Source organism: Oryx dammah, unplaced genomic scaffold, assembly GCF_014754425.2.
Source record: "Oryx dammah isolate SB20612 unplaced genomic scaffold, SCBI_Odam_1.1 HiC_scaffold_13, whole genome shotgun sequence".
Lineage (NCBI taxonomy): Eukaryota > Metazoa > Chordata > Mammalia > Artiodactyla > Bovidae > Oryx > Oryx dammah.
Genome location: NW_024070197.1, coordinates 3,842,289 through 3,983,026, shown reverse-complemented (window position 1 = coordinate 3,983,026; position 140,738 = coordinate 3,842,289). Strand labels below are relative to the sequence as shown.

At 49.2% G+C, this 140,738-nt stretch overlaps 6 protein-coding genes and 1 long non-coding RNA gene across 9 annotated transcripts in view; 6 read left to right on the top strand and 1 right to left on the bottom strand.

Moving 5' to 3' along the window:
* Positions 1 to 2,307, top strand: part of LOC120873042 (cationic amino acid transporter 3-like) — a 3,051-nt gene extending 744 nt beyond the window's left edge. Inside the window, exons 3-6 of the mRNA XM_040253795.1 lie at positions 435 to 593; positions 1,500 to 1,679; positions 1,799 to 1,906; positions 2,075 to 2,307. Of these exons, the coding sequence (XP_040109729.1) occupies positions 435 to 593; positions 1,500 to 1,679; positions 1,799 to 1,906; positions 2,075 to 2,307 (680 nt within the window). The remainder of the gene's footprint in view (positions 1 to 434; positions 594 to 1,499; positions 1,680 to 1,798; positions 1,907 to 2,074) is intronic.
* Positions 2,308 to 8,623: 6,316 nt separating this feature from the next.
* Positions 8,624 to 17,103, top strand: LOC120873041 (cationic amino acid transporter 3-like). Its single transcript, XM_040253794.1, is given in 12 exon segments — positions 8,624 to 9,047; positions 9,624 to 9,782; positions 11,010 to 11,196; positions 11,602 to 11,714; positions 11,872 to 12,094; positions 12,265 to 12,404; positions 15,580 to 15,682; positions 15,871 to 16,070; positions 16,269 to 16,435; positions 16,704 to 16,812; positions 16,935 to 17,016; positions 17,018 to 17,103. Coding segments are annotated over 12 exon segments (1,944 nt in total). The 3' UTR covers positions 17,055 to 17,103.
* A 14,963-nt stretch (positions 17,104 to 32,066) lies between these two features.
* Positions 32,067 to 38,101, top strand: LOC120871975 (cationic amino acid transporter 3-like). The gene is made up of 11 exons (XM_040252075.1): positions 32,067 to 32,436; positions 33,005 to 33,163; positions 33,983 to 34,160; positions 34,368 to 34,480; positions 34,634 to 34,856; positions 34,991 to 35,130; positions 35,236 to 35,338; positions 36,468 to 36,655; positions 36,849 to 37,015; positions 37,417 to 37,525; positions 37,691 to 38,101. The coding sequence occupies exons 1-11, from the start codon at positions 32,067 to 32,069 to the stop codon at positions 37,777 to 37,779; spliced, it is 1,839 nt and encodes a 612-aa protein (XP_040108009.1). The 3' UTR covers positions 37,780 to 38,101.
* Positions 38,102 to 50,906: 12,805 nt separating this feature from the next.
* LOC120872075 lies at positions 50,907 to 57,122 on the bottom strand. 2 transcript variants are annotated; one of them, XR_005723151.1, is made up of 3 exons: positions 57,028 to 57,122; positions 52,003 to 52,155; positions 50,907 to 51,418 (listed from the first exon to the last, which is right to left on the bottom strand). It is a non-coding gene; the product is annotated as an uncharacterized LOC120872075 (long non-coding RNA). The 2 variants fall into 2 exon arrangements; XR_005723152.1 differs by lacking the exon at positions 57,028 to 57,122 and adding an exon at positions 52,257 to 52,482.
* A 22,990-nt stretch (positions 57,123 to 80,112) lies between these two features.
* Positions 80,113 to 87,821, top strand: MYADM (myeloid associated differentiation marker). Of its 2 annotated transcripts, none has more exons than XM_040252151.1 (3): positions 80,113 to 80,233; positions 83,499 to 83,576; positions 85,458 to 87,821. In XM_040252151.1, exon 3 carries the CDS (start codon positions 85,460 to 85,462, stop codon positions 86,426 to 86,428), a length of 969 nt encoding a protein of 322 aa, XP_040108085.1. In that variant the 5' UTR covers positions 80,113 to 80,233; positions 83,499 to 83,576; positions 85,458 to 85,459; the 3' UTR covers positions 86,429 to 87,821. The 2 variants fall into 2 exon arrangements, with proteins under 2 accessions (XP_040108085.1, XP_040108084.1); XM_040252150.1 differs by lacking the exon at positions 80,113 to 80,233 and adding an exon at positions 81,431 to 81,538.
* A 5,346-nt stretch (positions 87,822 to 93,167) lies between these two features.
* On the top strand, positions 93,168 to 112,427 carry PRKCG (protein kinase C gamma). Its single transcript, XM_040251970.1, has 18 exons — positions 93,168 to 93,615; positions 93,992 to 94,023; positions 95,018 to 95,100; positions 99,003 to 99,114; positions 99,279 to 99,410; positions 100,169 to 100,325; positions 100,941 to 101,075; positions 101,405 to 101,492; positions 102,006 to 102,035; positions 105,482 to 105,634; positions 105,952 to 106,140; positions 107,150 to 107,241; positions 107,333 to 107,395; positions 107,530 to 107,668; positions 108,665 to 108,745; positions 109,864 to 109,971; positions 111,290 to 111,430; positions 111,532 to 112,427. Exons 1-18 carry the CDS (start codon positions 93,446 to 93,448, stop codon positions 111,718 to 111,720), a joined length of 2,094 nt encoding a protein of 697 aa, XP_040107904.1. The 5' UTR covers positions 93,168 to 93,445; the 3' UTR covers positions 111,721 to 112,427.
* Positions 112,428 to 116,218: 3,791 nt separating this feature from the next.
* On the top strand, positions 116,219 to 132,764 carry CACNG7 (calcium voltage-gated channel auxiliary subunit gamma 7). The gene is made up of 5 exons (XM_040251969.1): positions 116,219 to 116,872; positions 117,779 to 117,865; positions 118,420 to 118,560; positions 130,426 to 130,571; positions 131,126 to 132,764. Exons 1-5 carry the CDS (start codon positions 116,677 to 116,679, stop codon positions 131,381 to 131,383), a joined length of 828 nt encoding a protein of 275 aa, XP_040107903.1. The 5' UTR covers positions 116,219 to 116,676; the 3' UTR covers positions 131,384 to 132,764.
* Positions 132,765 to 140,738: the final 7,974 nt, after the last annotated feature.

Below are 140,738 nucleotides of genomic sequence, written 5' to 3'. Positions count from 1 at the left end.
ATCCCTTCACCATTTTGAAGTCTTGGCTCAACTGCTGCCTTCATGGAATTTTCCCTTATATCTGGTTTTAAATTTTCTCACTTTCCAGCTCTCCTGGTCCCAATTTCCTGTGATATTTTCTTGCATAACATTGACCTCCTCCTAGCATATTAAATAGCTGACCTATTTTGTGAAGGCCTTCCAGGTGGTGCAGTGGTAAAGAATCTGCCTGCCAATGCAGAAGACAAGAAACGCGGCTTCCATCCCTGGGTGGGAAGATTCCCTGGAGGAGGAAATGGCAGCCCACTCCAGTATTCTTGCCTGGGAAACCCCATGGACAGAGAAGCCTGGAGGGCTACAGTCCACGGGGTCACAATGAATCAGACAAGACTGAGCGCATGTGCACTCACACACACACACACACAATTTTGTGAATATTCCTTCTGCCACTGCAGGCACCACCAGTGTAGCCCGGGCCTGGAGCTACACTTTTGACAGCCTCATTGGGAACCACATCTCTCAGGCATTACGGGAAACTTTCTCTCCGTATATGCCCTCTTTCCTGGCCATGTACCCAGACTTTTCTACCCTGGGCCTGGTGCTGCTGGTCACCGGTGAGTCAGGGGTCAGAGACAGGATGGGAAGAGCAGAGTGTGGAGGGGGAGCTCGGGTGGGAAGGGCTTGGGTGGCAGAATGGTGGGGGATTAGGGCTGGAGTGGTCTCTGATGTGAGAGGCAGAAAGGCAAGACACAGACCATTGTTTCCCATTCTTGGCATCATTGACAGTCTGGGTTGGATAATTCATAGGTGTGGGCGTGTGCGTTTCAACTTTTTTAGAAAACCATTGTCGGATGTTGAGTAGCATCTCTGACATTTACCCACTAGATACCAGTGATACCCACCTCCTAAACTATGAAAATCAGAATATCTGGAGACATTGTCAAATGTTCCTTACGGGACAAAATCATTCCCAGGCTGAGATTCATTTACTTGGACCTATCAGTATCTCTTCTGTATTAAGACCAAATTGTGTTTTTAATTGAGGAGAAATTAGCATAGCACAAAACTAAACATTTTATTATTTTTCCTAGGTTTATTGAGATGTGAATACAACACTGCACAAATTTAAAGTATACATGTGATGATATGGTGGGTGTATATACTGTGAGATGATTGTCATGTAAGAAATTAACCATCTTAAAGTGCACAATTCAGTGGTACTTAGTACATTCGCAACGTTGGGCAACCACCTCCATTGAGTTCCAAATATATTGTTAAATAAAAACATTTGATTTCAAGGCCAAGCATGTTTCAAATCTGTAAGCAAGATCACCCAACTCAAAATAGCAAAAGAGTACCCCTATCAAGTGAGTTTCCAAATATTTTTGTCACCTCAAAAGGAAATCCCATACCCATTGAGCAAACATTTTCATCTGTCCAGCACCAATCCCTCAGCTCTTGGTAACTGTCTATGGATTTTGTTATCTTGGATGTCTCATATTACATCTTTCCCACGGGAGTACTGGCTCTGGGAGCTCGTGAGTCAGCCCGGGTTTACAAAGTGTTCACGGGCATCAACATTTTGGTTCTCAGCTTCATCATCCTCTCTGGCTTCATTAAGGGAGACCCACACAACTGGAAGCTCACGGAACAGGACTATAAGCTGAATACATCTGGACCCAGAGGGACTAAAGAGGCTGGGGCTGATGGATCCAGGTGATGGGGATCCTGGAACCCAGCACTTGTGATATGAAGGGAGGAGTATTAAGTAGAGATGGCTGAATACAACTCACCTGTGTTCTTCCTCATCCCTTCTCTCACCCTCTGGGTTCTGGAGGGTTTGTGCCCTTTGGCTTTGATGGGATTCTTCATGGGGCAGTAACATGTTTCTATGCATTTTTTGGTTTTGACTCCATTTCCACGAGAAGTAACATGGTCATTGTGTGTCCCATTGGGGGTTTGGGCACAGTTTGGGCTGCCCTTGGCTTTAGGGGTTGGGAGAAGTTTAGCCTGCTTCTGGACATGGAGGAAGGAATTTGATTTTGTGCTTCCACTGCAGTGTTTTCCTGATCCAGGACCTCCTCCCATCTCGCAGGGGGAGAGGCCCTAAATCCTCAGCCGTCCATCCCCTGCAGCATCACGATCACGATCTTCATCCGCTTTGAGGCGCATTTTGGTGTCTCAGCGGCGCTCACCCTTGTGGTGCCCTACTACCTGATTCATCCCACAAGCCGCTTGCCACAGGCTTTTCTCCGTGTTGGGTGGGGCCCTGCCAGATATGTCGTGCCTGTTGGCACTGAAGGGTCTGCTGGCTCAAGGACACTCTGAGCCTCTATGGAGTGTGAATGTGGGATGCATTTACAGCCATCAATATTTTCCCAGTGGACAAAATGACTTTGACCTTGTACTTTTTTTTTTTGGCATAACTTTTGGGAACTTAGTTACCAGATGAGAGAATGAACCCCCAGACCACAGCAGGGAAACTGCTAAGTCCTTACCCCTGGGCCTCTAGGGAATTCCCAAAGCTGTACAATTTCTATGTAATCTTTTAAAAATATAATATGCATAGAGGAAAATGCATGCTTCAGAAGTGTGCAGCAAGATCAATTTTCACCAGAAAGTACCATAGTGTAATCAACAACCAGAGGAAGAAAGAAAAATATTAGCTTGCTCACTGCAAACAGTTACTCGGCCATAAAAAAGAACTAAACTCTCCACACAGCTTCAGCCACTCTTTTACATCTTGTGTGGTTGAATTTTTTTTTTAATTTAGACTATTTTAAATGGATTATACTTCAATTTTTTGTCAGTTACTGTAAAAGTCAACTGGAACGTCCCAGGTGGCTCAGGGGTAAAGAGTTCACCTGCCAGTGCAGGCGACGTTGATTCAGTCCCTGGGCCAGGAAGATCCCCTAGAGAAGGAAATGGCAACCCATGCCGGTATTGCTGCCTGGAGAATTCCATGAACAGAGGAGCCTGGTGGGCTACAGTCCGTTGGGTCACAAAGAGTCAGACACAACATAGCTACTAAAAACAGCAAAGAGTCAACTATTACATTTAAGTTCCATTTTGAAGGTCTGTGCCCAGTGTCTTAGCATGTTTGATGCAAGTCAGAATCTAGTAAACCCTTCAGCAGTACCCCCATCCACGCTTCACCCCTCCACTTCCTGCTCCAGGTTTTCCTTCGTGAGGAGCAGAGCTCCTGACCTCTGACATCAAGTATCACTTCCCTGCCTGTGAGCTCAGCTTTCCCAGCAAACAAGGAGCTCTCCAAGAGCTCCTTGAAGAAAGGACTACGTCACATCCTTTTTATCCTCTTCCATCCGTTTGTGCAAGACTGGACACAGGCACCTACTTATTCAATGCTTGTGTTGCTTGAATTAACATCAGAGATTTTAAGCCCCTCTTCTCCTGCTTAGGGTCCTGCTGGGTTGGGGGCCTCCACGCTGGAGAGTGTGTGTGTGTTCAGTTGCTTCAGTCATGCTCAGCTCTTAGTGACCCCATGAACTGTAGCCTGCCAGGCTCCTCTGTCCATGAGATTCTCCAGGCAAGAACACTGGAGTGGGCTGCCATGCCCTCTACAGTTTCACGTTCAGTTCAGTCACTCACTCGTGTCCGACTCTTTGCAACCCCATGAACCACAGCATGCCAGGTCTCCCTGTCCATCACCAATTCCCAGAGTTTACCCAGACTCAGCATGTCCACTGAGTCAGTGATGCCATCCAACCACCTCATCCTCTGTTGTCCCCTTCTCCTGCCCTCAATCTTTCCCAGCATCAGGGTCTTTTCAAATGAGTCAGCTCTTCACATCAGGTGGCCAAAGTATTGGAGTTTCAGCTTCAGCATCAGTGCTTCCAATGAACTTTCAGGACTGATCTCCTTTAGGATGGACTGGTTGGAGTTCCTTGCAGTCCAAGGGACTCTCAAGAGTCTTTTCCAACACCACACTTCAAAAGCATCAATTCTTCTGCACTCAGCTTTCTTTATAGTCCAACTCTCACATCCATACATGACTACTGGAAAAATCAGCCTTGACTAGACGGACCTTTGTTGACAAAGTAATGTCTCTGCTTTTTAACATGCTGTCTAGGTTGATCATAACTTTCCTTCCAAGGAGTAAGCATCTTTTAATTTCATGGCTGTAATCACCATCTGCAGTGATTTTGGAGCCCAAAAAAATAAAGTCTGACACTGTTTCCACTGTTTCCCCATCTATCTGCCATGAAGTGACAGGACCAGATGCCGTGATCTTAGTTTTCTGAATCTTGAGCTTGAAGCCAACTTTTTCACTCTCCTCTTTCACTTTCATCAAGAGGCTCTTTAGTTCTTCTTCACTTTCTGCCATAAGGGTGGTGTCATCTGCATATCTGAGGTTATTGATATTTCTCCTGGCATTCTTGATTCCAGCTTGTGTTTCCTCCAGCCCAGCATTTCTCATGATGTACTCTGCATAGAAGTTAAATAAGCAGGGTGACAATATACAGCCTTGAGGTACTCCTTTTCCTATTTGGAACCAGTCTGTTGTTCCATGTCCAGTTCTAACTGTTGCTTCCTGACCTGCATACAGGTTTCTCAAGAGGCAGGTCAGGTGGTCTGGTATTCCCATCTCTTTCAGAATGTTCCACAGTTTATTGTGATCCACACAGTCAAAGGCTTTGGCATAGTCAATAAAGCAGAAGCAGATGTTTTTCTGGGACTCTCTTGCTTTTTGGATGATGCAGAAGATGTTGGCAATTTGATCTCTGTAGGGGGCAAATTAGCCAAAATGGTGTGACCAGGCTCTTTTATCATGCAGTCTCTCACTCTTGCCCCATGTTTTATAAATAATGATTATGTAACAGCTAAGAATGCCAAAGAATGTTCAAACTACCGCACAATTGCACTCAACTCACATACTAGCAAAGTAATGCTGAAAGTTCTCCAAGCTAGGCTTCAACAGTATGTGAATCAAGAATATTCAGATGTTCAAGCTGGATTTAGAAAAGGCAGAGGAACCAGAGGTCAAATTGCCAACATCCGCTGGGATCATCCTGTCCCATCACTTCATGGCAAATAGATGGGGAAATAATGGAAACTGTGACAGACTTTATTTTCTTGGGCTTCAAAATCTTGGCAGATGGTGACTGCAGCCATGAAATTAAAAGACGCTTGCTCCTTGGAAGAGAAGCTATGACCAACCTAGACAGTGTATTAAAATGCAAAGACATTACTTTGCCAACAAAGGTCCATCTAGTCAAAGCTATGGTTTTTCCAGTAGTCATGTATAGATGTGAGAGCTGGGCCACAAAGAAAGCTTAGCAGTGAAGAATTGGTGTTTTTGAACTGTGGTGTTGGAGAAGACTCTAGAGAGTCCCTTGAACTGCAAGGAGATCCAGCCAGTCCATCCTAAAGGAGATCAGTCCTGAAAGTTCATTGGAAGGACTGATGCTGATGCTGAAGCTGAAGCTCCAATACTTTGGCCACCTGATGCAGAGAGCTGACTCATTGGAAAAGACTCTGATGCTGGGAAAGATTGAGTGCAGGAGGAGAGGAGGACGACAGAGGATGAGATGGGTGGATGACATCACCAACTCGATGGATATCAGTTTGAGTAAACTCCAGGAGTTGGTGATGGACAGGGAAGCCTGGCGTGCTGCAGTCCATGGGGTCACAAAGAGTCAGACACGACTGAGTGACCTGAACAGCTGAGCTCACTTATAGCACTTTTATGCATCATGACGTACTCAGCTGATCATAGGTTACTGTGTGCAGGACACCTGTAAGAGCTTCACCCTGAAAGCCCAGCATTAGAGCCACATGGCAGCAACCTCATGGTTACGTTATATGAGGTTATGTTATGGCTCCATGTTAGCTACGTTATGGTTATGGCTGCTGCACCAGCCAGGAGAGAGGCTGTGTTATGGTGGCCATGCCAGCCAGGAGAGAAGAAATGTGTCTGCAGTTTCTACGACTCCTCATTTCTCCTTCCAGCTCTTTAGCTTGTGCCTTATCTACCGTGGATTCAGGGAACAGTGTGAACAGTGAGACAACTGGTGTGATGAATAGGATCAGCAGTACACCCTCCTCCAGGGGAATCTTGCCGACCCAGGGAACGAACCCGAGTCTTTTGCATCTCCTGCACTGCAGGCAGATTCTTTACCACTGAGCCACCAGGGAAGACCCCACACACACACACGCTGGAGTGTTCTCAGGTCATGTGCAGACTGTGGGAAGCTGAGTGGTGTCAGAGAACTGAGAGGGAGCAGGGTTTGAGTGGCATCCCCAGATTTACAGCCCTTTCTGCCTAAGGTCTACAATGATCAAAAGAATTCAAGTATACATGAAAATTAACAATCTCTAGTAGGAATAGGAATGTTTTATTTGAACCAAAACAAGTATTAGAGTCTGGGGGACAGACTCAGAAATAGCTCTAACTGCTCCATTAAAGCATGGTTTTCAGCACATTCTTATCCTCATCCAAAGAACATACATTAATATAACAGGGTACATTCCTTCAAGGTTTCAAGAGACAGACTTAGTACGTAGGGAGACTATAGGACCCTGGCGTCTGGGCAGGGATCTTATCTTCCAGCGGGGGTTACCATGAATGCCATAAGGGAATTATTATCCTTATCTTCAAAACAGATGCTCTTTAGCTCAGTGGCTAAAGAAAATGTGCTGTGAGCATCCGACAGGCTGTCTTAGATCTCACACAGTTCAGACTGAACCGTGTATAAGACAAATTGAGCTCCCCATTCCTCAATATGTGAACATTTTCTCTATCACAAGCAGATAAAAATCCTAGAACTATAAGATCCAGCAATTCTACTTCTGAGGCTACACCCAAGAGAACTGAAGACACACTCTGGAAGAGATATTTTTACACTCCTGTTCATAGCAGCATTTTTCACAATAAATAAAGCATGAAAGCAGCCCAAGTGCTCACTGATCAAAAAAAAAAAAAAAATAGGTAAGCCAATGCGGTATGTGCCCACAATAGAGAATTCTTAAGCATTAAAAACGAAGGGGATATGGCAAAACCAATACAGTATTGTAAAGTAAAATAAAGTAAAAATAAAAATTAAAAAAAAAAAAAACGAAGGGGATTCTAACACATGCTACAACATGGATGAACCTGGTGAACACTATACCAACTAAAATCAGCCTTCCAGAAAGGACCGATACTGACTGATTCTACTGAAATGTAGTCCCTAGAGTGGCCGGATTCACAGAGACAGAAAGTAGAAGAGTAATTACAGGAACTGGGAAAGGAGAAAGAGGAGTTGTTGCTGAATGGGTAGAATTTCAGTTTTTCCAGAAGAAGAAGTCCTGGTTTGTTTGCACAAAAAACTTGACTGAAAAGTGGAAGTCGCTCAGTCCTGTCTGACTCTTTGCTACCCCATGGACTGTAGAGTCCATGGAATTCTCCAGGCCAGAATACTGGAGTGGGTCACTGTTCCCTTCTCCAGAGAATCTTCCCAACCCAGGGACTGAACCCAGGTCTCTTGCATTGAAGGCAGATTCTTCACCAGCTCAGCCATCAGGGAAGCCCTACAGGATGGATCCGCACACTTAAAATGATTAAACTAGTCAATTCTATGTTCTATGTCTTTTAACAGACACACACACACTCACACACACAAACCATCTTGGAACCACCCCCTGAGGGTAACCACAGAGGAGTCAGGGCTGATAGCAACATGGCAGATGGTCCCCGCCCGCCCAGCTCCATCTCCACCCCAACAACCCAGGGGTGAGGACTGTCTTCTGTGCTCAGGACTCCCCGCTTCTGTTCTTGGAGATGTCTCAGCTCCAGCACTGCACGGCTTAACCTCAGCCTCCCTGACTGACCCAGTGCTCCAGGCTCTGCTCCAAGGATCCAGTAAGTCTCGGGTCACCCTCTCCTGTAGGAGACTGGGTGCTGAGTTCACATCCTCTCAAAGAGACCCCTGCCACCCCAGAGTGTGGGGGGTCAGCCCGGCTCCAGCCTGAGGGTGGAGAGACCCATTTTCTAGATGAAAACAGGAGCTGGGACCTGTCTGTGTTTGTGTGAGAAGAGGTGGGATTTGGGGGGTTAGATCAAGTCTGCAGGCTGTGACTCTTTTTTGACTGGTGCTCAAACAATAGTGAAGATTCCCCTTATACAGGGTTTGTGATGTGAATACTGATGTCAGTCTCCTGTATACTGTTGACCCTCTGTATCTGTGGGTTCCTCCTCTGTGGATACAGGGATGACATAAATGACTTGAGAATCCCCAGGTTTTGGTGACTGCAGAGATGACTGTATGGTGATTTATATTAAGTTACCATGAGGTTTGCTACAACCCTCTGTGAAGCAACTCTGTGAAGTTGGCTCTACTATTTACCATGGCAACAATTTAGGAAAACAGAAGTAAATGCCACAGAGCATAAAATTTGCCATCCTAAAATATTTTAAGCATCCAGTTCAGTACTGTGGCACATTTTGATGCAACATATTTTCTTCTCCTCAATCCTCTTACACTTCCAGTAACTTTGAAACATATTAAAAGTCTTCCCTGAGTTTAACAATCCAAAGCTCAGACACGGAAGACTTTCTCAAGATGTCTTTTGACCAACTGCTCCTAATCACTCCATTGCTCTGTGGAATTGGACTCCCAAGGCCAATGGCAGATGGACCTTCTTGATGGCTTTGTGGCTTATTTTCTCAGCAGATTGTAACGTGTCAGCTACGTCTAGGATACTGCAGCAGTATGTTCGCCAGTTTAGTCAGAAGCTGGCTCACAGGCGGCCGCTGGAGGCCGGAGCAGAGTCTGAGAGTCCCGAAGCTCATCTGAGCACCCTCGACCTGGTGGCCTTGGGTGTGGGCAGAACCCTGGGAGCCGGCATGTACATCCTGATTGGTGCAGTGGCCAAAGTGAGAGCTGGACCAGCGACTGTCATCTGCTTCCTGGTGGCCAGCCTGTCCTGTGTGTTGTCTGGGCTCTGCTATGCAGAGTTTGGGGCCCGGGTACCAGGCTCCAGTTCTGCCTATCTCTACAGCTACATTACCATGGAACAACTCTGCCCCTTCATCACTGCCTGGAACCTCATCCTGTCCTTGGTCATCGGTGAGAGGATGGATTGGAGGAGAGTATGGGGCTTAAGATCAGGTTCTAGGAGGTGGGGTTTAGGTCTTCACTCTTTCATGAGAATTTGATTATCCACCTTGTAGGGGGAAGTGGATAACAATGGCAGGTAAACTCCACAATTTCATTGTTCTCAGCTCTCTCCTGCTTTCCTTAAATAATGGACCAAGAGCCCACAAGGAAAGGGGACTCTAGGCAGTGACTAAGAGGGAGGCATGACCCACAGGCTCATCCCCTCACCATACTGAAGTCTCTGCTCAACTATTTCTTTCATGGAATTTTCCTTTACATCCAGCTTTAAAATTTCAATCCACACCTTCCAGCCCTCCTGGTCCCAACTTCCTGTTAGTTTTCTTACATAACATTAATCTCCTCCTAGCATATTAAATAGCTGATCTATTTTGTGAATCGTCTGGGTCTTCCCATGCCAACCCACGAAAAGAAACTCTTTGAGGTCAGGTATTTTGTTTGGGTTCCTCCAAAACAAAATATAGCCCATGGCCCATACTAGGCATCAGTTTATGTGTGTCAGCGATGTTCCTTCTTCTGCCCCTGCAGGCACCGCCTGTATAGCCCGGGGCTGGAGCTCCGCCTTGGACAGCCTGACTGGGAACCACATCTCTCAGGGGTTACAGGGAACTCTCTCTCTGCATGTGCCCTACTTCCTGCCCACCTATGCAGACTTTGTCACCCTGGGCCTGCTGCTGCTTCTCACAGGTGAGAGGGGGTGATAGGATGGGAAGAGTGGGGTGCAGAGCAGAAGCTGGGGTGAGAAAGGCTTGGGGAGGCAAAATGATGGAGAATGAGGACTGGAAAATAGGGTCTGTATATGAAAGACAAGAAGGCAAGACATTCCATTCTTGGGACCTCTGACTGTTGGGGCTTGATCATTCATAGGTGTGGGGGTGTGCAATTTGGGTTTTTTAGAAAAACTCATCATTTATTGGATGTTGAGTAGCAACTCTGAACTTTACTCACTAGATACCAGTCACACACACCTCCTAAACTGTGAAAATCCTGATGTCCCCAGACATTGTCAAATGTCACTTGGCATACAAAGTCAACCCCAGCTGAAAATCATTTATTGAGATCTCATTGAGAGTTGAACTATAAAGAAGGCTGAGTGCCGAAGAATTGATGCTTTTGAACTGTGGTGTTGGAGAAGACTCTTGAGAGTCCCTTGGACTGCAAAGAGATCCAACCAGTCCATTCTGAAGATCAGTCCTGGGTGTTCATTGGAGGACTGATGTTGAAGCTGAAACTCCAATAGTTTGGCCACCTGATGCAAAGAGCTGACTCATTTGAAAAGACCCTGATGCTGAGAAAGATTGAAGGTGGGAGGAGAAGGGGACAACAGAGGATGAGATGGTTGGATGGCATCCCCGACTCAATGGACATGAGTTTGGGTAAACTCTGGGAGTTGGTGATAGACAGGGAGGCCTGGCGTGCTGCGGTTCATGGGGTCACAAAGAGTCAGACACAACTGAGTGACTGAACTGAACTGAACTGATTGAGACCTTACAAAGATGTATTATTAATTGAGAAGAAAATAACATAGCATAAAATGAAACATACTATTTTCCCCAGCTTTATTGAGCTATAAACGCAACATTGTACAAATTTAAGCTGATGTTTGGTAGATTTGCATTTAACATGACAATTTGGTAGAGGTATATGTTGTGAGATGATTGTCACAGTAAGAAATTAGTGACCTTAAAGTATACAGGTCAGTGGGACTTAGTACATTCACAATGTTAGCTAACAGTCACCCTCACCTGCTTCCAAATATATTTATCACCCCGAAAGGAAATGCCGTATCCACTGAGCAGTCACTGTCCATCCGTCCACCACCACTAACTCCATAACCCCTGACAACCACTAGTCTGCTTTCTGTGACTGTGGGTTTAGCTGTTTTGGATGTCTCGTATTCCATCTTTCCCACAGGAGTACTGGTCCTGGGAGCTCGTGAGTCGACCCTGGTTTACAAAGTGTTCACGGTCATCAACCTTTTGGTTCTCAGCTTTGTCATCCTCTCTGGCTTCGTTAAAGGAGACCTGCGCAATTGGGAGCTCACCGAACAGGACCACAAACTGAACACATCCAGATCCACTGACACTTATAGTTTGGAACGGTACTCTTGGCCGTAGCAACGCCTGGGGGAGGTGGTGCAGAGCCAGAAACATGAAGACTAAAAGACCGGGGCTTCCCTGGCAGTGCAGTTTTAAAGAATCTGCCTGCCAATGCCAGAGACCTGAGTTCGATCCCTGGGTTGGGAAGATCCACTGGAGAAGGAAATGGCAACCCACTCTGGTATTCTTGAGTGGGATATCCTATGGACAGAGGAGCTTAGAGGGCTACAGTCCAGGGGGGTGCAAAAGAGTTGGACATGACTTAATAACAAAACAACAACAAAGAGACCTGGGCTGATGGATCCAAGTGATGAGGGTCCAGGATTCGTGGTATTAAGGGCGGAGTCCAGTAGAGATGGCTCAACACATCTCACCCATGTCCTTCCTCATTCCTTCTCTCACCATAGCTTGGACCCTCTGGGTTCTGGAGGGTTCATGCCCTTTGGCTTTGAAGGAATTCTCCACGGGGCAGCTACATGTTTCTACGCATTTCTTGGTTTTGATTCCATTGTTGCGAGAGGTAATGTGGTCACGGTGTGTCCCATCAGAGGGTTGGGCACAGTTTGGGCTTCTCTTGGGTGTAGGTTAGCCTATTCTTGAAGATTCAAGAGGAAATTTGATTTTGTGCTTTCATCCCAGTATGTTTTCCTGACTCAGCACTTCTGCCCTTCCTACAGGGGGAGAAGCCCTAAATCCTCAGCATTCCATCCCCTTCAGCATCATGATTTCTCTCTTCATCTGCTTTTTGGCATATTTTGGAGTCTCAGTGGCACTCAACCTCATGGTACCCTACTACCAGATTCAGCCCAAGAGTCCTTTGCTGCAGGTTTTTCTCCGTGTAGGGTGGGGCCCTGCCAGATACTTTGTGGCTGTTGGCACCCTCTGTGCTCTTACATCCAGGTCAGTGTTGTGGTTTTCAACCCATCTACTGTCAGATGTTAGAGTATCCCAGCCCTTGGGATTGAGAGACAAGAGAGAAAGACATCTTACCCCATGTAGACCAGGGAGAGGATGCTCTGGCCTCTCCTGCTTCTCCACGTCCTCTCACATGTCCCCATTTTCTCTCCCAGCCTCCTGGGTACCATGTTCACCATGCCTCAGTTGGTCTGCGCAATGGCAAAGGATTGGCTCCTTTTCCAGGGACTTGCCTGGATCTATGATCGCACAGGCACCCCCGTCATGGCCATCATGGCTTCTGGAAACATTGCAGGTGAATAAAAAGAATGCAAACCACTTCAGTATTCTTGCCTTGAGAGCCCTATGAACACTATGAAAAGGCAAAATGATAGGATACTGAAAGAGGTACTCCCCAGGTCAGTAGGTGCCCAATATGCTACTGGAGGTCAGTGGAGAAATAACTCCAGAAAGAATGAAGGGTTGGAGCCAAAGCAAAAACAATACCCAGCTGTGGATGTGACTGGTGATAGAAGCAAGGTCCGATGCTGTAAAGAGCAATATTGCATAGGAACCTGGAATGTCAGGTCCATGAATCAAGGCAAATTGGAAGTGGGCAAACAGGAGATGGCAAGAGTGAACATAGACATTCTAGGAATCAGTGAACTAAAATGGACTGGATGGGTGAATTGAACTCAGATGACCATTATATCTACTACTGTGGGCAAGAATCCCTTAGAAGAAATGGAATAGCCATCATGGTCAACAGAAGAGTCCAAAATGCTGTAATTGGATGCAATCTCAAAAACAACAGAATGGTCTCTGTTCGTTTCCAAAGCAGACCATTCAATATCACAGTAATCCAGTCTAAGCCCCAACCAGTAACGCTGAAGAAGCTGAAGTAGAACAGTTCTATGAAGACCTACAAGACCTTTTAGAACTAACACCCAAAAAAGATGTCCTTTTCATTATAGGGGACTGGAATGCAAAAGTAGGAAGTCAAGAAACACCTGGAGTAACAGGCAAATTTGGCCTTGGAATGCAGACTGAAGCAGGGCAAAGGCTAATAGAGTTTTGCCAAGAAAATGCGCTGGTCATAGCAAACATTCTCTTCCAACAACACAAGAGAAGACTCTACACATGGACATCACCAGATGGTCAACACCAAAATCAGATTGATTATATTCTCTGCAGTAAAGATGGAGACGCTCTATACAGTCAACAAAAACAAGACCAGGAGCTGACTGTGGCTCAGATCATGAACTCCTTATTACCAATTCAGACTGAAATTGAAGAAAACAGGAAAAACCACTAGACCATTCAGGTATGGCCTCAATCAAATCCCCTTTGATTACACAGTGGAAGTGAGAAATAGATTTAAGGGCCTAGATCTGATAGATAGACTGCCTGATGAACTATGGAATGAGGTTCGTGACATTGTACAGGAGACAGGGATCAAGACCATCCCCATGGAAAAGAAATGCAAAAAAGCAAAATGGCTGTCTGCGGAAGCCTTACAAATAGCTGTGAAAAGAAGAGAAGCAAAAAGCCAAGGAGAAAAGGAAAGATATAAGCATCTGAATGCAGAGTTCCAAAGAATAGCAAGAAGCGATAAGAAAGCCTTCAGCAATCAATGCAAAGAAATAGAGGACAAGAACAGAATGGGAAAGACTAGAGATCTCTTCAAGAAAATTAAAGATACCAAGGGAACATTTCATGCAAAGATGGGCTTGATAAAGGACAGAAATGGTATGGACTTGACTTAACAGAGGCAGAAGATATTAAGAAGAGATGGCAAGAATACACAGAAGAACTGTACAAAAAGGATCTTCACAACCTGGATAATCACGATGGTGAGATCACTCGTCTAGAGCCAGACATCCTGGAATGTGAAGTCAAGTGGGCCTTAGAAAGCATCACTATGAACAAAGCTAGTGGAGGTGATGGAATTCCACTAGAGCTATTTCAAATCCTGAAAGATGATGCTGTGAAAGTGCTGCACTCAATATGCCAGCAAATTTGGAAAACTCAGCAGTGGCCACAGGACTGGAAAAGGTCAGTTTTCATTCCAATCCCAAAGAAAGGCAATGCCAAAGAATGCTCAAACTACTGCACAATTGCTCTCATCTCACATGCTGGTAGAGTAATGCTCAAAATTCTCCAAGCCAGGCTTCAGCAATACGTGAACCATGAACTTCCAGATGTTCAAGCTGGTTTTAGAAAAGGCAGAGGAACCAGAGATCAAATTGCCAACATCCGCTGGATCATGGAAAAAGCAAGAGAGTTCCAGAAAAACATCTATTTCTGCTTCATTGACTATGCCAAAGCCTTTGACTGTGTGGATCACAATAAACTGTGGAAAATTCTGAAAGAGATGGGAATACCAGACCACCTGACCTGCCTCTTGAGAAACCTATATGCAGGCCAGGAAGCAACAGTTATAACTGGACATGGAACAACAGACTGGTTCCAAATAGGAAAAGAAGTACGTCAAGGCTGTATATTGTCACCCTGCTTATTTAACTTCTATGCAGAGTACATCATGAGAAACGCTGGACTGGAAGAAGCACAAGCTGGAATCAAGATTGCCGGGAGAAATATCAATAACCTCAGATATGCAGATGACACCACCCTTATGGCAGAAAGTGAAGAGGAGCTAAAAAGCCTCTTGAGGAAAGTAAAAGAGGAGAGTGAAAAAGTTGGCTTAAAGCTCAACATTCAGAAAATGAAGATCATGGCATCCGGTCCCATCACTCCATGGGAAATAGATGGGGAAACAGTGAAAACAGTATCAGACTTTATTTTGGGGGGCTCCAGAATCACTGCAGATGGTGACTGCAGCCATGAAATTAAAAGACGCTTACTCTTTGGAAGAAAAGTTATGACCAACCTAGATAGCATATTCAAAAGCAGAGACATTACTTTGCTGACTAAGGTCCGTCTAGTCAAGGCTGTGGTTTCTCCTGTGGTCATGTATGGATGTGAGAGTTGGACTGTGAAGAAGGCTGAGTGCCAAAGAATTGATGGTTTTGAACTGTGGTGTTGGAGAAGACTCTTGAGAGTCCCTTGGACTGCAAGGAGATACAACCAGTCTATTCTAAAGGAGATCAGCCCTGGGATTTCTTTGGAAGGAATGATGCTAAAGCTGAAATTCCAGTACTTTGGCCACCTCATGCGAAGAGTTGACTCACTGGAGAAGACTGATGCTGGGAGGGATTAGGGGCAGGAGGAGAAGGGGACGACAGAGGATGAGATGGCTGGATGGCATCACGGACTCGATGGACGTGACTCTAAGTGAACTCTGGGAGTTGGTGATGGACAGGGAGGCCTGGTGTGCTGCAATTCATGGGGTCGCAGAGAGTCGGACACGACTGAACGACTGAACTGAACTGAACTGAACTGAACTGAACTCCTTCTCTTAATCAGCTTCCCAAACTTGCAGCAGTTACTCACTCTCTCCCCTCCCCACCTTGTCTATGTCATCACTCCAGCGGTCATGGCGTTACTCTTCGAATTCACGGATCTTGTAAATCTCATATCTGTTGGGACCCTGCTTGCTTATTCCCTGGTGGTTTTTTCTGTGCTTGTCCTCAGGTGAGACCCCACTACACCTTGGCTGGGGGCTTTGGGCTCTTGGAGATTGATGGGGAGGTAATCGCCTGCTGCCTTCTTGCTGCTTTCTAAACGTCCTGGTCCACTTAGCTGGGAATAGATAGATTAGATTGTCCAATGTTGGGTGAGTAGGAGCTGCTGTTATTATTGCTGTAATACCTCTAATTCCAATACCAGCCAGATCAGATCTTAAGCAAGCAGGAGAAAACAGAAGACAAAATTGAGATGAAGTCTGAAGTTGAAGGAAGTCCTTTGGACTCTGGACCTGAAGCAGGAACCTCAAACATTCTAAAGAGTCTGTGGTTCCCTACCAGCACTAACCCCACCCGGAAATCTGGGCAGATTGTCTATGGATGTGCCTTCCTGCTTGGTGAGCAGCGGGATTTCTTTTTGAAGGTATTCTCATATTGGCAGGGTAGGGTGGAAATGTATCTTTTTCACTGATGAGGACACTTGGAGATATCATGGCCCTTCCTGCTGTGGGCAGCCTGGGGAGGGGTGTGACCCCAGGTCCTGACATCTTTGTCTTCTGGGTCCAGCCTGTTCTCCTCCACCTTGACCCTTGCAGTTCTCCTGCTGACCATCCTGAGCCCGGTCCTAGCCCAGTGGCCCAGCCAGTTGTTCTCTGGAGACCCCGTGCTCACAACAGTGGCTGTGCTGCTGCTGCTGCTCATCACTGGGGTCACGGTCATCATCTGGAGGCAGCCCCAGGACTCCACTTATCTTTATTTTAAAGTAGGTGACCTTATGTGCCCAAAATGTCCACCTTTAGTTTATGAAGTCTGCATGCTTTGAGGTCTAAACATCCTTCGCTGGACCAGGGAAGAAGGGGAGTTACTGAAACCACTGGACTTTTCCCTGATCCACACTCAGTGCTTTACAAATGCAATCTAAGAGGCGCTGAACACATCCCCAGTAATAATGGAATCTCCCATCCACGTGGGGAAGGTCTCCCTTTCAGACGTCTGGGCTGTGTTCAGGGATGAACTGACTCTGCCCACAGGTCCCTGCTCTGCCTGTCCTCCCACTGGTGAGCATCTTCATGAACGTTTACTTGATGATGCAGACGACCTCTGGGACCTGGGCCCTGTTTGGCGTCTGGGCAGCGATTGGTAATCCTTTTCCTACCACCGCTCCCTAAACTGTGTCAGAAGCTATGATAGGAGGCCTATTGGGCATTTATAAGGGGGGAGAGCACCTACTTTCCCTTCTCATCATCTCATTTCCCTACTAGGATCTGTCATATACTTTGGATATGGGATCCGATGCAGCCTGGAGGAGAACAATGGGCAACAGCCACCAGGCTCCACGTCCCAGACTTGACAAAAACATCCCTGGTGCTGGGTCATCTTAACCGCAGGAAGTAGAGGCTGTATGGAATCCCTCCACGCGCTGGAGGATCTGCTGGTTCACGGACACTCTGAGCCTCTGCAGAGTATGAATGTGGGATGCATTTACAGCCATGAATTTTTTTGCCAACAGACAAAGAGACTTTAAATACTATGCATTTTTTTTGGCTGCAGAGCATAGCTTGTGGGAGCTTAGTCCCCCAACCAGAGAATGAACCCCAGGGCCACAGGACTGAAATCACCAAGTCCTAACCACTGGGCCTCTAGGGAATTCCTGAAGTCTTACAATTTTTATGTAAGCTTTTTAAAATATCATACGTATACAGAAAAGTGCCTGCTTCGTAAGTGTGCACAAGATACATTTTCACCAGGAAATTATCACAATGTAATCAGCAACCAGAGGAAGAAATAAAAATACTGATCTGCACATAGGAAACAACTACTCAGCCATTTAAAAAGACCTAAACTCTCCACTACAGCATAAGCCACTCCATTACATCTTGTGTGGTTGGCTTTTTAAAAAAAATTTTTTTTTAATTTTCTAAGTATTTTACATCAACTATTTCAATTTTTTATATAGGTTAATCTAACAGTCCACCACTACATCTAAGTTCCATTATGAAGTGTATGCCCAGTGTTTTAGCATGTGGGTCACTTGATGCAGGTCAGAATCTAGTCAGCCCTTCAACCAGTACTCTCATCCCTGCTTCACCCCTCCACTTCCTGTTCCAAGTTTTCTTTCATGAGGAGCAGAGCTCCTGACCTCCTAGATCAAGTGTCATTTCTCTGCCTCTGTGTTCAGCTCTCCCAGCAAACAGAGCTCCTTGAAGAAGGAGACCAAGTCACATTCCCTTTATCCTCTTCCATCCCTTCGTGCAAGGCTGGATGCAGGCATGATGCTCATTAAATGCTTTTGTTGCTTGAATTCACATCAGAGATGGTAAGCTCCCCTTCTCCTGGTTGGGGTCTAGCTGGGGTTGGGTCCCCCCCACACTGGAGTGTCTCAGATCATGTGAAGACTGTGGGGAGTCAAGTAGTATAAAAGAGACTGGGTGGGAGCAGGGTTTGAGTGGGTTCCCCAGATTTATAGCCCTATCTTCCCAGAGTCCTTGATGATCATATGAATTCAAGTGTCTGTGAAAATAATCAATATAATGGGAATAAGCAAGAGTTTTATTTGAGCCCAAATGAGGACTATAGTCTGGGAGACAGACTCTCAGATAGCTCTGGGGAATTGCTCCATTGAAGCACAGTTTCCAGCATCATCTTATACTTCATCCAAACAAAGAACACACATCAATCTGACAGGGTGTATTCCATCAAGATTTCTAAAGAGACAGACTGAGCACATAGACAGTGAGGCAATGAACTGTATGCTGATGGCTGGGAAAGGAGCCTTATCTTCCAGGGAGTGTTAACACGGACGCCATGAGAAGGGAGTTGCTCATTCTTATCTTCAAAACAGATGTTCTTTACCTCAATGGTTAAAGAAGATAAGCTGTGAGGGTCTGACAGGCTGTTTTAATTCATACAAAGCTCCAGCTGAGCCATGCATAAGTCAAATTGATTTCCTCATATTTCAATATGTCAACATTTTCTCCATCACAAGCAGGTAAAAATCTTAGATCCACATGATCCAGCAATTCTACCTTTGAGGATGTACTCAGAAAAACTGAAACCACACTCTGGAAGAGGCATTTGTTACACCCATGTTCATAGCAGCATTTCTCACAATAAAACACGAAAGCTAACCAAATGCCCATTGACCAAAGCATGGCTAAGTCCATGTGGTATGTGCCCACAGTAGAGTGTTATTCAGCATTAAAAAAGAAGGGGATTCTAACACATGCTACCGCATGGATCCTAGCGGACATTCTTCTACGTAAAATAAGCCTGTCCAGAAAGGGCATATACTGTCTCATTCCACTGAACTGAAGAACCTGCAGTTGTCAGAGTCATAGAGACAGAGAGGAGAAGGGTGACTGCCAGAAACTGGAAATGGAATTCCCAGGAGGGAATTCTGTTGAATCGGTACAGAGTTTCAGTTTTGCCAAATGGAAAAAGTCCTGGAGTTTGGTTGCACAAAAAGTGAATGTATTTAATGTGACTGAACTGCACACTTAAAATGATTTAATTAGTCAATTTTATGTTATGTGTATTTCACCACACACAAAAAAATTGTGGAACCTCCCCTGAGGATAACCACAGAGGACTCAAGCTGACAGCAACTCTGCCGATGCTCCCCATCCACCCAGCCCCATCTCCACCTCAACAACCCAGGGCTCCAGGACTGTCTTCTGTGCTCAGGACTCCCTGCTTCAGTTCTTGGAGATGTCTCAGCTCCTGCCCTGCATGGCTAAACTCGGCCTCCCTGATTGACCCAGTGCTCCAGGCTCTGCTCCAAGGATCCAGTAAGTCTTGGGTCATGCTCTCCTGTAGGAGACTGGGTGCTGAGTTCACATCCTCCCAAAGAGACCTCTGCAATCCCAGAGTGCAGGGGGGGTCAGCCCAGCCCCTGACTGAGGGTGGAGAGACCCATTTTCCAGATGAAAGCAGGAGCTGGGAGCTGTGTATGTTTGTGTTTAGGGGAAACAGGTTAGCTGTGGGAAAAGGGATCAGGGCTGGATGCTCTTTTTTTGTCTAGAGTTCAAACAATATCAAAGATTACCCACATAAGGATTTATGATATGCGGGCCACTTCATATCAGACTCCTGTATGCTGTTGGCATCCCATAATTGGAGGCTCCTCCTCCTTGAATATGGAGGAGACCATCAGGGACTTGAGAACCTGTGGGTTTTGGTACCCTTGGGGGAGGCCGTCATGGTGATTTATATTAAACCACCTTGCAATACATTATACCCAGCAACTCTGTGAAGCTCTCTCTATTATTTATCATTGGCAGCAATTTTGTTAAATGGTTGTTAAAATACACATGACATAAAATTTACTACCTTAACCATTTCAGAGTGTTCAGTAAAGCGTATTTACATTGTTGAGCAACCAACCTCTAGAAACCTTTTCATCTTATAAAACTGAAACTGTGTCCCCATTTAGCAACTACTTCCCATTCTCCTCTTCACCAAAGCCCCACCCTACTTTTTGTCTCTATGAATTTGACTACTCTGGGTACTTCATCAAAGTGGTATCATATAATATTTGTGTGTGTGTGTGTGTGACTGTCTTATGTCACTTAGCTGATGTCCTCAAGACTCCTCAGTGTTGCAGCTTGAGTCAGAATTCCCTATCATTTCTTTTCAGGCTGCACAATATGCCACTGTACATATAGACCACACTCCTTCGTGGATGAACACTTGGTTTGCTTCCATCTTTCAGCTACGGGGAATAATGCTGCTATGAACATATGTGTACAAATATTGTACTGTTTTGAGATACTATTTCCATTTGTTTGGGGTATACATCCATAGAGGGAATGCTCAATAATTGCTATGTCCAGCACAGCGGGTGAGAAAGACCAGAGTTATGAAAAGAGACACACGTATAATTTGGCAAGCGGGGAGTCAGAGGCCCTGCTGCTCTCCATGCAGGAAGACAAAATGACTCCTTTCAGCCCGTACTTTTATTGGCAGAAGTCACATGAGAGCACTTGGAAACAGCTGTACTGGGGAGTTTGATCAGCACACCATAAAGGGGGAGGCAAGTTAAGGCCCTGCTGTTGATCAGGAACATCTTGGTTTGTTTCCATGGAGACAGAGGCAGGGGCAGGCAGTGACGTGGAGCAGAGAGCATGTCCCTTCAGCTTGCTTACTAGGACACTCACGGGGTGCGGTACACTGCACCCTCCAGTCATGGGGCAGGTTCTGGTCTCTGCTCCGCCAGGCTGCAACATCACCCCCTTATTGTCTTGACTGCAAGGCCATTGTGATCAATAACAGATGAGTCTCAGGGGACTCTCTCATTGATCTGAGGCTGAATCTGCAGACTATGAGAAGGAGTGAAACACAAAGAGCATTAGTACTCGGGTTCCCCATAGACTTCCTCCAAAGCCTTTGATTACACTTAGAGGGTTAAGTTTTTGGAAAGAATCAATTTTAGTCAGAACTTCTGAGGCTGGGGTGGCCTGAAGGTGCGCTTGACTGGTAATAGTAACCTGTTCCTGGAGATGGGCGATGTTTAGTGACGCATTGCTCCAAGCTCCTTGGGGGGTATTTTTTTTTTTTTTTTTTTTTTTTACCAAATCCCAGGTATGTGTAGTCATTATATTTAAGAGGAGTAACACAGTAATGAGTAACACTCCAGAGGCAAACAAGCTGTTGCTGGGAAGTGTAGGCTCTGTATCTGTTCTCCCATCCCATCTCCCACAGCGGTGTGTTCTTAGCAGCTAACTCAGATTCAAGTCGGGTGTCAATTCTTAACTGAGTATTCCACATATGGGGAGCATTTTGTACCCAGTCGTTGACAACGTGCTGTGTCTGCACAGTCTCTACCAGGGCAGTGGTTGCAACAGCAGTAGCAGTCACTAGAACGACAAGGATATAATTCCTGCAATCAACATCCCCAAAAAGCATTTAAGTGCAACGCACCAGGGAATCAAGTGTCTGGATAATCAAATGCATGCCGGGTGTTGCCTCCCAAGGTTCGGTTAAGTTAACCGGAAGCCAGGCAGCAGGCATGCATTGAAGGAAAAGCACAGAATTGCACCGTATTACAGCATGATTTACACAGTGATACAGTCTGCAAGATGTACATGTTACATTCCATATATTATTTTCATTTTTAATATAAGGATTCCCTACTAAGAACACTTGTGTGAAAGGCACACACAGTGACTCCTAAGGTCTGACTCTCGGTCACTGTAAGAGTGTAGTTATCCTTGTTTTTAGAGTAATTGCCAACAGAAATATGGACTGGGTAGAAGGGGAGAGCTATCTTTCAAATATGCATGTGTAAAGGACCTGATTTTTTTAGTATAGTATCAATATATTATATCTTAGGAACAGCCTTCATGCCGAACAGTGGGACTGGAATTTTGAAATGCTTGTGTCTTACTTTGCACAGGCACAGACTGCCATTTCAGGGTTATACAGCTGTGTCCGAGGGCTCGACTGTGAGGTCCCCAATCATAAAATGTAACACAAATCTAATGAGGACGACGGACCACACTGTCCTCCCAATACAGCCCCTGTTCAGATACATCCCATACTTTGTCTGCTAACGGGTGGATCCCGGGACAGAGGCTACAGGTCGTGTGGTCCTGCCTTTTATAACACTTCCAGCCAATATCGTGTATATTTGAGCTGTTTGATTATCACATGTAGGCACAAGATTTATCCAAGTTTGAGTAGAGACATGAAGGCAATTGGAGCCACTGCCTACACAAAGTGCCAAGGAGGAGGTCAATCCAGAATAATTATACAAGGCTCCTTCTTGTACTAAATCTGGAGGTGCCCCATTAGGATCAGGGAACCAGTGGGAATCACTGGCCCAAATTGTGGGGGAAGGGTAAATCCAGGCTAAGGGTCTAGCTGATGGAGGGTTTGGAACACAAGTCCAAAACAAATCAGCATCTGTCCTAGTTACCGCCCGGGAGACTGATGCCACCATAGCCTGCAGCACGATCGCGAGGGTCTTAAGTGTCTGTGCAGGAGCATCTGTTCGCTCTTCTGACTGAGGCTCTTCAGTTGTCCCCAGGTCACAGGAGGTGCCTGATGAGTGAGTAGCCTCTGGACTTTTGGGGTCACCCATCGCCATGCCCACTGTGGGATCCCACATCTCCCGTGGTGCCAATGGGGGGTTCATGGTATGGCTTGATGCACATGCTTGGCCATCCAACAAGGGCCTCGATATGGCTGAGACACAACCATATCTTCACCCCAGGTTGGTAGAGGGGGTTGGCCCTTCCCATGGAACACCTTCTAGCACCTTCCACCAGACCTGCGAGTGTGGCACTGAAGAGGTATGTGAATGGTGTTTCTCACACGGGGTGGACTTTTGGTCATCTGTTGTGAAAAATTTTAAGGTTAGTACAGCCAGATGCAGACGTTCAGGTGGAGATGTCCCTGCTAGTCCCCCTTTTTGTTTTAAAAGTTGATTTTTAAGAGCATAATGTGCTCGTTCAACAGTAGCCTGGCCAGTCGGGTTATATGGGATGTCTGTAGAGTGACTAATAGACTCGAGAGAGCAAAAGGTTTTAAAAGCTTTATTTATGTAAGCGGGCCTGTTGTCAGTTTTAAGTTTCTTTGGAATGCCCATGTGAGCCAAGGCAGCTAATAAATGGCATTGGGCATGAATGGTGGCTTCACCAGGATGAGCAGAAGCCCAAAGCATGTGAGAATAAGTATCGCTAGAAATATGGAGGTAGCTAAGGCATCCAAACTCAGGAAAATGGGTTACATCCGTCTGCCAAATTTTATTCGGAGTAAGCCCTCTGGGGTGAACTCCAGGCAGTGGGGGTCAATAAGCACTGACTTGCTGACAGGAAGGATAAGCTTGACTAATTTGTGTTGCTTGGGATTTAGTAATGTTAACCTGATGTCTAAGGGACCGGGCAGATTGCTGAAGACGTTGATGAGACTGGTAAACCTGCTTAAAAATGGGCATCGTTAAAAGATCAGCCTGAGAATTGCCAAGGGAGGGGAGAGTGAGCTTGACTATGTGTAATAAAGAAAGAATGGAAAGGAATGGGAACTAATGGCTTTTTGAAGTTGGAGAAATAGGAATAATTCCTCAGAATTACCTTGTTTAATTTTTGTAGTCTCAAAAGATTTGGTCATTCCAACAACATAGGCAGAGTCACTAACAATATTAAATAGGGGTCTTATCTTTAGATACTGCTGCTGCTGCTAAGTCGCTTCAGTCGTGTCCAACTCTGTGCGACCCCATAGACAGCAGGCTCCCCCGTCCCTGGGATTCTCCAGGCAAGAACACTGGAGTGGGTTGCCATTTCCTTCTCCAATGCATGAAAGTGAAAAGTGAAAGTGAAGTTGCTCAGTCATGTCTGACTCTTCGAGTCCCCGTGGGCTGCAGCCTTCCAGGCTCCTCCGTCCATGGGATTTTCCAGGCAAGAGGACTGGGGTGGGCTGCCACTGCCTTCTCCTCTTTAGATACAAGTATTGTAATTACTGTTACTAGCTCCACCCACTGAGCCGAGGAGTGGGAAGTAACCAGAGTTTCTCGTTCGTCAGGACCAGTAATGTCTCCTTCGCCATTGTTAGAGCCATCTGTAAAGTAAGCAGGAGCGCCTGGGATAGGCGTGGCCTTGGTGACTCTGGGCCACACAAAGGAAGTTAGGGAAAGAAATTGTAATAATTTATGTGCAGGAGGGTGATTGTCTAAAATGCCCAGAGAATCAGCAAGGGCAACCTGCCATGATAAGCAAGTTTGCCAAAGTTGCTGTTGTTGGGTTTTGTCGAATGGAACATGGAGAGTTTGAGGATTAAAGCCAGTCAACTGGCAAGTACGTTTCCTTCCTTGCATAATTAAACTAGACCCGAGGGTAATGTATGTCAACAGGGTTTTGCCCTCCTGAGAATGTGAGAACAGCCATTCTATGTCAAATGTGGGCTGTTCTTGGAATAGAACTCCCATAGGGGCTTCTGGAGAAGCTACCACAATAAAGAGAATGGGATAATCATAGTGAATACGATTAAGTTGAGCATTTTGAATGGCAATATTTACTATATCGAGTTCCTTTTTAGTTTGTGGAGTCCGAGTTTGAGGGGAAGAAAGGGCTGAGTCTCCTTTAAGAGTCTCAGAGAGGTATTTAAGTGAGCTGGTAGGAATGTCCAAGGCAGGGCGCAACCAATTAATATCTCCTAAAAGCTTTTGAAAATCATTTAATGTTTTGTACTTTCTGGGGTGTAATGGTGGCGTTCTGAAATCCGATAACCTAAATAGCAAAAGGGAGCTGTTGTTTGAATTTTTTCGGGGGCTACATGTAGTCCCCATCATATAAGGTCATGCTGAACTTGGTGAAAAAGTGGGTTTAGGAGAGACTCCTCTGGGGCAGCTAAGAGTACGTCATCCATATAGTGAATGATGCAGACATGAGGATAGAGGGCTCAAGCTCACTCCAAAGTGCTAGCCACGTATGGTTGGCAGAGCATAGGACTATTCGTCATCCCAAGGCAACATTTTCCACTGGTACCGTTTCATGGGAGCTTGTTGGTTAATACTGGGTACCGAAAATGCAAATTTCTCTCTGTCTTGTGGAGCTAAGGGGATTGTATAAAAACAATCTTTAAGATCCAGAATTACAGTGGGAATCTCAGATATACAGATAACACAACCCTTATGGCAGAAAGTGAAAAAGAACTAACGAGCTTCTTGATGAAAGTGAAAGAGGAAAGTGAAACAGATGGCTTCAAGCTCAACATTCAGAAAAATAAAATCATGGTATCTAGTCCCACCACTTCATGGCAAATAGGTGGGAAAACAGTGGAAACAGTGGCAGACTTGATTTTTTTGGGCTCCAAAATCACTGCAGATCGTGCCTGCAGCCATGAAATTAAAAGACGCTTACTCCTTGGAAGAAAAGTTATGACCAACCTAGATAGCATATTAAAAAGCAGAGACATTACTTTGCCAACAAAGGTCTGTCTAGTCAAGGCTATAGTTTTTCCAGTGACAGTTGGACTATAAAGAAAGCTGAGCGCCGAAGAATTGATGCTTTTGACCTGTGGTGTTGGAGAAGACTCTTGAGTGTCCCCTGGACTGCGAGGAGCTCCAACCAGTCCATCCTAAAGGAGATCAGTCCTGAAAGTTCATTGGAAGGACTGATGCTGAAGCTGAAACTCCAATACTTTGGCCACCTGATGCGAAGAGCTGACTCATTTGAAAAGACCCTGATGCTGGGAAAGATTGAAGGTGGGAGGAGAAGGGGATGACAGAGGATGAGATGGTTAGATGGCATCACCGACTCAATGGACATGAGTTTGAGTAGACTCCGGGAGTTGGTGATGGACAGGGAAGGCTGGTGTGCTGCAGTCCATGGGGTCTCAAAGAATCGGATACAACTGAGCAACTGAACTGAACTGAACTGATCCTGAGGTATGGCCGAAGGGGATGGGAATCCAGGCCGCAAGGCCCCCGTGGGTTGCATTTCTGCATTAATAGCTCAAAGATCATGAAGCAGTCTCCATTTGCCTGATTTTTTAGGGACTGTGAATACTGGAGTATTCTAAGGACTAGTACTCTCCTCTAAATGTCCTGCTTGAAACTGTTCTTCTACTAAGGCTTGTAAATGCGTTAAGTTTCTCCTTTGTTAGAGGCCATTAACCCACCCAAACAGGTTTAGATGTAAGCCACGTTAGAGGTATGGTGTGTGGTGGCAGAGAAACTTCAATGGCCCTCATTAAAAATTTTTCTATCCTAGCCCTTTTCTGTCCAATTTGGGCCGAATAGATAAAGGAGAAGGGTCTCCCCGTAAATTCTTTCCTAGCCCTTTTCCCGCTTGGTACCCCATTCTCACTGTCGTATGATTTGTCTTTCCCTTGTTGGAGAGAACTAGGTTCCATCGGGCAAGCAGATCTCTGCCCCATAAATTGCAGGGAATGTCTGCAACAAAAGGTTGGAAATGGGCGAGTTGTTTATCCAGCCCAGGCAAGGAAGAACTGCTGCACTTTGAGCAAGTTGTTGGGGTTCTCCCAAGCCTGAGATTTTTCCCTGGGGTTCAGTCAAGGGCCAGTCATCTGGCCATTGATAAGAAGTAATGATGCAAATGTCAGCCCCCGGTATCTGCGAGAAGGTTTCTCCTTGAATTTTAACTGTACAGGTGGGGCCCATCTGAGAGTATTTGTTGAGTAAAGCACACTACTTGATCATCTGTGATCCTCAATCCTTGTTTACCTCCGGTGTCAGGATTAGAATTGTGACGGGCACGGCAAGGCAAGAAAGGAAGTGAGCAATTCCCTGACCTTGAGGAATGACATGGAAGGAATGAGACCTTACTTTAATTTCTCCTCAATAGTCTGGGTCAATATGGCCAGGAAGGATTTGGAGGCCTTTAAGAGTAAGGCCACTTCTGCCCAGAATGAGTCCTGCAGTCCCCGATGGAAGGGGGCCTCTGATCCCAGTAGGGATTGCTACAGGGGCGATCTGATTCATTAATCTGAAATTACTCGGACTGAGAGGTCCAACCCAGCACTTCCGCTGGTAGCGGCTGAGAGGCTGGAGACGGGCTGAAGGGTGCGCTGGAGGTCCTCACCGGGTACGTCCCCATTGTTTGTGGGGCCTGGGGTGGCGGGCTGGCCAGTTCCGGCGGTAAAGGGGCACCGTTTCTATGGAATTTTTATCTCCATTGATTGGCCCAATGATTGCCTTTCTGGCACCGAGGACACAGTCTTGGGGTTCTATTGTCACCGGTAGGTGGAGGTATTGTAACACCTGTTTGGGGCCGGGAACCGCAATCGTTTTTCACATGTCCGGGCTTCCCACCTGGAAAGCATTTGGCAGGGGAAGAGCTAAAATTATTTTTAAAGGCAGCACAGATTGCATGAGTTAGCATGGTTTGTTTGTAAGCCTGTGTACCCATATTTAACACGCTAGGACAAAATCAGCAAGGCTGCCGTTTTGACGAACAGGGTGAAGGGCGGCCTTGCAGTCTTCACTGGCATTTTCATAGGCTAATTGTTTTAACAGCTCGTCCTCCGCTGTAGAACTAGGAATTTGACGGCGGAGAGCAGATGAGAGCCGGTCTACAAATTCAGAGACTTCTTATCCGGGTCTCTGTAATATTTTAAGAAATGAGCCAGCAGGCTCGCCGGGATCTGATCCTGTCCGCCACGCCCTTCGGCAGCATTTAGCAATCTGTTCATAAGCTCCCAACAGGGTACCATCGTAAGTCAACTGGGCTAGTGGACTGCTATATTGCCCTGTGCCTGTGAGCATTTCAAAAGGAAGATCATGTCCACTGGCCAAATTAATACCGGCTTGCTCTTAGCACAACTCAGTACAAGAGGCAAAAAATTGTAAATATCGGGGACCACTAAAAGCAGCTTTGGCTAACATTTTAACATCCTAAGGAGAGCATCTCCACGCAAACAAATTTCCAATAGTTCCTGTGTATGCAGGGAATTAGCCGCATTCAACCTAACACTAGATTTTAGTTCCTTTAAAACCTTAATGTCAAAAGTGTCATCGGTTGCAATAACCTGAGTGGGATTACTAGGGTCCGGCCTGTAATTAATAGGGAAACCAAGATGGTCCTCAATGACCAAAGCACCCATAAGAAGGGCAGAGGCCTGCTGAAACCTAGTCAGCGGCTAATCCTCCCGAGACATTTCTGGACCCAGTGGAGGCGGCGGTGGTGGAAAATCGCCCTCAAGCTTGGATGGTGAAGAGACGGGAAGGGTTAACGCAGCCGTACTAGCTCCAGGTCGCAAATACCGTCACAGGATGCGGTCCCCTCTCCTGTGTGCTGGTTTTAAATTTTCTCCCACTCGATCCCAACTTTCAACGTCTAGAGTGCCATCTTCCGGAAACCAAAATTTATATTTAACCACCTCTCTTAGCAACTGTGTCAATTGCTCCTCTTTCACCTGCGCTCCAGCAGTCCGGAGGAGGTGCCTGAAAAGCTGGAGATAAGGTTTCTCAGCTTTACTCAAATCCTTCCCCACTGTCACCCTGACTTTGTAAGACAGCAAGGGACTTCCCACCCTTAAGAGTCTGAGGGCCTGGTCGCGATCCAGGCGTCTCACTTACCGCTCGCTCTCTTCACGTTCAGTGTTTCCCTCGGGAGGAATCCTTCCCGACTTCAAGTCCCTGTTCCAGCGCCACCTGCCGCGTCCAGCACAGCGGGTGCGAAAGACCGGCCTAATTAAAGGACAGACACGCATAATTTGGCAAGCGGGGAGTCAGGGGGCCCTCCTGCTCTCCATGCAGGAAGACAGAATGACTCCTTTCAGCCCGCACTTAATAATGCCAATGATGGCAGAAGTCCCGTGAGAGCATGAGGGAATCATAGCTATACTGGGGAGTTTGATCCGCCGCACCATGAAGAGGGAGGCAAGTTAAGGCTCTGCTGTTGATCAGGAACATCTTGTTTTGTTTCCATGGAGACGGAGGCAGGGGCAGGCAGAGAAGCGGAAGCAGAGAGGTATCCTGCCCCCAAGAATGTCCCTTCAGCTTGCTTACTAGGACAATAAGGAGGGCGCAGTTTGCCGCAGCCTCCAGTCATGGGGGCAGGTTCACAATATGATAGCTCTCATTATCTTAGACCTAGTTTAATACAAACCTAACTGTTCTCTCTGCTTTTTCATCTTGTCATTTCTATTTTTTTTAACTTCTTATTTTATATTGGGGTATAGCCTGTTAACGATGTGGTGATAGTTTCAGGAGAATGGCAAAGGGACTCAGCCACACATATACACATATCTCTTCTCCCCCAAACTCCCCTTCACTGCCTGCCCCCACCTCCATCTCCATGGAAACAAACCAAGATGTTCCTGATCCACAGCAGGGCCTTAACTTGCCTCCCTCTTTACGGGTGTGCTGATCAAACCCCTCAGTCTAGCTGTTTCCAGGTGCTCTCACGTGACTTCTGCCAAAAAAAGCACGGGCTGAAAGGAGTCAATTTATCCTCCTGCCATGGAGAGCAGCAGGGCCCCTGACTCCCTCCCATCCAGGCTCCCACATAACATCAAGCACAGTTCCCTATGCTATACAATAGGACCTCGCTGGATATCCATTTTAAAATACAGCAGTGTGTACATGTCCAGCCCAGACTCCCTAGGCATCCCTTCTCCCCCTAAGTTCATTCTCTAAGTCTGGGAGTTTCTTTGTTTTGTAAGTTCATGTGCGTCATTTCTTTTTAGATTTCACGTATGTGGGATATTATCAGAAAAGGCAATGGCACCCCACTCCAGTACTCTTGCTTGGAAAATCCCATGGACAGAGGAGCCCGGTAGGCTGCAGTCCATGGGGTCGCTAAGAGTCGGACACGACTGAGCGACTTCACTTTCACTTTTCACTTTCCTGCACTGGAGAAGGAAATGGCAACCCACTCCAGTGTTCTTGCCTGGAGAATCCCAGGGATGGGGGAGCCTGGTGGGCTGCCGTCTATGGGGTTGCACAGAGTCAGACACAACTGAAGTGACTTAGCAGCAGCAGCATATGGGATATTACATGGTATTTCTCCTTCTCTGTCTGACTTACTTCACTCAGTATGATCACCTCTAGGCCCATCTATGTTGCTGCAAATGACATTATTCCATTCTCTCTAATGGCTGAGTAGTCTTCCATCGTATACATGTACCACAGACTCTTTATCCATTCCTCTGTCAATGGACATGTAGGTTGCTTCCAGGCTTTGGCTATTGCAAACAGTGCTGAAACGAACACTGAGGTGTATGTATCCTTTCAGACCATTTTTTTCTCTGGATGTACTCCCAGGAGTGGGATTGCTGGGTCATATGGTAGCTCTGATGTCAGTTGTTTAAGGAATTTCCCTGCTGTTCTCCATAGAGGCTGAACCTATTTACATTCCCACCAGCAGTGTAGGAGGGTTCCCTTCTCTCCACACCCTCTCCAGCATTTATTATTTCTGGGGTAAATCTATTTTTAATTTTTGGAGGAACACACAATACTTTATCTGCAGCAGCTGTAACAGTTTACATTCCTACTCACAACGCACAAAGCTTCATCAGCAGTATTTGAACAAGAAGGAAGCACAGGTGCAGAGAAGTGCATGACTTGTTCAAAGACACGGCGGTGTTTGAGGAGCCAAGATCCTAATCAGAGTTTCTTGGCTGTTTGAATGCTTGCTCTGAACCAAAATGCTAAACTTGGACTTTGGAGTATCAGGGATGGAAGCCCCCTGATGGTGACTTGTGGTCCCTGGGTCAGCCTAGCCCTGCAGAGCAGCATAGTGAGGGGACACCCCAGGCCCCACAGCAGCAGGAAACAGCGTCCTGTCGTTTCTGAGTCAGAATGAAGATTAGTCCCCCCTCCCCCCCAGGCAGTTGGGAGGCCATTCTGGTTTGATGCTTGACTGAGCTGGGCTTGAGTCTGTCCCTCCCTACAAATTCCATCTCCTTCTGCCCCACAGCAGAGTTCCTATTCCATTTTCCTCTGCAAGCAGTGAAACAGAAAGCTGGGAGATTTCAGGATCCTTGGTGAAGAAATACGTGTAGTCTGAACTCTCTGATCAGCAAGCTCCTAAAAGAGTCACTTCACACATATCAAGAAAGGAAGGAAATCATGATGATAAGAATTTCCCTCATTTTACACAGGAAAGGAGGACAAAGACTGCATATAGTTTGTGCAAAACCAGACAAGCAGAACTGGATATGAACCAGCAGAGCTGGTCAATTTCTATTAAAAAACCAGACTTCTCCACTCAAATCACCCTGTAATAAGCGTGTAATTAACAGCGTGCCAGGCACCATTAGAAGCTTTTCATTCGCTGGGGGCACAGAGCTTTTCCCTCTAGGCTCTTTGCCCAGTCTAACAAGTTGACATAAGTCAAATGAACAAGTTTAATTTGCTATGTATTCAAGTCTGATACAAACTCTAAGGCCCAAAGACATTCAAGCAATTGAAGCTTATATGTAAGGAGAAGGGGGTCAGGGCCTGGGGGTTCAAAGGGGAGGAAGACAAGTCACAGGACAATGGGAAGAGCAAGTGCTTGGTGAACAAATGTTTGCTGATCCGGGTCTTTTTGAGATAAAAATTCTCTCTGGGAATAGCTCTCTTCCTGGCATAGGTCCCCTAATCTATACTCTTTTCAGCAGTTGAGAGAGAGGCAAGGAGCTTCTCCTGAGTCTGCGGGGTCTAAATTGCCTTCAGCTCGAAACAATCCCCATGTCAAAGTGGGACATTTTGGGGAGTCATATTCCCCTTGCCCTCACTTCTCCTGAAACATATTAAAGGCCTTCTTTACGTTTGACGAAACCAGAGCCCAGAGGCAGAGAACTTGTCTGCTATGTCCGTTTACCACCAGCTCCCCATCACTCCATTGCTTCATAGAACTGAACTCCCGGGGCCAAGAGTGGACGGACATTCCTGATGGCCTCGTGTCTTGCTTCCTCAGCAGACCGGAGCCTCCTCAGCTGTGTCTAGGATGCTGTGTCAGTATGTTCACCAGTTCGGTCGGAAGCTGGTCCGCAGGCGGCCACTGGAGCCCCAGGAGAAGTCTGAGAGCCGCAGAGCTCCTCTGAACACCCTCGACCTGGTGATCTTGGGTGTGGGCAAGATCCTGAGAGCTGCCATCTACATCCTGATTGGTAAAACGGTCAAGTACATAACTGGACCAGCAATCGTCCTCTGCTTCTTGGCGGCCGCCCTGTTTTCTCTCCTGTCAGGGTTCTGCTATGCCGAGTTATGGGCCCGGGTACCACGTTCCGGTTCTGTGTATCTCTACAGCTATGTCACCATGGGTCAGCTGTATGCCTTTATCACTGGCTGGAACCTCATCCTGTCCTTAGTCCTTGGTGAGATAATGGGATAAGGATGGTGTGCGGCTTGAGATTAGGTAACTAGAAGTGAGGATTGGGGTGTTTGCTCATTCATGAGCACTTTGTTATTGACCTTGCAGGGGGAGGTAACAGTGGCAAGAAAACCCGACAGTTTCGTTCTACTCAGCTCTCTCCTTCTTTTCTTAAACAATTGGACCAAGAATCCAGAAAGAAAGGGACCTGTGGGGAGTGGGTGAGGGGGAGGCATGGCCCGCGGGCTCATCCCTTCGCCATACTGAAGTCTTTGCTCCGTTGTTGCCTTCACGGGATGTTCTCTTACACCTCAATTAAAAAATTCAACCCTCACCTTCCAGCCCTCCATTTCCTATTGCCCTGTTTTCTTTTCTTACATAACATTGATTTCCTCTTCACATAGTAAATAGTTGACCTAAACTGTGAATCATCCGGGTCTTCTCTCCCCATCCCGTGGGCAGGGGGGGAGTGGAAAACATTTTCAGATTAGGTGTTTTGTCTGTTTCCCAAAAATTCATCTCATGGTGCATATTAGGAGTTCAATTAATGTCTGTTCCTTCTGCCACCGCAGGCACCGCCATTTTGGCCAGGGCTTGGAGCTATATCTTTGACAGCCTCATTGGGAACCACATCTCTCAGGCGTTACAAGGAACTTTCTCTCTGCACATGCCCCGCTTCCTGGCCAAGTACCCAGACTTTCTGGCCTTGGCCCTGGTGCTGCTGCTCATGGGTAAGACTGGGCCCAATGACCAGAGGGGAAGATCGTGGGGTGGAGGGGTGGGAAAGGCCGGGAATTGGGGAGCAGAATGGAAGGGGATTAGAACTGAAAAGCAGTGTCTAGGATGCGAGTGACCGTAAGGCAAGTCATCGGCCAATGTTTCCCACCCTTGGCAACACTGACATTTTGGGCTGGATCATTCTTGGTGTGAGGAGATGTCCTGTACACTTTAGTTTTTTTTTTAAATATCATTGTTGGGTGTTGAGTAGCACCCCTGGCCTTTATTCATGAAATACAGGTGATTGCCACCCTCCAGACTGTCTCCAGACATTGCCAACAGTCCCCTGGGGAATTATTTCTTAGTGTGAATTATTATAAAGTCATCCCCTTGTGAAAATTATTTACTTAGACTGACATGTTTCTTCCTCTTTACTGAGACCAAAGACGTGTTTTTAATTGAAAGGAAGTTCATATAACATAAAGTTATCCACCTATGATTCTTTACCAACTTTACTGAAACACAATTGACGGGCAACATTGATTAAGATGTGTACAGTGTCATGATTTGGTAGACCTGCGTATCGTGAGATAATGGCCACAGTTAGAGATGAACCACCTTAAACTGTACAAGTCAGGGGCAATTCAGTTTAGTACATTCCCAGTGCTATATAACAACCACCTCCATCTAGTTTCAAATATGTTCATCACAACAAAAATGTCACTGTCCATCTCCCCCATCTCAATCCCCAGCTAGCCTGGCAACCCCTGGTCTACTTTCCGTGTCTGTGGACTTAGTTACCTAGGATGTCTCATCTTCCATCTTTTCCTCAGGACTACAGGTGCTGGGAGTTCGCGACTCAGCCCTGTTTAACAAAGTGTTCACAGGCATCAACATTTTGGTTCAAAGCTTCATCATCCTCTCGGGCTTCATTAAGGGTGACCTGCACAACTGGCAGCTCACGGAATGCGACTACACATCGAACACGTCTGAATCCAGGGGCACCTCTAGGTTAGGAGTGTATCTCGGACCATTCTAATGCTCGGTGTGTGGGATGGTTTATGCAGAGCTGGGACTCTGGTGGGGACTACAGAGATCTGAATTGACAGACTCAATTAACGGCATGTTGGAGCCCAGGACTCATGATATTAACCAAGGAGCTCAGAGCTGGCTGAACAACCTCCCCCATGTTCTTCCTCGTTCCTTCTCTCACCATAGGTTGGGCCCTCTGGGTTCTGGAGGGTTTGTGCCTTTTGGCTTTGATGGGGTTCTCCACGGAGCAATTCTATGTTTCTACGCATTTGTTGGCTTTGACACCGTTGTCTCTAGAGGTAACCTGGGCCCTGTGTGTCCCCATCTGGGGTTTGGCCACAGCCCAGGCTGCCCTTGGGCACAGGTATCACTTGGAGTTTACAGAGGAAAGGGGATTTTGTGCTTTCACCCCAGTGCGTATCCCTGACCCAATACTTCCTCCCAACCTGCAGGCAAAGAAGCCCTAAACCCTCAGTGGTCCATCCCCTTGAGCATCATGTTCTCCATCCTCGTCTGCTTTTTGGCCTATTTCGGTGTCTCAGCATCCCTCACCCTCATCCTGCCCTACTACCAGATTCAGCCTGACAACCCCTTATCACAGACATTTCTGGATGGTGGGTGGATTTCCGCCAGATATGTCCTAAGTGTCGGCATCATTTGTGCTATTACATACAGGTGAGTATCTTGGCTTTCTCCCCGTCTCCTGTACCAGATGGAAAGGCACCTTACCCCATGCAGACCAGGGAGCAGACACTCCAGTCTCTCCTGCTTCTGCACCATCCCACACACGCTCCCACTTTCTCTTCCAGACTCCACAGTGCCATGTTCCCCATGTCTCAGGTGATCTACGCGATGGCAGAGGATGGGCTCCTTTTCCGAGGACTTGCCCAGGTCCGTGCCCGCACAGGTGCCCCCATCGTGGCCATCATGTCTTCCGGAAACCTCGCAGGTGAATAAACAAAACCCACTCTTTCCTTGATTGACTTTTTTAACTTGGATATTTCCGGTGGTTTCTTGCTCCCTCCTTCCATCTTAATTGTACCCTCCATTCCAGGGGTCATGGCATTGCTCTTCAAGCTCAGTGATCTTGTGGACTTCTTGTCAGTTGTGACTCTGCTTGCTTACACTCTCGTGGCATTTTCAGTCCTTGTCCTCAGGTAAGACTCCACTACACCTTGACCGGGGGCCTTGGACTCATGGAAATGAATCACCTTCTGCCTTCATGCTGCTTTCTAAATGTCCTTCTAGATTTAAGCTAAGAAAGTGGTGGCATAGGCTATGTAATGTTGGCTGAGTAGGGGCTGCTGTTAATATTACCTTGTTGTTGTTCAGTCACTAAGTCTTCAGCAACTCTTTGCCACCCCATGGACTGTATCACGCTAGGCTTCTCTGTCCTTCACTATCTCCTGGAGCTTGCTCAGATTCATGTCCATCAAGTCAGTGATGCCATCCAACCATCTCATCCTCTGTCACCCACTTCTCCTCCTGCCCTCAATCTTTCCCAGCATCATGGTCTTTTCCATTGAGTCAGCTCTTCACATCGGGTGGCCAAAGTATTAGAGCTTCAGCTTTAGCATCAGTCCTTCCAATGAATATTCAGGGTTAATTTCCTTTAGGATTGACTGGTTGGATCTCCTTGCAGTCCAAGTGACTCTCAACAGTCTTCTTCAGCACCACAGTTCAAAAGCATCAGTTCTTCAGGGCTCAGCCTTCTTTATGGTCCACCTATCACATCTATATGTGACTATTGAAAAAACCATAGCTTTGACTATATGTACCTTTGTCAGCAAAGTGATGTCTCTGCTTTTTAATATACTGTCTAGGTTTGTCATAGCTGTTTTTCCGAGGAGCAAATGTCTTTTAATTTCGTGGCTGCAGTCACTGGCCACATTGATTTTGGAGCCCAAGAAAATGAAATCTGACACTGTTTCCACTGTTTCCCCATCTATTTGCCATGAAGTGATGGGACCAGATGCCATGATGTTGGTTTTTTGAATGCTGAGCTCTAAGCCAATTTTTTCACTCTCCTCTTTCACTTTCATCAGGAAGCTCTTTATCTCCTCTTCACTTTCTGCCATTAAAATAGTATCATCTGCATATCTGAGGTTGTTGATATTTCTCTGGGCAATCTTGATTCCAGCTTGTGATTCATCAAGCCTGTCATTTCTCATGATGTACTCTGCATAGAAGTTAAATAAGCAGGGTGACAATATACAGCCTTGATGTACTCCTTTCCCAATTTTGAACCAGTCCCTTGTTAATATTGCCTTAATATCTCATATTCAGGTACCAGTCACACCTGAAGGAGAAAACAGGGAAGGAAATTGAGATGGAGTCTGAAGCTGAAGGAAGTCCTTTGGACTCTGTACCTGAAGCAGGAACCTCAAACATCCTGAAAAGTCTGTGGTTCCCTCCCAGCACCACCCCCACAGAGAAATCTGGCCAGATTGTCTATGGATGTGCCTTCATGCTTGGTGAGCAGTGGAATTTCTCTTTGGTCATATTCTGATATTGACGGGATGAGTAGAAGTGTGTATTTCGTCAGTTGAGGAGTCTTGGAGATATGATGGCCCTTCATGAGGTGGGCAGCCTGGGAAGGGTGTGACCCGAGGTCCTGACATCTGTCTTCTGGGTCCAGCCTGTTCTCCTCCACCTTGACCCTTGCAGTTCTCCTGCTGGCCATCCTGAGCCTGGTCCTGGCCCAGTGGCCCAGACAGGTGTTCTCTGGAGACCCCGTGCTCACAACAGTGGCTGTGCTGCTGCTGCCGCTCATCGCTGGGGTCACGGCCATCATCTGGAGGCAGCCCCAGGACCCCTCTCCTCTTTATTTTAAGGTAGGTGATCTTGGGAGTTCCTTGGTGGTCCAGTGGTTAGGACTCTGTGCTTTCACTGCCCTGGGCCCAGGCTCAATCCCTGGTCAGGGAACTAAGATCCCACAAGCCACATGACATGCCCCCCCCAAAAAAAGTAGGTTATTATATGTCCCCAAACTGCCCACCTTGAGTGAATGAAGTCTGCAGGCTTTGAGGTCTGAACACTCTATGCTGGACCAGGGAAGGGGGAGGGCTTGCTAAAGCAGTGGACACTTCCCTGATCCAGACTCAGTGCTTTACAAACCCCCTTGCAGTAGACACTGAGCGCACAGCCTGACTAGGACTGTCTTCCTCCCCACGGGGGTAGGGGTCCCTCTCAGATGTCTGGGCTGTGCTCAGGGATGACCTGACTCTGCCCACAGGCCCTGGCTCTGCCTGTCCTCCCGCTGGTGAGCACCTTCGTGAACGTTTACTCTATGATGAGGATGCCCACTGGGACCTGGGTGCTATTTGGCATCTGGATGGTGGTTGGTAAGTGATTTTCTGGGGTAAAGAGGCTCCTTGAGGGGTTAAACCCAGTCCTCTTCCTACTGCCTCTGCCCTAAACTGTCAGACACCATACCAGGAGGCCTACTGGGCATTTTTAAGTGGGGTGAGCACTTTCTTTCCCTTCTCATCGTCTCATTTCCCTGCTAGGATTTGTCATATACTTTGGGTATGGGATCCGACACAGCTTGGAGGAGAACAACGAGCCACAGCCACCAGCCTCCACTCTCCAGACTTGAGAAAAACATCCCTGGTGCTGTGTCATCTTAGCCACAGGAAACAGATGCTGTTGGAGTCCCTCCGTGCACTGGAGGGTCTGCTGGTTCAAGGGGCACTGTGAGCCCCCATGGAGCATGAGGGTGAAATGCACTTGGAGCCACGTATTCATTGCCAGCGGACAAAATGACTTTTTTGTTGTTTAAGTTTTAAGTAGACTTTTAAAACCATAACTTACACGCAGAAAAGTGCGTGCTTCTTAAGTGTGCAGCAAGATGGATTTTCACAAAGTACAACAGAGTGACCAGCAACCAGAGGAAGAAATAGAATATTAACCTGGCACATGAGAAACAACTCCTTGTACCCATTTCCAGCAAGAACGCAGAGGTGGGCACACGAGAAGGAAACACAGGTAACTGTGTATTGTGTCAAGAGTTGCCCTTTAAATATTAGGTCACCAGTAAGTTGGAAAGGGCTCCTCTGGTGGCTCAGATGGTAAAGAATCTGCCTGCAATGCAGGAAACCCAGCTTCGATCCCTGGGTCAGGAACATCCCCTGAAGAAGGGCATGGCAACCCACTCCAGTGTTCTTGCCTGGAGAATTCCATGGATAGAGGACCCTGGCAGGCTATGGTCCATGGGCTTGCAAAGAGTCAGACACTAATGAGCTACTAACACTAATTAACTAACTAATAAGTTGAAAGTAAAAGGAAGGGAACAGATACATTGTACCGAATAAAACAAGAAAGCTACGGTAGCTATATTAATATCAAAGTAGATTTTGAGAAAAAGCATAATAAGAGATAAAGTGGAACATTTAATCAGGATTAAAGAAAATGATCATTTTATCTTTTCCCCGGGTTTACTGAGATTTAGTTTAACATGGTTTAAATGATCATTTTTCTTTACTTTTCTGTGATCACAGACCCTTACAGTCACACAATAGAGTTGATGACAAAAAGTCCTTAATTGGAAAAAAAGAAAAAGAAAACTCCTGCATTGCCAGAGGTGGGGGAAAGGAGGAGGAAGTAATGGTTTATAGATAAATGGTTACAGTTGGGTAGAACTAAAAGATATAAAGGGACTTTTTATATAGATATATAGGACTTCCCTGTGGTGTTGGAGAAGACTCTTGAGAGTCCCTTGGACTGCAAGGAGATCCAACCAGTCCATCCAGGAGCTCAGTCCTGGGTGTTCATTGGAAGGACTGATGCTGAAGCTGAAACTCCAATACTCTGGCCACCTCATGCGAAGAGCTGACTCATTGGAAAAGACCTTGATGCTGGGGGGGATTGGGTGCAGGAGGAGAAGGGGACGACAGAGGATGAGATGGCTGGATGGAATCACTGACTCAATGGACATGAGTCTGAGTGAACTCTGGGAGTTGGTGATGGACAGGGAGGCCTGGCGTGCTGCGATTCATGGGGTCGCAAAGAGTCGGATACGACTGAGCGACTGAACCGACTGAGGGCTTCCCTGGTGGCTCAGATGGTAAAGCATCTGCCTTCAGTGCAGGAGACCTGGGTTCAATCCCTGTGTCGAGAAGATCCCCTGGAGAAGGAAATGGAAACCCACTCCAGTATTCTTGCCTGGAAAATCCCATGGACAGAGGAGCCTGGTAGGCTCACAAAGAGTTGGACACAACTGGGTAACTATACTTAGGGGCTTCCCTGGAGGTCCCATGGTTAAAACTCTGTGCTTCCACTGCTGGGGGCACAGGTTTGATCCCTGGTTGGGGAACCAAGATCCCACATGCTACACAATGTGGCCAAAATAAACTTAAACCAGAAAGATAAAAAGTTGTTGCTGCAGAACAGCATGTGCGAAATCAACATTATAGACACTGAAGATGTTGGTAATAATGAAATACTGTTTCTGAGAATGAACAGCAGCAGTAGAGTGAAGGGGGTATGGCAGTCAAGAAACAAGATAGCAAAGCTATCAGATGAATTAAAAAGTAGTGGAGGAGGATTAGCAGAATTCGTTGCAAGTTCTACTGAAATTACAGGGTTCAGTTCAGTCACTCAGTTGTGTCCAACTCTGCAACCATGGACTCCAGGCTTCCCTGTCCATCAACAACTCCTGGAACTTGCTCAAACTCATGTCCATCGAGTCGGTGATGCCATCCAGCCATCTCCTCCTTTGTCGTCCTCTTCTCCTGCCTTCAATCTTTCCCAGCATCGGAGTCTTTTCCAATGAGTCAGTTCTTCACATCAGGTGGCCAAAGTATTGGAGCTTTGGCTTCAGCATCCCCAGTGGCTCAGACAGGAAAGAATCTGCCAGCAATGCAGCAGACCCAGGTTCCCTGAGTTGGGAAGATCCCCCTGAGGAGGAAATGGCAACCCACTCCAGTATTCTTACCTGGAAAATTCCGTGGACAGTCCAGAGGAGCCTGGTGGGCTACAGTTCATAGACTTGCAAAGAGTTGGATGAAATTATAGGGTTAGGACATAATGAATGGAGACTGGAACTGTTAGGTGAAACTTAGGAGGAACAGGTTGACATCACCTGATTATCATTCCTCCCTTACTGATGTGAGACAACCGGATATCCTGGGCCGTTAATACCCAATGTGCTGTGATAGGCAGTGCAGAACACTGCCTATGAAAGAGACTTGATAAAAGCTGAACCAGAATGTAATCAAGTTTCTAGATCAACAATAGCTCATGGCAGACGTGAGGGATAGATTCAGATTTCAACTGAGAACGCAGTCAGCCAAGACCAGAGTGTGGGGGAAATGGTGCACTCTTTATAACAATTAAATAATATGACCCAAAGTGGAGAGTTAATACAGGCATACTCTGGAGATATCGCTGGTTTGATTCCAGACCACCACGATAAGTAGAATATGGCAATAAAGGGAGTCACATACAAATTTTTTTGGTTTCACAGTGCACATAAAAGTACAAAGTACATAAAAGTACACTGCAGCCTATTCAGTGTACTGGGACATTCTGTTTTAAAAATATATATACATCCCTTCATTTAAAAAGACTTGATTGCTGGGAAGTCCCTGGCAGCCCACTGGTTAGGATTCAGTGCTGTCACAGCCAGGGCCAGGTTCGATCCCCGGTCAGGGAACTAAGATCCCACAAGCTGAACAGCCAAAAACATACGTTATTGCTAAAAATGTTAACCATCATCTGATAACCCAGTGTTGCTGCGAAACTTCAATCTGCAAAGAAACTGCAGCGTGTGCAAAGCAGAAATAAATGACATACGCCTGTAAGGGTGTATTGTGTATACATATTAAAATATATATGTAATTAATACACATAAAATCTGTACACCTATAAAATATTATGTATAAAATATATATTTTAAAGTTCATCGTTAATCTGAAATTTGCTATATGTAGGTGTCTTTACTTTTTCTTGGACAATGGCTTGAATTTTATTCTAGTCCCTATTTCAGCCCCAGCCAGCCAGATAGCTTTCCTGAAAACAACAGAACTTTCAGGGGCTTCCCTGGTGGTCCGGTGGTAAAGACTCCACACTCCCAGTGCAGAGGGCCCATGTTTGATCCCTGGTCAGAGAACCAGATCCCACCTGCTGCAACGAAGACTGCATGCTGACACTAAAGAGCCCGTGTGCTGCAACTCAGACCCAGTGCAGCCTAATCAGGGGTAAATTTTAAATTAAAAAAAAAAAAAAAAACAGAAAATTTAAGTTTTTATATATAGAATGGGTAAACAACAACGTCCTATTCTATAGCGCAGAGAACTATATTCAGTATCCTATGACAGGACTTCCCTGGTGGCGCAGTGGTAAAGAATCTGCTTGCAATGCAGGAGACATGAGTTCGATCCCTGGTGCAGGAAGATCCCACCCACAACTACGGAGCCTGCGCTCTAGAGCCTGGGAGCGGCAACTACAGAGCCCACGTGCTGCAGCTGCTGAAGCCACGTGCCCTGGAGCCGGTGCCCCCAACAAGAGAAGCCACCGCAGGGAAAAGCCCCATGCACCGCCACGAGGAGCAGCCCCCACTCGCTGCAACTAGAGAGAGCCTGGGCAGCAACAAAGACTCAGCGCTGTCGAAAATAAATACGTACATTTTCAAAATATATATCCTATGACAAACCGTAGTGGGAAAGAACATTAAGAGAGTATTTTGCTATAGCAGAAATTAACACATTGTAAATCAATTATACTTTCATTTAAAAAAAAAGAAAAGAAAAATTACAAAATAAAGTTATTCTTTCATGGCTCTGGAGGCCAGAAGTCCAAAGCCAGTGTCACCGGGCTGAAACCAAGGTGCTGGTGGGACCACACACCCCCCGGGAGCTTCTGGGAGAAAAACTGGTCCTCGGCTTTTCCAGCTGCTGGAAGCTGCTGGAAGCTGCTGGCTAGAGGCCGCTTCCTCCATCCTCGCGGCCAGCAGCGCAGCATCTTCCAGTCTGTCTCGGTCCCATTTTCTCAGGTGCCTTGTATTTGCATTTCCTGCCTCTCGCAGCCCTTGGTGTCTGTACGTACTGTCTGCATTCCAGCCTCCTCTTCTTATGAGGACCTATTCATCGTGGGTTAGTACCACCGTGAAAATCACCAAATCTTATAGGTGGGTGTCTCAAGGTAAGTTACGAAGGATTTTTCAAAATGATTGTTACCGGTCTGGATTGATTAGGGGGATAAAAGAGTTGCAAAAGCAGGAGACGGTGCAAATCATGAACCTGTTATTCCACCGGAATTTCTAAAATGGGTGTTTGCCACGGGGAGCCAGGGGTCAGTGAACGTTGGTGAGCAGGGCGACAAGGTGAAGTAGGCGTCTGGGGAGGTGATTAAGCATCTGCTGTCTTCCCAGGGACAGCGATGCAAATGGAAAGGCGGTGATCTCTTACCTCTGTTTTCTTCCCCAGTACCTCCAGGGGGTTCCCCATGCTCATGCCTCAGAGAACTTTGACCCAGAAAACTTTGAAAACTTCTAATTATCCCTAAGGGACTGATTAACTCAATTTCCTTCAAACTCTACTCAAGGGAATGCATGTAGGGGCTAAAGTTGTGGGGAGAGTTGCCTTTTTCCCACCCTTGTCGCTTTTGCCCCCAAGAATGGAATGTGGGGACTTCCCTGGTGGTCGAGAGGCTAAGACTCTGTGCATCCCAGTGCAGGAGGCCCGGGTGAACCCTGATCAGGGAACTAGATCCTACATGCCACAGCGAAAGATCTCCCATGCCGTACCTGGTACCAGGCAAAAATAATGGAATATGACCAGTCTCCATAATTTAATTTTCTATTCTCCCACTTGTTTTTCAGTAGAATGATGAGTCCAAAATAAACAAATAAACGAACAAAATCCCTGGACTGAGGGAATCGGTGTTTGTTTATTCCTCTTGCATGTCCAAATTTTAGCTCTGTAATAATTACCAGAGTGATAGTCTGTGGATAGCATTAAAATCCCCTAGAGTGGGTGTGTGTAAATTTTCAGCCTCCAAGCTACATCTCTTTTTTTCTAAAAATATCTCAGTCAGGACTTACTTGGTGAAAAAAAAATTTTAAGTGATTAGTCAGTGGTAGAACTTCCCTGGCAGTCCAGTGGTTAGGCCTCCACAGTTAATGCGGAGGGCTCGGGTTCAACACTTGGTCAGGGAACTAAGACCCCACATGCCGTAAGGCATGGCCAAGCAACTGAAAACGTTTTTTAAAAAGGACTTCCTTGGTGATCCAGTAGTTAAGACCCTGGTCAGGGAAATTCCACTTGCCATGCAGTACAGCAAAATATGTATATGTACATGAAAGTATGTTAGTCATTCAGTTGTGTCCGACTCTTTGAGACCCCATGAACTGCAGCCCACCAGGCTCCTCTATCCATGGAATTCTCCAGGCGGGAATACTGGAGTGGGTTGCCATTCTCTTCTCCAGGAGATCTTTCCCACCGAGGGATCGAACCTGGGTCTCCTGCATTGCAGGCAAATTCTTTACTGTCTGAGTCACCAGGGAAGGCCTATGCTGCTTCTGCTGCTGCTGCGTCGCTTCAGTCGTGTCCGACTCTGTGCGACCCCACAGACGGCAGCCCACCAGGCTCCCCCATCCCTGGGATTCTCTAGGCAAGAACACTGGAGTGGGTTGCCATTTCCTTCTCCAGTGCATGAAAGTGAAAAGTCAAAGTGAAGTCGCTCAGTCGTGTCCGACTCAGGGAAGCGCTATACATATAAAATCTCAATCAATCATCATTTGGGGGAATTGATTCTTACCAATATATTACAGAGACTGAGGGCTGTCCTCTACCTATTTGCTTCCTGAAAATGTTCTATCTTAGGTGGGTACATGGCTACTCAGAATAAAGACTACATTTCCCAGCACCCTTTGCAGGTGGGTAGGGCCACTTGAACAGGTTCTAGCCAATCAGGTGTGGGCTGCAGTGTCTTGCCTGCTTTAAGTTCATCCCTTAAAAAGAAAGCTTCTTCCGTTATTCCTATTTCTTCCACCTCGCTGATTGGAATATGGTCATATTTGGTGAGCCATCCTGAATCACACTGCCCACATTCTCTTCTTCACCTCCCGTTTAGAACTCACTCTATGGTGTCTGGTAAGAAATCAAAAGTATAAGCCTAAGGGAAAATATTCAAGAGTTTGAAGTGGACTGAAAATATGACTGAGTGTCTTCCCTGGTGGCTTAGATGGTAAAGCATCTGCCTGCAATGCAGGAGACCTGGGTTCAATCCTAGGGTTGGAAAGATCCCCTGGAGAAGGAAATGGCACCCCACTCCAGTACCCTTGCCTGGAAAATCCCATGGACGGAGGAGCCTGGTAGGCTACATGGCCACTCATACTTGAACCCCATATTTACATGCGTTGAGTAACAACATGCATCCCAATTTTAGAAATGCTGAAGTTGAAAAAAATTATGCCTGCAGAGAAATTTTCCATCCAGTTAGTGTTAGGAAAAATTTAACGATTCAAAGTGAGTACTTAAGACTCAGATCAGTGCTAGCCCTCCTGATAACTCTGTAATGTCTCACACCTGAAGGTGCTCAAGAGATTTGATGAAACACGAGGGAAGTTAGGAGTCAGCTTTTACATAAGAGCAGATAGAGGCTTTAGTTACCTAGTGAATAGTACCTGCAAATCAGAAAGAATTTTACCTAATTGCCTAACAGTCGATTAGGGAAAGAGAAATTTATTTAATTTTGAGATTTCTAGGATGGGGGTAATCAAATTGAATTATTTTCCACGGGGACTATGAAGACTGCCCCTGTTTTAATTTTATGCAGGGACCTCTGACCTCTGTCTCAGGGCACCGAGCCAGGACAGGCCCGAGACTGCAGAGGAGTTCTGTCACCACGAGAGGGCGCTCCGACACAACAGGTGCGGACACAGCCAGGCTTGCGCCGTGAGGAAGGGAAATTAACCAGGTGTTTCCTGTAATTTTCTTTTTAACTGAAGTATAGTTGATGTATAAGGCGTCCCTGATGGCCTTTTTTTGAGTTTTATAGAGGGACCTGTGGCCGCTGTCTCAGGGCGGCAAGCCAGGCCTGGCCTGAGACTGCAGAGAACTCCTGTCGCCAGCAGAGGGCGCGCCAACCGACAGATGTCAGCAAAGCCAGCCTTAGGCCAAGAGGAGGGGAAACTAACGCCTGTTGCCAACATACTTCCTTTTTTAACTGAAATATAGTTGATACACAATACTGTGGTATTTCAGGTGACAGCAGGTTAATTCACATTTACGTGTTTACATATATGTATTCTTTCATATTTTCTTCTTTTTAATTATAGGATTATTAAAAGATATTAAATACAGGCCACTGTGCTACACAGAAAACTTCATCTCTGTTATGTACAGTAGTGTGTATCTGCTAATCCCAGATTCCTAATTTGTCCCTCCCTCCATTTCCACCTTTGGTAACCATATGTTGTTTTCTGTGTTTGTGACTCTGTTTTCTACAGAGATTATTCGCATTATTTTTTAGATCACACATATACGTGATACCAATATTATATTTGTCTTTCCATTTCTGCCTTACTTCACTTACTATGAAAATCTCTAGGTCCAGCCACGTTGCTGCAAATGGCAATGTTTTGTTCTTTTCAGTGGCTGAGGAATATTCCACTGGACATATATACCACACTTATCTATTCATCCATGAAGGACATTTCAGTTGCTTCCATGTCTTTATGGCCACTTCTTGAACCCCAATAGTAAGATGCCTTCTGTGACAACATGCAAATCAATTTTGGAAACGCTAAACCTGAGAACGAACGTGCATGTAGACAAACTGCCCATCCAGCTAGTTTTAGGAGAAATTCTACTGTTCAAAGTGAGTACTTAAGAGCCTTGGGACCCGTGCTAGCCCTCCTGACCCCTCTAACGCCCCACACCTGAGAGGACTCAAGAGATCTGATGAAACACGAGGGAATCTAAGCGTCAGCTTTTGCATATGAGCAGAGGGAGGCTTAACTTACCTAAAGTATCTGCAAATCAGAAAGAACTGTATCTTCGTTGCCCAGTTCTTGATTAAGCAAGGGAATTTTTTTTCAATTTGGAGCTTCCACAGATGGTGCTAATAAAATTTTGAATTATTTTCCACGGGGACTATGAAGACTGCCCCTGTTTTAATTTTATACAGGGACCTCTGACCTCTGTCTCAGGGCACCGAGCCAGGACAGGCCCGAGACTGCAGAGGAGTTCTGTCACCACGAGAGGGCGCTCCGACACAACAGGCGCGGACACAGCCAGGCTTGCGCCGTGAGGAAGGGAAATTAACCAGGTGCTGCCTGTAATTTTTTTTTTTATTGAAGTATAGTTGATTTATAGGGCTTCCCTGTGGCTCAGCTGGTAAAAAATCCGCCTGCAATGTGGGAGACCTGGGCTCGATCCCTGGGTTGGGAAGATTCCCTGGAGAAGGGAAAGGCTACCCATTCCAGTATTCTGGCTTGGAGAATTCCAAGGACTGTATAGTCAGTCCATGCGGTTGCAAAGAGTCAGACACGACTGAGAGACTGAGCGACTGAGTTGATTTACATTATGTTAGTTTCTGGTATTCAGCAAAGTGATTCAAATATAAATATATCTATTCCTTTTTTCTGTCCTTTTTTCATTATAGATTACTGTTATGCTATATAGTAAATCCCTATTTTTTTAATATATATGACTGTATCTGTTAATCCCAAACAATGATTTTCTCCCTTCATCGTTTCCCTTTGGTAACCATATGTTGTTTTCTGTGTTTGTGACTCTGTTTTCTACAGTGATTTGCATTATGTTTTAGATCACACATATACGTGATACCAATATAATATTTATCTTTCCATTTTGCCTTACTTCGCTTTCTATGAGCAAAAATCTCGAGGTCCAACCATGTTGCTGCAAATGACAATCGTTCTTTTTAGTGGCGGAAGAATATTCCACTGGACATATATACCACACTTATCTATTCATCCATGAAGGACATTTCAGTTGCTTCCATGTCTTTATGGCCACTTCTTGAACCCCAATAGTAAGATGCCTTCTGTGACAACATGCAAGCCAATTTTGGAAACGCTAAAGCTGAGAAAGAATGCGCATGTAGACAAACTGCCCATCCAGCTAGTTTTAGGAGAAATTCTACTGTTCAAAGTGAGTACTTAAGAGCCTTGGGACCCGTGCTAGCCCTCCTGATACCCCTCTAACGCCCCACACCTGAAAGTACTCAAAAGAGTTGATGAAACACGAGGGAATCTAAGCGTCAGCTTTTGCATGTGAGCAGTGGAGGGTTAAGTTACCTAGTTAAAAGTACCTGCAAGTCCGAAAGAATTGTATCATCATTGCCCAGCTGCTGATTGAAACAAGAGAAATTTTTTTCAATTTGGATCTTCCATGGATGGTGGTAATCATATTTTGAATGATTTTCCAAGGGAACTATGAAGAGTGCCTCTGTAAAATTTTAATTTTATAGGGGGACCTCAGTCTCTGGGCGCCAAACCAGGACTCATGGAAAACGGCAGAGGATTGTTAGACCACCAGAGGGCGCTCCGGCACCGCAGGAGCGAGGAAAGCCAGTCTCGCAGAAGTGAAACCGATCAAGCGTCTGCCTGCAACGCGGGAGACCCGGGTTCAGTCCCTGGGTTGGGAAGCTCTCCTGGAGAAGGAAGTGGCAACCCATTCCAGTACTCTTGCCTGGAAAATCCCATGGACGAAGGAGCCTGGTAGGCTACAGTCCACGGGGTCGCAAAGAGTTGGACACGACTGAGCGACTTCACTTTTCACTTTCTGAGTCAAGTTGAGTGAGAGCAAATAGAAACAATCTCAACGGACAGCGGCTTTTCCCCGCCAGGCAGCAGAGTAGAAAAGTTCGGATATCTTAGTAACACATTGAGAAATACAAGTGTAAGGATTGCATTGTTCTCTTAGCAGAAGGAAAAAAAAAAACTCTGAGTTGCGAAAACCCAGCCATTACTGGTTAGAGGGTACAGCAAGTTCACATCGGGTGTCAGTTTGGAAATTAAGATGGTCACGTGTCTAAGATCCTCCGCGGGGGTTCCATACCTATTAGCCAGCTTTTTGGGTAGCGTTTTCAATGCTGATGAATACAATGTGTAATTTAAAGGCAAGGCAAGCAAATAGCGTCTTAGTTTGGAAGGAGGGAGGGGGAAACATAAACACCAGCTAAAAAGGGTCCATTCTTCTTTCAAGGCCGGATCAAATAGCTCAGTGGGCTACCTGGAGATCAGCACCCCGGTGTGTGAGCCAGGGGCACGGTTTCCTCAGACAATCCCGATGGGAGTCAGTTAGGAAGAAAAGTCAGAACTTTGCATCCCGCTAGGAGACCAAAGGATTGTGGCAGTATCGCCACCAACCTGACCACAGCGTCCTTTTCTATTCCAGTTCACCGTGTTAGCGCCTGTGCCTGCAGGAATGCCTTAAAAACTGGGGCTAGGCTTAGGACCTTTGCAAATGCGGGAGCTGAGTCACTTAAAACTGAATTCCTTTCACCTGTCGGCTCTACGGTGTGGTGGTGTCCAGTTGCTCAGTCGTGGACGACTCTGCAACCGCACGGACTGCAGCACGCCAGGCCTCCCTGTCCATCACCAGCTCCCGGAGCTTGCTCAAACTCGTGTCCATCGAGTTGGTGATGCCATCCAACCATCTCATCCTCTGTCGTCCCCTTCTCCTGCCACCTTCAATCTTTCCCAGCATCAGAGTCTTTTCCAATGACTCAGCTCTTCGCATCAGGGGGCCCAAGTATTAGAACTCCATGGTACTTGGAACAATCTCAAGGCAGGTGAGCGAGATCTCATTAGATTTTCACAAAATGGAAACTGTGTTTTTCTGTGGTATATAGCAATGAAGATGGTGGGCATTCTTGTCTCATCCTTGATTTAAATTTAGACTCTAGTGTCGTTTGTATTACAGCTTCTGATATTTGCTCGTTGGGATCCTGAATTGGGGGTTATCTATCAGTATTTTAAAGAACTATCACTTCCTATTTGGTTATGTTAAAATGAATAAATATTAAATTGTGTCAAGCATATCCAGGAATGATCATGTGATTTTTTTTTTTTTTTTCCTTAGCTCTGTTAAGATGATAAGTTTCATTCACGATTTCCCCATTTTGGCCATCTTTGCATTCCTAGGATAAACCCCAGTTGGTCAAGATCTTTTTTTTTTTTTTTAACTTTTGGCTGCTCCACATGACATGTGAGATCTTAGTTCCTCAGCCAAGGATCAAACCCACAGATTTTTGGCCACTCCATGAGGCGTATGAAGTTTTTTTTAATACACTGATAAACATCATACAATTTTTAAGCACTCCCTCCTTTCCTTTCCCTTCTAAATTAACTCAGTCTGTTGCTCGGATGTGCAAATAATTATTTTCCCCTAAAAACATAAATGAGTAGTTTTCCTAGACTGTGTATTACTGACGAGTCTCCTTGGCCAATTTCCTCCTTGCGTACTTGGCTCTTCAATTTCAAATTCTTTCTTTCAGGAAAGCTGGTTAGATTACGGTTTGTATTACTTGCTCTGCTCCATTGTCTGGGTTTTCTTCTTCAGCTATCTCTACTGGGGTATTTGGGGTCTTCTCTGAGCCTCACTCATCCCTATAACTTTCCATCTCCATTCAGACCAGATTTTTTCCTTCTTTCCATCATCAATTTCACTTGCTCTGTTTTCTGTGAGTCTGTTCCTTCTTACAGCTTAGCTGGCATTTTGTAAATGCCTTTTTTTTGTTAAGTTTCTAATCCTTTTTTGACCCTTGTCAGCTCTTTACATGTGATCTTTTCCCTCATTCATCTCTTTTCTGAGATTTCCTGACTTTAGATGTTGGTTTCTTTGTTTGTCTTTTTTTCGGCTGTATGCAGCCTGTGGCACCTTAGTTCCCCAACCAGGGATCGAACCTGCGCGCCCCCTGCATCGAAATAGCAGAGTCCTAGCCCCTGGACCACCAGAGAAGTCCCTGTTTGTTGTTTGTTCATAACAGCTTTTGTTTTATTACTGATTTAGAATAAGAAATATATGTTTGGTTGAGCCCATCTGGTTGTATTCTAGGGTTCCCTGGGATTCACGTAGTTTTACCAAGAGTATTGTCTGTAGGTATTTTTTTCGTTGCTGTCTTTGCTGGGTGGACTCTTGTGGGGAGAGTGAGGGTGTTTAGTTTGTGTTTGGTTTTAAATAAAGGAATTAAGGAAATTCTAAAAGAAGTCATCCTTCCTTTTACATTTTTTTAATTTTTTAAAATTATCGAAATATGGTTCATTTATAATATTGTATTAATTTTTGCTCTACAGCAAAGTGATTGAGTTATACATTCTTTTTCATACTATTGTCCATTATAGTTCATCACAGGATATTGAATGTGGTCCCCTGTGCTGTACAGTAAGACCTTCTTGTTCGTCCATTCTGTACAGAATAGCGGACGATTCCTCATCCCAAACTCCCAATCCGTCCCACCCCTTGGCAACCACCAAGTCTGTCCTCTGTGTCTGTGAGTGTGTTTACATTTCATAGATAAGTTCATTTGTGTCTTATTTTAGATTCCACATATACATGATATCATATTTGTCTTTTGTCTGACTTACTTCATTGAGTCCTATCTCTAAGGGACTTCCCTAGTAAGAGACTCTCGCTCTCAGTGCAGGGGGGACCAGGTTCAAATCCCTGGTCAGGGAACTAGATCCGACATGCCACAACTAAGACCCGGAGCAGCCATGACAAGATTTTTAAAGATGAATATTTTTAAAAGAATAACCTCTCGGTCCACCCATGTTGCTGCAAGTGTCATTTTTAAAAAGTCACTCCTACGTCTCTCTAAATGTATTCATTATTTCCTCAAAAATGTATTCATGATTTCCAGTCATCCGTTCAGCTGTTTATTTATCAAATGTCCACGCACCTACCACACGCACAGACATTCGTATAGACATATACGGTTCGATCGACAGGCATTCATGTAGACCCGTGTGATTTGATCGACAAGTCTGTATCAGATGCCGATAAGACCGAGCAAGGAGCTTGGAACATACAGCAGATGCTGCCTCTACATTGCAGAGCAAAACAGTTACTCATGTTTTCTCATCAAATCAAAGGCCCGGGAAGAGGAGTATAAACAGTTGGCACGTGGTTCCGCTCTTTCTAGAGCTTTTCTCACAGTGCATTTTGAACATCTGGGTGTTGAGTCAGCCACTTATATCAGATTATATGGCCCCCTCCAAAGTCCATCCCATTTGTATCCACCCCCGTGTTCCATTGCAAGGTCTGGACCAAGAAAAACTACTGAACCAGGAAGCTGTTTAATTAATCCACTGTTAACTGGGGGAAATAAGGCTTTGCATTTTGCTCTGAACCAGGGTTTCTTGGCTTCCCAGGTGGCTCAGTGGTGAAGAATCCGCCTGCCAATGCAGGAGACGTGAGTTCGATCCCTGGATCGGAAAGATCCCCTGGAGGAGGAAATGGCAACGCGCTCCAGTATTCAGGCCTGGAGAGTCCCATGGACGGAGAACCCTGGTGGGCTACAGTCCATGGGGTCCAATGAATCAGACACAACTTAGAGCCTAAACAACAACAAAATCTCCCCCAGGCTGCCTCCCCTGCTCCCTCCCGTGGAACCACAGTGAGGACTCTTCCCTCATCTTGTCCTCACTCCTCCCTGCCTCCTGGCTGAGCTGGTGCTGCCCTGGGGCGTGGTGGGCTCCCTCCTCCTGGGATCTGAGAATGTAACCCTGCTGTTTTTCCTGCTGGCATTTCTGACACCAAACGTGTTGTTTTTCTCCCCACACCAACAGCCAGTTCTCCGATCCTCCAGACCCCTAATGAGTGCCCCCAGCCACCCATCATCTTACCATCATTAACATACAGAAAGGCATTCTCAGGACTCTGGAGATTCCAGGGGTTTCTGAGCTGTCTTGGATGAAGGCCAAATATTGAAACAAATGATGCTCTCTTACTTCCATCACTCAGGAAATAACAAGGGTTTCAGAAAACTGTGTCAGGAACTGGGGGACAAAGATCAAATACATATTTCTTACTGTATAATAAATGTACTATAACAAACTGTGTTTTCAATGGCGGTGGTCCCCTGGTGGCTTCACCATACCTGGATAATAGCAAAGCCTGTATTTTAAAACAAGGAGCAAGGACTTCCCTGGTGGAGCAGTGGATAGGAAGCCACCTGCCAATGCAGGGGACACAGGATCGATTCCTGGTCTGGGAAGATCCCACATGCCGCAGAGGAACTAAACCCGAGCAGCACAGTGACTTAGCCCACACACCTAGAGCCCGTGCTCCACAGCAAGAGAAGCGCCAGTGAGAAGCCTGCAAATCGCAAGGAAGAGTAGCCCCACTTGCTGTAACTGGAGAAAGCCCAGGCAAAGCAGCAAAGACGCAGCACAGCCAAAAATAAATTAATTGAAGGAAGTTGCTAAGAGAGCAGATATTTAAAAGGGGGCGGGGGGAGGACAAAATTATCCTCAGTTGAAAAACCATTGTTCTAAATTTGCCTGTCAAAGTCATTTACTTATTTTAAACACAGAATAACTTTGCAAGGAAGAATGACATTATATATGTTCCAAATTCTAAAATAATCTATGCAATCTTCCATCCTGATACCTGTTAGAGTCATTTATTTATTTAATGCACAAGGCAACTTAGCAGGGAGGTGTGACTTTATATTTGTTCCAAATTCTAAGATAATCTATGCAGTCTTCTATACCAGTTAAGATACTTACAACTACATCAGCAGGGTTACATAACAATCAGTGGTTCATCATCACAAGCTTGTTTAGCAAACTCTTCTCCGTTTCAAAAACATGGTTCGCAGCTTTCCATCAGCAGAATTTTTCACCACAAACATACTCACATAGTTGCCTGTTACTAACAGTCATCATTTCAAGTTTATAAACCTCAAAACTATTTAAAATAATTTAAAGATGTTGTAAAAGTGTTATTGTTTGTGATGGCAGTTTATGGAGGAAATGTGTTTGGACTCTAATTTTAAGACACTGAGTGTGTAAATATTTGCTGACTTTTTTTCTTTGCTATCTACGCAAATGACTATCCCAGTGCTCTCGTGGGTCAGCCATTTCTGTACTTGGAAATTGCCTGCCAAATGGGGAAAGAATCTGAAAAACAAAGGATGCATTACTCTGGGTATGGCCATGAAGGTGTTTCTGGGGGAGATGAACATTTGAACCAGTAGCCTGAGAAAAGCAGATTGCCCTCTGTAGGGCGGGCCTCATCCAATCAGGTGAGGGCCTGACTAGACCAAGGCGAAGTAAGAAAGAATTCCTTCTGACTGACTGCCTTTGAGCCAGGACATTGGTGTTTTTTCCCTGCCTCTGAACTCAGATTAAAACATTGGCTGTTCCTTGGTCTTGAGCCTGCCAGCCTCTGAACAGCCGCTGGGGGCTTCCCTGTGGCTCAGAAGAGAAAGAATCTGCCTGCAGTGCCAGAGACCCAGGTTCTATCCCTGGGTTGGGAAGATCCCTTGGAAAAGGGAACAGCTACTCACTCCAGTATTCTTGCATGGGAAGTCCCATGGACAGAGGAGCCTGGCGGGATACTGTCCATGGGGTTGCAGAAGAGTCTGACGCGACTGAGTGACTAACACTTTGACTTCACAGCATCAGCCCTCGAAGGTCTCCAGCTTGCTGAAGGCAGATCTAGGGACTCACCAGTCTCCATAACTGCGTGAGTCAATTCCTTACAATGAAATCCCTCTCGATTCAGATATAGATAGACACACAAATAACCACGCTTATGGGGCTTCCCTGGTGGCTCAGTGGTAAAGAACCTGTCTGCAGTGCAGGAGGGGTGGGTTTGATCCCTGGATTGGGAAGATCCACCAGAGAAGAAAATGGCGACCCACTCCGATATCCTTGCCTGGGAAATCCCAAGGATAGAGGATCCTGGAGGGCTACAGGCTATAGGATCGCAACAGAGTGGACACAACTGAGCGACTGACTAAACAACAACAACAAGCCGTGTTATCGTCATCCTAAGAGCTATGCCCACTGGATGAGCAGCCTTTCAAGCGCAACAGCACAAACTCCCAAATGAGTTCATCTGCTTCCCAGAACACCTCTAGCCCAGATACCCTGGCTGTGTGCACTGGCTCTCCAGAAGATCCACAGATGAGCCCGTGCCAGGAGCCACCATGGGAGACCCCACCCATGACAAGGACCTGTGGAAGAGAACTGTTAAGCAAGGCTTCAGGACTCAACGGGTTCCCTAGGCTTTCTCGAGCATCTACCCCAAAACCAGAATCTGTCTGTTTTACTATTTCATGACTTTCACCAACTCCTCTGACATTAATAGGGGGCTATCCCTGACCACCTTTCTCTAGAGAAAATCAACTTAGGGCTGTAGCTAATAAGTCTCCTGGACATGAGAGGAATATTTGAAATCAAACCCCCTCTGTTAGCATTCTAGCTTGCTTGGCAGGTCTATCCAGACTCTTGCAGCTACGCATGTGATTATTTGCAGCCTCCCAACTGTGAGAGGCATGGGAAGCCTAAAACATAGAGCCTTTTAAAGAGTTAAAAGTTATTAGAGTAGTGCTGGTGTAAGATTTCATTATTGGGCCAATGCTTGCTGCTAAGTTCCCATATCTCTTATCCACTGTGCACCCGGGAGTGCATTAGTTAACATAGCTGGAAAGTAAGAAAAACAAGTGTAGCCTTGAAATTAACCACATCAGACTTTTGAGCTAATTGGTTCTTTCTTGTAACTCATTGCACCTTTGCTCCGAGAAATGTAACTTGTTTAATATTTTCTGAGGCTGACATAGATTAGAAATATAAAGAAAAAACATTTCAAGAAAAAAATAAGTTTTCTGGTTGAACAGCCTTTATCAAAAGAGGGTCATAAAATGTTCACAGGCCTCCAAGGCCAGAAGATAATGTACACAATATTATTTATGGGAAAGGTTTGCAGAAAAAATCCTGGTTTCGATAAAGACAAAACAGATGTAATGTTTGGGCTGACTCTGTATGACTTTGCATCTTTCATTTCCCTCTATGTATAAGACAAAGTATAAAAGTACCTTTTAAAAATAAAGCTATTGGGCCTCGCTCGAAGAAGCTTGGTCACCCCGTGTTTTTCTTTGTTTCTCTTTTTTTCTCTCTTACTTTCTTTTTCAGGCTGATCCCTTGGAACACAGAGGCTCTCTGCATTCACTTTCCTGCCTGGGCTTCTAAGACTTTATTAGCTTTCTATGTAAACCAAGGAATATCAGCCTCTTTCTCGCTTCTATTTTCTTATCTACAAGATTCTTTCCTTATCTCTCTCTAAATCATCCGCCAACGCTGTTTTTCCTTTAGGTTCCCCTGGATCCTGCGGGGGCTGGACCCCGGCAAGCCCGTCTTCCTTTAAAGTATATATCTGCATGCCTCCATAACAATGGTTTAATAACCCTAAGAAGAACAGTGCCTTTCTTCTAACCTTTTTCCTGTGTTCCAGGCGTTCTTCCAAACCTTTCAGAGGCTGAGTTCTGACCTCTGAATGGGAACTATGACCCTATCACTCCCAGTCTGGAATGTAGAGTGTCTGAGTCCACGCCCTCCAGGAAAACCTCTCCGAGATTGTAGCGATCCATTTCTCAAGGGCATATTGACCGGGCCCAGGATTTTACAATAGTATAAATGAGTAAGTCAACCTGTTCCTGTTTCAAGGATGCTAATGAGAGATAAGAGACTCCTGGGTCAGAGACAAAAAGACGTATTGCTCACACCACAGCAGGCAGCAGGCACACCATGTTCACGTCCATTCTTCTTGTCCCCAAATCCCACCTGGGCGACACAGAGGGGCCCAATGGGATTCCGCACACGCAGTCATTTGTGTCACAGCTGAAGGACACTGAGCTCAGGGGACTCCACCTCTGTTCAAGCAACCCTGCTCTTTGTTTGAGAAGGAGACGTTCCCTCATCCTCTGAGGTTGCTTGCCGCAAATGCCAGCCTAAGAAACGGCCAGGTAATGGGAGGCAAGTCCTTGGATTCCTGGCATACCCAAAGGCAACACGCGGGGATGGATTGCTCTTGGGAGAGCAGTGGAACAACACTGTGTTCCGTGTGTGTGTGTGTCTGTGTGTGTGTGTGTAGAGTTGGAGAACTCAGGTTTCTTACACCGGCAGGCCCGGAGGAATTAACACTCCAAGCTCTGAGCCCCGAACAAAGGGATTACAGAGTTTTTATGGACAAGATTGTAGTGGGCAACACTAGCTGTTAATAGGCTGGTTTAAACTAAGGGGTTTCATGTGAGGAAACAGCAGTCAAGATGGGGAGGGGGATGTCTGACCTAGACAGGCATGATTAGGCAGGTTTTCAGGGGCTGGGTGATTGCAAAGAGCAGGACAAGGGTGCGTAAGATAAACTCCAGTTCCTACACTTTTTGAGACTATGTAACCTACATGACCTAGACTTTGCAAAGGGCAAGCCGAGTTACAGAGGCAGGAGAAGGAGATTACGTAAAATTTTACCTTTTCGGTGTCTGGCTCTTTACAAGCCCATGGACTCTGGCCCACCAGGCTCCTCTATCCATGGGATTCTCCAGGCAAGAATACTGGAGTGGGCTGTCATTTCCTCCCCCGGGGGATCTTCCCGACCCAGGGGTTGAAACCTTGTCTCCATGAGTGTGCCACCTGAGAAGATTGCTTTATCTTTCCTCGTTGCGTCATGTCTTTGCTGATTGTCCCAGGCTCTCATTTTCTTTGTGGTTTTATGTGCAGAGCCCGTCACAGGACACAACGGACTCTCTAAATATGGGGGGAGTAAAAGAATCTCCTGTCAGCTCTCCGTCCCCTGCAACCATCCAACGACATCTGTCCCCAAGACCCCAAAGCCTTTCCCCCATGTCTGCTCTGACTCCTCACCTGGCTTCCAGGCTTCAGCATCACCGTCTTTTCTCCACCCAGAAAGACTCTCAGAGCACAGAAATCTGATGATTTCATTTCCAGTTTTAAAAGCATCTAATCGCTTCCGCTTCCTCTCTGAACAAAAGCCAGAGTCTTCATCATGTTCTAAAAAGGCCTCGGGTTATCTGGCTCCTGCCAGCCTGGGATGCTTCATTTCCTGCATCCTGGTCCATTGGCCCTCCAAATCCTTGACCCTAGCCTTGGGGCTGTTTTTCATATGCTTAGGTCTCCTGCCTTTTAATTTGGGGTTGTGGTTGTGTTTAGTCACTCAGTCAGGTCTGGCTCTTTGCAACCCCATGGACCGTAGCCCACCAGGCTCCTCTGTCCATGGGATTCCCCAGGCAAGAGTACTGGAGTGGGTTGCCATTTCCTCCTCCGGGATCTTCCCGACCCAGGGGTTGAACCCGCATCTCCTGAGTCTCCTGCATTGCCGGGCGGGTTCTTTACCACTGAACCACCCTCTTATGTAGGGTCCTCATGCTGATTCTCCCCTGTGTTTTGAATGTCCAGACTCGCTTAGGATCTGTAGGGGGGCTGGCTCCTCCTCCTCCTTCAGTTCTCAGCTCAGATTCACTGTCTCAGACAGGGCTGGTGCCTAACCTGGTCAGTCTAAAGAGGGGCTTCCCCCAGCTCCCCACACCCCCCCATGCATCCTTACATTTATTGAACTTTTCATACTTGAGAGCATTTTATTCATGTCTTTGCTTATGTATTTGTCTGTCTGTCTCCTGGGAATGCAGCCCTTGATGGACTGTGTCTTTTTTTTTTTTTTTGTCCTTCTAGTTCTATTGAGATATAATTAACACACAGCACTGTGTAAGTTCGAGGTTAACAGTATCATGATTTGACTTCCATACGCCATGAAGTGATTATCGCAATAAGCTTAGTGAACATCCACCGTCTCTCATAAATGCAAAATTAAAGAAATAGAAAATAATTTTCCCCCTTTAGTGAGAACCCTTAAGATTTACTCTCTTAACAACTTTCTTTTATTTATTTATTTACTTTTTTGGGCTGTGATGGGTCTTAGACATTGCCATTTATAGAAGGAAATGGCGACCCACTCTAGTATTCTTGCCTAGAGAATCCCATGGACGGAGGAGCTTGTCCACGGGTCGCAAAGAGTCGGACAAGACTGAGAGACTTCACTTCACTTCTTCACTCCTTTATTTGAAAGTGAAAGTTGCTCAGTTGTGTCCCACGGACTATACAGTCAGTCCATGGAATTCTCCAGGCCAGAATACTAGAGTCGGTAGCGACCCCCTTCTCCAGGGGATCTTCCCAACCCAGGGATGGAACCCAGGTCTCCCGCGTTGCAGGCGGATTCTTTACCAGCTGAGCACCAGGGAAGCCCAAGTTAATAGCCACCATCTCCTATAAATACAAAATGAAAGAAATAGAAAATATTCTCTTTTCCCTTTAGTGAGGACCCTTGGGGTTGACTCTTAACAACTTTCTTTTTACTTATTTACTTTTCTTTGGCTGTGATGGGTCTTAGTTTTGGCACTCGACGTCTCCATTGTGTCAGGTGGGATCTCTCCTTGTGACACACGGACTCTCTAGTTGGGGCTCGCAGGCCCAGGAATTGCAGTGCCGGGGCCCAGCTGCTCCACGGCGCGTGGGGTCTTAGTTCTCCGACCAGGGATCGAACACGAGTCCCTTGCGTGGGAACGTAAAGCCATAACCACTGGACCCCCAGGGAAGGGCCTCCTAACGACTGACACACAGTATAGAGCAGGGTCGATCGTATCTATCGTGTTGTACGTAACACCCTACGACTTGCTTCAGGAATGGAAATTCATGCCTTTTGAGGCTCCTCGCCCCACCCCCACCTCTGGTGACCACACACCTGATCGCTTATCCTCTGAGTTTGGTTTTGAAGTATAACTGACCTACAACACTATGTGAGTTCCTGTTACTCAACATAGTGATTCAATATTTCTATATACTTCAAAATGATCACAGTCTAGTCACAATATGTTACCGTACAGAGATATCACATAGTTACAAACTGTATTCCCCACACCATACATTCCATAGCCATGATTCATTTCTTTCTGGCCAAGCCACGCAGCATGTGAGATCTGAGTTCCCCAAGCAAGGATCAAACCCTTGCCCCCTGCAGTGGAAGCTCAGAGTCTTAGCCACTGGACCACCGTGTAATTCAAAGAAGATTGCTGTTGTTCAGTTGCTAAGTCGTGTCCAACTTTTGTGACTCCATGGACTACAGAACACCAGGCTTCCCTGTCCTTCAGGACCTCCCTGAGTTTGCTCAAACTCATGTCCATTGACTTGGTGATGCCATTCAACCTTCTCATCCTCTGTCGCCCCCTTCTCCTCCTGCCCTCAGTCTTTCCCAGCATCAGGGGCTTTTCCAGTGAGTCAGTTCTTTCCATCAGGTGGCCAAAGTATTAGAGTTTCAGCTTCAGCATCAGTCCTTCCAGTGAATATTTAGGGTTGATTTCCTTTAGGATGGACTGGTTGGACCTCCTTGCAGTCCAAGGGCCTCTCAAGAGTCTTCTCCAGCACCACAGTTTGAAAGCATCAGTTACTCAGTGCTCAGCCTTTTTATGGTCCAACTCTCACATCCACACATGACTACTGGAAAAACCATAGCTTTGACTAGATGAACCTTCCATCAGCGAAGTGATACCTCTGCTCTTTAATGTGCTGTCTAGGTTGGTCATAGCTTTTCTTCCAAGGAGCAAACGTCTTTTAATTTCATAGTTGCCGTCGCTGTCTGCAGTGATTTTGGAGCCCAAGGAAATAAAGTCAACAGGTTTCCATTTTCCCGCATCTATTTCCACTTTTTCTACATCTCGCCACGCCTCTTCATTGCCCCCATCTGCTTCTTTCCACCGTAGCCCTTTTCCTCTGGCGACCCCTTGGTGGTTCTCCGTATCTATAACTCTTTGTGTTTGTATTTGTTCTGTCTTTCTTTTCAGATTCCACGCATATGTGAAATTATACAGCATTTGTCTTTCTCTGTCTGACTTATTTCACTTAGTGCAATACTCCTGAGATCCATCCACGTTGCCACAAATGGCAGTATTTCGTTCTTTTTTATGGCCGAGTGATATTCCGTGATATATAGGACCGTGTCTGTCTGATCCCCTGCCGTCTCCCCCGTACCTATGACCCTTATGCACAGTCAATAAATCGCTGCTGGAGGAAAGAATTGTTATCTTTATCAGCGCTTGGTTGCCTCAGTCATGTCTGACTCTCTGTGACCCAATGGACTGTAGCCCGCCAGGCTCCTCTGTCCGTGGGATTCTTCAGGAAAGAAGACGAGTGGGTTGCCATTTCCGCCTCCAGGGGATCTTCCTGACCCAGGGATCAAACCCACATGCTCTTAGATCTCCTGCATGGCAGGTGGGTTCTTTACTGCTAAATGCATTTTTCCATCACTAGAGGGAGATCTCGACATGCGGATTTGCATAGAAAACTTGGCAAGACCCTGTAAGTTTCTGTCCTGAAACTGCCTGCCCCAGACTCCCACCCAGGAATAGACTGAGAGCGACCCCAGGGTGAGAGCCCCTGTGGCCAGCACAGATTCTCACTCTCCAGTTCATCTGGGAAATGACACTTCCTTCTGAAAACCTCCAAGGATCCTCATTCCAGGAGAGGAACTGGGCCTGGTGGCAGCCCTGCAGCAGCTCCTGACCCGCTGGGGTGGATGCAGCCTGATTCAGATGCCAGATCCCAGCGAGAGATGCCAGAGGACCCAAGTCTGGAGATAAGGACCTTTGGCGTCAAGCTCTGGCCTTCCTTCCTGCTGCCTGTTTGACAGGTCAGCAATCACTGATTGATTGTTATCTTTGCAGCGAGGCTCTTGTTTCCTCCCCAGGGACAAGCTCGCTAAGTCTCCTTCCAGACTCCAGGTTACATGCATCTGCCTTCATTTCCAGTCGTAAGGCTCCCTGCTGCGTGGTGTGCTCAGGCGCTGAGTCGTGTCCGATTCTCTGTGACCCCATGGACCCCAGGCTCCTCTGTCCATGGGATGCTCCAGGCAAGAGTACTGGAGTGGGTTGTCATTTCCTCCTCCAGGACATCTTCCCCACCCAGGGATCTAGCCTGCATCTCCTTCATCTCCAGCATTACAGGTGGATTCTTTCTCACTGAGCCACCGGGGAAGCCCAAGTCTCCCTGCTAGCCAGGTGAAATTATATACCCAGCTTCTGACTCGGTAATAATTTACATGGTAGACTGCAAAGGAAAAAGGACAAAATGGTGGCCATGTAAGGAAAAAAGGTTGCAAATTGGTACCAGCTTCTAGTTATAAAATAAGTCAGTCTTATAAAATATTGCCTCTGCGTAAAGAGCTATAGGGCTTACCTGGTGGCTCAGTGGCAAAGAACCCGCCTGCCAGTGCAGGAGATTGCTTGTTTGAGCCCTGGGTGGAAAAGATCCCTGGAAAAGGAAACAGCAACCCACTCCAGTACTCTCGCCCAGGAAATCCCATGGACAGAGGAGCCTGGTGGGCTGCAGTCCATGGGGTCACAAAGAGTCAGACTCAACTTGGAGTCTAAACAACAACAAAAAATGACCCATGGTAACTTCTATGCAGAGTACATCATGAGAAATGCTGGACTGGAAGAAACACAAGCTGGAATCAAGATTGCCGGGAGAAATAGCAATAACCTCAGATATGCAGATGACACCACCCTTATGGCAGAAAGTGAAGAGGAACTAAAAAGCCTCTTGATGAAAGTGAAAGAGGAGAGTGAAAAAGTTGGCCTAAAGCTCAACATTCAGAAAACAAAGACCATGGCATCCGGTCCCATCACTCCATGGGAAATAGATGGGGAAACAGTGGAAACTGTGTCAGACTATTTTTGGGGGCTCCAAAATCACTGCAGATGGTGACTGCAGCCATGAAATTAAAAGACGCTTACTCCTTGGAAGAAAAGTTATGACCAACCTAGATAGTATATTCAAAAGCAGAGACATTACTTTGCCGACTAAGGTCCGTCTAGTCAAGGCTATGGTTTTTCCAGTAGTTATGTATGGATGTGAGAGTTGGACTGTGAAGAAGGCAGAGCACCGAAGAATTGATGCATTTGAACTGTGGTGTTGGAGAAGACTCTTGAGAGTCCCTTGGACTGCAGGAGATCCAACCAGTCCATTCTGAAGGAGATCAGCCCTGGGATTTCTTTGGAAGGAATGATGCTAAAGCTGAAACTCCAGTACTTTGGCCACCTCATGCAAAGAGCTGACTCATTGGAAAAGACTCTGATGCTGGGAGGGATTGGGGGCAGGAGGAGACAGGGACGACAGAGGATGAGATGGCTGGATGGCATCACTGACTCGATGGACATGAGTCTGAGTGAACTCCGGGAGATGGTGATAGACAGGGAGGCCTGGCGTGCTGCAGTTCATGGGGTCGCAGAGAGTCGGACACGACTGAGCAACTGAACTGAAATAAACTGAACCATAGTCAATGATACCATCTTATATATTTGAAAGTTGCTAACAGAGTAGATCTTAAAAGTTCTCATCACAAGAAAGAAAGAACAAAACTGTAACGAGTTCACTGATAGTCCAACGATTAGGACTTGGTGCTTTCATAGCCTGGGTTCAGTCCTAGCTGTGGAGCTAAGAGTCCCCAAAGGCACCCAATGTGGCCAAAAATAGATAATTTTTAAAATAAATTTTTTAAAAATTGTAATGATATGGTGATGAATGTTGACTAGACTTATTATAGTGACCATTTTGCAATATATACAACTATGAAATCATTACATCATACACCTGAAACTAACATAATGTAATATGTCAATTATACCTGAATTTTAAAAAAAAAAACAGAGAGAGAGGGAATTCCCCAGTGGTCCAGTGGTTAGGCTTCCATGTTTTCACTCCCAAGGACCCAGGTTCAATCCCTGATCAGGGAACTAAGATCCCACAAGTCCCTCAGGGTGGGGGCCCCCCCCCCCCCCCGGAAAAGAAAAGAAAAAGATTTCAACAACAGGGATAGCCCCTGAGGGCATTATGCTAAGTGAGGTGAATCAGATGGAGAAATACTGTAGACCATCACTCATCTGTGGAATCTCAGAAGCTGGAAGTCATGAAAACCAAGCAGAGAAGGGTGGCTCCCAGGGCAGAGGGGTGGGGAACACCACCACCATAAGAAACACCCCAAGAATATGAGAAGGAACACCTTTTCAAAGGTCTCGTCTCTGCCGCTACACCTAAATTCTCGGTCTCTCTTCCTTAGACATTGGATGGCTTCTTGGGCACACTTCCAGTGTTTATGCAAAAACCCAGAAAACAGGAACATCTATTCCTCTCTCCCAACCTTGCATCAGACGAAGGATGGCGCAGCTCCTAAGCCACTCTGCATCTCGTGGTTTCATTGAACAATAGATCCTGGATGTTTTCCTAGGCTCTGGTCACACCTCTGTAAACAGACTCTCCTCCAGTTACCCACTGGAGCTGGCTGTCTCCTGACTAGAAGGGAGACTAGTGGGTCCCCCTGGTGGCTCAGTGGGAAAGAATCGGCCCATCAACACAGGAGACTCAGGTGCAATCCCCGGTCCAGGAAGGTCCCACATGCCTCGGGGCAATAAGCCCGTGCGCCACCACTGCTGAGCCTGTGCTCTAGAGCCCAGGAGCCAAAACCACTGAGTCCACGGGCTGCGGTTACAGAAACCTAGGGCCTGTGCTTTACAACAAGAGCAGCCATCGCAGGGAGAAGTCCAGGCACCATAACTAGAGAGTGGCCCCTGCTAACTGCGTCAGGAGAGAGCCAGGGCGCAGCAACAAAGACCCAGCCCAGCCAAAAATAAGTAAATTTAAAAGGAATTTTTTAAATGGCTGACTGGTACGTTGGGACATCTGGAAGCCTCACAACCTGGGTGGGCTACACATACCCTAGAAGCCAGAGGCTTGGTGTTTTCTGGGGATGATAAGGCCAAGAGGCTGTGCAGAGGGTCTGGACATGAGAGGTCATTTTTAACTCACAGTTGCCACACCCACATTCCTGTCAGCACTAGTCTCAATCCCTACACTCCCCTGAGGTCCTCCAGACGTGCCCAGGGTCCCCCTAACAGATGCTCCACATTTTTCTTTTGGGAGAGACTCAATTTCCAGCACCGACTTCACTGTCATGGAAACCTGGGGGTAAATTGCAATTCATGAACAGGTTCCAGAGAGAAAGTGGGTTCTTCTTGTATCATTTCCCACTTCTTCAGAGACTCCTCTGTGCCACAGTTCAGTTCAGTCACTCAGTTATGTCTGATTCTTTGTGACCCCGTGGACTGCAGCACACCAGGCTTCCCTGTCCATCACCAACTCCCGGAATTTATGCAAACTCATGTCCACTGAGTTGGTGATGCCATCCAACCATCTCATCCTCCGTCGTCCCCTTCTCCTCCTGCCTTCAGTTTTTCCCAGTGAAAGGTTGTTGCTCAGCTGTGAAAGATACCAGGATTCTTGGCCTCTGGAGGAGAGGAATTCAACCCGGGGCCAGTGACTAGGCTTGATCACTCAGAGCTTTTGTGTGCTAAAGATTGATTAAAGTATAAAAGAGATAGGGAAAGCTTCTGACATAGACATCAGAAGGGGGCAGAAAGAGTGCCCCCTGCTAGTCTTTAGCCAGATGTTTCATGTCTGTTAGAAAGCTATTAATCAGATAAGAGAGACACCTCAAGGCTGAGGGAGTTTCACCAGCCCCACCTCCTACAATATGCATTTTTGAGATAGGATGGAATAAGGTGTGTCATCCCCCAGCCATACAACAAGTGATACAAATACTGGTTTGTTGAGCTGTTATCAGCCCAAGGTTTGAGAAAAGGAAAAAAAGTTAGGTGGAACCATTTTGAAGAAAGGCAAATTCCAAAGCAAATACATAGTTTCATTAACATAGCTTAAGAAAAGCATGTCCATAAGAAAAGCACATTGGTGAGCTCAAGGCTTAAGAAAAGTTAAGTTCAGGTGGAACCAGGTGTCATCATGGCAACACAGAATCTTAAGAGGAACCTCCTTTTAACTTTGTATAGAGAAGGGAAAAAAAAATCTGACACTTGTCGTTTGTTTCCTCCTGCCACTTAAGGGAGAGAAAAAATGTCTGACCCTTGTGGCCTATTTCCTCTGTTTGGAGATCCCTGGCCTTCCTGCCTGTTACCCTCTCACCAGGATCAGGGTCTTTTCCAATGAGTCAGTTCTTTGCATCAGGTGCCAAAGTATTGGAGCTTCAGCTTCAGCGTCAGTCTTTCCAGTGAATATTCAGGACTGATCTCCTTTTAGGGTGGACTAGTTGGATCTCCTTGCAGTCCAAGGGACTCTCAAGAGTCTTCTCCCAACACCACGGTTCAAAGGCATTTGAACTCTGACTTTGTGCCACAGTGATCATCAAACGTGACATCACTCAGCCAGAGGAAGGAATGAAATTGGGTCATTGGTAGACATGTAGATGGACCTAGAGACTGTGAAACAGAGTGAAGTAAATCAGAAAAACGAAAAGAAATATTGCGTATTAACGCATATATGTGGAATCTAGAAAAAATGGTGAAGAGGATCTTATTTGTAAAACAGAAATAGACACACTGATGTAGAGAGCAAACATGGACCCCAAGGGAGGAAGGAGGTAGTGGGGGACGAACTGGGAGATCGGGACTGATACAGATGTCGGGGAGTTTGTAATGTCCTCGGAGCTACCTCGTCACAACGAAACTTTGAAGCGACGGATGGACCAGCATTACAGCCCTCGGACAGACCAGTGTTACAGCTCCGTGTTACAGCTGTTTTATTTAGAACATAAAGGAAAATAACATCCTTGAGGCATGAAGGAATGCCATGAAGAGAAGAGGTCCCCAGCCCAATTTTGGTTCCTCTTTTTATATGTTTTTTCTCCTCCCCCTGGGCCTGCCCTATGTAAATAGGGCTAGCCTGGAGTGCTGTTTGTTTTACCTGAGGTCATCACTACGGATCTCAGACCTTCCTTTGTTCTATTTTCGAGGGCTTTTCGCTTCCTTGTCTTTTAGCCACTGACATGCTGGATTCCTTTTCCCTATTCTAACTACCTAACATATACATATATACACACTATTGATATTGATATTATGTGTGAAATGGATGACTAGTGAGAACCTACTGTATAGTTCAGGGAACTCTCTCTACTTATATATACATATATACACACTATTGATATTATGTGTGAAATGGATGACTAGTGAGAACCTACTGTATAGTTCAGGGAACTCTCTACTTAGTGCTCTGTGGTGACCTAACTGGGAAGGAAATCCAAAAAAAAGAGGGGCTGGCTATATGTATATATATAGCTGGTTCACTTTGCTGTACAGCAGAAATTAAAACAACATTGTAAAGCAATTATATGCCAACAAAAATCAACTTAAAAAAAAACAACAAGAAAGTGACTTGGGGTGAACAGATGTCTTATTTCATTTGCGCTACAGCAATCGAATACCACCAAGCGGGTAACTTACAAACAAGACATTTATTTATGGTTCTAGCGGAGGGAAAGACCAAGATCAAGGCAGCAGCAGTTTGGTGACTGGCGAGGGTTTGCTTACTGGCTCACAGATGACTCCTTTCCTGCTGTGTTCTCACATGGCATAGGGTCTGGAGGATGCGCTGATGGGTCTCTCTTTTTTTTTAATTGGAGTATAGTTGATATACAATGTTGTGTTCGTTTCAGGTGTACAGCCAAGTGAATTAGTTATACATATACATACAATAGTTGTGTAGTGAAAGTCACTCACTCGAGCCCAACTCTTTTCAACCCCATGGACTGTAGCCTGCCAGACTCTATCCAGGAAATTCTCCAGGCAAGAATACAGGAGTGTGTTGCCATTCCCTTCTCCTGAGGATCTTCCCGACCCTGGGATCAAATCTAGGTCTCCTGCATTGCAGGCAGACTCTTTACCATCTGAGCCACCAGGAAAGAGCCCACCAGGTAAGTAGATATATACATATATATATATATATATCTCCATTCTTGTTTAGATTCTTTTCCCACAGAGGTCATTACAGAGGACTGAATAGAGTTCCCTGTGCTAGTCGTAGGTTCTTATTAGTTATCTATTTTATACATAGTAGTGTGAAGGGATTCTTCATCATGACATCCACCCCATTTACAAGCGCTCCACTTTTACGACCTAGTGACCTCCCCAAAGCCCCCACTTCCAAATACTTATGTTAGGAGTCAGGATTTCAAAACATGAATTTCAAAGGCCATAGACATTCAACCTATAGCGACACAAGTTCCAGTTCAGTTTACCACTCTTCATTCGTACAGGATGATTCTGTGTCCTGTTTAAGAAGTTGTTGCCAATCTCAGTACGCAAAGACGTCTTCTTCTTGAATATGTTCTATTTTATCTTCCTCAGTTAGACCTAAGAAGCATCTGGAAATTTATCTGGGGATATGGTAAGAGGGGGCTTCCCAGGTGGCATTGGAGGCAAAGAACCCACCTGCCAACGCAGGCGACATAAGAGATGGGAATTCGATCCCTAGGTCAGGAAGATCCCCTGGAGAAGGAAGTGACAACCCACTCCAGGATTCGGGCCTGGAGAATGCCAGGGACAAAGGTAGGCTACAGTCCACAGGGCGGCAAAGAATCTGACAGGGCTGAGTTGGGGAGGGTCATCGGCTGAGCAGCACAGCAAAACAACAAACAAGTTCATCCTTTCTCCGCGGCGGTGCTGTGTGCCTTTCTTCACGTATCGGCGGCTTTCAGCGTGTGTGCGTGTGTCTGAAATCTGTGTTCTGTCTCCTCGGCCTGTATCTGTCTTTGTGACAATACCATGTTATCTGCCCCGTTCACCTCTGCAGTCCCGGGTTCATCCACGTGGGCTTTCTGCTCTTTCAGAAACACGTCGTCGGGGGTGCGGGTGAGGACAGTCCCCTGCTGGGAGGGGGGCAAGGGGTTCCCCTCTCCCTCAAGGCACTTGCTCTTTCCCGCGCCCAGAATGTCCAGCCTTCCTTGGCCTCTGGCTCTTCTTCGTCCTTCAGCTCTGAGCTCAACAGTCACACCCTCCAAAGGCCCTTTCGCTCAGCCTAAAAGAGACTTGTGCGGATCCTCCATACCCTTTGATTTCCTGCGCAAAAAGGACAACTAGTCTAGGGGTTTGGTTCCTCCCCGTCTCTCCTCCAACATGCAGGGTGGAGCAGCGAGCTTCTTGGCGGTCGGTCTTGCGCACTCGCCCCTGACACCCAGCCCTGAAAGGAAGACCGACGCCCTTGTTCCATTTCCAGGCTGAACGTGCTTTACCCTCGCCGTCCGCTAGAGGGCGACCCACACGGGTGGGCCCTCCCCGCCCCCCGCCCCCCGCCCTCCGCCCCCCGCCCCCACCGCAGGGCCCAGACCGTCTTGAGTTGTTTTCGTGTGTTTGGGCCTGGCTCAATGCCTTTTCGCTACAGATTTAGACAGACAGACCGCAAGTGGTGAAAACTTGGGTTCAGCCCCAAGATGACCTGAAACGAGGTCTTTCTATGGAAGCTGCCTCTGTTCTGAGGTCCCAGAGGGTATGAAGAGGTTACCTGGCCCAGGTAGCTAGCTCGTCCGGGAGGTGACCCCAGTCTCCAGGCCACAGACACCCCCACCCCCACCACCTCAAATCCCCAATAGGTATGCGATAAATCCCATGCCTGTGGATCGTGGTTTAATCAGTCTTGGCCTTCAAGCCTTCGCAGTTTTTTATGTTAGATTCCCCACTATTTTTTTTTTTTTGATCCCCACTTATTTTTATCTGTGAAGGCGAACTGCGACATTCCTCTAATCTCGTAGAAGCTCAGGAGAAAAAGTCATCTGTATTCATTTGTCATCGTAAGGCTCCTTGCCTGGCAGATTATAAATAGATCGTTAAAATGCATGCATCCTTCTGTGGTTGGTCTTGGTAATGCATTTACCAGAAGAGAGGACTCAGAAAACGCACCAAAAAGGGTAGATAAAGTTCCAATTGCCCAATCCTCCTTTCTCTTTGGTCTGAGCCCATTTCTTGTGTAGCTTTCCAGAACTTTCCATGGCATATTTTATATCATATTAATATGCACTATGCATCATATAATAATTAGCATATACTGACGTGGAGTCATTGTCCTAAGTATTTTCTGTGCCTTGAGTCATATAATCTATATATAGATATGATTTTAAGTAAGTAATGTGTTCATGTTTAGAATTTGAAATTTATACACATACAGGAAGAAGTTTCAGTCCCACATCTCAGTTTTCTGTTGTTGGTTTGTGTTTTTTCTGCTTTGGGTTTGTTTTTGTTTTGTTTTCTTTTGTTTTTTGCTACACAGCAGGAGGCATGTGGGATCTTAGTTGCCAACCCAGGGATGGACCCTGAGCCCCCTGCAGAGAAGTGTGGGGTCTAACCACTGGACCATCAGGGAAGCCCCTACTTTTCTGTGGGGGGCTTTTCTATGCCCGCTCTTGGGGAGGTCAGCACTTTCCCGAGTCTCTTGTGGACCGTTGCAGTGTTTATACAAACAAACACAATAAAATAGGAACGCATCTTCTTATTTTTATATTTTCTCACCAGAGGGTTAAATCCTTGTAACAGGGTCCCGCATCTTGCCTTTTTCACTTAAGACTGTTATCCTGGGAAATCTTCCATTTAGGTAACTAGAGCTTCCTAATTCTTTCTTTCTTTCTTTCTTTTTTTTTTTTAAGATATACATCTTGCCGCATTATCTGGAGGTGCCAGAGCTTATTTATCCAGTCCGTTATAGGCAGAGACTTGATTTATTTCCATCCGATAAGCACATTTAGGAGGGGAGTTTTACAAACCAAATAAGATTTCCTTCCTTCCTTCCGCACCCCCCGGCCCCTCCACCAACGGCAGCCTACGTCTTCCAAACCGAAGACTTCAGTCTATTTTGCTGAAGAGATTACGATGAAAATCACCATCTGTTAATCCAATCTGCATCTCGAGGAGAAAGAAAATCACCTCCTGGGGGTGAAACCTCCTCTCAGAAATGTGGGGTAGGTTTCCTGGGGGTCTACAGCAAAGGTGAGAGTTGCTACCTATCCGAGTTCTGATTTGCAAATGAAAGGCGTTGCTTCTGCCTGTGGGAAGCAAAGGAGGGGCTTAAGGGCAGGACACAGAACCGAGTAAATGGCCGAGCTCAGAGGATGGCTGGAAATGTAAATTGGCCGGAAGCCAAGAATACACAGCAGAGAGAATGCTCTTAAGTCACGTGCACCCAGCCACCCAGGCCAAGAAGCTGCCTGGCCACCGCTGCACCCGCTCCCCGCTCCCCATCATTCCCTCCAGTCAGCACTCAGCACCTCATACCTCCGCCCTTGAAGCTGCGCTCTTAATTTCCAATGTCCTTGCTTCTTTCCTGCCCAATTCAAAGCCCCAGAAGGAAGCATTCAGCTAAGAGAGGGAGAAGAAGGCGGGTCTTGGTCCCTTTAGTCTTTCTAATAAATCGGACAATAGTGGGACTTCCTGGTGGTCCAGTGATTAAGCCTCTGCCTCCCAGTGCAAGGGGCATGGGTTCAATCCCTGGTGGGGGAACTAGATCCCACGAGTCGCCTAGCCAAAAAGAAAAGGTCAGACAATAGCTCCCACCTGCGCGCTTAAAAGAGGTGTGAAAGTGAAAGTGAAGTTGCTCAGTCGTGTCGGACTCTATGCGACCCCATGGACTTAGCCTATCAGGCTTCTCCGTCCATGGGATTCTCCAGGCAAAAATACTGGAGTGGGTTACCATTTCCTTCTCCAGGAGATCTTCCCGACCCAGGGATCGAACCCGGGTCTCCCACATTGGAGGCAGATGCTTTAACCTCTGGGCCACAAGAGGTTTAACTAACTCCGATAGAGGGTCCGGTGTTGGGAAGTTCGCACGGCACCAGACCTGGTCTGTAGTATTTATACATGCTGAAGCCTGGAGAGGAAATCCTAGAAGCAGTAGCTTTCCACAGCCACCCTGACCCCAAAGACCAGAGAAATTTCTTCACAGGGCAGGAGCCCTGGAGAGCCACAGATGTCTAACAGCTTTAGGAACCCTGACTTCCTGTTTATTCAATTTTTTAAATTGCGTTTTGTCAGATACTCTTTTAGTGCCTATGGGATAGTCACATGGTTTTTTCCTACTTGGCTCTGTTCATGGGATAAATCTCATTAATGGTTTCTGAATATTAGCCATCCTTCCTTTTCTAGAATAAAACCCACTTGGTCACAAAGTTGTTGTTTTGTTTTGTTTTTTAATACTGCTGGGATCTGTATCTAGCACAGGCTGAAAGTGAAAGTGTGAAAGTGTTAGTGGCTAGTTGTGTCCAACTCTCTTGCAACCCCATGGACTATGGCCCACCAGGCTCCTCTGTCCATGGGATTCTCTAGGCAAGAATACTGGGGTGGGTTGCAAGGATCGAACCCCGGTCTCCTGCATTGCAGGCAGAGTCTTTACTGTCTGAGCCACCAGAGCCCAGTACAGGCTTCCACACTCCAAAAAACAGAGTTTCGGATTTCTGAGTTTAAGAAACGAACACACGTCAATCCAATATGATGACCCCACTGTGTGCTTGAAATGTGGCCAGTGGAACTACAGAACTGAATTTTACATTTTATTTATGTATTTTTACCTAATTTTTTTCTATTTCTTTCTTTTTTCTTTTCTTGACTGAGCCTTTAGGCATGTGGGGATCTTAGTTTCCTGACCAGGAATCGACCTGCACCCCCACCCCCCCACATCCACACCCACCGCACTGGAGGTGCAGGGTCTTAACCACCGGACTGCCTGGGAAGTCCCGTCTTCTTTCTTTTAACTTTTGTGGTAAAACACACATAACCCAAAATTTACCTAAAATTTTCCATTTTTGAGCATACAGTTCAGTGGCCTTCATTCACTGGCGGCACAACCATCACCACTCTACACATCCCAGAACTTTTTTTCCATCATCCCAAACTAAAACTTTGGGCCCCTGAAATATTAACTCCCATTCCCCCTGCCCCCAGCCTTGGGTAAATACGGTTCTACTTTCTGTCTCTAAGGATTTGGCTACTTTAAGTAGTGGAATCCTATAGTATTGGGATTACTATAGTATTTGTGGTAGTAGAATCCTATAGTATTTGTTACTTGGTGTCTGGCTTATTTTACTAAATGTAATGTCTTCAAGGTTCATCCATGCTGTAGAATTTCATTCCTTTGGGGAAATGTATTACCCAGCAACCTCTGACTAATACAGAGATGTATAGAAGTTGATGGATTTGAAAGAGAATATAGGGGACTTTCCTGGTGGTCCAGCAGTTAAGACTCTGTGCTTCCACTGCAGGGGGCATGGGTTAAGATGCCTGAATTAAGATTACCGAAGGGGCTGCAAAAAAAAAAAAAAAAAATCTTTTTTCAAAGTGATAGGTTAGTTTCCATGGGGCTGTCATAACAAGGTGCCACAGGCTGGGTGGCTTAGACAGAAATTCATATTCTCACAATTCTGGAAGTTAGAAATCCTAGATCAAGTTGGAGGTTGGCTTCTTCTGAGTTCTCTCTCCCTGGCTTGTTGACAACCATCTTTTCTTTGTGTCTTCATATGGTCACTCCATGAACGTTCTTATCACCACTGAACAGTACATTTCCAAAAAAGACAAGTTTAGAAGGTAAGTTTTCTGTTATGTGTATTTGACCACAATTGAAAACAACGATTAGTTCTCAAAAAGTCAGTCAGTGAAAGGTTCTGTGAGCAGGAGAGGCTAATAGCAGCAGAGTATCCCTTGTTAAGGGCGATAGTAAGTTGATGAGTAGAAGAATGTATTTAAGGGTCAAAAAGACAAGTAGAAATTTTTTGAGTCAAAAAACTAAAAACAGAACTACCATATGATCCAGCAGGTTTCACTCCTGGGTCTGTATCCAGAAGCAACAAAAACATGAATCTGAAAAGATACATGCACCCCAGTGTTCACGGTGTCATTATTCCAACTGTCAAGATATGGGAGCAGTCTAAGTGCCCATCGACAGAGGAATGAGTAAAGTTCCACACACACACACGATGGAATACTAGTCAGCCATAAAAAGAAAGGATATTTTGCCATTTGCAACAACATGAAAACTTTGGAGGGTATTATGCTAAGTGAAATAAGTCAGACAGAGAAAGACAAATACTGTATTTTATCACTTATATGTGGAATCTAAAAAAAAAAAAAAAAACAGAAGAAAATAGTTAATATAACAACAATAAAAAGGAAACAGACTTGCAGATGTAGAGAACAAACCAGTGGTTACCAGTGGGCAGAGGGAAGAGGGGAGGGGAAGTATAGGGGTAAGGGATTAAGAGGTACAAACCATTATGTATATAATAAGCTACAAGGATATATAGTACAACACAGAGAATATAGCCAATGTTCTAGAATAACTGTAAACAGAGTATAACTTTAAGAAGTGTGAATCACCATATTGTACACCTGTAAACTTATATAATATTATACATCAAATCTACTACAATTTAAAAGACAAGAAATGCAAAAAAAAAAAAAAAGAAGAAGACAGGATTAGCGTGAGATAGGAAGAACTTCACTATTGTTCAAGAACACTTCTGGAAATATTGTCACATTCTGGTTTCAGTTTAGGGAAGTTGAGGAACTGACCAGCCAGCGACTTCTGTTCTCTCTCTAAATAAAGAAGGTAGGTCACAGACTGAGAATGCAGGCTGAGGGCAAAGATCAAAGAGCTTAAAAATAGTGTGCTTGTCACCATGACAGTGAGAAAGAGCCGACCAGAGGATTGCCACAGGGCTGTAGGCAACACTGTACAAGCCCAGTACTGAGTTTGGTTGCCACGTCTTTGTGACTTCCCTGATGGTTCAGATGGTAAAGAATCATCTGCAGTACAGGAGATCTGGCTTCGATTCCTGGGTCGGGAAGATCTCCCGGAGAAAGGAACAGCTACCCACTCCAGTATTCTTGCCTGGAGAATCCCATGGACAGAGGAGCCTGGCAGGCTGCAGTCCATGAGGTCACAAAGAGTCGGACATGACTAATACTTTCACTTGTTCACTTTCACTGTATCTTTATGCCTTGTAATATGACTTTCTCCAGTGATGTTCAATTGCTTAGGGGTAAACACGTGCAAGGGAGAAACCCTGATAGATGGGCTTTTTCTTTTTTTTAATTTTTATTTTATATTGGCTTATGCTCAGATGCTCAGTTGCATCCAATTGTTTGCGACTCCATGGACTGTAGCCCACAGTCTCCTCTTTCCATGGGATTTTCCAAGCAAGAATACTACAGTGGGCTGCTCTTTCCTCCTCCCGGGGAACTTCCCTACCCAGGAATCAAAGCTGGGTCTCCTGCATGGCAGGCAGATTCTTTACCAACCGAGCCACCAGGAAACCCAGGTTTATACTGGAGTACAGTTGATTTACAATGTTGTGTGGGTTTCTGGAGTACAGCGGAGTGATTTGGTTACACATATACATGTACTGGAGAAGGAAATGGCAAAGCGCTCCAGTATTCTTGCCTGGGAAATCCCATGGACAGAGGAGCCTGGTGGGCTGCAGTCCATGGGTCACAGAGAGTCAGGCATGACTGAACAGCTAACACTTTCATACACTTTCTTTTTTTTTTTTTTTAGATTCTCTTCCCTTATAGAGGATTGAGTCGAGTTCCCTGTGCTCTATGGTGGGACCTCATGGTTTATCTATTATATATATAGTAGTATGTTTATGTTAATCCCAAACTCCCAATTTATCCCTCCACCCTCGACCTTTCCCCTTTGGTAGCCAGATATTCGTTTTCAAAGTCTATGAGTCTCTTTCTGTTTCATAAATAAGCTCATTTGTGTCCTTTTTGAGATTCACACGATCGGTGTCTTTGTCCCACTTAACTTCGCTTAATATGATCATCTCTGGGTTCGTTCACGTTGCTGCCTGTGTGCACGCTGAGTTGCTTCAGTCGTGTCTAGCTGTTTGCGACTCCGTGGACTGTAGCCCGCCAGACTCCTCTGTCCACGGGATTCTCCAGGCAAGAACACTGGGGTGGGTTGCCATGCCCTCCTCCAAGGGAGTTCCCGACCCAGGGATCAAACTCACGTCTGCTGCATTGGCACATGGGTTCTTTGCCACTAGCACCTCCTGAGAAGCACCGTGTCGCCTCATGCCTTCTCTCTATGGCCGAGTAACATTCCATTGTATATATATGGGCCACATCTGCCTCATCCATTCATCTGCCAGTTGGACATTTAGCTGGTTTCCATGTCTTGTCCCTTGTGAACAGTGCTGCTGTGAACGTAGGGGTGCGCACACCTTTTCAAAGATTGGCTTTCTCTGGATGTGTGCCCAGGAATAGGATTGCTGGATGACATGGCAGCTCTGTCTTCAGTTCTTTAAGGACTCCACACTGTTCTCCATACTGGCTGCACCAATTTGCATTCCCACCTACAGGGTAGGAGGGCTCTTTTTTCTCCTTATGCTTTCCAGCATTTGTTATTTGTAGACTTTTTAACGATGGCCATTCTGACCAGTGTGAGGTGCTACCTCATTGTAGTTTTTTTTCCAAGTGTAGGCATTTTTTTTTTTTAATAATCACATTCAATGTCTAACACTCTCCACTTTAAGAAGCTATCTGAGCCTAAACTCTATTTGTTCATTTATTTTATTTTAAAATTTTGGCTGCACTGGGTCTTCATCTTGACACATGGGTTTTCACTAGCTATGGCGCATGGGTGGAGTGGGGAGGGGATTTCTCTTATCGAACCCATGTTCCCTGCGTTGGACGGGAGATTCTTAACCACTGGACCACCAGGAAAGTCCCCTCATTGCAGTTTTGATTTGCATTTCTCTAACAATTAGCGATGTTTAGCATCTTTTCCTGGACTTTGTGGCCATCTGTATGTCTTCTTTGGAGAAATGTCTATTTAGATATTCTGTATTCTTTTCCTTTTTCTTTTTCAAGACTGGGGTAATAAAAAGACAGAATGGCAAAAGAGAGTTAAATATCCTAGTGTGAAAAGAGGGTCATTGAAGTGATAGACTGTGGAAGCATATCTGAAGAGGAAAGCAAGGAAAGAGCATGCTGACGGACTGGGGGCTCCTATCAAGTTAAGACAAGATCACAAGTGGCTATTGCTAAGGAAGTAGGATGGAAGGAGAAATTGTTGATGTCTGAGAGGCATGGAGAACCCGGTGGAGAGGGGGATGCGATGGTGTGAAGGGTAATGTTCGCGTAGGTCTTCTAAGTCAGTGCCTCCCAAACACTGTTACATCGTGGGGCAAATAGAAACATCACAATATTTTCTGCAGCTCATGGAGATGAACAAGAGGAGCCTGGCAAGAGCCAGAGGCAACCAGGCCACTCTGAGGGCAGGGGGGATCCATGCGACCTGTTCATGGCGTATCTATCTAGAAGGAGGCTCTTTAGAGAATTTCAGGAAACTGTGGGAAATGAGCGCAAGGGACCGAGAAGTCCAAAGACACCAAAAAGGTGATCGTTACGGCCGGAGAACAGACTAGGGGGAGATGTCGATCTCAGTAAAGGGAAGAAAGAATACAGACAGTCCCACACTTATGATGGCTTGACTTAACTGTTCAGGTTTATGATGGTGCAAAAGTGATTTGCACGAAGTGGACACTGTACTTCAAATTTCGATCTTCTCCCAAGCTAGAGATATGCTGTATGATACTGCTCCAGAATCACCAAATTTTCCACCAACTTCTGCTTTCAGTACGCTATAGACTCTGTCCCGGCCAATCGCAATGCTAGTAAGACCTGGAAAGCAGGAGAGAGCAGATAACATACTTCATATGTCTTACTAAAATACACATGCCAGAGTATGGGAGATAAAACCCCATAAAAACTGGTACGTTTGTCACTCAGGAACTTTCCTGAGAATCCAATAATCTGAGGACAATGGGAATATCCCTTCCAAGTAAAGGAGTTATTACTCCTTGAACCCTTTCTGATGGTTTAGTTGCTCAGTCATGTCCAACCAACTCTTTGCGACCCCATGGACTGCAGCCCACCAAGCTCCTCTGTCCCTGGGATTGTCCTGGCAAGAATACCGGAGTGGGTTGCCATTTCCTTCTTCAGGGGATCTTCCCAACCCCGGGATCAAACTGGCATCTCTTAGGTCTCCTGCGTTGACAGGCGGGTTCTTTACCACTAGCACCATCTGGGAAGCCCTAGTTAGCTCTGAATGAGGGCTGGTTGCCCAAGGAACCAATTGTGTGATTGGGGATTGAAACTCTCAGCCTCACCCCCTGACCTCCAGACAGGCTCGGGAGATGGAGCTTGTGCACCGATGGCCAGTGATTTCACCAACCATGCTTCCATAATGGAGCTTCCATAAATACCCTGAATAACGGGATTCAGAGGGCTTCCAGACGGGTAAATGTATCACGGTGCTGGGTGATGACACACCCAGAGAGGGCCTGGGAGCCCTGCATCCCTTCCCCATATCCTCCCCTGCCTATCTCTCCTGTTTGGTTGTTCCCATGTTGCACCCTTTACAATAAATCAGTAATACCCTGGTGGCTCAGATGGTAAAGAATCTGCCTGCAATGCAGGAGACCTGGGCTCAAAAGATCTCGGGGTCGGGAAGATCCCCTGGAGAAGGGCATGGCAACTCACTGCAATATTCTTGCCTGGAGAATTCCAAGGACAGAGGAGCCTGGTGGGCTACAGTCCATGGGGTCACAAAGAGTCAGACCCGACTGAGTCTGACTTGCACTTTTAATTGCAAGTGCCTCCTTGAGTTCTGCAAGCCATTCTAGCAAATGATGGAAGCCAAGTCCTGGGAACACCCCAATTTCTAGCCAGTCGGTCAGAAGCAGGGGAGGCCTGGGACTTGTGGCTGGAGTTTGAAATGGGAGCGGTCTTATGGGACTGAGCCTATTACTCGTGGGGTCTAATGATAATTACAAGAGGTTAGTGTGTCCAGATTCGGAGAAGGCAATGGCACCCCACTCCAGTACTCTGGCCTGGACAATCCCATGGACAGAGGAGCCTGGTAGGCTGCAGTCCATGGGGTCGCTAAGAATCAGATACAACTGAGCGACTTCACTTTCACTTTTCACTTTCATGCATTGGAGAAGGAAATGGCAACCCACTCCAGTGTTCTTGCCTGGAGACTCCCAGGGACGGGGGAGCCTAGTGGGCTGCCGTCTATGGGGTCGCACAGAGTCGGACACGACTGAAGCGACTTAGCAGCAGCAGCAGTGTGTCCAGACTCAGACACTCATGAGACACTCAGTTGCTGTCTGAAATTAGAGAATCAGTGGCTGACGTGGAAAACAAACACACAGGCGCTTGTCAGAGGTGTCAGGAGCAAGAACCAGCTCATAACCTGTCCCCAGGGGTTTCCCAGGTGGCTCAGTGGTAAAGAATCTGTGTGCCAGTGCAGGAGACATGGGTTCCATCCCTGGGCCGGGAAGATGCCACGTGCTGCAGAGCAAGCAGGCCCGTGTGCCACCACTATTGAGCTGGTGCTCTAAAGCCCAGGAGCTGAAACTACTGGGCCCGAGCTTCCCTACAACCAGAGAAAAGCCTGAGCAGCAACAAAGACCCAACACAGCCTAAAGAAAGTTTGTTTGTTTTTTAAACCTGTACCCAGGTCTACTCTCCCCCAAAACCCTCCATTACAGACAGTGCTAGTAAGACTTAAGTAGACCAGATGACCACCCCGCGGCTCTCGGTCAGCTTCTCCCCGCCTCCACCCCCGTCTCCCCAATGCCTGCTTAACGTTCACCAGTACCTGCTGATGGACAAAGCAGCCCTGGTGGGCTACGCATGGATCTGCCTCATCACAGCTACGGAGCTTCATCACGGCTGGAGGCCCACCTTGCTGTCGTCAGCAAGCAGTGTTGGGCCCCCTATTGTGCCATGGTTCTCTCGGGAGATCAGCCAACACCTGGTCACCCGAGGAGCACCTTGGACCTCTTCCATCATGGACTGCGTGCTGACCTTTTCCTGCCTGGAATAATGAACTCTGGGTTCTGTTTGCTTTCCTGGCCAACAGCAGCATCTGTGTACAAACTGAATGGCCCCATTCACCGGCAGGTTAACCCACACAAGACTGCTTCTGATCAAAGGGCCAGGTTTGTTAGGAAGTTAGGGGGCGGGTCCACATACCCCAGCAGCAGAAAGCAGCTGCTCTCACTAACAGAGGCACAGCCTGCTGGAGGCTGGGTTTCAGTGCCCGGTGGCAGACGGCATCTCTGGGGTCTGGGTGCTGTCCTGGCAGGATGTGGGTAAACACTCTGAACCAGTGGCACATACCTTTTACCAGCTTACACAAGACCCAGGAGCCCTCTGGGGTCATGTCTCAGGATCACACCTGATGACTCACTCTTTAAATGTTTGCTTCCTGTTCCTGCTACCCTGCACTCTGCTGTTTTGAGGTTTCAGTGTCTTAAAGGGGGGGTACAGTGCCACCGGCAGTAAACTGTGAGCGGTGACGGCCTCTTTACTATTTGGCGGGGGCATCTCAGGAGTGCCCTGGTGGCTCAGACGGTAAAAGAATCCACCTGCAACGCGAGAGACCCGGGGTCTATCCCTGGGTGGGGAAGATCCCCTGGAGTAGGAAATGGCAACCCACTCCAGTATTCTTGCCTGGAGAATCCCCACGGACAGAGGAGCCTGGCAGGCTACAATCCATGGGGTAGCAGAGTTGGACACGACTGAGCGACTGGCTTCATGGCTTCAGGAGTGCCACTTTGGGGTCAGGCAAAGATCTGGGCAAGAAAGGGGTAAGAGATGCTTCTTTACAGAGGGTCAAGGAGGTGCGTCCCTGGAGATCCTCCAACGAATACCTACCTTGTCCTGGCTTCCTAGACATCCCCACGCGGGGCTCCTAGAGACCGTTCCCCTATGCAGGGCACATAAAGACAGACAAGGTCGGCCGCCTTTGCAGGACACAAAAGGGGGCGTACAGGCTCCACAGCCCTTCAGCCCCTACCTCTCCCCTCCCCAGCTGCAGAGCGCAAAGCGTCCAGGTGCCACCCAACCCCTCCCACCTCCGTAGAGCACGCAGCCCCGGGCTCCGAGCTCCAGCATCCTCTCGGACCCCTCCCTTCGCGACGCGCTCGCGTCCCACCCTAGAGCTCGGCCTCAAAGCCTTCTTCCTCAGTCGTCTGCCTGGAAGACACCCGGCGGCGGAGGCGCCGGCAGCGCCCAGGGTAGTGCGGCGTCGCGGAGCAGCCGCAGTCCCGCCGGGCCCCGCCCAGCGGCAGCCACGAGCCAGGCCGCGCCGGGGACCAGTGCAGAGCGCGGTGAGTGAGCCGGGCCAGCAGGGAGGGACCCGGGAGTCCCGGTCTCCGCTCCGCCCCAGCCCCAGGCCGAGCATCCCGACCTTCACCTCCTGCTTGCTTCTGGGCTCTGTCCATTCGTTTCAGGGCCCCGAAGCGGACCCTAAAAGAGGACCCCGCGCCCCGCCCCCGCCTACACTGGGCCCCGGGCAGAGCAGTCCCTTGGCCCCCTCCCTCCCTGCATCAATCAGGAATCTGGCACCCCCAGCCCCCAGCCTCGCCCTCATTAAGCTTCTGAGCCCCTCCCTTATTCCAGGAGCCAGGAATGCAGGCCAAAAATATCTCCCGCTTCCAGATCCAAGAGGCCCGGCTTGCAACCCCATCTGCTCCGAAAACCCGAGAATCTGAGCCGTAATTGCTCGTAGGAGCCAAGAATCTGGGCCCACAGCCGGGGGCTCCATGTCCCCATCTCCCACCGCCCTGATCCCAGAAATCTTGCTACCAACAACCCCCACCGACACATGGGACTTTGGGGTCCGGCCCATCCGTCCCTTCTTCCGCGAACCGCATTATAGATAGAAGATTAGGAGGGCCCACTTTACTCCTCCCCAAAATTCCTTAAACACTGCAATCCAACCACTGTTCTTTTGGGGACCCAGGAACCCCCTAAAATCTAGGGATCGGCACATTTCCCATTTCGGTGACCCGGGAGACCCTAGCAAACAGACCCCAGTAAAGAGAGGCCCGCTCTCCCCAGCCGCTTTGTGACCCAGGTGTCCAAGATTTCATCCATCCTGGCAGAGGAGGGAGACGAGGAGGGAGGGGGCTGGAAGGGGAGAGGGAGAACAGACCGAGGTGAGACTGGGGTGGGGACCCGAACTGGGGGGTGGGGGGTGGCGGCTTTGCCCTAAACAAAGGCCAAACATACGGGTTGCCATGGCAACGGCCTTCCCGGGCCGGCCCTGGAGAATTCTCCATCCAGCGCTGAGGCGAGGAGGACAGCCCTCCTGAGCCCAGACCCCTCCAGCTGTTGTGTCTTCCTGTTTTGTCACCACGGAAACAGTGACCTCAGCCCTCCGCCCCACCGCTGGCGGGGCGGGACCACTGCGGCGCGGTTCTTCGCCGGAGGGGGTGAGGCCTTGCCTCTGGCCCCGCCCTCGGGGCGGGACTGGGATAGCCCTGGCCAGGGAGTCCCTTATCCGGCTCGAGCTCGGAGTTCCGGCCCCGCCCACCCTCACTCCCCGGCCGGCCAACCCCACCCAGACCGCAGACCCTTCTAATCTGCAGCTGTCGCCTCTGCTTCAGCTGCAGCGGTCGCTGGCCTGTAAGGTGAGGCTGCGGGAACCCCCAAGGGTGGGCGCAGCGTCCAGGATTCTGGGTGCGGAGGGATTCCAATTGTCTCAGTCCTGAGAAAGGTGGTTTGGGTCAGGACTTGGGTCCTGGAGAGGAGACGGCTGGGGGCCTGAACTCACACAGGTCGTACATCTGAAAAAGGAGGTGGGGTGGGGCCTGGACTCCTGGATCTGATGGAGGAAGGGCTGGGGGCCTGGACCTCTGGGTCTGGGGGAGAAGAGGCTGGGGGACTGGAACCCTAGGTCTGAGGGAGGAGGGGCTGCGGGTCTGGACCCCTGGATCTGAGGGAGGAGGGCTGGAGTCCTAAACTCATACAGGTCTTACATCTTTAAAAGGAGGTGGAGTGGGGCCTGGACTCCTGGATCTGATAGGGCAGGGGGCTGGGGAGCTGGGAGGCTGGGGGGTCTGGACTCCGGAGTTTGATGGGAGGGGGACCGGGATTCCTGAGTTTGAAGGAAGAAGGGCTGGGGACCTGGACCCCCAGGTCTGAGGAGGAGGGACTAGGGACCTGGACCTCTGGGTCTGAGGGAGGAGGGGCTGTGCTCCTGGAGGAGCTCGGAGTTGGGAGTCCTGGGTTTGACCAGGAGAGTGGCTGGGGTCCAGACTTACGGACCTCCTCTCCATCTGGGGGCAGAATCCGAACTTTGGACGCGAAAGGCCAGAGAGTGAGCGTCTACAGTACCCATGCTGCCAAAGTGAAGATGGAGCTGGGTCCCAGGGGGTTGAGAGGCCAGGTTGGGGTTTCAGGGCACGATTCTGAGTTTTGGAGTGATGGGGTGTGGTGTTCGGCGCGGAGGTGGGGACTGGACTGGGGCGTGGCCGGGGACGTCCTGAGCTGGGTTCGGAAGCCAACAGGGCGTTTCCTCTCCCTGCTTGGGTCTCTGGCGGCTCATTCCTGAGCTCTGACCTGGGGCCACGGCTGGGGGCTCGGAGAGTGGGGACGGACCCCACTCCTCCAGGTGGTCTGCGCGCTAACTCCCCTTCCCGGGGAGCCTCACCGAGGCCCCGCCCTCTGCCTCCTGGGCGCGCCCCACTTCCTCCTAACGGGTCAGGGGAACGGGAGGTGGCAGACTTCTGCGGGGCACCTCCCAGGTGGCCCCGGAGGCCCAGCTCCGGGCGGGGGAGACCAGCTCTCCGGGAGGTGGCGGGAGGTGTGGCCCCTGTCTCCGAATTGGATTCCAGTACTGTGCAATTTCCCGCCCCCATCCCTACCCCGAGATGCGAGGCGTGCACAAGGCGAACCCAGGGGTCCAGGTACCCAGCCCCTCCTCCTGAGGCTCCGGGCTCCCGGCCCGCCTTTTAGGGACCCAGAACTCACATTTAGAAGGACCCAGGCATTCGACCTAGCAGCTTCTCCTCCCGGGACCTGGAGTCCGGGCTCCACAGTACCCCCCCGCCCCCAGCATCCCTCCTTCCCTTCACCCTTCCCCTCCCCCGCCAGAATCCCAGGAGCAGGGCGCAGGTCGCGGCGCCGCCTCTCGGTCCTCGCCACATTCCGAATGGCTGGGCCGACTTGCAGCCCTTATAAGGACGGAGACGCGGCGCTGCCCGGGCGGCCCGCCCCGGCAGCCGCCGCCCAGGGCCCCCCCGCCGCCGCCGGCCTCCCCCCAGCCCTCCCCTCCCCCGGCTCTCGGGCCAGAGCAGGATTAAGATGACAGCCCGCCCCCGCCGCCCCGCGGGGCAGGCACTTTTCGCCGCTTCCCTCCATTCCCGCCCGCGCAGGTTTTTTTTGGGGGGGGGGAGGGGAGGAAGGAAGGGGCGGGGCTTCCCCCGAGGTCACCGTCCGGGATTCCCGGGCCAAGTCCCCGCCCTGGCTGGGAGGCGCGCCCGGGGTCCACCACACCGCCTCGCCGCGTGCTCTGGGCCAGCCCGGGCGGCGGGTGGGCGGTGCAGGGTCTGAGCTGGGCGCTGACGTCTTCCTCCTCCCCTTGATCAGCCCTTTTCCAGGTATCTGACCCAATCCGCCTCCAAGGCCGGATCTCTTTCTGGTGGGGGTCCTCCGCCAAGACCGCTGGTGAGTCGGGCTGGGGGGTCACAGACTCGGGTCCGAGCCGGGGAGGGGTTCAGGGATCTGGACTCCTGGATCTGAAGGAGGAGGGGCTGGGGAATTTGGCCGCCTAGATCCTGAGACCTGAGGAAGAAGTATGTTCAGGAACTGGTCTCCTGTGTCCCCAGGAAGCTATTGTGAGGGACAGCTGGGCTGTGACCCTGCCCTCCTACACTGGAAGGAGGAAGTTTTATTGCCCGGGAGTTGAGAGAGGCCTTTTGAGCTTGCAGGGGGTGCTTCCCTGGTGGCTCAGTGGCAAAGAATCCGCCTGCAATGCAGGAGACGTGAGACTGAGGTTCTATCCCTTAATCGGGAAGATCCCTTGGAGGAGGGCACGGCAACCCACTCCAGTATTCTTGCCTGGAGAAGAATCCCATGGACAGAGGAGCCTGGCGGGCTACAGTCCATGGGGTCGCAAAGAGTCAGACATGACTGAAGTGGCTGAGCAGCACTAGCCGAGAGATTAAATATTTTAGGGCCTGAGTGAGGATCTGGACACCTGGTCAGGAGATTGAGGCTGGGCCTTCATTCCTGAGTCTTTGGGACAAGGACACTGTCTTTCTGAACGAGAGAGACCCAGAAATTTCAGTGGCCTGGGTCAGGGGAGGGGGCTGAGGTTCCTGGAAGTTGGGGACTAGCTGGCTTGGTTCCTGAAGGGGCCTGGATCTTATGTTGGGGAAGGGGGAGAGGCAGGAGGAAACTTAACTTCCTTTGGGTTGAACTTTCCCAGGCTTCTCAGGTGGGTGCAAGCTCCCCAGGCTTCCCAGGTAGCGCTACTGGTTAAGAACCCACCTGCCAGTACAGTAGACCCCAGTTGTATCCCTGGGTTGGAAAGATCCCCTGGAGCCTGGAGAAGGGCTTGGCAACCCACTCCAGGGTTCTTGCCTGGAGAGTCCCATGGACAGAGGAGCCTGGCGGGCTACAGTCCATAGGGTCACAAAGAGTTGGACACGACCGAAACGACTTAGTACACAGGCACCCCAGACCTAAATCCCTGTGGCCACAGGAGAGGTGCTGCTGAGGCTAGTAATACCCACTTCCAACTGGGGACAGACTACCCTTCAGTGAGAGGTGACAGGCTGGAAGATTGGGAGCTCTGATCAGATATGGGTCCCTGAGAGGGTTCCTGAGTGACAGCTAGACTCTTGAATGTGTCTGGAGGCTGGAAATGTTTGTTAGATCAAAGAAAGTCCTGGCTGCAGATCCCTGGGTACCCAAAGGGAGGAAGTTGAGCGGTGGGGTATTTAAGAGATCACAGAAGACAGGGTCTCTTCTGATGGGGGGTGGTGGGAAGGGCACAAGACCAGGACACTTTAGAGCAAAATCTTTTTTTTTCGGCTGTAACCCAAGGCATGTAGGATCTTAGTTCCCCAACTAGGGATTGCCCCCTGCATTGAAAGTGTGGAAAGTCTTAACCACTGGTCCACCAGGGAGGTCCATAGAGTAGAATCTTGAGTGGCTGGGTTGCTGAGCCCCTGGGGGAAGGAGAGCAGCTTTGTGTGTCTGGAGTGGAGGGGGGAAAAAGAGACGTGATTTTACAAGAGTTGGCTTTCAGGGCAAAGAAAGAAGGGTCCTGGGGAAAACAGAGACAGTGTACCTACCCTCCTGAGCTCTGACATGAGGCTGGAGGTGGGGAGGGGCTAACATCTGGACCACCGGCATCCCTGTAGGCCTGGGACTGGCCCAGTTTGAAAACTGAAAGGCCCAAATCCTGGGTACCCCTCCAGCTAGAGTCCAGATTACACCGTCCACAACAGCCCCTCCAGGGAGGCAAGTGCCCCAGGGTAGGGGGGACCCTGGATCCTCAAGTTTGAAATGTTCTTAGGATCTTCTCTCCCCTCCCCCCAGCCATGCCGGTGACGGTAACCCGCACCACCGTGACAACCACAATGTCGTCATCCTCCGGCCTGGGCTCCCCGACCATCGTGGGGTCCCCTCGGGTGCTGACCCAGCCGCTGGGCCTCCTCCGCCTGCTGCAGCTGGCCTCCACCTGCGTGGCCTTCTCGCTGGTGGCCAGCGTGGGCGCTTGGACGGGGCCCATGGGCAACTGGTCCATGTTCACCTGGTGCTTCTGCTTCTCCGTGACGCTCATCATCCTCATCGTGGAGCTGGGTGGGCTCCAGGTGCGCTTCCCGCTGTCTTGGCGCAACTTCCCCATCACCTACGCCTGCTACGCCGCCCTTTTCTGCCTCTCCTCCTCCATCATCTACCCCACCACCTACGTGCAGTTCTTGTCTCACGGGCGCTCCCGGGACCACGCCATTGCCGCCACTGCTTTCTCCTGCATCGCCTGCCTCGCCTACGCCACCGAGGTGGCCTGGACCAGGGCCCGGCCCGGCGAGATCACCGGCTACATGGCCACCGTGCCTGGGCTGCTCAAGGTGCTGGAGACCTTCGTGGCCTGTGTCATCTTCGCCTTCATTAGCGACCCGGCGCTGTACCAGCACCAGTCGGCCCTGGAGTGGTGCGTGGCCGTATATTCCATCTGCTTCATCCTGGCAGCCGTGGCCATCCTGCTGAACCTCGGCGACTGCACAAACGTCCTGCCCATCACCTTCCCCACTTTCCTGTCGGGCCTGGCCCTGATCTCCGTTCTCTTCTATGCCACGGCCCTGGTCCTCTGGCCACTCTACCAGTTCGACCAGAAGCACGGCGGTCAGCCGCGGCGGCATATGGATCCCGGTTGCAGCAGAAGCCACGTCCACTACGTGTGTTTCTGGGACCGCCGGCTGGCCGTGGCCATCCTGACAGGCATCAACCTGCTGGCTTACCTGGCTGACCTGGTATACTCAGCCCGCCTGGTTTTTGTCAGGGTCTGAGCCTCGTCCCCAGGGTGGGGCTCTCCCTAATTCCCCCTTCTCGGCGGAGGCCCTGCGCAGAGCTCTGGGCCCCCTGGTGTGCTCTTCCCGGCCTGCTCCCACCTACTTTTCTCACGTCCTTCTCAACCCTTCCTGCTCCCTCACGCCTCCTCCTGCATTGCCTCTCTTCCTGTTCTGTGTGCTTGCCATATCCTGTTTTACTTCTGCCTGCTCTCTTCTCCGACCTTCTCTGCTTTGAGGCTCTCTTCTCTTTTCATCCTGTGTGTTTCCACCTCTGCCTCCTGTCCTGACCCCTTGGGAGCTCTGAGTCTTCTTCCTTCTCAGCCCCACCAACCCCCCATCCCACCTCCAAAGGTGCTGAGCTCCACTTCACACACCCCCTTTTGCAGCTGTTCATACCCTGGGCCTCTGGAGGGGCCTCCTTGCCAAAGCATGCCTGCCCGCCCTGGCTGTGCCTTAGTTGACGTGTGTGTGTTATGTGTATGTGTGTGTTTGGCGGGGGGTTGGGGGTGGGGTGGGTAGTTAGGAATCGAACCCCCTTTCTCCTAGTGGGGATGGGGGTGTGTACAGTGTTCCTCCCCTTTAAGTTAAAAAAAAAAAAAACTCTGGAGGTCAATAATTTCCAGTGGGCTGGAGGCTTAAAGCATAGACCCTGGGTCCCTAGGCCCCGCCTGGTGCTCAGCCTCACCTGAGATTGGCTCCAGAATTTTTGCCAGGCTTATTAAAAACCCACTGCCTAGAGGCCATCTTAAAGGAAGCAAGGGATAGACGTATTCCATCCCAAAGACTCTTTGCAGAGTCTTTGCGGCAAAGAACCACAGGGTCTTGAAGACAGCTGTCTCAAGTATTTGTGAGGGACAGGGACGTGGCCCTCCAGCTTCAATGTTAAAAAGAGCATTTCCTGCCTTTGCTGGGAAGAAAAGAAAATGGCCACTGCCAGCCTTCAAGGTGATGTTAGCCTGGGTTTGTTTGTTTGTTTTTTCCTGGTCACAAGGGCAACAATCACTGGCTGGCCCTGTTGTTAAAAGGGAAGTTTCTTAAAAATTTTTTTTTTCCTGGAGGGTGGGGTGGGGGGATGGGAATTGCTACTCTGCCGTAGTCAGAGGAATTGCATCGCGTTGCTTTAGTGTGTGTGGTGCATAGACTGGTGTGTTTCTGTGTGCTCATTGCTTCCTGCTGCAGCTTCCTGCTTCTCTGGGATTCACGTGTATAACATGATCTATATAAATGTACAAATATTTTTTTTAATTTTTTTTTTTTAATTCCCTGGAGCTTCTAATTCCCCTCGGCCCCTGCTGTCAGTCAGTCACGGGAGAGAAGCCTTGTCTTTCTCCCACATCCATAATGTTCATTCTTTTTTTTAAAAAACCTCAATATAAAGATAAAAGAAAGACTTGTGCCTGCTTTATTCACGGGGAGGGCTCCAGGAGAGAGGGCAAGGCCCAGATTTCTGGGTCTGGTAGGAGAAAGAGGCTGGGATCAAAACAACCTTGGCCTCATCAGAAAAGAAGTGAGTCTGGATCTTCCAAATTTCTCCCTCAAAGGAAGGGAGCTAATTAGGATAGACATGAACAAGATTTCTCCCTCTTCAGGACTTCCCTGATGGTTCAGTGGTGGGGAACCCACCTGCCAGTGCAGGGGAAACAGGTTCTATCCCTCGTCCAGGAAGATTCCACATGCCACGGAGCAACTAAGGCCCTCTGCCATGACTACTGAGCCCGTGCTCTGGAGGGAGAGAGGCTCCTGCAATGAGTAGCCCCTGCTCCCCACAACCAGAGAAACTTTGAATGCAACAACAAAGACCCAGCACACCAAAAATAATTTGTAAAAAAGAATTTTTTAAAAAAAGAACAAAGATCCTTCTTTGGAGTCCCACAAGCATCTGAGAAATACCATGTCTCATTCCGAGTGCAGTAGAACCCAGGCACCACTTCTTACCATCTCCCCTGTCAGTCATCAAATGCAGTTCAGTTCAGTTCAGTCGCTCAGTTGTGTCCAACTCTTTGCGACCCCGGTGAATCACAGCACGCCAGGCCTCCCTGTCCACCAACTCCCGGAGTTCACCCAGACACGTCCATCGAGTCAGTGACACCATCCTGCCATCTCATCCTCTGTCGTCCCATTCCCCTGCCCCCAATCCCTCCCAGCATCAGAGTCTTTTCCAATGAGTCAACTCTTCGCATGACGTGGCCAAAGTACTGAAGTTTCAGCTTTAGCATCATTCCTTCCAAAGAAATCCCAGGGCTGATCTCCTTCAGAATGGACTGGTTGGATCTCCTTGCAGTCCAAGGGACTCTCAAGAGTCTTCTCCAACACTGCAGTTCAAAAGCATCAATTCTTCGGCACTCAGCCTTCTTCACAGTCCAACTCTCACATCCACACATGACCACAGGAAAAACCATACCCTTGACTAGACGGACCTTAGTCGGCAAAATAATGTCTCTGCTTTTGCATATACTATCTAGGTTGGTCATACCTTTTCTTCCAAGGAGTAAGCGTCTTTTAATTTCATGGCTGCAGTCACCATCTGCAGTGATTTTGGAGCCCAAAAAAATAAAGTCTGACACTGTTTCCACTGTTTCCCCATCTATTTCCCATGAAGTGATGGGACCGGATGCCATTATCTTCGTTTTCTGAATGTTGAGCTTTAAGCCAACTTTTTCACTCTCTTTCACTTTCATCAAGAGGCTTTTTAGTTCCTCTTCACTTTCTGCCATAAGGCTGGTGTCCTCTGCATATCTGAGGTTACTGATATTTCTCCCGGCAATCCTGATTCCAGCTTGTGTTTCTTCCAGTACAGCGTTTCTCATGATGTACTCTGCATAGAAGTTAAATAAGCAGGGTGACAGTATACAGCCTTGACGTCCTCCTTTTCCTATTTGGAACCAGTCTGTTGTTCCATGTCCAGTTCTAACTGTTGCTTCCTGACCTGCATACAGATTTCTCAAGAGGCAGGTCAGGTGGTCTGGTATTCCCATCTCTCAGAATTTTCCACAGTTTATTGTGATCCACACAGTCAAAGGCTTTGGCATAGTCAATAAAGCAGAAATAGATGTTTTCCTGGAGCTCTCTTGCTTTTCCCATGATCCAGCGGATGTTGGCAATTTGATCTCTGGTTCCTCTGCCTTTTCTAAAACCAGCTTGAACATCTGGAAGTTCACAGTTCACGTATTGCTGAAGCCTGGCTTGGAGAATTTTGAGCATTACTTTACTAGCCTGTGAGATGAGTGCAATTGTGCGGTAGTTTGAGCATTCTTTGGCATTGCCTTTCTTTGGAATTGGAATGAAAACTGACCTTTTCCAGTCCTGTGGCCACTGCTGAGTTTTCCAAATTTGCTGGCATATTGAGTGCAACACTTTCACAGCATCATCTTTCAGGATTTGAAACATCTCAACTGGAATTCCATCACCTCCACTAGCTTTGTTCATAGTGATGCTTTCTAAGGCCCACTTGACTTCACATTCCAGGATGTCTGGCTCTAGATGAGTGATCACACCATCGTGATTATCTGGGTCGTGAAGATCTTTTTTGCACAGTTCTTCCGTGTATTCTTGCCACCTCTTCCTAATATCTTCTTCTTCTGTTAGGTCCAGACCATTTCTGTCCTTTATCGAGCCCATCTTTGCATGAAATGTTCCCTTGGTATCTCTAATTTTCTTGAAGAAATCTCGAGTCTTTCCCATTCTGTTCTTTTCCTCTATTTCTTTGCATTGATTGCTGAAGAAGGCTTTCTTATCTCTTCTTGCTATTCTCTGGAACTCTGCATTCAGATGCTTATATCTTTCCTTTTCTCCTTTGCTTTTCACTTCTCTTCTTTTCACAGCTATTTGTAAGGCCTCCCCAGACAGCCATTTTGCTTTTTTGCATTTCTTTTCCATGGGGATGGTCTTGATCCCTGTCTCCTGTACAATGTCACGAACCTCATTCCATAATTCATCAGGCACTCTTATCTATCAGATCTAGGCCCTTAAATCTATTTCTCACTTCCACTGTATAATCATAAGGGATTGATTTAGGTCATACCTGAATGGTCTAGCGGTTTTCCTTACTTTCTTCAATTTGAGTCTGAATCTGGCAATAAGGAGTTCATGATCTGAGCCACAGTCAGCTCCTGGTCTTGTTTTTGTTGCCAGTATAGAGCTTCTCCGTTTTTGGCTGCAAAGAATATAATCAATCACTGTATTCTTCCTAAATCCGACAGAGGATGAGATGGTTGGATGGCATCACTGACTCAAAGAACAGTTTGAGCCAACTCCTGGAGATGGTGAAGGACAGAAAAGCCTGGCATGCTGCAGTCATGGGGTCGCGAAGAGTCGGACATGACTTAGCAACTGAACAACAACAAAATCCTGTTTATATCTGTCTCATTCTCTAAGTTCCTTTAGTTTTGCGTCACCCAAGCTGTTGTTCCAGCCTACTCCTTGGACTATCCTACCTGCAGCCCACCTTGACCCAGGAGGGTGCCTTGCTTTCAACATCCGGATCTGGTCCTGTCCTCCTCTGCTCAAATCCTTCCATATTCCGCTCCACATTGCCCAAAGGTAACACCAAAGCCCTTCCGTCAAGGCCTTCAGGATCTGACCCTGCCTGAATTCCCACTCTCAGCTCCATTTCACCCTCAGTGCTAAGTTCCCTGACACACATGGTCAACAGAACACTTCCAAGAAGATCAAATGAATTACTCCTGCCACGAATCTCTGTCCCACAGAAGGTCATCTTGTCAGGTTTCTCCAGGACGATCACAAATACATAAGTAGCATGATTTGGGGGAAAATTCAAGGATCGTGCAACCCATTTTTTCCACCTACAGCCGCAAAAGCAATTGGGAAGAGATACTGCAAAAAGGGGGAAGGGTCCTGTTGGAGGCGGGGGAGGGCTATCTGGAGCAGGCTTACGCCCTTTTGGGGAGGAAAAGCCTCCACTGTCCACCCCGGAATTCGGACCTAAATCAATCCCCACCTTCTCGAACGGCGTCTCGCTCCCCACCCGACGCTTGGCCCTCTTCTAGAATGCATCAGAACAGCTGTAGGACCAAGGGTGATATGCTGGCAATTCGAGAAGAACCCAAGCCGAACTAGAACAGAGCGTGGTGGGGTTCCTAGGTCCGTTTTCGGGGCCACCCCCGCACCCTATCCTCTATCCTGGGGGACGGCGGACGCCTGGAAGCGGCTGGAAAGCCAGTGACCCCCAGGTTTGGGGGTTTAGTACTCGGATTCGCTGACTCCCCGACCCCCACGAGTCCCAGAGAATGTGCAGTGGGCATCTCGCGCCCCTGGCTCGCCGCAGCGCCACGCCCCATTTCGCGGAGCATGCCGGGAAAGAAAGTTCTCAGCCGCCATGCCAGAAGAGCCGATCCGCAGGCCCAGACTACAAGTCCCAGAGTGCATTGCGCCTCGCAGTCCGGCCCGGCCGTGGTTGCCCTTGGTAACAGAACCCGTCTCTCCTCCCCTCCCACCCCCAAGGAGCCGGAACTGGGAAGTGCTCTGGAGCCGGGGGAGGGACAGACTGCCACCAGAGAGAGGCAGAGACTCCGGTGGGGAGAAGGAGGGGAAGACAGGAGGAAACCTGACCGGGCCAAACGTTCGGAGAGACCCTCCCAACCCCCGGACGGAGATGCCCAGGGTATTTCAGAGCCGGCGGGGGGCGTCAGACTGAATCAGTGGGAGACATGGAGGGAGGGAAAGACCTTCCACCCACCCCCTCGTCCCCGAGCTGAGAGGGATTCACAGAGACAGAGAGACATACAGAGTCGGTGAAGAAGGGACAAAAAGATAGAGCTGGAGAGGAGAGAAGGAAAAGGAGAGAGATCAGCTTAAATACTCAGAGAGAGACCCCCAGCGATGGAGAGAGACTCACAGAGTCAGAGAGTGGTCAGAGAGGAACAAGCACAGAGGAACGGGGAGGGACAGAGGAAAAGCATCTGCCAGGACCAAGGGAGAGAAATGCAAAGAACCAGAAAGAAGAGAATATAGCGAATGAGACAGGGAGGGAGACACGAAGGAAAGGGGAAACAGAGCTCCACAGAGACAGAGACGGAGGGAGAAGAAGAGATTCAGGGAGACAGACTTGGAGTGAGAGAGAGACACACCAAGACCCAGGAGGGGGGTGGGCCACAGGAGGAGTGACAAACGTAGATGGAGACACACAGCGAAGAAGAGAGAGAAATAAAAACAGAAATTCTCAGAGACAAGGGAAGGAACCCAGACCCAACCAGAGAGACAGAGAGAAAGCTAGGGATACAGGGAGAGGAACAGAGGCCGAGGGAAAGAGACACTCCCGGAGGGAGACACAGACATACAAAAATCACAAGAAGCCCAGAGGGAGAACTCGAAACTTGGGTGACATCCGAAAAAGTGAGACGTCAAGACTCCCTCCTGCTCACCGTTGGATCTTAGCATCAATACAAAGTTTGTGCAATGAAACGGAGACACATCAGACGGAGATCCTAGCGGAGTTGCGGTGGGCTCACAGGAGTCGCCGCGGCACCCTGGAGGGGGTCGGGACGGGGCCGCGCGGCAGATTGGGGAGGGGGCAGGACACAGCTCAGAGGATGCCTCCCCCCCTTCACCCGGCCTCCGGAGTGGGTGTGCGCACGTGTGTGTGTGTATGTGTGTGTGTTGGAGACGGAGGGCATAGTCCCTGGGCTCTCCAGGAAGGTGGGGGGACGCCTTTAAGCCGAAACCCCGCCCCTCGGTCGTCATGGCAACGCCTCCCCCCGGCCGGGGCTCCCACATTTCAGCAGGTGCCGGAGCCGGAGCTCCCACCACCGCCGCCGCCCGTGCCTCCGGCTCCTCCACGCCCGTGCTCTCGACTCTCGCTCCCCCTGGCGGAGCCGGCGCGCCCCGGGGCTCCGCTCCCGGCCCCGCGCGCTCGGCTCCTGGAGGTGCCTCGCCCCTCTCACTCCCACCGCGGCATCTCCCGCCGGCTCTTCTGTCCTCCGGAGCCTCCGGCTAGTCGCCCTTCCACCTGTTTCCCCAGACAGGCAGGATCCCTGTCCCTGCTACGTTCCGGGGGCCATGTCCGGCCTGGGCCCCGGCGGAGGCGATTCAGAGGGCGGACCCCGGCCCCTGTTTTGCAGAAAGGGGGCTCTGAGGCAGAAGGTGGTCCATGAGGTCAAGAGCCACAAGTTCACCGCTCGCTTCTTCAAGCAGCCGACCTTCTGCAGCCACTGCACTGACTTCATATGGTGAGGGAGGGGGCTGGGGCCCCGGGGGATGCGGACCCTTAACGAGCAGGAAAGAGGGGGCTGCGGCCCTGGCTCCTGGCCCCAGGCTGGGCACAGGTTAGGGGCCGGCACTCCTGGGTCAGAGAGAGGGAGGAGGGGGTCTTGGCCTTCCGGGTCCGAAGGAAGAGGCTGGGGGCCTGGGCTCCTAGGTCTGAAAGAAGAGGGACACGGACGAAGGGGGCAGGATTTCGGGGTCCTGAGAAAAGGAGACTAGCTGGGGTTCAGACTCCTGGGTCCGATGGGAGGGGGTGGGAGTACGCGGGCCTCCCACGACCCGCAGAGGAGAGGGGGTCCAGCACCCTTTTCTGCACTGACCTCAGATCCTTGACTCTCACAGGGGGATTGGAAAACAGGGTCTGCAGTGTCAAGGTAAGAGCAGGGGACCTGGACTCCTGGGACCCTCGGGAGGGTGGAGGCTGGGGACCCGCAGCCTAGGCTGCTTGGCACACGCGTTCGCTGGTCCCCAGAGAGGCGCGGGGGAGCCCGGGGCGGGGGGTGTGGCAGAGACACTGCCTGCAGTGGTGGTGGGGGGAAGCTCTGACGGCGGGGCCACCGCGGAGGTGGCACTGGGGGCCCCTCCCTCGGCCGGCTCCAGGTGGGGACAGATATTTGGAGAATCTGTTGCCATGGGAACAGGGAGATTTGGAAAAGGGGAGCTGAAGGGGGGCTGGAGATGCAAAGTCAGAGCCCCCCCAGACTGCCGTTGCCATGACAACAACACCCGTCCTAGCAAGGGGCAGGCCGGGTGGGGTCACCGATGGGCGGGTGGGGGCTGGGTGGGGCCGGCAGATAGGGGGCCGGGGGAGGGGGGCGAGTCCTAAAGTGCCAGCTGCTACTGCTGAGAGCAGACTGAGTCAGGGAGCGGGGCGGCCGCCGGCGTCGCGTCGCCCCCAGACTCACTTCTGCCCAAGTTGATGCTCTCCCTCCGTTCTGTTGAAGGACCTCTCTGTCTCCTCCCTTCTAGTCTGCCTGCCTCTCTCTTCACTTTTTAGTCTCTGTCCGTGGATCCTGCTTCCTCTCTGTTTCCATCTCTTGCCCTCTCTGTATCTCCCTCTCTCTCTGTCTCTGCCTCTGTGTCTCTGTCTCATCTTTGGCTGTGTGTAGGCACTGGGCGCTCTGTCTTTCTCTGTTTCCGTGGTTCTCTGCATCTCTGTTTCTTTCCCTGGGTCCTCCTTTAGAATCTCTGTCTTTCGGTGTCTCTCTGTCTCTCTCTGCCTGTCAGGGTCTCTTTGCTTTTCTCTGTGCTGAACCCTATGGAGATCCCTCTCTCCTGGGTTTCTTTCTGTCTGGGTCTCCCCTCTTTCTGATTTTCTGTCCACTGGGGTCTCTCTCCGCTCTGGGTTTCTATGATTTTCGCCTTCAGTCTGCAGTTTTGTGGTTCATCGACGATGCCACGAGTTTGTGACCTTCGAGTGTCCAGGCGCTGGGAAGGGCCCCCAGACGGACGTGAGTGCCCGGACACCCGGTTCTCCCTCCTCGGGCCGCGCCCCCGCCCTCACCCCCTCGGCGTCCGTCCCAATTTCTCCTGCTATTTTTAAGGCTGGGAGGGGAGGGGGGCTGGAGAGATAGGGAGAGCTAGTCTGGCCCAGATTCCCTGCCCTTGGCCTGGAAAGGGGGAATGAGAGGGGACCGAGACTGGCTGGGGACCCAGGTAGGGGACAGAGAGGAGGCCGGGTGAGGGGACCTCGGCGCTGGAGGAGGTCGGCTGTGATCCAGGAGTCAAGAGATTTAGAAAACAGAAGGATGAGGGGCAGAGAGAGAGACAGAGAGAGGGAAATTGATGCAAGCACTGAGATCCTGAGATAGGACAGAGAGAGAACGCCCAGAGATGCAGAAAAAGAGACCCAGGCAGACTGGGGGAGGGGGGAGAAAGCAAGAGCAGTGGAACAGAGTCAGCAACATGGGAGGAAGGAAAAGGGAACCCAGAAAGACTGGGAGAGACAAACTCAGAGACGGGGGGCAGACACTCAGAAAGGGAAACCAGGATAGAAAATGGTAGATACAGGAAACCGCTTAGCAGGTACTGAGAGAAGGCAGCCCAAGAGATCTTGTCATATACATGCACACACATATGTGCACTTATAGACGGCCCCTCTGGCACACACAGACACCCATGTGCACACACATATGGATGCATATTAGACCCCTGTGCGCGCACACACACACACACACACACAAATTCCCCCATGTTGCACATTCATATGTGCATGCACACGTCCCCCATATACACACACACAGATACAGACAACCATTCTCTCCCTCCTCTCCACCCCTAACATCAAGGGGCTAACAAGAACTGTCCACCCTCCATGCCCACCCCTGATCCCTCCTTCGCTCTCTGTCTGGCCCTGGGGCTCCTCTCTGTGAGCCTCAGTTTCACCCTCTGTAAAGTGGGGCTGTCCATCTAGTGCTGACCTGGAGAACTTTCCAGCATGATGGAAGCATTCTGTATCTTTGTCGTCCAGCTGCCAACCACCATAGCTAGCCGCCGAGGGATGGAAGTTTAAAATCCTGCTTGGTTTAGTCGCTAAGTCATGTCGGGCTCTTTGCGACCCCCTTGTACTGTAACCCGCCAGGCTCCTCTGTCCATGGGATTCTCCAGGCAAGAATACTGGAGTGGGTTGCCATTTTCTTCTCCAAAAAATCCTGCTTAATTTGAATTAATAAATAGCCACCTGTAGGATTTCCCTGATCCAATGGTTGACTCCACACTCCCACTGGAGATGGCGCAGGTTCAATCCCTGGTCAGGGAACTAAGAGCCCACATGCCACGCAGAGCAGCCAAAAAAAGAGAAACAGCCGCCTATAGTTAGGGCTCCCGTGTGGGATAGGCATCAATCTAGACGCCCCCAGGCTTGTTTTGACAGTTTAGTGAAGTCAGGCAGCATGAGACTAGCCCAGGGTTTGACACAGAGTTGGAGACAGTTTTATGGTTAGCAGATGGAGAAAGAGGCGGATTGAGAAAGAGAGAGAGCACACCACGGAAGTCCATGAGGCATTTTGCCAGCTTGTCAGGTCAAGAAAACTGAAGTTTAGAGGATGCAACTTCCGAGAACATAGGTTGAGCTCCACTGTCTCCCAGCACCTATATGTATTATTTGCTGCCTTCACTGTCCACCTCCACCACCACCAAACACTCCATCTGATTTACCCAGGGCTCATTGCATGCACTTAACAGGGATCTTGTATATAGCGTAAGAATGAATCTTCTCAACAGCTTATAAAGTTAGGTATTGTTCCTGTCCCCATCTAACGGAGGCTCTTGGGCCAGGACACCTGGGCTTGAGTCCCACCTGCACCGTGTGTTGGTTCTGTGACCTTCCAGAAGTTAATTTACCTCTCTGCACCTCTGGAGTTCCTTGTCTGTAAAATGGGGTTTAATAACCATGCCCTTATCTGATAGGATTGTTTTAAGGACTGAATAAGCCAACTCCTTGGGTATGAATACCTGGTATGTAGCAAAAGGCAAAATACTAATTTTTATCATAAAATTTTTACTATTCTCGGTGAGGAAACGAAGGGAAATAGTGTGGACAAGGCCTTTCCTCTGTATCTGGCTTTCTTTTTTCTCTGTGAAGCGTTAAGCTTTTATTCTTGTCAGCAACACAGATCAAGGGCTTAAGAAGTGCTCAGGGCTCAAGATGCATGATTGCATTCCGTTTGCACAAGAACCCTTTCAGGGAGGACTCACGGCCCCATTTTATGGGGAGGCTCCCTGAATTTCTCAAAAGGGTGGTGTGAGGGAAGATCACACAGCCAGGTCGTGGGCAGAGTCAAAATTTGAACCCTAATCTTCCTAATCGAAACCCCAGTACTGTCTCCTTTTTTAATAGCTACTTTCACCCTGAGAATAACCACAGCAGCTCCCATGTCAGGTACCCTGCTGGGAATTTTCAGCCACAGCGTCTCATTTCGTGTGGCAGGAACACTGGGAGCTCGGGTCAGCTGAAGGTCTTGAGAGGTTCAGAGCATACAACTGCCAATACCTTTCCTCACCCAAGTACAATTCAATCCCCACTAAACTTCAAAATAAAATCCTAAGAAGATCTTGAATTTTCACCTTGTAAAACTCTTGCAATGCACTCATAGAAAATCGAATCCAGGTCTCCTGCATTGCAGGCAGATTCTTTACCATCTGAGCCACCAGGGAAGCCCACTTAGAAAAATGCAAATATCAAATTATTTCATACTCAGACATTCCTGAGGGTGGAAAGAGGAATGCTTTTCCTGGTGTCTTAAATTCATGCTTAATTGGAATTGAGCTATAAGAACTGCTTCAAGATACAGATTGTTTATTTCCATTAGGCAGATCAAGACACTGAGGCTCAAAACTGGGCATGTACGTGAAATCACACAACTGGGAAATGGCCCAGCTCTTGATTAAACCCAGGGCTATGTGGGGACTGCAATAAAATCGCTAGCAATAACCATGGCAGTAATGATAGTAGTAACACTACCAAGCACATTTAACCAGACCCTGCACGTACCAGACCCTGCTGTGTGGTTTACACTTAATCTTTGGGATACCTGGGTCCCTAAAACTGAGAGGGCATAGTCTGCATCCCACAAGGGGCTCAGAGAAGGCTGGTCATCATTGGGCAGACATTGAAAGAGGCTGACCATGAGTAATCCGGGGTTCATGGTGGCCCACAAGTCCTCAGAGAACCGCTTGTGAAAGACTATGGGGTAGGGACTGTGGGATCTTGGAAGCCTCCACTTCCTTCAGATTCTTCCCATATTCCACCTTGTTGGTACAACCTTCCTTGATCACTCTATTTCACATTTCAATCCCCCCCGCCCCCGCCCCTGCATCCCTGCTCCATCTTTGTCCAGAGCACCTATATCCATACCTCACACTATATATTCTAAGATTTTTTTAATGGGGACTATTTGTTAAAGTCTTTATGGAATTTTGTCACAATTTTGCTTCTGTCTTGTGTTTTGAATTTTTGGCCCCAAGGCATGTGGGTCTTAGCCCCCCCTCCCCCCCACCAGGGATGGAACAGGCACCCCCTGCACTGGAAGGCAGAGTCTTAACCACTGCACCACCAGGGAAGGCCCTATCTATTTTATTTGTCGTGTTCATTTTCTGTCTCCCTCCACTAGAAAGTAAAGTCCACACGGACTGCAGTTTTTATTGGCTTTGCTCAGGGGCTGGGTCGTCACACCAAGAAAAGTGCCAGGCACACAGTAGGTGCTCCATAAATACTGGAGAGTGAATGAGTGAGGCGGAACAGCAGGAAGCCTGGGCGAGCAGGGCTGAAGAGGAAGAGTGGGGGGCGTGCTTGTTCAGGACGCCCTCTGGCCCCCGCTTCTGACCGACTCCTCCCGACCGCCCCCCACGCCAGGATCCCCGGAACAAGCACAAGTTCCGTCTGCACAGCTACAGCAGCCCCACCTTCTGCGACCACTGTGGTTCTCTGCTCTACGGGCTGGTGCACCAGGGCATGAAGTGTTCCTGTGAGTCTGCGAGCCCAGCGCTTCGGGGCCCCTGCAAAGGCGCAGAGTCTGGGTCTCAGTAACGCGCGTGGTGGTGGGGGGAGTGGAGGAGGGGAAGTGGAGTCTGGAGTTAAAGGCGAGACCCACAGTCCCACCTTCCAGTTCTGTCCCCCCGCCCCAACCAGGCTGCGAGATGAACGTGCACCGGCGCTGTGTGCGCAGCGTGCCCTCTCTGTGTGGCGTGGACCACACGGAGCGCCGGGGGCGCCTGCAGCTGGAGATCCGGGCGCCCACTTCCGATGAGATCCACGTTACGGGTGAGACCCCGCCTCCTCGCCTGGCCCCGCCCCTTTCTTCCTGGAGACTGGGTGGAGTCCAGCCGAGCTGTCTGCCCACTCTCACCGATCCAGGAAAGCCACGCCCCCTCGCGAAGGTCACGCCCACACTGCTGACCCCGCCTGCACAGGCTGAGCGCCACCCGGCCATGCCCCTTTCTTCTCGAGGGCCCTGGTCTCCAGCCTTGCCTCTCGTGATGGCTGTTCTAGGCATCAAGGTCCTGGGGGTGGAGGCGGGTGCAGAGGAGAGAATAACTGGTCCCAAGTGAGGTTCCGGTTTACTATATGGCTTCCCAAGTGGTATGGGAGACAAGAGTCCCGGGTTCCATCCCTGAGTTGAGAAGATCCCCTGGAGGAGGGCATGGCAACCCATTCCAGTATTCTTGCCTGGAGAAACTCACGGATAGAGAAGCCTGGCGGGCTACAGTCCATGGGGTCGCAGAGTCAGACACTACTGAAGTGATTTAGCATGCATGCACTGGTGATATGGCCAGGATCCTAAGGGAGCCAGAGGCTTTGGATTTGATTTCTGGGTCACTGGCTGGGGAAAGGGCTTCATACCCCATCTTCTGGGTGGAGAAGTAAAAGATTTTTTTAAAAAGAAAGAAAAGGAAACAAAACACATGGGTCACAGAAGAGGAAGTTGAGAGATTGGAATTCGTGACTGCTGGCTGGGGGAAGGCTCCGGGGCCTCTCCCTGGATCTTAACCCCATCTGCCCTCCTTTACCTCCCCCCTCAGTTGGCGAGGCCCGGAACCTCATCCCAATGGACCCCAATGGTCTCTCTGATCCCTATGTGAAGCTGAAACTCATCCCAGACCCTCGGAATTTGACCAAACAGAAGACCCGCACGGTGAAAGCCACGCTAAACCCTGTGTGGAACGAGACCTTTGTGTTGTGAGTTTCGGGTGCAGAGGAGGCCTGTTGATGACTAACAGAGAACGATCTGAGAGTCCTCGTGGCCCACAAGACTACAGAGGGCAGGTGTTAGGATAGGAGGAGTCCCGCAAAGGGAGAAGAAGGCGGTGGGCGGAGAAAATGAAGTGACTGAGGAAGAGGGATGGAGACACAGAAGGTGACCGTTTTAGAGCTAAGACAGAGATCAGAGAGATTAGGCAGACCCTGAGACTCAGAGAAAGAAGCATAAACCCAGGGAGAGACACAGACGGCATGGGGCGGGGTGTGATAGGTGGGCGGCAGGAAGAGAAAGAGAAGCCAGCTAAGGGAAAGACAGAAGGACGGTTCTGGAGGGAGAATAGGAGAGATCCGGAGAGAAAAGCCCAGAGGCAGGGATGCGAAAGACCAGGGAGGGGGACTGAGAAAGCCGTCTAGGTTGACTTTGGGCCCAGGCAGGGAGAGGGACCCTCTTCGGGAGGACCAGGGGTGGGAAGACACTCCGCAGAGGAGGAAAGGGGCCCCAGCTCAGGAGGTTTGCCGGCTCCTCCAGCATCCAGGATGCAGAGGTCGGGGAGCCACGAGCTGGCCCCTCACTGCGCCCCGCTCTCCCCGCAGCAACCTGAAGCCGGGGGACGTGGAGCGCCGGCTCAGCGTGGAGGTGTGGGACTGGGACCGGACCTCCCGAAACGACTTCATGGGCGCCATGTCCTTCGGCGTCTCGGAGCTGCTCAAGGCGCCCGTGGACGGCTGGTGAGGGGCGGACGGGGGCGGGGCTTGGCGCCGACACCCGGGCCTCCATCCCGGGGGTGTGGTCCCTCTCCGCCCGGAGGCCATCTTCTCGGCCTCTCTGGGCTGTTTTATCCTCCCCCCCGCGGCCCGCGCCGCGGGCCGGGGGTTTTTTTTTTTTTTTTTTTCGTCCCTCTCTTCTTATCTCACTGTTTCTTTCGCTATCTGCGTCTCTCCATCTCTTCCCTCCTTCTGATGTCTCTGCCTCTCCCTTGGGTGCCCCCCCCTCCCCGCCCCATCCGTCTTCCCAACCTCCCCCCTCCATCCCGCTCTGGTCTCCGTCTGTATGTCAGGTACAAGTTACTGAACCAGGAGGAGGGCGAGTATTACAATGTGCCGGTGGCTGACGCCGACAACTGCAACCTCCTCCAGAAGTTCGAGGTACCCAGACCCCGGCTTCCCCAGCCTCCAAACCCCGGGGAGCGCAGCCTCCCACAGTTCAGAGCTGGCCTTCCCCAGACTCCATCACTGCTTGCCCACTGCTCTGGGGACGAAAATTCCCAGAAGACCCTGGAGTCCTTTCTGCTTTTCTAAGGGAGTGCTGGGAATTAGAATTCCTATCCATCCCCAGGACTTCCCGGGTGGCGCTAGTGGTAAAGAACCCTCCTGCCAATGCAGGAGACACAGAAGAGACGGGTTCAATCCTGGGTCGGGAAGATCCCCGGAGGAGGACATGGCAACCGACTCCAGTACTCTTGCCTGGAGAACCCCATGGACAGAAGAGCCTGGTGGGCAACAGTCCCTGGGGTCGCTAAGAGTCGGACATGACCGAGCGACTAACAGGCACACACATCTATCCCCATGGCTTGGGGGTCGGGGGGCCCCTCTCCCCTGCTTTAGGGCCATTGCCTACCGCTCCCAGGAGGCTCTGACTCTGACTTTCTTCTCCCTCAGGCCTGTAACTACCCCTTGGAACTATACGAGGTGAGAAGAGCCAGAGGCTTGGGTTGGAGGCAGCTTCAGTCCCGTGGTCTGTATCTCATCCCTCTCACATCTGTCTGCATTTCCACATGCGTGGGTGGAACGCATACCATACCTAGGTCTTGTGTTTGCTGAGTAATCGGAGCACTCTGGAGGTCAGTCTGACCCTCAGGCAACTCCCCAAGGAGGGACAGCATCACAGATTCCTTAGATTCAAGGGCCCACAGTCCTGAGGCTCTGGGGCCCTGTAGCTATCAATTCTGGGTCCTGTGTTTCTGGCATTCCATGGACTGTGGGCCTGGCTCTGGAATTCTGTGGCCTGTCATTCTGGGCCTGTGGTTCTCGGATTCTGTGGCTACACTTCTGTTTCTTCCTGGCACTGAAGGAGGGGCAGAGCTCTAGGGGATGTAGGTCCAAAATAGGGTCCTCTCTGCCACCTGCAGCTCCCAAGGCAAGTGTATTTATGCCGATCGCATTGCAGTCTTCAGCGTTACTATTTTTGGGGGATGGTAGGAGGAGCACAGCCAGTGGGAGGATCCCGGTAACCCTGCTGCTACTGGTACCCTTGGGGACCTTCCATTGTGCCCTGACTCCCCTCTGGGCTGAATCAACCTTGGGGAGCAAAGGTCAGGATCTTACCAAGGCCTTACCCAGCCTCTGTGACTCTGTCTAGTGACTTGTGTGAAACCATAGCATCCGGTGCTCTCTCAGCCAAGCCTTGTATGTATGAAGTGAAGTCTTCCAACTGGCCTTGGATGGGCCCACAATCCCCCAGCCCCCCACCCCACTGTGCGCCTCTCCTTGAGGCGGCCAGTAGCGTCTGTCATTCCACCCTGGAAAGGTTCAGGAAAGGGGCTTTCACAGACCCAGGCTGCTCTGTTCCTGACTTTGTGGGTGTGGCCCCCCCTCAAGTGGCCCCTAAGGACCCTCTCTTGTTGGATGAGGACCGTGCAGAGCCACCCCCAGAACAGCATCAGTCTGTGAACTGGAAAAGCCAAAGGCGGCTGAGGAGTTCCCAAGGGTGTGGCCGAAAGAGTCTGGTGTGTCGGAGGGGCTTTCACTTTCACAGGTGTCCTGCCCAGGACAATCCCTGGGCTGGGAGGATCCCCTGGAGCAGGAAATGGCAACCCACTCCAGTATTCTTGCCTGGAGAATCCCATGGACAGAGAAGGCCTGGCGGGCTACAGTCCCTGGGGTCACAGGAGTCGGTCATGACTTGGCGACTAAACTACCAGGGCACCCAAGAAGCACAGAGGTCAACCCAGTCTGGCAGGGCCCGGGGGAGGTGATCAGGGAGGACTTTCCTGAGCAAGGGACACCTGAATTGCTCTTTGGGTTTTTCTGTCCATTTCTCACTGTGGCCTTTCTCTCCTCTATTGGTTTTTTTTTTCACTTCCTGAACACCTATTTCCTGAAGTTTTACATAAGTCAAGCCCTATTCTGGGAGTAGAATCAGGCCATTCCCTGGGGAGCTCCTCTTTCAATGAAAGTTACAGATAGAGAAGGAAGGTATTTGATCATGGAGATGGCCTCAGGCACTGGGGACTCCTAAACCTCTGGCAAGACCTGAGAAAGTCAGAGAAAGACTTCATCAACAGGAAATACAGGATTCCCAGGGTAAAGGAGAAGGAGGACAGATTTCCAGGCCAAGGAAGGAACACGTGCCCTCTCTCTGTCTTCCCTGGTTGCTCAGACAGTAAAGAGTCTGCCTTGCAGCACAGGGGACGAAGGTTTGACCCCTGGGTGGGAAAGATTCCCTGGAGAAGAGAAGGGCAAACCCACTCCAGTATTCTTGCCTGCAGAATTCCATGGACAGAGAAGTCTGGCAGGCTGCAGTCCACGGGGTCCCAAAGAATCGGCTATGACTGAGCGACTAACACTTTCACTCTGTCATTGCTTCTTGCAAAACAACATATTTTTACTTGAGCCCTCTGTGTGCCAGGCATGGTTCTAATCACTGGGGATATAGCAGCAAACAAGAAGAGAGGGGGAAAAAAATACACTCCTGCTCTCCTGGGAGGAAGACGTTAAACAACATAAAGGCATTGATGATCCTGTGTTAGACAATGATGAATGACTATGGAGAAAAACAAGCGCTAAAGATAGGGAGTGCTGTTCTGTGAGATTTTACAATAAGCAGGGAAGGCTTCACCGAGAAAGTGACCACTGGGCAAAGACATAAAAGAAATGAAATAGTGAGCCGTAAGGATAGCAGAGAGCCTTCCCAGTGGAGGGACAGCCACATGCAAAGGCCCTGAGGTGGGAGCAAGCCGGCAATGTCTGGGTTCAATCCCTAGTCAGGGAACTAGATCCCATGTGCCGCAGCTGAGACCTAGCGCACCTAAATAAGTTCATTTTTTAAGTAATAAATAGACCAAGTAAGATGGGAGGCCACAAAAGGTGGCCCGAGATGGTTTTGATTTGGACACGAGGACTGCCTCTGTGTCGAGAGCTGACGGTAGGAGGAGGAAGAAGGCATCATGGAGGTCAAGAGGTGAGTTCCTGGCGGCTTGGCCCAGGGAGGCAATTATGGTAAGCGTGTTCAGGTTCTGGATGTGCTCTGAAGTTAGAAGTACAGGACCTGCATTCAGCACTCGACTCCAGACCCAAGCCACCTGCTGGGTGATGGTGGAGAAGCACAAAGGAGGGAGACACAGTCTCTGGCATTAATGAGTTTTGATTGCTGGCTCTGCTTTTTACCTGCTGTGTGACTTTGGGCAAGTTACTTACCTTCTCTAAGATGGGAGATCGGGTGGCGGTGCTGATGGGGAGGATTGATGGCATATAGTAAGCTGTCTTAAGTGCTAGCTGAATACCAAACTCTCCAGGCAAGCGTGCTGAGTCTCTTCAGTTGTATCTGACGCTTTGAGACTGAAGCCTGCCAGGCTCTTCTGTCCATGGGATTTCCCAGGCAAGGATCCTGGACCGGGTTGCCATGCCCTCCTCCAGGGGATCTTCCCGACCCAGGGATCGAGCTCACATCTCTGATGTCTCCCGCATGGTCAGGCAGATTCTTTAACACTAGTGCCACCTGGGAAGTCTAGTGTTAACTGTTCAGTCATGTCCAACTCTTTGCGAACCCATGGACTGTAGCTTGCCAGCCCCTTCTGTCCATGAGATTCTCCAGGCAAGAATACTGGAGTTGCCATTTCCTTCTTCAGGGGATCTTCTTGACCTAGGGATCAAACCCAGGTCTCCTACATTGTAGGCAGATTCTTTACTGTCTGAGCCACAAAGAAAGCCCAATAAAACCTGCTATGGGAAGGCTATGGGAAGTCAGAAAAAGTCCCTAAACCAAAGATGGGTGTGGAAACAGCATTTCTTCTTTCTCCATCCTTCCATTTGTCTCTCTCCCCTTGCCTTCTTTCCCTGGAGGCTGTCTCTCTGAGGGCACCCCCTTATCCCCTTCCGGGGTCTGACTAACTCTGCATGTCTCCCCTTTCCCACAGAGGGTGCGGACGGGTCCCTCTTCGTCTCCTATCCCCTCCCCATCCCCCAGTCCCACCGACTCCAAGCGCTGTTTTTTTGGGGCCAGCCCTGGACGACTGCACATCTCCGACTTCAGCTTCCTCATGGTTCTAGGAAAAGGCAGTTTTGGGAAGGTTGGATTCCTGGGGCTCTGGGGGAAGGGGTGGATGTCTGGGGGAGGGGTCAAGTTTCTTAGAGATGAAATCAGGGTTGGGGGGGAAACTAGGCTTCTGAGCCCCAGAGATGGTTTGATGGGGCCTCTTGAGTTCCTGGAGAGAAAAGGCCTAAAGATGTGGATACTTGCCCTGAAGGAGTGGCTGACCACGTCAGGGCACCTGGTCCCCCGAGAGTGAGAGGGGGCACCCGGGATTCTGTTTCTTTGTCTCCTTGAAAGGGAAGGCTAGGGACCAGCGCTCTGGGTTCCCAAGATGAACTAGGCCTCTGTCCCTAGGTGATGCTGGCCGAGCGCCGGGGCTCCGATGAGCTCTACGCCATCAAGATCCTGAAGAAAGACGTGATCGTCCAGGATGACGACGTGGACTGCACCCTGGTGGAGAAACGTGTGCTGGCCCTGGGGGGCCGAGGCCCCGGAGGCCGGCCGCACTTCCTCACCCAGCTTCACTCCACCTTCCAGACCCCGGTGCGAAAGGATAGGGCCCCAGGCTGGTTCAGGGGCCCTGCCTCATCTCCACCCCCCACCAGCCCCCTAGATGCATTCAGCATTGGATTTGAGAATCTGAGTTTGGGGGAGGGCAGAAAAGCTCGGTGGACTCTGAAGGGGCGTGGCTGGCTCCTCACTGGGTGTGGCCAGCACACAAGGGGCGTGGAGGGCGAGGCCAGAGGTCTGGGAGCCTGAGGGGGCGTGGCCTGAACTCCCTAGGGATTGAGTGGGTGTTTCTGGAGTACTGGCTTCTGGAGTAAAGGAGTGCGTGGAGAACGTCTCCTGAGTGAGCTTGCCTACAACTGGGCTCTGCGTGATGAGGCTGTCACTCGTGGGTTCTTAGTTAAGGAGTCATCAGAAATAAGGCGTTTCCGAAGACTGAAATGGGACAACAAGTCAAAACTGTCAGAGGTTAGAGAGGGCGTGACTCTACTTTGAAGAGCTCTGAGTGGGCGTAGCCAGCTTCCTGGATTTTTTTTTTTTTTTAATTAGTATTGGGAATTCCCTTCTGGTCTAGTGGTTAGGACTCCATACTTCCACTGCAGGGGGCCTGGGTTCGATCCCTGGTTGGGGAATTAACATCCCTGCAATCCGGCAAGGTGCAGCCAAAAATTAAAAAATAATTAAAAAATTAGTATCATTCGCAAGTGAAGCCTGAACAACTTTGGTCCCTAGCAGGTGCCCAAGACTGCATGTGTGAGTGAGTGGATATGGAAAGAGGTTTCAGTTTCCCTGAAATTTCAAGCAAACGGTGGACCTCAATCTTAAATCCCGGAAAGGGAGGAGGGGAACACCCGACAGTTCAGAGTAACAGAGAATGGAGTGGGTGGACATTCTGTGATGGCGGGTAGGCGTGGACAGTTGCTCTGGGTTTCTGATTGCATGGGCCCAGAGCCTTCCACGTTGGTCTGGAGTGGGCAGTAATGGACGTTTCCCTCCCCTGGTGGGCGTGCCCTTGCCTCTAAGCCCCCGTCCACCCCCTCCCCAGGATCGCCTGTATTTTGTGATGGAGTATGTCACCGGGGGCGACTTGATGTACCACATTCAACAGCTGGGCAAGTTTAAGGAACCCCACGCAGCGTAAGTCTTGGCCAAGAGAGGTGGGTGGGGGTAAAGCGGAAGGGAGCGGTGTCCTGCCTCTAGCCTCCTGACCCCCCGTCCCCTCCTCCAGGTTCTACGCCGCAGAAATCGCCATCGGCCTCTTCTTCCTCCATAACCAGGGCATTATCTATCGGTGAGCAGTTCCAGGGCTTTCAGGGGAGGGAATCGGACCCCCTAGAAGGGAAGGGATTCGAACTTCACGGCTCCAGGCTGTTGAACTCTCCCCTTCCTGCGATTCCTGCCCACTCCACCCCGACCCACCCGCAGGGACCTGAAACTGGACAACGTGATGCTGGATGCCGAAGGACACATCAAAATCACTGACTTCGGCATGTGTAAGGAGAACGTCTTTCCCGGGAGCACCACACGCACCTTCTGCGGCACCCCGGACTACATAGCCCCTGAGGTAACCCCACCTCCGCCGCTCTTAGCGCTTTCCACGCTCGCTGCGTGGATATGCCTGGGGGGCTAGTGTTCGTAATGTGGGGAACTGACCCCCGGGGTCTCCACGGGAGTCATGGACTGTTCCAACTGTGTGAGTGTTGTAAGTGGGCAGGGCTGGGTCTCTAAATAGGCAAAGTGGGCAGGACTTGTGGGTGAATGTTCTGAAAGAGCAGGACCCCCTTTAGGGACTCTGGAAACAGGACCTATTACTGGACCGTTCTAAGAAGCTGGGGAAAGAGTCCCAGTGTACTCTGACGGGGTGGGACCCATCCCACTAGAACATGAGGCTTGCGGAGGCTGTCCCCTGAACATTTCAAGTGGGCAAGAATCTGCTCTTTGTTGGGGGGTGGAGCTAATGATCTGACTGTGTATAAGCAGACAAAGAGCAGGTCCCGACTTTTCTCCTTGGGAGAGGTGGGGTTGATGTTGCTGTCCCTGATCGTTCCTGGTGCCTCTGTGCTACTGCCTGAGTAACCAGTGCCAGTGGTTTCAAAACATAGCTGCTGATCAGCGTCACCTGGGAAGACTGTGAAAAATACACACACCTTCCTGCCTCTGACTCTGGTCTGTTGTGGCTGGAATTCTTCAGGGCTGGCAACAACTGTCTTTAAACAGTCAAGAACCTGGTATGTGTCCAGATTTAAGACTCTCTGGTCTCTGAAGTTCTGCACCTGACATTATAAGCAGAGAGTTCAGTTATCTGGATGTGCTAGAGGGTGGGCAGAACTTGCAACTTAGTGCTTAAATCGTCTTTATATTGGAACCAGAGGAATGTTCTGAGTAGGTAGAATCTGCTTCTCAAATGTTCCAAAGGATGGAGCCAAAGCACTCTGAGTGGGAAAAGTTTGTGCTGAAACCATTTAAAGTTGGGTAGGGTTTCCAGGTGGTGATGCTAGAGGGGCCCACTTGTGTTTCTTAAAACACGAATGACAGTTTCTCACCTTCCCTCCCCTTCTAGATCATTGCCTACCAACCCTACGGGAAGTCTGTTGATTGGTGGTCCTTTGGGGTTCTGCTCTACGAGATGTTGGCGGGACAGGTAAGAGACGTTGGGGAGAGGCTGGTTTGGCTAAAGGCAACACAGAAGGGTGCCACCTGTTACATGGCCTATCTCAGCAGGAGCAGGTCAGGAAGGGATGTCTTTAGGCTGAGTGTAGGAAGCCGTGGGGAAGGCCGTCAAGTAGAAGAGAGCTCTCCATGGTTCTGAAACATTAACTTCCCACAGGCTAGGGGTATTTCCCCCCTTTTGTATCTTGGATCTCTTTCTCAGAACAGTGCTTTTAAATACATGAAATAAGACAATAGCATTACAGAAGAAGTCAATCATATTGAAATCTGGCTATCAAAATGTTCAAGGCTTAATTGAATCTAATTTAACCAAGTAAATGAATTTAATTTAAATGTGTATGGTTGTCTAAGGGTATTAGAATATGGACTTACATGTGATTTCCTACTAATGAATTAAATGGTATTAAATAGTAATATCTCACAGGAATAGGAAGTAAGTAGGAAGGCCTATCAGTAATTTTAAAGTAGAGATGACTGTTTTTTTTGAGATATCTGCAACTCTTATATGATAAGAAAATATCAGTGATTTCCATCAGTGATAAAGTCACAACTACTACTGCTGGGGTTTCTTTCCTACATTTATAAGGCTGAATTTCAATTTTAGATTCCAAAAAATAAGGATGCACGTTTTTTTCCCATCCAAATTCAAGGACACCCCACTCAGTTGTAGAAACAGACTACCTAGACCCCACATTAGAGTCCTTGTCTGGATACTGCTTTTCCAAATCCGAGAAGACTGGAGGCCACTCATCCAGCCAAGAAAGTGCTTTTACAGCTCTTTTGCAGTTTTTCTCTCTTCTATTTAAATGACACATTGCCTAATTAACACCTTGCTGATTTACATAGCAGATAAAGAGAGGCAGAGCAGCAAAGAGGTGCAGAGAGCTGAAGCATCTGAGATAGAAAACAAGAGCCTCTGAGAGTGGGAAAGACATAGCTTTGGTGGTCTGGTCATCTTTTTCTCTAGCAATTGGGCGCCCCCTCCCCCCGCCCCGCCCGGGGCGGGCTCTGCTTGTGGTGGGCAGTGAGGGCAGGAAGGTGGGGCCAGGTAGTCAGGCCTCTGACTCTTTAACTCCTCTACTTTCTTAGCCCCCCTTTGATGGAGAAGACGAGGAGGAGCTGTTTCAGGCCATCATGGAACAAACTGTCACCTACCCCAAGTCGCTTTCCCGGGAAGCTGTGGCCATCTGCAAGGGGGTGAGAGCCCCCTGACTTCCAGATTCTCCAGGCCCAGCACCCACACACCCCACGGCTGCCATTCAGGACTGCCCACGCAGTGTCTCTGCACATTAGGAAAAGGCTCCCACTCCTCAAGTCGTTTTACTCCCATCTGCTGAAAAAGCTTATATAGCACACCGATCTTGTTAGAACAGTCACACCCTGCCTTGCTGCCCCAGCAGTCCAAGGGAGGCCTCTACCCTGTCCTGTGTTTCCCCGCCGCTCCCCAGCTCGGGGCAGGCAGCGCTGAGCCAAGCGGGTCAGTCGAAACTAACTCCTGCCACTTTTCATCCTGTGGGATCTGGGGCAAGTCACCGAAACTCTGGGAGCCACCGTCTCCTCCTCCGGGGTTGGGGCGCTAAGGCAGGAGAAGGAACCTAGCCTACAGCAGATGTTAGCAGGCTTCTGCTTCGAGCTCCCGTCTCGTCTCTCTGACCACATCTCTCTCTCGGCTTTTGTCCCATTCCTCTGCCTCCATCTGTACATGATGGGGCTTTCTGTGTTATCGCCTTGTTTTTTTCTTTTTCTGTGTCTTTCGGGATCTCTGTTCACCTTTTCCATCTTCGCCCTCCTCTTTCTGGGATTCTATTACCTTCTCAACAAACCCCCTTCACACACACACACACATACACACACACACAATCCTCCTTTTGGGTCTCTCTCGTCTTCTTTTTCTGGGTCTCCATCTTCCCCTTTCTCTGAGTCTCCTCCTTCATATGGGGTCTTCATCCCTCTCTCTGGGTGCTTGTTTCCTGGGTCTCCACCCTCCTCTCTTTGTGGGCTTCCATCTCCCCCACCCCTTCCCATCTTCTCCCTTCTCTCTCCTCCTACCTACCTCCTCCTCCGTTCTCTGAGTCTTTCCCTCTTTCTGGGTCTCTGTTCCCCCCTTTCTCTGGGTCTTCTCTCTCCCACCTTCTCCTTCTCTGCCACTTTCCCTCTGGGATGTTTTCCGGATCGTCTTCCTCTCTTTCTGGGTTTCTCTGCCGCTCACACCTTCACACCCTGATCTTGCTCCTTTCTTTGTCTGTCCCTGGGTCTCTGGGTTTGAGTTTCATCTACCCCATCTCATCTATCCCCCCTTCTCCTCTTTCTCCCTCTCTTCACCCCGCCCCATCTCTGCACCCACCCCCCCACCCCGCACTGTTGGTTCTTCTCTTTCTGGATCTCTGTGCTTGTCTCTCCCTATTCCTCCTTCCTGGTCTTTCCCCCACGCCACCCCCCTCCACCTCCGTCTTTCTCTGGGCCTCCTTGTCTGGGACACTGTCTGTCTGTCCGTCTCTCTCTGTGTTCCCTGCAGTTCCTCACCAAGCACCCGGCCAAGCGCCTGGGCTCAGGCCCTGATGGAGAGCCCACCATCCGCGCTCACGGCTTTTTCCGCTGGATCGACTGGGACAGGCTGGAACGATTAGAGATCGCGCCTCCGTTCAGACCCCGCCCGGTCAGTCCCCTCCCGGGAACACCATGCTGGCCCCTAAGAGGGTGGATCAGCCACGCGTTGCGTTCCGACGCTTCACGTTTCCCTCCCGGTGTTTCCCACAGTGTGGCCGCAGCGGCGAGAACTTCGACAAGTTCTTCACTCGGGCGGCGCCGGCGCTGACACCCCCTGACCGCCTGGTTCTGGCCAGCATCGACCAGGCCGAGTTCCAGGGCTTCACCTATGTCAACCCGGATTTCGTGCACCCGGATGCCCGCAGCCCCATCAGCCCAACGCCTGTGCCAGTCATGTAATCCCACCTGCCGCCACCAGGCGTCCCCACGGCTCCCTCCTCCGCCCCGGCCTTGGCCCTCGCCTCACCATGCCACCCGCCTTTCCAATTCTAGATCTGGCTCCCCAGCGTTCTGGCCTCTGCCCCACCCCCCGGGTTTTAGCCGCCCCGCCCAAGCGTTCCTGGCATTCCGTACTCCCAGTGCAATCTCTAGAGTCTTACCGTGTGCTAGATTCTGCTGCTGTTGAGCCCTAGATTCTGACCTGCCTGAGCGTCCTGGACTCTGTTCCATCAACTTACAGAACCGCTGACACCATCCCAATTCTCCTTCTTTTTTTGTTTCGTTTTGTTTTTCCTTCTTCTTCCTGGGAAATAGTCTCATGGGGTGGGCTGTTCTAGACTAGGATTCCAGAACATCCCCCCACCTCCGAGGCCCCACCCACCTCCGCTCCAGTTCCGGAGTAAGTGGGAGGCTGTGCCCCCTTGCTCCAGTGCCCCTGTCCTGCGCTCTAGGGATTCCTGGGACGTATGGAAGATATTCCCCACCCCTGGTCTCCGTCAGCTTTTGTCCTAGGCTCCCCCACCCCTAGACCCATCACCGCATGGCTCCTCCAGTCCTGCTCGGAACCCCACCTCTACCCAAATGCCTGCCACTCTCGGGACTCTCCGTGCCCTCTCTTCCGCCCGGCCACAGCTGCTGGAGAATAAACTTGGGATGCTGATGCTCAAGTGTTTGGATGTTTTTCTTCTAAGCTTGGAGAATGAAGGGGGATGGAGGTGGGACAATGACTGTACATAGAAACAGAGAGAGAGAGAGGCTGAGGGCTGCAGAGAGAGAGGGGGAAACCGCAGAGACTCATAAAGTGAGAGAAGATACAGCATGACAGCAAACATCAGAGACCCAGAGAGAGGACCAAAGTGGACACGTGAAGGAACAGGCAGTTGTACGCACAGACAACCGAGTGTGTCAGGCAGAGATCGGGAGCACAGAGACACAGGCACGCACCCATTTGCCCAGAGTAAGGTAAAGCTCCCAGGCACACACAGGACACGCTGAGACCCGGAGGCCGGGAAGTCGGAAGAGGGAGGAGGAAAGGCAGCCTGCCATTGAGAGACCTTACGACAGAGAAACCTGTCAGCTTAAGGATCCGCGACGTGAAGCGAAGGGCGGACGGACGCACCCTGAGGGCCTCTTTCCCTTGACCCACTTGCGAGTGAGGGGCGTGGAGAGGACAGTCCCAATAGACTACACTTCCCAGCAGACCCTGTGGCAGACCCTCCCCCCAGGCGCGGCCCCCGCTGCCGCCAGGACTGATGGGAACTGTAGTTCCTGGATGGGGACAGGCCCGTGGAACGGTGTGCTTCTATCTGCGTCTGGAGAGGACTGAGCTCCAAAGCTTCACAGGCTCCCTCGGGGAGCTCCGGTGTCTCCTCGTCCCCGCAGACTCCTGGGTTCCCGAGACTCGGTCTAGCTGGATGCTGGGGCTCCCCCTGTTTCCCCCCCCAGCACAGCCGCGGGGCCCCCACCCGTGCCCGCGGCCCCCCAACCCTTGCTCCGACCCTCGGCGGGCGGCCTGCCCCTTTAAGAGTGGCCCCGCTGACATCACGGCGGGGGTGGGGGGGTGCTGGCCCGGCTCCCGGCTCCGCGGCGGCTGCAGGACGCGGCTCCGCTCTGCGCCCGCCCGCTGCTCAGGGGACCCCCGGCCCGGGACGCCCCCTCCCGTCTCCTCCAGCCGCCCAGACCCCAGGCTGCGCCCCCACGCCTGGCCAGAGCCCCAGTCTTCTCAAGGGACCCCCAGGACCACCCCTGCTGTCTATCCGTCTCAGGGTCTCTCCTCTCTTTCTCTGCCCCTCTCTCTTTCTCTCCCTCCCTGTCTCTCTCTCTCTCTCTATCTCAAGGTCTCTGGGTCTCAGCATCTCTCAGCCCAAAGGCCTTTGACAGTCTACCTGTCTCTCTCTGTGACCTCTCCACTTCCAGGAGCCCAGAATCTCTGAGCCTGGGGGAAGAGGGGCCCTGCCTAGATCCGATTTCTGCCTCTCCATCTCTCTGTCTCTTCCAGGTCATCTCTGTGTCTCCTCTAGTCTCCAGACCCGGGAGTCTCAGAATTTCACAGCCTCCGGGTTTCAGTTCTGGGCAGCCTCTCTGCCTCCCCGTGCGCCCCTGCCCCTCTCGGGCTCCCCTGCCTCTCTTTCTATTCTCTCTCGCTCTCTGCCTCCCCCATTCTCAAGGCCCATCTCCCTGCCTCCCCGCATCCTATCCCCCCCTCCTCCTTTCCTGCCCCTCCCCTCCTCCGCAGTAGCCAATGAGCGACCGCCGGTCCCAGCTCCCGGCGTCGTCCGCCGAGTGAGGCCGCGGGCGCGGGGGGTGGGGGGTGGGAGGCCGGGAGGGGGCGGGGACGCCGGGCTCGGGGGCGGGGGGGGGGGGCGCGGGCACCGGCGACCCCGGTGGCGGCGGCGGCGGCGGCGGCCGGGGGAAGCCGCGGGGCCGGTCATGCGGCTGCGGGGCCCGCGGCCCGGAGCGTCCGCCAAGCCCTGAGCGAGGTGAGCTCGAGGGGAGAGTCCGGGAACCAGGTTGCGGGGGGCGGGGGGCGGTCCTCCTGAGGCGGCGGGGGGTCTGGACTAAACGGGGCTGAGTGGCTCCTGGGGATGAGATGCCCGCGATGGGACGCCCGAGTTCGGGGGGCAGTGGGCGATGGAGGGACGTTTAGGCCTGAGGAACCCGGGGGTACGGGCTCCGAGGGTCCCAGGACGGGGCAACCATACTCTCAGTGTCCGAACCTCGGAGACCGTGGGCACGGGAGAGGGTGCGGGCCGGATCCTCGAGGGAGGCGGTCCTGGATGAGGGGGGAGGGCCCGGGCCCGGTAAGGGCCGGCCGTGAGTCTGAGAAGGGGTCCCCGGAAAGAGAGCGTACGTCTCCCCAGGATTGAGGGCCTATGGAGTTTGGACTTGGGGCTTGGAGAATAGGGACCCCCGGCGGTCCAAAAGCCTATATCCAGGAAAGGCGGGGATAAAGGATAAGAAGGAGGTTTGGGGCCTGGGGAAGGAGGGGGGGTCCCAAAGGAGGAAGGGTTGGCATTTGGAGGAGAATGAGGAGATCTGGGCGGGCCGCTGAGAGTGTGGAGGAACCGAGTGAGGAGGGAGGGGCGCCCCAAAGCGGGAGTGAGAAGGGTGCCGGTGGGCCACGTCCCAGCCGTCTGGATCGGAGGAGCCAGTGGGGGGAGCTGAGGTCAGCTACCTGGGATGGAGGCAGCCCGGGAGACGGGGGTTCTGACGCTGGTTTCTGAGATGAGCGGACTGGAAGGAAAGCAGGCAGCTGGCAGTCAAGCCCTGGAGCCATGGGCCGGGGGATGGGAGCAAGCGGGGGTCCGGAGCTCTGCCAGTCTCAGACTCCTGAATCCCTCAGGAGGTGGGGAGCGGGGCAGGTGGGGTGGAGGCCCTAGAGGCTGGGGTTGGCGGGGAGGGGGGCGGGGAGGTGCCCAGACAGGAATGAAGGTCGTCTCAAGCTCCAGGGTTCTTATTGAGGTGGTGTCAAGTTTCCAGAATTTCAATTTAAAGGCTCCAGGAATTCTGGTCAAGGAGAGTGGGGGCTCAAGTCTTGACTGCATTGTTGGTGGTGGGGGGGAGTGCTGGTTAGGGGTCTTAACTGTCACTGTTAAAAAGGTGATGAAGATCGTGGTATTCAGTTAGGTTGAAGGCTCCGGTGGAGATAAGATGGATATCCCAGTTTGAGTCCCCCAAATCATGAGACTGTGTGGTTTAGGGAGTTCTCGGGAAAGGGTGAGTGTGGTGGCTAAGGGATTAGGAGTACCCTGGAAGGAAATCTCCCGATTTAAGATTGGAATTTTGGAGGCCACAGCCTTGAACTTGGGAGCTCTCTTGTTTTGAAGGTCCAGGGTTAGGGGGATCTGGGTTCCAGGTTGGAGGTTGAAGAGGGTCTATGATTAGAGGTCTTAGCTGGGGGAGCTGGAGTCCAGACTCTCTGGGAGGGGATTTTGGGATCGTGTAACAGGAATGGGGATTGCAGACTTCCTGATGTGGGTTTTAGAGTTCAGAGCCCTGATTCCTATTGAACGATGGTCACTTGCTCTGAATAGGATACTGAGAGGTGGGGGTGGGGGTGGGCGGTGGGATTCCCAGATCATGGTTTGGACATTCTGAAGTCTCTAGCCAAAACCCTGTTCCAGGTCTCTAGGCCTCAATATCCTGGGAGCCAGCGGCCTGTGATGGAGTTCTAGCACCCCAGGTTCAGAGGCTTACAATGATTTGTGATGGGGGTGGTTAATGTTCTGGAAACTTGAATCTGGGTCGTGGTCCACGATTTCAGAGTAGGATGCCAAATTGAGGTCAAGGCACCATACCAGGGTTAGAAAGTCAGGGTCTTGGCATTAGAATTGGACATTAAGTGTCAAGAGAAGAGTCCAGGGACTTCTCTGGTGGTCCAGTGGCTAAGACTCTGTGCTTCCAGTGCAGGGGGCCCGGGTTCAATCCCTGGTCAGAGAACTAGATCTCACGTGCCACAACTAAGTAGTTTGCAAGCTGCAACTAAGACTAGGTCAGTCAAATATATATATATATATATATATTTAAAGAGTCCAACTAGATATGGGAGGCTTGAGGTCAAGGCCAAGGTACAGGGTTAGGGTCCTTGGTTAACGACCCACTTGGGGCATTTCTGGTTCCCATTAAAAGCCCAAAAGAAAGGGGTCAGGGTGTCAGGTCTGGGCATGGAGTCGGGATTGGTGGCCTAGGTTAGGATTTCTAGACAAGTTACTGGTCAAATCCAGGGTGGAGTCACGGGTCAGGACCTAGGGGGGGGGCATATAGGAGAGAGTTCCGTTCGGGGGGTTGCTGGTTCTGGCCCAGGGCCAGTGTCCCCCGTGGCTGCATGCTGTCTGGGGGACCCCAGCGGCCCCAGAGGGGCTCTCCACTGGAGCTCCCGGTCCCTCAGGCCCCGCAGGGCGCCCCCCGCCGCTGAGGATGAGTCACTGCAGCAGCCGCGCCCTGACCCTGCTGAGCAGCGTGTTTGGTGCGTGCGGCCTGCTGCTCGTGGGCATCGCCGTCAGCACAGACTACTGGCTGTACATGGAGGAGGGAACCGTGCTGCCGCAGAACCAGACCACCGAGGTCAAGATGGCGCTGCACGCTGGCCTGTGGCGCGTCTGCTTCTTTGCAGGTACAGGCCTCACCTGCCCACCAGTCAATTGTCCCTGCCTTTGCGTGGCACCCGAGAGTCCTCATCCATAGTTCCCTCCCATGGGTGCCCGAAACCCAGAAATCAACCCTGTTTCTCTCCTGGACAGTCACATGTCTACCTGGAGATTCCATTTCTAAGGTTTGCCAGGTGGCCACATTGCGGAAAGAATCCGCCCGCCAGTGCAGGAAGACGCAAGAGACGTGGGTTTGATCCCTGGGTCGGGAAGGTCCCCTGGAGAAGGAAATGATGACCCACTCCAGGATTCTTGCCTGGAGAATCCCATGGACAGAGGAGCCTGGAGGGCTACAGTCCACAGGGTTGCAAAGAATCAGACACGACTAAGCAGTGGAGTGCTCACACACACACACACATTCAATTTCTAGTGCTTTAGTCCCTGGATCTAAGAACCCCAATGATCACACAATCTCCAGGTCCCTAATCCCCAGTAACCCCCTGGAGCCCCCAGACCCAGAGAAACAGTAATCCTAACTCAGAACTTGTCTCCTGGACAGTTCCAGTGTTGAATGGGAAGGATAAACAATATCTATGCCTCCCAGCTACTACGGACATCGCTCCTTCTAGGAATCCTTTCCCACCTCAACCCCCAGACCTTTCCCTCTTTAGGGATCCAGGAGACCTGGCCCATAACCCCTTCTTACTTGAGACTCTGGCTTCCAGCTTGTCTTCCTCCATCCAACGGTCTCTAGGGCAACTTGCAATAGGAGCTGATAGACTCCTGCCATACCCTTCTGTAGCCCCCTAAGAGGAGCACGAACATAGTACCGAGTAACACAGAGTAGACAGACACTAATCCCCAGGACATCCTGGGCTCTCTTGACTGTGCGTCCTGCCCCTGACCACCCTGCCTTCTTATCTTCCCCCCAGGCCGGGAAAAGGGTCGCTGCGTGGCCTCAGAATATTTCCTTGAACCAGAGATCAACTTGGTGACGGAAAACACAGAGAATATTCTGAGTGAGGGGAAGCATGGGGCTGGGAGGGCTAGGCAACCAAGGGGCAGGGTGACAGGGCGGGTCCTGGGGAAAAGGGCAGGCCAGTTGGCGCTAGTGGTAAAGAACCCGCCTGCCAATGCAGGAGACTTAAAGAGATGTGGGTTCATTCCCTGGGTCAGGAAGATCCCCTGGAGGAGGAAATGGCAACCTGCTCCAGTATTCTTGCCTGGGAAATCCTTTGGACGGAGGAGCCTGGCGGGCTACAGCCCATGGGGTCACATAGAGTCGCGCACACAAGAGAAGGGATGGAGTGGAAGGGAAGGAGTGCAGGGTTGAAAGCAGGCAGAGTAGGTGCGTGAGGAGGTGGGGCCAGGTCGAAGGGGCGGAGCCCGAGAGTGGGTGGAGTCAGGAGATAAGGGGTGGGGTCAAACCAAGGCGGTGTGGCCTGGGTGAGGGGGCGGGGCCAGCAGTGGAAGTTTCTGCAAAGGGCATGGGGGTGCAGAGATGAGGAGGATTCAGAGGCAACCCCCAGAGAGTCCCCCCTCACCTCCATCTTTCTTCCTACCCTTCCCCCAGAGACAGTGCGCACAGCCACCCCCTTCCCCATGGTCAGCCTCTTCCTGGTGTTCACCGCCTTCGTCATCAGCAACATTGGCCACATCCGCCCGCAGAGGACCATTCTGGCCTTCGTTTCCGGCATCTTCTTCATCCTCTCGGGTAAGCCCAAGGAAAGGACTGACAGGCTGCAGGACCATTTCAGGTGCCAGGAACCTGGGGCTCCTCCTCCAATAAGACCACTACTTCCTTGCTGGGTAATCCTGAAGGAATTGCAGAACCTCTCCAAGCCCCACTTTGCTGCTCTGTGGAACGGAGCGTTTCTCAGCGAGCGCTTCTTGGGTGCTAGCTGGGTGCCAGGCTCTGTTCTGATACAACCACCTTGTGAGGCAAATGCTATTAATAACGCCATTTTACAGTTATGGAAACAAACACTCAGTGGATTGAAGTTAGGGCCATACAACCAGTGAGAGGCAGAGATGGGACTCAACCACACACATTTCGCCTCCAGAGGCTGTATTTTTAACCACTCCTGATATTTTAGCAATTAACAGTTTGCAAGGCTCTTTATGTTCTGTGCAACGTATTACTGGAACATTTTTCAAACAGAAAAGTCGAAAGAACCCTGTACCCGCCACGTAGAGTTGATCATTACCATGTCATGGGATTTGCTTTATCCTGTATCTGTCCATCTATCTTTCTACACATCCATCCATCTATTTTATTATCATTTAAAAATGAATTTCAGAGCAAGCTGCAGGCCTCAGTACACTTGACTCTAGAGTCTTTACCATGCCTGTCATTAGCTAGAGTTCAATGTTTCTTTATAGTTATCTTTTCTTTTGAGATGTAAGTCTCTTTAGCATGAGCAATCTCATAAATTTCTCATAACATCTCTATCCGGGAATTATTATTAGAACGAATTTGATAAAATAGGGATACCGGGTCTCGAAATTGTGCAGGGAGTTGCCTGAGATACCAGTGTAAGCTGGTTCCCCAGGGACTCAAGTGTCCTGAGCTCCAGAGGAGAGCTCTTTCTGAATTGTTCCCCTCCTCCAAATTTTAGTTCAGTCTAGTCCAATTCAGTCCAACTCAGCTCAGGTCAGGTCACCTCTGCTCTGACACACTTAACTCCATCAATCTGGCCCAACTGACCCCAATCTATTCTGACTCAGTCCTTCAGTTCAATTCGAATTACTTCAACATGATTTAATTAAACTCCATTGGGGCCCTTTTAATTCAGTTGATATTTTATGAACAGAGCCCGCTGTACATCTCGCTCCCGTTACATCCCCTGGGGCCTGCACTCGGCCACCTCTTTGGAGTCGGCTCTGCAGATGACTGGAGATGGGTCTTCAAAACTCCCCTCCCCCAGTCTCCTCCCTGCTCCTCACCCACCTTTCTCTGGGCTAAACCTCCCCCATGCCTCCGACCTAACCTGACAAGACCTCTTCCCCAGGAAAGCAGGGTGCAACCTCCGTGCAAACTTGAATCACAGCATGCGGAGCCAGACACCAAGCTAAAATAAGACATGTATCATATCACCATTTCAGAGTGTCAGATGGAAAGATTGTAGCCTAGAGAGACAGAAAGTGGGGCAAGGGTAGGGAGCATGGGGACTTTGATTCAACCCACCTGAAATGTTCGAAGGAAAATCCTATTGTTTGTGATTTACAGAAGTGAAAACCAAAGAGGCGATAAAGCTGATAAATGAGTGCTGAGAACACTCAAGGGTGTTCTCATCCCAAAAGCCATGCTTATACCAATGCATCAGGACCTGACTTCCCAAGGTCAAGTTAAGTATCAGTTGGTGCCGTCAGGGCTGGAAATCAGGCCTCTGATGTAACAATAGAGTAATTTAGGGGGATTGAACCCCACTTCCTGAACTTAATTTCATAAACTATGGTCTATGCACCCTATGCAAGGTAGCCAAGGTTGCAGCCTGTAGTGGCTGAAGGTTCATGCTGCTATGAACCTAGAAAGACCTGGGTTAAAATCCTGCCACTTACTGTGTGAGCTTCAGCCTTCCTTTCTGGAGCTGTTGACTGGGCAACCTTGGTCAGGGATGGGAAAACTTTTTGCTCAGGGCCAGACAGTAAATAGTCTAGGCTTTGTTGGAGTGCCAAAGCAACCAGAGGGGAAGCAGTGGGCCTAGCTGTGTTCCAATAATCCTATTTAAGGAGCCTGAAATTTGAATTCAGTCTAGTTTTCATGGACCATGAGATTTTATTCTTCTTTTGTCTTTTTTTTTTTTCCTGACCATTAAAAAAAAAAGTAAAAACCACACTTAGTTTGCAAACTGTACAAAAACAGGCAGTGGGACCAATAGTAGTTTTCTGACTCCTGGTCTAGATCATGGATGTGAAGGCCCAACCCAGGGCCTGGTTTATAGCAGTAAGTGCTCAGCACGTGGTAGTTTTAAATAAATAAATGCCTGCTCCCATATGTACATGAATAGTAGTAGTAGCGACAGCAACCATAACAGAAAAGAGTTAATTGAGTGCCACGGTTTGGGGAAGTTCTTAGTGCTTTGTGCAAATTAAGTTATTTCTTTTTCTTCACCTCCTAAGGCAGATGCTATTTTTATTCCCATTTTCCATTTGAGGAAATGGAAAGCACTCAGAAGTTGAGCTGCTTCACAGTAGAAGCAGGATTCCAGACCGGTCTTTCACTCTGGCCTTCTACTGCCCCACCACAATTTTAAAAGTCATAAAGACAAAGGGGATTAAAAGAGAGGAGAGGCTGGGGACTTCCCTGGTGGTGCAGTGGCTAAGATTCTACAGTCCCAGTGCTGGGGGCCCGGGGTTCCATCCCTGGTCAGGGAACTAAATCCCACGTGCCAGCAATGAAGATCAAAGATCCCACATGTACATCTAAGACCCAGCTAGCCAAAAGAAAGAAAGAAAGGACAGGGTGGAAATAGTACCAGTTTCTTAGATCTTGAGTGGAATGTAGTAGTGAAACCACCTCATGTTCCCAGCGAGGAAACTGAGACTTAGAAAGAGATAAGGGTTGACCAAGGTCTGGGAAATGGTGAGGCTGACATTCAGTTTTGGAGAAAGTGGCGGGAGGGCTGGGGAAGGAAAGGGAGAGGGTGTTGATGATCCCTCAGGGACCTGTGTTGGGACTGGACTAAAAGGAAAGAGATTGGAAAGGGAGGAGGCTTATGCATTGGCCCAGGCAGGAGTGGATAAGGTTCTAGCTGGGGAGGGAGATGGGAGGATAAAGGTGACTGGATGGCTTTGAGAAAGAAGGATGTTGACAGAAGAATCAATAGAACCAGATGACTGACTGGGTATGATTGGTGAGAGTAGGGGGAGGAGGCTGGAGTGACATTGGTTTTCTTTTTCCAGGTCAGATGAGGCAAGCTTCCCGTGCCTGGCTCATATTAACCCCTGCTCCTCAAACACATTCCATGTGTCTGCTCCTTCATGCATTCACTCATCAAACAGTTGCAGAACCATCTTCTGTGCCATGCCTTTACTGAGCACTGGTGACATGCTGAATCTTAAATGGCAGTCTGCATGCAGTCAGCCACAAAACAGCTCCCAGCTGCATGTCCATCAATGCTGGTCACACAACACTTAAATCTCTTCAGTGTCTCCATGCATTTCCGTTGCACTTAGAATACATCCCAACTCCTCACGCTGATTTACAATGTCTTACATGATTTGACTACTGCTCAGACTTCTGGTCTCATTTTTTGTAACTCACTAACACTCTCTCCATTGCTGCACCACCTTTGAAAATGCTAATCTCAACCTAACTTTTACAATCATTAACCCTCCATGCTTGGAAGTCTCTTTCTCCTAATTCCCAACTTTCCCTCTTCAGATTTTCTTTCTCTGACAATGGTACCCAATGTTGCTTTGCCCCCACTATACTACCCATCACCTTCCCTATTTGATATTTGCTTCATGGCACTTATTGCTAGTGTCATCTTATTCATTTGCTGCCTCCTTCTTCCAGAATGGAAGCTCCAAAAGGCAGGAAGGGACTTTGCTGGTGATCCAGCAGCTAAGACGTTACACTCCTGGTGCAGGGGACCTGCCTTTGATCCTTGTCCAGGGAACTAGATCTCACATGCTGCAACTGAGAGTTCACAAGCTATAACTAAGGAAAGAGCCCAAGTGCCGCAACTAAGACCCAGCGCAGCCAAATGAATAGATAAATAAAAGGCAGAGACATGCTCATGCTTGTATCTTCAGAGCCTAGATGAGTTGCTGGTACAAAGTCCACAATGAAATATTTGTAGAAGAGATCCCTGACAAAGAAAGTTCAAGGCATTCTGAGAAAAGGGAAGATGTTTTAAGCAGACAGAGTAGGGTGCTGGAGAGGGTAGGAGTGACCAGAATTTCAAGAGCAGGTGACGTCTAAATTGATGCAGAAAGGGCGAGGGGGAGTTTTTCAAGAGAGAAAAGTGCCTGGTACAGACATGAAATTCACAGCGTGTGTTAAGACTCTAGAAAGCGGTAAGACTGAGGTAGCCGCCCATGTAGCTCTCCATGGTCCTGAAATTCTTTGTTCTAAATCCAGGTTGTTCTATTCAGCTTGGAATGTAGGTGATTCTTGCCTTCTGTGCTCTAAGAATTCTGAAGCAGATGTAGTGGAGTGGGGAGGGAGAAGACTGGATTACAGAGAAAGGACGAGGGACGGGAGAGAGAAAAAAAGGGGAGGAGAAAAAAGGGCAAAGAAGGTTATTTTTAGAGAACCAGAGTCACCCTAAAATGCCCAGGAAGGAGAAAGAATGGCAAGAACAGCTTCTGACATTGTGTTTAGATAACTTTCAATCACTAAAAACAAAAACAAGAGCAAAAGCAACAACAAAAAGCTCCTTCTCTTCAGAAACATTTGTTCCCTTCTCATCAGCCCTGCTCCTAACTCTCTGTAGGGAGAATGTTTGTCTTTCAGAACTGAAATGTGAAACAAGGGACTTGAGGTGAGGCAGGAGTGGTTGGCAGGTTTTCAGATCAAAAAGAGCTTGGATAATCAGACTGAGGAATGAATACTTTCTCCCATGGATACCAGGGCACCGAGAAAGGATTTTGAAAAGAGATGGACAGAGTCTGATATGGGTTTTATTTAATTATTTAGGCCAGGGATGGAACCCAGGCAACTTTCAGTGGTAGGGCAGAATCCTAACCACTGGACTGCTAGGGACCTCCCTGGTATGGGTGTCTAGAAAGAGCCAGTATCTGTAACAACACAAAAACATACAGGACTTCCCTGGTGGTCCAGAGGTTAAGACTCCACTTCCCAGTGCAAGGTGTGTGGGATCGATCCCTAGTTGGAGAACTAAGATCTCACATGCCTCGAAGTGTGGCAAAAATAAGAAAAGAAAGAAACAACATTATCTAAAATAGGGAGACAGGCTTGAAGGCAACAGGACAGGCACAGGGAATAAGCCTGAGCTGGATTAGAGGACTTGGGGACAAAAAAGGGATTTTAGATTTATGAGAGATTCAGGAAGGAAAATAGACATGACTTGATAACTGACCATCCTTCTTGGATGAGGGGAGTGGGATTAAAAGGACTCCCCTGGGCTTCGCCGGTGGCGCTAGTGGTAAAGAACCCACCTGCCAATGCAAGATGGAAGAGGCGCATGTTCAATCCCTGGGTCAGGAAGATCCCCTGGAGAAGGAAATGGCAACCCAGTCCAGTATTCTTGCCTGGAGAATCCCAAGGACAGAGGAACCTGGTGGGCTGCAGTCCATGGGGTCTCACCGAGTTAGACACAACTGTAGCAGCTGAGCACACAAGCCCTCTGTTTGTTTTAACTTTACCATTTGAAAGTAAGTTGCAGGCATCACTAAGCATTTTAATATGCATCTCTTAAGAGTAATGGCATTTTTCTACATAACTACAAGACCGTTATTAAACCTAGAAATTTTACAATGAGTCCATAATATAATCCTTTCCATTTTCAAACTGTCCTAGTCATTCTAAGAATGCCTTTTATAGCTTTTCCCCCAGAACCAGGATTCAATCTAAGTTTATGCACTGCATTTAGTTAATTTCTCTTTTAGTCTAGACTAGTTCTTGTACTATATTTTTTACAACACTGACTTTTAAAATATATTTCATTATGAAAATATAGAAAGGATAGTATAGTGTGCCATGTACCCTTCACTCAGTTTCAACAATTATCAACATATGGTGAGTCTTTTTTTAGTCAAACTTGCCATATCTCCCTGCTGCACTTCACTACAGAATTTTAAAGTCAGTCTCCAGCATTAAATCATCTTATCCACTAATATTTCAGCACATCTCTGAGAAATCAGTACTTTGTTATTTAACATAACCACAGTGCCATTATCTGCCCAAATAATGAAGAATAGCCGCTTAATATAAATTAATTTCTAGCCAGAGTTCAACTTCCCCACTTGTCTCATAAATGCCTTTTTAAAAATTTTTACAATTAGTGTGTTGGAAACCAGGATCCAAATTTTACTTGTGCATTTAGTTGATAGATCTCTGACGCCTCTTTTAATCTCTAATAGTCCCTTTCCTTCTGTTTTTTCCTTGTCATTCATTTGAAGACATCTAGTCATTTGCCTCATGTAATCTCCACACTTTTGATCTTTCTGTTGTGTCTTTGTGTTGTGATTATAATATGTCCATCCACTCTGTGTTTTCCTGTAAAATTGTAGATCAGATGCAGGTTTGACTTTGGGAGTGGGGGTGCAAAAATACCTTATAGGTAGGCAGTGTTATTAAGTCCTATTGCATTGCATCAGGAGACATAATACTATCTGTTTGCCTCTCTTTTTGAGATGTTAAGATCAATCACTGGCTTAAGTATTATAACTTGGCTCCTAACATTGTCCTTGTGAAATCTACAAGACAGGATGTCCTGTCTACACCCCACCGCCTGCATCTGTTTGATTGTTTCCTTGTGGCATCATTTGACTTCTTCCCCTTCCTTTGTATTTTCTGTAACCGGCACTTATGTCCAAGGTAGAGACTTGATTAGATTCTAGTTAAATAGGTTTGGTAAGATTTAGAAGCAGTGCAGTATTCTTTATAGCCCATCACTTAGATAGCAAATAATATCAAGTTGTTCCCACCAGGAGTGCGAAAATGTTTGACCCCTTGGTAAAGGGGGTGATCATTAGCGCTCTCCATTGGGAAGGCACATTTTTCTCTTTACGATGAGTAAACCATTTGCAGGGTAACACTTTTGAATCTTCCGGGGGTGGAATTCTTGTTGTTTTGGCAAATTTTTAAACATACGGAAAAGTTGCAAGAACAGCACAAAGAATTCTCACATTTTTCACCTGGACCAGTTTTTAACACTTTGCCACCTTTGTCTTTTTCTCTATCTTATGTGTATATCAGTCAGTTTAGTTCAGTCACTCAATCATGTCCGACTCTTTGCGACCCCATGGACTGCAGCACGCCAGGCTTCCCTGTCCATCACCAACTCCCGGAGTTTACTCAAACTCACGTCCATGGAGTCTGTGATGCCATCCAGCCATCTCATCATCTGTCCTCTCCTTCTCCTCCTGTCCTCAGTCTTTCCCAGCATCAGGGTCTTTTCCAGTGAGTCAGTTCTTTGCATCAGGTGGCCAGAGTATTAGAGTATATGTGTGTATATGGGTATATATCTATATATTATTAACACATTATATTACCATAGATAACCACTTGAACATACATTGCAAACACCTCACCCTTTTACATTTTTTAAAATTTTTACAATGTTGTGTTGGTTTCTGCCATACAGAACCACGACAATCAGCCATAGTTATACACATATCCCCTCCCTTCTGAGCTTCCCTCCTCTCCCCTCATCCCACCCTCTAGGTCATCCCAGAGCACCAGACTGGGCCCGCTGTGCCACACAGCATCTTCTCACCAACTATCCATTTTACACACACTAGAAACACTTCACTCTTAAATAAATCAGCATCAGATATCTCCTAAGGACAAATATATTTCCTTTCCTAAGCATAGCTGCTGCTGCTGCTAAGTGACTTCAGTCGTGTCCGACTCTGTGTGACCCCATAGACCGCAGCCCACCAGGCTCCCCTGTCCCTGGGAGTCTCCAGGCAAGAACACTGGCGTGGGTTGCCATTTCCTTCTCCAGTGCATGAAAGTGAAAAGGGAAAGTAAAGTCTTCCAGTCGTGTCTGACTCTTCGCGACCCCATGGACTGTAGCCCACCAGGCTCCTCCATCCATGGGATTTTCCAGGCAAGAGTACTGGAGTGGGGTGCCATCACCTTCTCCACCTAAGCATAACACCATCATCCAATTCAGGAAGTTGAACATTAATACAGTTTTACAGCTAATTTCAAATTTCATCAATTGTCTGCACGCTGCCCTTTTTGATATTTTAAACATTTTTGGCCGCTCTCAGTCTTGGTTGCCGCTGGCAGGCTTTCTCTAGCTGTGGCAAGCCGGGGCTCCTCGCTAGGTGCAGTGCACAGGCCTCTCATCGCCGGGGCTTCGGCGCATGCGCTCTAGGCTCTCGGGCTTCCGTAGTTGTGACGCACGGGCTAAGTTGCCCCACAGCACTCACAGTGCCTTTTTTCCCCCCACTGGCTCCATCCCGGGGCCTGTGGGATCCCAGTTCCCTGACCAGGGATTGAACCCAAGCTCCCTGCAGTGGAAGCGCAGAGTCTTAACCACTGGACCATCAGGGAAGTCCCCACACTGCCTTTTATAGTCCGTTTTTCCCCTGATTCGGGATCCAGGCTAGGATTCCCCTCTACATTTCCTTGATGTGTCTCTTTCGTCTCCTTTCATCTTTTATATAGTTCCTATGCCTTAAAAAAAATCTTTCATGTTGACGTTTATTTTTGAAGAATGCAGCCGGTGTTTGTAAAACGCCCCACATTTTCTGCTGGAGTGGATCCAGGTTACGCATTTCCAGCAGGGACACTGCATAAATGAAATAGTGGCGCGATCCCATCAGGAGGTCGGGGTGTCCGTTTGTCCCACTGTTGGTGATGTTAGCTTCAGGTACTTGGTTCAAACGGTGTCTTTCAGGCTCCTTTATTATATTTCCAAAGTATCTTTGTAATGAATAGATATTCCACGAGAAGATTCTGTCATTCAGTGTTTTAACGACCACTGATGATGCTTGCCTGCATCCTAATATCATTGTGTGTGTGCGTGCTAAGTCGCGTCAGTCGTGTCTGACTCGGTGACCCTATGGGCTGCAGCTGTTGCTGGGCACAGGCTTTCACTAGTTGCAATGAGTGGGTGCTCTGCTCCAGCTGTGGTGCTCAGGCTTGTCACAGTGACGGTTTCTCTTGTGCAGAGCACGCACTCTGGGGCCTGGACTCAGTAGTCACGGCGCAGAGGCTTAGTTGCCCCATGGCATGTGGAATCTTCCCAGGTCAGGGACCAAACCTGCGTCACCCGCATGGGCAGGCGGATTCTTCACCACTAAGCCACCAGGGAAGTCCTGATCTACTTTCTCTGTCTATGGATTTGCCTATTTTGGACATTTCCTATAAATGGAAGCATACAATATGTGGTCTTCTGCATCTAGCTTCTTTCACTTAGCATATTTTCTAGGTTCCACCATGTGGCAGTATAAATCAGCACTTCATTCCTTTTTTTGGCTGAATACTATTCCTTTATATGGCTATACCACATTTTGTTTATCCATGCAGTTGATAGACGTTTGGGTTGTTTCCACGTTTTGGCTATTATGAATAATGCTGCCGCAAACATTCCTGCACAAGTTTTTGTGTGAGCATATGTTTCCAGTTCTCTCGGCTAAATACCTCGGAGTGGCACTGCTGGGTCATATGGTAATTCTATCTTTAACGCTTTGAGGAACTGCCAAATGAAATTCCGATACTTTTTACGTGCCACAAAATACTCTTCTTTTGATTTTTTTTTCCAACCACTTAATCATGTAAAAGTCATTCTTAGCTAGTAGACCATACAGAAACAGGAGGTGGGCTGGATTTAGCCCTGGGTAGGGGGGTCGTTTTTTGCTAACCCCTTTCATAGGCAATGGAAGGAATTTAGATTTATTCTGGGTGTGATGGGCAGACAGATGTTTGTTTGTGTAATAGGATTCTACGGGAAGATGCTAATGAGGATTACGGAGATTAATTTAGGGCTGGGGATTTTACTGCCTCCTTAAGCCACCTTTAACGGATTCCTATGTGGCACAGCAGTAAAGAATCCACCTGCCAACACAGGAGACACGAGTTCAATCCCTGGGTCAATCCCTGGAAATGGCAACCCATTCCAGCATTCTTGCCTGGAAAATCCCATGGACAGAGGGGCCTGGTGGGCTACAGGGTTGCCAAGAGCCAGATACAACTGAGCACACACCCATTGCAAGCCACCCTTGTATGGCTACTGTTTAAAAGAAAGTTCACCTTGGGGCTTCCCTGGTGGTCACATGGTTGACTCCAAGTTCCGATGTACAGGGCATGGGTTCAATCCCTGGTCAGGGAACTAAGATCCCCCATGCCGCTCATATAAAATATATATGTTTATTTTATATACATATATATGTTAGAAAAAGAAAGTTCAGCTTGAGGAAGTAATACTTGCCTTTTAAAAATTCTCAAGTGAGACTTCTCTCCATTTTCTCCCTGTACCTCTGTATCCTCAACTCTAAACAGAGATAAAAATGGTAACTACTTGAAAGTGTATTGTGAAGTTTGAATGAGTTAATGCATATAAGACACTCAGAATGGTGCCTGGCACAGAGCAAGACCTACACAAGCAGCTGCTATTATTGTTGTTGATGTTATTATCTATACAGCCTCAGTTCTGCTTCATCCTCCCCTGCCTTGGGCCTATCACAGCTCCAGCATTTCTTCCCTCCAGTCCCTTCCCACAAACCATCAGCCCCCAAAGGATCTTCTAACACTGCAGTCTGGCCTTGCCCTCCCTCTGTCCCCAACATTCCATGGCTCCCTAGTGCCCTTGCCATCAATGCCAAGCCCCTCAGACTGGCATTTGAGGCTCATCATGGCAATGCCCCTGCCCAACCTTCTCTGGAATTGTTTCTGGTGGCTGTGGGCCATGTTTTTGAGCTGCATGGATGGGTCAGTTCAGCGTTCCCCCTCCAATTCTGGTTGGAACAATGCTAGTCCCTCTGCCCTGCCTGGGGTAGTATCAAGGTATTCCTGCATTCTTCCCTGGGCTTCATCCTTGGGGATTTAGGACAAAATCCAGCTTCCAGGAAACTTTCCTTGACTCCTCCACCCCTGCCCCCAGGCAGCTTTGGTGCCTTTTCTGGACCCATGGAACTTTATGCTACTATTTCATCTGCAAATTTTTCTTAAATTAATTTTTCTGGTGCACCACACAGTATGTGAGATCTTTGTTCCCTGACCAGGGATCAAACCAGCACCCCCCTGCAATGGAAGTTCGAGTCTTAACCACTGGACCGCTAGGGAAGTCCCTGTACTACCATTTCCCTTACAGTACTGTCACCATGGATGTGACTGCTGACCAGTGTCCATATTTGCCTTCCCCAACTGCACTGTGAGCCCCTGGATGGCAGATTAGGGATGCGGGGGTGGGGGGAGGGAGGAGGAGGCTGTTGATTTATCTCTAGATTCCCTGCACCCAGCCCAGGACCAGCCCACAAGGGACTTCAATTGATGGGAGCTTCCCAGGTAGCTCAGACTGTAAAGAATCCACCTGCAGTGCAGGAGACCCCGGCTCAAGAAATTCCTCTGGAGAAGGGATAGACTACCCACTCCAGTAGTCTTGGGCTTCCCTGGTGGTTCAGACAGTAAAGAATCCACCTGCAATGTGGGAGACCTGCGTTTCATCCCTGAGTTGGGATGATCCTCTGGAGGGGGGCATGGCAACCCACTCCAGTATTCTTGTCTGGAGAATCCCCATGGACAGAGCAGCCTGGCAGGCTACAGTCCATGGGGTCACAGAGTTGGACACAACTGAGTGACTAAGCACAACACAGTCCAGGATAGAATGGGATGGGGGTTGGGAGGAGAAGATGGCAATGGGATGCAGGGGGCCTGGGGCTGGGGAAAGGGGTCCACTGCCAGTGGACCAAGGGTATCCCTCTACTCCCCCAGGCCTCTCCTTGGTGGTGGGCTTGGTTCTTTACATTTCCAGCATCAACGACGAGGTCATGAACAGGCCCAGCAGCTCGGAGCAGTATTTCCACTATCGCTACGGGTGGTCTTTTGCCTTCGCAGCATCCTCCTTCCTACTCAAAGAGGTGATGTCTGTGGGGCCCAGACTTCAGAGTTTTGAATGGGGACCGGTGGCAGGGGCGTGCGTGATTCCTGGGTCCAGGAGGAAGAGGAGGCTGTGGGTTAGACTGGATTAAAAGGAGATGGTGGCTGAGGTCCTAGCCCCCAGGTCCTGGAGGAGGAGGGCCTGGGAGCTCCAGCTCTTGGGGTCCCAGGGGAGAAGGGGGCCTGGACTCCCAGATCTCTGGAAGGATGAAGCGGGGGACTCTGACTCCTGGGGTGGGGGACGGTGGGGAGGCAGGAGGAGGCCGGGCCCCTAGTCCCCGGCTTCCGGGAAAGGAGGAAGCTGGAGGCCTGGACTCCCGGGTCCTGGGAGGGCGGGGCCTGGCCTTGGGGGCGGGGCCAGCCGCGGGGACTCTGGTCTTGCACTCCCGGGTCCTGGGAGGGCGGGGCCTGGCCTTGGGGGCGGGGCCAGCCGCTGGGACTCCGGTCTTGCACTCCAGGTTCCTGGGAGGGCGGGGCCTGGCCTTGGGGGCGGTGCCCGGGGCCAGCCGCGGGGACTCTGGTCTTGCCTCGGCAGGGAGCCGGCGTGATGTCCGTGTACCTATTCACCAAGCGCTACGCGGAGGAGGAGATGTACCGCCCGCATCCCGCCTTCTACCGCCCGCGTCTCAGCGACTGCTCCGACTACTCGGGCCAGTTTCTGCAGCCCGAGGCGTGGCGCCGCGGCCGCAGCCCCTCCGACATCTCCAGCGACGTGTCCATACAGATGACACAGAACTACCCTCCCGCCATCAAGTACCCCGACCACCTCCACATCTCCACCTCGCCCTGCTGAGGCCCCGCCCCGGAGCGCCCTGCCCCTCCTCCACCTCCTCCTCCTTCTCCTCCTTCTCTTCCTCCTCCTCACGGGTCTCGTCGCCACCGCGCGGCCAGCGCAAGTCCCGGGGACACCTCGTCCCACGGGGAGGAAACTGCGCGCGCGTTAGCCCCGCCCCGCCGCCATAGCCCCGCCCTCTTTTCACTTCCAGACTCCTCCTTCTGGAAGACACGCCCCTTTCCCTAGGCCCCGCCCCCAGTCAAAAGACTCCCAGGTTCCCGGGTTCTTCGCGTGCAGCGGCCAAGCGCGCTCACCTCCAAGCAAACCGCCCCAGTTACCTTTCGCCTCGGCCGGGGGCTCTGGGCTGGAGAGTAGGTTCCGGCAGCCGCCAGGAATGCCAAACATCCTCTTCTCCTCTCTGCCTCGGCTAGCCTCTTACTCGGCCCAGTCTCACCTCCAGACCTTCGAGGTCCTTGCGTGCAGTGAGTGCAGCGGGGGAGGCCCTTCTTGCTCCACCCCACACCCCCACCCCATCTCTAGGGTGGGGTGGGGGGGCTGGAGGCCCCGGGTATGGTTAACCTGGCCTCCCCCGCCCCACTCCCCACACACGGAAGACCCCGTTCTGTCTCACCTGCTAGACACGTCTAGGCCTTCTGAAGGCTACCTGCCTTTTCAAGGGCGCTCTTTAACGGATTTTCTAGCTCCCTCTCTCAACTGACCTTGGCTTCTTTTTCCTTCCTCTTCCTCCCCTGTCTCCCGGCCTCCTCACCATCCGCTCATCCAAAGGCCCCTAGGAGTATCCAGCCCGCCCCCCCCCAACACCACGCGACAAGAATGGAGACCCTAGGGTGGAGGAAAGTCCTCCACGCCAATTCCACGCCTGTGCTCGCCTCTCCCCCCTCGAGGCCCCGTCGTGGGAGGGAGAGGCAGTAGCGGGGGTCGACACCCCCCAAACCTCGAAGTCTTCCATTTTCTGGCACCTCCCCCTTCATTGAAGTCCCCCTCCGCATCTCAGATCCCCCAACTCTGGCCTTTTTCAAGGCTCCGTCCGCCTCCTAGGACAGACTGGGATGGGGGGGGTTCACCGGAAACTCACCCACTCCCTTATTAGGGGAGGAGGGCCGAGGTAGCACACGAGTGTTATACACGGAACCAGAAAGGCCCCCTGGGTGGGGGGAGGGGGGCAAGGGAGGGATGGGGGGTTTTTAGTTTGCATCTTAGGGGGGAGGGGGGAGGGGGACCGCAGCCGTTAACCTGTCTTTACCCCCCCACCTCTCCCCGCCCCGGGGGGCCGGGGGCCTTCGGAGATGGGGGCGGGGTGGGGGGCCTGGCTCTGTTATTTACCGTGTATCATATGTAAATACCGACAGAAACGTCAATAAACTTTATTTCAAACACGTCTCTGCCTGTCCGGGGGTGGGGGCGTTGGATACAGAGGACGAGTCTAGGTCTCTAGAGGGTATACCTGTGTGTGTGGTGCGGGCGGGGCAGGTGGGGGCAGCTGCTACAGAATCAAGTTAGTTGTTTCTTAAACTGCTTAATCATCACCGTTATGAACAGTCGCACTTTATAATTCAGTCCATGTAAAGCGTGTAGGACAGCAAATGACACAAGTCAGGATCAGTACAAGTTAACTCTTGGTATCACTGGCCAGGGCTTCCCAGGTGGCTAAGTGGTAAAGAATTCACCTGCCAGCGCAGGAGATGCAAGAGACGTGGGTTTGATCCCTGGATTGGGAAGCTCCCCTGGAGGAGGCACGGCAACCCACTTCAGTATTCTTGCCTGGAGATTCTCATGGACAGAGGAACCTGGTGGGCTCTAGTCCATGGGTCGCACAGAGAGACACAACTGAGCACACAGCACGCATAATAGTGACCACTTACAGAACTGTTACTCACTTTCCTTGCTTTGTTTTTAAAAAGTTGTGCTTTTCTTTTGGTTGTGCCCCGGTGCATGGGGGCATCTTAGTTTTCCACCAGGACATGCTCTCTGCAGTGTCCTAACCAGCGGATGGCCAGCCAGAGCATTCCCTGCTTCATTTAATTTCCTCCCCAAGCTTGCACATTGGGTTTATTGGATTCCTTTTGCAGCTGGGTCCAGAGAGGTGAAATGATTCACCCAGGGTCACACAGGTGGAAACTGGCAGAGCTGTGAGTTGGAACTAGGTTCATCTGGTTCCAAAAATTAAGCTTCCTTCCTTTTGCACCAAGGAGCAGGGGCTTTTCCTAATGCTTGGTGACGCTATTGAGAGAGAACCACTATCATTTGTTGTATCTACTCTCTATGGAAAACCACACACTTTGCTGCCATCCCTGATCTCAGGAGACATTCCCAGCAGCCCTTTAGGTAGGGCACAGACACACACAGACACTCACATTTTACAGGTGATGGAGGGAGGCTCAAAGTGGGCTCCAAGGTCTGTGATCCCACCTACTACACTGAGGGATTGAAAATAGCCTAAATGCTTGATAAGCTTATTCTTGAAATGCACTGAAAAACACAGTTCCAGCACTTGGATTCCTCAGCTCTCCTAGATTTAGCCTCTAGGGGATAATCAGAACAACTTCTGCAGCCTCTACCACATTCTATAATGGCCACGACCCCATTGATCAAGCTACCATTAGGTGTCAGATGCTGTGCGGAGCCTTTTCATTTATCAGCTCATTGGTTTCTCCCAGACATCCTCTAAGAGGCATTCCAAAGAGCCCCATTTTGAGGATGGGGAAACTGAGATTCTGAGAGGTAAGGTCACCCAGCTGGAAGGATGCGAGGGAGCATTCACACCCAATTCTGCCAAATTCCAGCATCTACTCTCGAAGCTGCTATATTTTACTTCAAATTTGATGCAAACTCATTCTGTGACCTTGAGCGAGTCTTTTAATCTCTCGGGCTTCGGTTTCTTTTTCTGTTTAAAAAAAAAAAAAAGAGGAGGAGGGTGGGGTAGCAGAACTCCAAATCCCGAAATCCCTTGGGAACAGAGACAGTGGTGGGGGTAGGTTAGCAGGAGAGAATTAAGAGTCAGCAGGATCAGACTCCCCTAGGGAAATACTCTGAGTCATTTTCAATGATTTCAGGAATTTCTGGAGGTCATGCTCAAGAATTGGGAACGGCAAATGCGTTTTGGCTTCTTCGTCAGGATGAATTGATTCCTAATGGCCACTTGGAAGCACAGTGTTGAGAAGGATTTGCTCAGTGGGAAAGACTGTCCCCCATCGATTGGTGCTGTCTGCCATCCTGTTCGTTTCATGCTGTCTGTCTTGCGTGCAGGATTAGCAGTTGTGGTGCAAGCGCTGAGGTATCTGCTGAGTTTTGTCTGGAACTTAACAACAAGTCTATGTTCGTTAAAATGAAAAATTAAACTAATGTTTTTAGTGGTTCAAATTTGACATTTGAAAAATACAATAGGACTCCATAAAGATTTATTTTTTTGAAAGGAATACTGTGAAAAGTCTGTCCTACTTCTGACTTCTTGACATCCAGAAATACCCTTCGCCCTAAGGTATTATCATCTTACTGTGTAATTTCGAGAATACTATATGCATATTTAAGCATATATATCGTTGTTGTTGTCTAGTTGCTCAGTCATGTCTGACTCTTTTGTGACACCATGAGCTGCAGGCTGCCAGCTTCATCTATCCATAGGATTTCCCAGGCAAGAATACCAGAGCAGGTTGCCATTTCCTTCTCCAGGAGAATCCTCCTGACCCAGGGATTGAACCGGCATCTCCTGCTTTGCAGGCAGATTCTTTACCACTGAGCCACGAGGCGGTGTTTGAGTCCTCGTACAGGTGAATCTGTGGGCCAGTGGCCAAGAACCCGCCTGCCAATGCAGGAGACCAAAGAGACATGGGCTCAATCCCTGGGTGGAGAAGATTCTCCGGAGCTGGAAATGGCAACCCACTCCAGTATGCTTGCCTGGAAAATTACATGGACAGAGGAGCCTGGCGGGCTACAGTCCATGTGGTTGCAAAGGGTCGGAGAACGCAAGTATTCATGATAGTTATTTTTCATTAAAGTAAGTTTGTTTATGCTAGCATGCAATGAATTTATTATTGTACTTAAACAATACATACTTTAAAATCTTTTGAACTTGAATTTTGAATATGCTAAATGTTGACAGACACAAACAATTTTTCTTCAGTGTCTGCTACAATTTTTAAGGGTAGAGAGGGGTTTTGAGGGCAAAAGTTTTCATCATTGTTGCTGTATGCCATGGAAGCAATATATCAGATGCAGAGACTGGCCTATTTTTTTTTTTCAAAGGCTGTGCAGTGGTCCCTTGAATGGAGGTAATTTACTTTAACAATAAACTCATTTTTATTACAAATGTAATACTTAGTCATGATTTTCAAATTTAAAGAGCCAGAGAAGGATAGAAAGAGAATAACTTTCTTCTCATTTTTCTCAATCCCATTTTTGATCCCCAGGGGGAACAATTTTTATCAGTTTCTTCTAGATCAGCGGTTCCCTGCTCAGGGTGATTTTGCCTCCAGGGAGCATCTGGCAATGTCTGGGGACATTTTTGGATGTCACAACTGGGGAGCGGGTGTCATTGGCATATCGTGAGACCAAGGATGCTGGTAAATGGCCTTCAATGCACAGGACAGCCCCCCCCCAACCCCCCCACTCCCCCCCCCCCCGTGCCAACAAAGAATGATCTAGTCCAAGAAGTGACTAGTGCTGGGGTGGAGAAAAGCCTTCTTTAGACATTATCTGTTTATATGTTCTCTCCTGCTTTTCTTTTTCCTAACCTTTATTTTTATTAACACAAATGATATTTTGCTAGATCAATTTTTAAAAGTGACAACTCATAAGGGATTAGGGATCCCTTTGAACACCAGATAAACCCCCCAGAAAGCAATATCCATATTTACAATGTTTTGTACATAGTTTCAGGAGCTTCACAGTCACTAAATGAGCCCTGCCCGAATCCCCTGGGTGTGGGATTTTTGTTTGCTTCTTTGTCTGTTTTTTAAAGATGTACTTGCTCCTGTATTTTTGGCTGCACTGGGTCTTTGTTGCTGTGTTTGGGCTTTCCCTAGTGGTGGCGAGCAGGGGCTACTCTCTGCTTGCGGTCCTCGGGCTTCTCACTGCGGTGGCTTCTCTCGTTGCAGAGCACAGACTCTAGGGCATGTGAGCTTCAGCAGTTGCAGTGTGCACGCTCAGTAGCTTTGGCTCCTCGACGCAAGAGCAGAGGCTCAGTAATTGTGGTGCTTGGGCTTAGTTGCTCCGTGGCGTGTGGGATCTTCCTGGACCAGGGATCGAACCCATGTCCCCTGCCTTCGATTCTTAACCTCTAGACTACCAGAGAAGCCCCAGCTTTTATTTTCTGGCCATGCCATGCAGCATGTGGGATCTGAGTTTCCCCATCAGGGATCGAGTCCTGCACCCCCTGCGGTGGAAAGGCAGAGTCTTAGCCACTGGACCACCGAGGAGGTCCCCAAGGATACGTAATTTTCAAATCCCAGCCCTAGAGCACCCCATCCAGAGAGAGAGATCACTAACTTTGCACCCCTCAATCCCTTCTTAGACAAGAGGACAAAGGGGTAGAGAGAGCAATAATTTGGTTCTGGGTCCTTTAGGGAGGCAAGGCAAAGCAAAGATTGGAACTTGGGCCACCTGACTCCCCAGCGCTGGAATATTTCCACTTCACCCTGAATGAGGACGTTTTAGAAACGCTGATCTTCTCTTCCTGGTACAGCGGGGAAACACGCCACCAGCACTCTGTTCCTCTTGAGAAAACACAAAAGGCCCAGCTGTTGTTGATGAGAAACACTCAGGCACCTGGGAAAAAGCACATTCAGGATGTGAGGCGGGGGGGAGGGCTTGGGCAGGGACTGCCAGGGGGGTAAGGGACCCTGAAATATGCAGCCACTCGCTCCCTGAGTCATTCAGTCTTTCCCTCACCCATCCATTCATTCTGCATCTGTGAGCTGCAGCTTCCCGTCTACAGGGCTGGGTTCTGGGGGACACCAGAGTGAACTAGACCCCTGCTTGTCCTGAACAGCTCCTTGCTCTACTGGGGGAGCCCGACTGTTGGACCAGTCACAATGCAGGGTGACTGTGCTCTAATGGGAACACTACCAGGTGTGGAGGAAGCGCAGTTGTAACACTTGATGCAGCCTTGAGAAGTCAGGGAAGGCTTCCTGGAGGAAGAGGCAACTCAGTTGAATCTTTAGGACCAAGTAGAGGGTTTGTCATATGGATGAGTGATGGAAAGGGAGTCTGGAAAAGGGAGCCACACTCAGAAAACTTGAAAGCGTGAAGGAGCTGGACACGGTAGGGAAAATCAACTCCAGCTTGCAGGAGGCATTGGGGAGTTTCCTGGTGGTGCAATGGTTAGGAGTCTGTGCTTTCACTGCTGAGGGCACGGGTTCAATCCCTAGTCAGGGAACTAAGATCCTGCAAGCCTTGCAGCATGGCCAATAAAATAAAAAGACTACCTTGTAGGAGGCAGCAGTGGGGTGGCATAAGATGAGACTGGTGACCTTGGCAGAAGGACACAGGTGAGGAGCTGAGCTTTCTCCCCTGAGGGTAAGAGGGGGCCATCGGAGAATTCTGAGCAGAGGAAGAACAGGACAGTTCTGAATGTTAGAAACGGGCCAAGTGGAAATTGGACTTCGGGAGAAGGGAACCAGTGGTAGGAGCTGATGGTACAGTCCACCCAGGAGCAGGCTAGAGAGGAGGAAAGGGGAGCAAAACGGACCCTGGAGGGAGACGAGTCTATGTACAGGGACTGGCTGGTTGTCAGGAGCAGGGGAGGGGAGACACTGAGGAGGCCCCCTGTGAGTTTCACGGTGCAGTGGTTTACAAGGCGTACTAGTTACCTGTGCTGCAGGTAACTATTTACCACACACACGGGGGCTTAACACAATACATGTTTACTATCTCACAGTTTACCGTGGAATCTCGTGCAGTTCAACAGGGGTCTTACAAGCCTGAAATCAAGAAGTCAGCTGGCTGGGTCCTCATCTGGAGGTTCAATTAGGAAGAGATCCACTTCCGCTCCCTCAGGTTGAATAAAATTCATTTCCTGAGGTTGTGTGACTGAAGTTCCTGTAGCAAGTTTTTTGGTTTTTTGGTGGGGTTTTTTTTTTTTTTTTTTTTGCCTTGTGCTCTTTTCGGAACCTTAATTCCCTGACCAGGGGTTGAACTCAGGCAGGGCAGTGAAAGTGCTGTGTCCTAACTGCTGGACTGCTAGGGAACTCCTTCATGTTTTGATTATTGACTATAGCTGTGCTATGAACATTGGAGTGCACGTATCTTTTTGACTTAGCATTTTCACTGGATATGTGCCCAGGAGTGGGATTACTGGATCATATGGTAATTCTGCTTTTAGTTTTTCAAGAAACCTCCGTGCTGTTCTCCAGAGTGGCTGCACCAACTGACATTCCCACCAACAGTCTAGGAGGGCTCCCCTTTCCCCACACCCTCACCAGCATTTCCATTCTAACTAGCGTGAGCTGATTCTTGACTCTTTCTAAAAGAGACCACCTGCCTGGGTCAGGCCCACCCAGTATACTCTTTTGACTAACTTCAAATCAACTGATTAGCGACCTTAATTACACAAGCAAAATCCCTCACTCTTGCATATAACGTAATCTAATCACGGGGATGGCACCTCATCCTATTTTATAATCCTGCCCACATTCAAGAGGAGAGAATTCTACAGGGGTGTGTGCACCAAGTGGTGGGAATATTGAGGGTCATTTTGGAGTTCTGCGTGCCGTATGAGACCAGGGGGTGTGAGGCTGGAGGACCTGCTTAGGGGCTTGGCAGACCTATCTCTGAGCCTACAGCTTCTAGGTCTCCAGGTTAATTCCATGGGAGACGTCGGTTAATGCAAGATGAATTCAGGAGCAAACTTAGAAATGAGAGCTGAAAGGGTCCATTTTCTGCAACACCCCTCTGAAGAGTCCTTCCAGGAGCTGAAGGCTCGTTCAGTGGGTCTAACATTTCTAGGATGCAGAATGAAATTGAGAGATGCTGGACTTCATTTCTTCAAAGGATAAACATGTGATCCAGACATTCCACCCCTAGCTATATGTACATCCAAAGTGAAAGTGAACGTTGCTGAGCTGTGTCCGACTCTTTGTGACCCCATGGACTATACAGTCCATGGAATTCTCCAGGCCAGAATACTGGAGTGGGTAGCATTTCCCTTCTCCAGGGGATCTTCCCAACCCAGGGATCGAACCCAGGTCTCTCGCATTGCAGGCAGATTCTTTACCAGCTGAACCACCAGGGAAACCTGCTGTACATCCAAGAGACATGAAAAAATGTTGCCACAAAAAAGTGTACACAAATGTTCACAGTGGCGTTACTCAAGTGGCCAAATCCAGAACTAACCCAAATATCCGATAGACAAATGTGGTGTATCCATACAACGGAATGTCCTGCAATAAAAGGAAATGGAGTACTGATACAACATGAATGAACCCTGAAGACATGCTGCTGAGGGAAAGAAGCCCATCACGAGTGAACAAATATGATTCCCTTTATATGAAATGTCTAGAACCGGCAAATCTATCCAGACAGAAAGTAGACTAATGATTGCCTAGGGCTGGGTAGGGTATGTGGGGAGATGGAGGGTGGTGGCTGGCCGAGAGGTGTGTGACATCTCCTTGGAATAATGAGAATGTTCTTAAGTGTGTCCAAGGTGGATGCGTGCCCTATTTTATAAGTATAGTTAAAAGCCCTTGAACTGTACACTTGAAGTGGGTGAATTGCATGGCATGTGTGTTCTATCTCAATAAAGTTGCTAAAAAAAGAGAGAGAGAAAAGATATGCCCTCCGAAAGAAGAAATCATAAGTGTAGTACTTAACGCCACAAAATTCTTCTAACCAACAGAAGAATTAAAAATACTTATAGGGAGGAAAATGAGGTCTACATGAGTTAAAGCCTAATCTATCAGAGTGAAGAGTCTATGAGGTATAATGTTGATGCATCTAGAAGACCATTATTTAGGGATGTAAAGGCAAATAAGAGAAGAAATAGTTGAAAATGGTAAAAGACTTCCAATAAGAAGCAAGATTCAAGGTGGAACAGACTGCATTCCTTTTATTTATGATCTTTTGCTACTGACGCCTAGTGAGTAGAGTCGCCTGGATGCTGGGTAGCCCCCTCCCCCCAGCCATCACAGAGAATCATCCAGCCCAAATGTCAGTAGTTCTGAGGTTTAGAAACCCTGGCTTATTTTATCATCTTCGTGTTGTTTTCACCCTTTCAGAGTATCTATTTTTGCTTATTTATAGTTCCCCCAGTTAGGATATAAACATCTCCCCCATACTCCAGCCAAAGAACCAAGAAGCAGTGAAAAATATCACAGTTTCTGGAATCTGAAGACTTGACTCGGTGTTTCCATTGTTACCG

Coding starts and splice junctions, on each gene's coding strand:
- LOC120871975 (XM_040252075.1), top strand. CDS start 32,067: ATGCTGTGTCAGTATGTTCACCAGTTCGGTCGGAAGCTGGTCCGCAGG. Junction 33,164..33,982: donor CCTGGTGCTGCTGCTCATGG/GTAAGACTGGGC, acceptor TCTTTTCCTCAG/GACTACAGGTGCTGGGAGTT. Junction 37,016..37,416: donor CCTCTCCTCTTTATTTTAAG/GTAGGTGATCTT, acceptor CTCTGCCCACAG/GCCCTGGCTCTGCCTGTCCT.
- MYADM (XM_040252151.1), top strand. CDS start 85,460: ATGCCGGTGACGGTAACCCGCACCACCGTGACAACCACAATGTCGTCA.
- PRKCG (XM_040251970.1), top strand. CDS start 93,446: ATGTCCGGCCTGGGCCCCGGCGGAGGCGATTCAGAGGGCGGACCCCGG. Junction 99,115..99,278: donor CCAGGGCATGAAGTGTTCCT/GTGAGTCTGCGA, acceptor CGCCCCAACCAG/GCTGCGAGATGAACGTGCAC. Junction 107,396..107,529: donor AACCAGGGCATTATCTATCG/GTGAGCAGTTCC, acceptor ACCCACCCGCAG/GGACCTGAAACTGGACAACG.
- CACNG7 (XM_040251969.1), top strand. CDS start 116,677: ATGAGTCACTGCAGCAGCCGCGCCCTGACCCTGCTGAGCAGCGTGTTT. Junction 116,873..117,778: donor GCGCGTCTGCTTCTTTGCAG/GTACAGGCCTCA, acceptor TCTTCCCCCCAG/GCCGGGAAAAGGGTCGCTGC. Junction 130,572..131,125: donor CCTCCTTCCTACTCAAAGAG/GTGATGTCTGTG, acceptor TTGCCTCGGCAG/GGAGCCGGCGTGATGTCCGT.